This window comes from Ylistrum balloti, unplaced genomic scaffold (assembly GCF_031769215.1).
Source record: "Ylistrum balloti isolate Yb309-2 unplaced genomic scaffold, AGI_CSIRO_Ybal_v1 Utg370482, whole genome shotgun sequence".
NCBI classification, from domain to species: domain Eukaryota; kingdom Metazoa; phylum Mollusca; class Bivalvia; order Pectinida; family Pectinidae; genus Ylistrum; species Ylistrum balloti.
This window is the reverse complement of record NW_026782315.1, coordinates 1-139,978: the sequence shown is the minus strand read 5'-3', so window position 1 is coordinate 139,978 and position 139,978 is coordinate 1. Positions and strand designations below refer to the sequence as shown.

Genomic DNA, 139,978 nt, shown 5'->3' with positions numbered 1-139,978 from the left:
AGGTTATTTCTTTTGCACATGAGACGGCGAGGAACACCCTGAAGACAACGTAGCGGCGCATGAAACGAGACTAAGTCTTGCGTGTAAAAAAGTCTCAGTTTAAGGAAGGTAATTTTGTGTTTATCCTTGACACGGACAGAGCAATCTTATAGTCGTGAACAATGATCAGATAAAATTATCCCGGGACAGGAATAATCCTAAATGAACTGTGGACTTTCGAGACAGTGTGAAATACGGCACAATATCTGAGGATGTGTATTGTATATGTAATGGACCAGACGATGGCAGTTTCATGATTGCCTGTGATTCATGCTTTAAATGGTTTCACTGGTCATGTGTGTCGGTCACACGGGAGGAAGACGACTTCCTAGAAGTATACTTCTGCCCCAGTTGTTCACTCTGACATAAAAGAAAGCGGGGAAGTGTGTGGTGTAAATAGTACGTGTATATATGTTTGGATGCAAGCGTCTGGGCGACGTTCCGAGGAGAGCCACATTCTGAGAATTGTTTTGAAGACTTGATTTGACAGAAGCAACATAACGGTCATTGGAGACTACAACCACATACCGACGCATGTACATAAGAATATCTATATACTGTATTACTGGTCTTTTTGAACACTGTCTCTGTCTTGATGGAATAGTCTATCTACTTGCTATGTACCATGTGTCATTTCCTATTCTTCATGCCTCATCCTGATTGAAAATGGGTAAAAAAACAGAATATCAATTCAGTATTGAGACACATTGGAAATCAGAAGCTAGTTCTAACCTCTCTCACTCATTCAACTTATATAATTTTACTATCTTGAAATATCATACAAGTTTTAAAATATATAGTTCTGTTTTATAATTCATATTTTATTGTTAACTTCAAATGACATTAAAGAGGGTCCTCTATGCAGTCTTGATATTGCTCACCTGAATGTCAGGTCTTTAAGAAATAAAGTTGACATTATAGAAGCTGAATTAAATAATAATGACATAGTATGTTTAACAGAAACTCATCTTCCTCCTGAAGTACCAGATTCGGATATTAACATTGACTCTTACCTACATGGCTGGACCGAAGATCGGGCCCTGGTGGTGGAGTTATTATTTATCATAGAAATACAGTTTTCATTAAAAGACGAACATATTTAAAACATGAAGATGTAGAATTAATCTGGGTTGAGGTATGTGGTGAGTCTCGTAATTTTTTACTCTGTTGTTTATAGACCAGACATGCCTGTCGGTTATTGGGAAACCCTTGATTTTGTGTTAGATGGAGCTATAAATACTAACCTTAATGTCGTAATAACAGGTGATATAAATGTAAACATGATTAACTTACAACCTCATAGTCATCTTGGTAGATTAATGACCAAATACGATCTTGTGAATTATGTAAATGAAACTACTCTTTTAACTCCAACATCTTCCACCTCATCAGACATTGTATTTTCTAACAGTTTGAACTTCATCAAAAATTATCTGTTTCCCCGCCTATTTGTAGTGATCATTCTCTTTTACAATTTTGTATTTCATTTGATGTTTTCAAACCAAAAACTTACAAGAAAAAAATGCTTCTCTCTCAGGAAGCTGATTATGTTAAAATGAACAGGACCTGAATATAATTAATTGGGTTTCACTCTCAGAATTGTAAGATAGTTGTGAATTTAATAATACTCTTTGTGATGCTATCAATCAACAGATATCTGAATGTATTCCTAGTAGAAATATTACAGTAAGACCTAGAGATAAAAAGTAGATGACACAAGAAATCAGAATTAAAATTAGACAAAGAAATATGGTAAATAGAAAAGCAAGGTCTAGTGACTTACCACGTCACTATAGAAATATCAGGAATATAGTCATAAGTAAAATTAGGGAGGTTAAGTATAATTATTTAGAAAATATGCATACATTGTTAGCTAATAGACATACCTCCTCATCTCGTTGGTGGAACATTGGTAATTTTCTTTTGTCAGTTGCGGCTGGCCTTGATATCAATAATTGATTTTGAGAAATTACAGAAATAAATTATGTTTTCGGTTTCCAGGAGTCTCCGTATAAATCTTTCTCTTGATCACACTTCGCCTCGGTTTCATCGCATTTGAATAAAGATACTGTTAACATATAAGTAATATGCATTGGTCAGGAATCTTATCACACTATTGATATTCTTACTAGCGTGAGTTACTTATAAATGATAAAGAAAACATTAAAGTCAATGAGTAAATAACATTAATATGTTTTCTCCGACGTCTTCTGTTAGGGGATATCGAAGAGCGCTTGAAAGCTGATGTATTTTTCTACATGACCGTAGGAGCCAACTTAAAGTGCACACCCCTCCCCTTGCAGAATCATTGGTTTTCTTCCCCATCTTCTAACAAGAGGTCATGAATGACACTGGCTGTTGCGAGGACGTTAAACCACGTCGGTGTAACACTAAAAGTAAGAAAAACAAGAAATCAAAACTGATATTCGATAAAACCAATCGCTTTCAAACAGATCACAGATTTATATGTCCATATTATCATTGTTTGTATTGTTCGAAACGTGATTATATGGCTCCGTTGGCATTGATAAGAGGGATGTTATCAAAAAGAAGTTTGCCTGACCAACAAGGTATTATATAGCATATCCAGGTTATTAAAATGTTTAATATGTAATTTGATTTAAATTGTAAACGAAATTCCGAATAAACGCGGATTGATCTCCAATGGCAAAGGAAGTGTATTTATTTCAATGTGTTCTGTTTGTTTTCATATCATGTACATTGCAAATATAAACATATTCGAACAGGGGAAAGTACTCTTAACAATACTATCAACAATATTTATGCTGAAACACAAAACATTATGAACACTATAATATGTTTTGCCATGGTAGGAGTCTTCCTACTGTTAGAAGTTTGTTAATGCATGTAAACGGAAACATGTGTGGATGTTTTAAAAAATTAAACAAAATCTTTAACATCTGGTATATTAAGGATATCCGTGTGTGTGTGTGGAGGGGGGGTTCTAACTAGAGTGTAATGCTACTATTTGTTAATATTATATAGAAGGATTTACTTTACAAAATTTGAGTTGTGGTGAAATCGTCAAAACAAATTCTACAATGGGATTTATCTGCATTTAAGATAAAAACTTTGCAAATATTTATGTTACGAGCCATAACATCTCATTTGTCGTTTTTGAAAAGAAAACATGATTTTCGTTTTATTTAATGATCGTGTCTGCTCATTCACTGGTACACTGTTTCGTGAATAGTTTCTTGGTGTGTTGTGTTTTTTTCCTCTCTTAAAATCTCTCCCCCCCCCCCCCCCCCCCCCCCCCCGACCCCCACTCACCACCCGACTACAATTGAATTACTATACAGAAACCTTGTTAAGAAGTATTTGTTGTATTTTATTCCTTTTCTAAGACAAGTTTGAATTTTATAACAAATTTTGAAAACTCGCCATCACCTTTATCTATTCCATATCTGCTCGTGTATGACGTCGGCAGAGGAGATATCAAATCAAATTTCTATATACAATGGGACAATGAACCTAGAGTGAACTCCAACAGAATCGTAACAATGCTGAGATAATGTTGATTTGGAGCAAGAAAATCATGCCAACTTTCCATGGTGTAGGATCTAGCGGAGTAAAAATTACTTCGACGTAGCGTTTTCTAGTAAAGAAACAATATGTAAAATATTGGTGTGCGCTGTATTGTATGTACTCCATATCCGTATTTAATATCCTATAGGCCACATGTGAAGAGAATCTCAATTTAATATCTGCATTCTAACATTTATTTTTATCAATTCTCACTTTACTTACTTGTTTTTACTAGGTTTCATATCAAGTCCTAAGCATCACTGACGAGCTTCAGTTCAATCTCATTATTTAGCCATACTATATCTCTTAATTTGTACTGAAAAGAAAAAGTATCTGGTGAACATGACAAAGTCTTCCGTAAATGTAACCTTTATCACTGCATGCAATAGTATTACAAATACAATCGCGAAGTACCGTTTGCCTGTATCACTAATATGTGAATTGTCGTTGCTGATCAAAATTCATCGTGTCAGCCAATCAAAACTTGGCAGGTATCGTCGATGAAGCAGAAGACGCTGAATATTCCGGAACACATGGTCTTATTCCTCTGGTACATTTTCAGGAGTCTCCGTGTAAATCTTTTTTGTTCATACTTTGCCCTAGTATTATGGAGTTTGAGTTTGAATTATGATTATATTGCCATGTTGACACCTTTTAATGTTTTTCGATCAACGTGTGAATTTTTTGTTTTCATGATGGCATGATAGTTAAATAACACTCACTATTTTGACCGAAATCTCACTATGTCACAGCTGGCCAGGGGCATATTTTAATTCGAACAGTGGAGTGAAATCCTGCTGTACCACAAAAATCAAGGGATTTCCTTCCTTAGAAAAGGAAAGTAAATTCCGTTCATATACAACTAGACTAGGACGAATATATATCTCTGATTGTGATGCATTAAAACACTTGTTCATACTGTTCTCAAATTTTCATAATTCCATTTTAAGTTAATATGTGTTTCAATCATTTTTAAAACTTCCGAACAATTAACCAATAAATCAATCTCAAACAATAGATTTTTCAATATTACAATGAAACTAAGGAAAAGCCGACGTTGATTTGTTTGATGCTCCACACTTTGTATATAGGTTATCTGGAAATTTAGTATACCTGGTTACCGACCTGTTGACACCGTGATAAATATAGATTGTCATTATACATTACGAGTCAGCATATCAATATTTTAATCCGACTGACCTAGTTATCGTGCTATTTTCATATTATTCCTACCACGTGTGTCGAAAGATTGTATCATATAAAGATATATGAATTGTGTATTATCTCACACTAAGTTAAAGTTGATATCTCGTGATGTTCATGGCCACAACTAACCAACGATGAAACCACTTGTACAAACGGACAGCTTACTACTTGTACGGGATGTCAAGTAATGCATTTGATTCTACTTAACATTACATCAAACTTTCAGTGGACTTAAACAAGCGCAAAATGCAAGTCAAACACAACAAACCCTTGTCAGATGTCGTTGAAACCAGTGGTGTCTCCAACTATGAAGAAAAAAGTCCTCTGTTATCTAATACATCGAAGCCAACTAAATGGTCAGGACTGCTTTTGAGGAATGTTTTGATTATACTTTTTGCTATATCTTTTAGTACGTATCAACTGTGTAAAACACAGTTTTTATATAAACGAATCAGTGAAAGTAGGTCAACTATAAACAAATCGAAAATAACCTGTGGCGAGATCAATGGATCAGTTGCTGAAGACGAAAGCCAGACTGAAACAACAAACCTTAACTGGCATTTTGGTATCGTACAGTTGTCTATTTGTATACCTATGATAGTGCTAATTGGTATCTATTCGGACGTTATTGGACGTAAATACTCTCTTCTCATATCGTTTGTGGCTAATGCCATACTCTATGGATGGATGGCTTTGGTAGCGGCGTTTGATTTACCTCTCAATTACCTGTATATAGGATATGCTATTTCAGGTCTCGGTGGCGCCCAGTTCAACATCTTTGCCACTTTAGCAGCGTCCGTCGCGGATTTAACCGGAGCCAGTAAATCACGATCATTTTCATTCGCCATTCTCTATTTCTCCGCTGGTGTAGGCTTGTCTTCATCTGAATTCGTCGAGGGATATATCATGAAGAGCTATGGTTTTGTGTGGCTTCTTGCCTTCTCATCCTTGTCTTTATTGTTTGCTGTGGCATTAATTATTTTCTTTTTTGAAGATGCAATTCCAACCAAGAATTCAGGGTTAAGAGAAGTTTTCTCAAATTTAAAAACATATTTCGGAGACAAGAAAAATATTCATCGTTTTCCTAAGTGGGTATATATTGTATCTTTGATGGGTCTGTTATTGTTCTACGCACCTAATGATAATCGAGAAGATTTGGAGGTATTTCTCGAATTAAGGTCACCCTTTTGCTGGGATTCCCAGTATGTCGGGTGGTTTCAATCGGCTGAATCAGCTGTACACATGCTTGCTGGCCCATTGCTTATGATGGTATTACAGAAATACTTCAGCGACGAAACCATTGCTGTTATGGGTTTGCTGTCGGGAATGGCCTTTTTCCTGCTATTTGCATTCGCAGTTACTAATTGGATATTATATGCAGGTAAAATATGTTCTATGAAAATATCCTTTAGCAACACATTTCTACCGTTTCGTTAATACCTTAGTATGATATTCCTTAGGTTTTGCTCACTGTATATTCCTTAAGATTATACGTTAACATTCTCATTTGAGGGACAGTCGGAACGAATTTGGCAAACAGCAAATCTTGATGGTTCTTATATTGATGATACATATGTTAATGAAGAGTAAACTTGTTTTATGCTATGCTGGAAATTAGATCACGAATGCTGGTTTGTCAAGAGTAAAAACAGTCTTTGAAATGCTTCGAATTATACGGGATCTTCGAGTTAGACGAGTTTCCGATAACGAGGTTCAACTATAGATGAAATTGATTATTATTATCTTTTCTGTCATCTTAATTCGTGTCTTTAAAAAGATTTTAGTGAGTGTTTTTATATAACAAGTCATTCTGCAGATCATTTATATCATTAATTATTAATTATCTAATCTCCATCCTAAAAACAATGGTTATGTATTTTTTATTTGAGGATTTTCATGGTCTTCCTCTCGTATTAAAACAAAATACGTGATCTCATGTTCAGTATATACATTAAACAAGCACATATCCCCCTGATTCGCCTAAATAACGGTAACGTTACACCTTTTAACTGGATAATTTTCATGTCTAATCTCCGATATACTCATGACAATCATTCTGATGTTAGCGCAAATATGGCGACCATCTTTTACCTGTTCAGGCAGACGATCGACCTCGATATTGTAGAATTGTATGAAAACAACATGTTCAAATATGTCAGCTAAATTTGAGGTGGGAAGAACGATGAAGTTAATCTTAACATATTCTGATTTATTTTTCTCCGCTTTCAAGAGAGTTTATCGGTAATGTCAAGATATTAAGAAAGTACGACGATAGTAAGGAATACAGTAGATCATATTCTAAATTCAGTGATACAATTAATTTGTAATATCACAACCAAAATACATATCACAAGGTATTGTCTCCTACGTTACTGTATAATTCTACACGGAACGATACATAAATCCTAATTTCCGTTTGAAAGAAATGTTCTGCCAACTTCGGAGGACATTCCTGTCACTTGGGGAAGCCTTTCCACGATAATGACCGTTGTTAAAATTGATTTTCTTTTGTGAAAAAATATCTTCGCTATGTATACACAGACATGACGAATCTCGTGTATGTACACTAGGAATCAATGTAAACTACAATGTTGACTGACAATTTCCGTTTAAATACTCGACGTCGTCTCGTGTCAAAACCAAAATCAATTATCCAAATCCCAGTGTCTGCATGTCAACAAGAATGCTATTCTCTTTCCTAAATTTATTTGAGTTGTAAAGTAAAATAAATCTAGAAAAGAGAGAGAGAGAGAGAGAGAGAGAGAGAGAGAGAGAGAGAGAGAGAGAGAGAGAGAGAGAGAGAGAGAGAGAGAGAGAGAGAGAGAGAGAGAGAGAGAGAGAGAGAGAGAGAGAGAGGGGGGGGAGGGAGAGAGAGAGAGAGAGAGAGAGAGAGAGAGAGAGAGAGAGAGAGAGAGGGAGAGAGAGAGAGAGAGAGATAAAGGGTGAGAGAGAGAGAGAGAGAGAGAGAGAGAGAGAGAGAGAGAGAGAGAGAGAGAGAGAGAGAGAGAGAGAGAGAGAGAGAGAGAGAGAGAGAGAGAGAGAGAGAGAGAGAGAGAGAGAGAGAGAGAGAGAGAGAGAGAGAGAGAGAGAGAGAGAGAGAGAGAGAGAGAGAGAGAGAGAGAGAGAGAGAGAGAGAGAGAGAGAGAGAGAGAGAGAGAGAGAGAGAGAGAGAGAGAGAGAGAGAGAGAGAGAGAGAGAGAGAGAGAGAGAGAGAGAGAGAGTTGGAGATTACAATAGATGTGAAAATCGTTGAAGTTGGTTGCATGTTTATTTCAAAGGATTTTTTTTTATCGTTTTAAAAGAATCTTCCGGTAAATGTAAGAGACATCTTTTGTAATAATTATTGTTGATCTTGTGGATTGATAATTTCACTTAAACCCTTTCATCACGAAATGATTTCTTTGGCATTCTTACATTACCGACACATGCTTAGCCTAGATGAAAGGGGAGATAAATGAATCGGATTTAGTCTTTAACATCGTCATGATCGTTTTCTTCGCTGGGAAATTCGGTGTCAGGTCATGTCATGTTAGTTTTCATAAATTTCTCCAATGTCAACGTCGACCATATTCCTGAACATAACAAATGGCCGCCATGTTTTGGCTAGTGTCAGAATGATTGCGATGGCAACATATTGGCGGTTCATTTATATACCAGGGATTAGATCATGAAAATTGTCCACTCAATAATTACGTTATATCGCCACCATTATAAAATTGTAAATATACTTCATTCGAAAATCATATTTATGTAGTGTTCCCAGTCTCTTGTATACCTGTATCAGAATTGCAACAAAAATAAGACAGACTGTAAACAAAACCGTCAGTATTTTCGTCAATTTCACATTCCGAGGGTTATGCATCGTAAATTTGATGATCTTCTTCGTGTTAGTAATTAACTTTATGAACAGTCAAATGTGTGTTTCCACTTATAGGTGTGGCGGCTGGGATCCTGCTAATGGCGGTACCGCCATGTTTAAAAGCGTCCCTTTCAAAGATGATTCCTCCCGATTTTCAAGGTAAGGTTTTCTTAGAAAATACGTGTAATGCAGAATTGTTTGTCAAATACCTGAAATTCGATTGTACAGCATAGCATTGTCATCGTTTCAAACAGCTGATTTTATGGATACTTTCAATAGTCGTCGATCACATCAGGTTTCCTAATCTTATAAAAGTCACATTCAAAAGGTTGATGATGGCAAGAGCGAAAAATCAACGCATTTACCTGTCCTTAAACTTCATTATTTATCGCAATGTATATCTAGACCTACTGGAAACTCACACAGTAACAAGTTTTCATCACGTAGATAAACTGCAGGCGTCGTCCCACTCTGAATGTACATTTTTACATTTTGTACAACAAATCAATTTTCGCTGCCATTGTAGGGATATCCCAAAGACCTTTCAAATGTTTTGATTGAATACTTATTTTTTTTCTTGTTGACACAATCATTTTTTTTCAGAAAATCATTATCATTTTTTGTTTCCGGTAACATAAAACGTTATTTTTTCTGCATGAGTGACTTTTGATATTGTGGATCAGGATCAAAATACGGAAAATAAATATTCCGATTTCTCTTTTGTGACCACAATGCCTTTAAGATGTATCTTTTTTTTTCTTTCAAAAGGTTCTCTGTTTGCTGTCATTTACTTGTTGAGTGTGATATCAACTATGGCAGGATCTACTATTTTTAACAACATATACGCCCACACTCAGACCACTATGCACGGGTTGACTTTCGTGGTGATGGCTTTCTTTAACCTCATGGCTCTCTTGTGTGTTATGTAAGTGTTAGGTACTATTGTTAGAACATAAAAGGCGACATGAGAGGGTAATTCTTCAATGACCTTAATAAACAAAAACAAAACTTTGAGTGGTTGTCTCATTTGGCCTGGTACTTTGTTTGAGACCGTATAAAATATGGAAGCTTTTCCATTTGTCTGAATCTACAATATTTTTTTTACCAGATATGTTGAGTGAAAATCAAATCAACAGTGGGATTAATGTTTTCTTGATAAAGATACCATATTGATTATACTGAAAAATTATACATATTGATCTAACGAGAACAAAAATCTACTTATTGCTTAAACAAATTGAATCTGTCATTCTATTGAAATCAATCAGTACTTTGAAAAAAATAAAACATCGCTAAAATGATATTTCGGAGATAACTTGTACAGCAATCAGTGTTTAGGTCGATTACAAAAGAAAAGTTGTTTGATGCCAACTTACCGATCATTTGTGTGTCGATATCTTGACGATGAAGGATAATGATGATGTCCCTGAATACCATTCTATAGTGCTATATCATTTATTCTCAGTGTCTGAAGATAGATTATCTGCCTTTTTCAGGTCTGTGATAGCCTTTAAGAAGAGCGACAGAGGCTTGTCCATAACGGCAGCCATCATGAATATCAACGATTCTGAGAAAAATTATTATGCTTAAACTTTGTCTCTCGTACCCAAGACTACCGCGATATATATCTTGTGGAAGAAAAAGCAATGTTTGGTACGGTTTTTTTTTCATTTGACACCGAAAATTATTTGTGAATATTTTCTCCCATCTCTCGGATAAGTGAATTTAAAACTGGTTTGAATATCATCCAACGTCATCTGCTTTACCATGAGAATTTTCCAGGAATAACGCCAGGTAGTTGCATTTAAAGATGGATAACTCTGACAATAACAAATACTTGTAATATTGATTATCATCAATCAAAACATATTACCTTATAATTAGTTAAAACTGTAATTTGTTTAAACATATATCATTCTGAAGCTGATCGCTGTGGTCACAGTGATTTTTATACTTGTACATTATTGTTCACATCGCAGAAAAATCTGATAATTAATACAAACACATAAACCTCACAGAAGGCCTTTTTATCTTGTATACTTGTATGGTATAATATTATAATACGGACAACACCGAAAACTCTACTTTCTATAGAGAAGAATGAGGAAAAAAATTAGATGGGGCACAATAAAGTCGAATATATTCATACTTTAAGAAGAAATGACGATAGATATGAGGTGTCGTATAAGATATTATCCTGCAACTGGCACCGCCGTTGTCGGATTACACCTGCCGCATACATTTTTGCTGTGTTCGACAGTGATAGAAAACAACTGTATTTTTGCACGTACGGTAACTCGACAGAATTACTTTCTGAATTCACTTGAATATATAATTTTAATACTTATTGAAATAAGCGATGTTATATGTTGTAATGCTACAAGTCGATTTCGTCGTTATATCCGATGAAGTTTGGAACTATGTTTCCGCGCGGAGCAATTATTTTGGCGACGTCATCAGGCAAAATTCAGCGTAACGTCAGTGTCTGCATGGTAAACACAAATTAAACACCACATATGTTTGCTTCAGTAGTCTGACTTTCAATCATTGTTGCAGGATAAATAGAATACATGGTCAATATTTTAAGCTGCATTTTGGCTCGGGACAGAAATACATGGATCCAATACAAAACAATAATTCAGTTCATTAAAATGTAAGATCACTCATAAACTAGAAGCAGAGTAAGAGAATAATGACATAGTCTGTATAACTGAATCTCAATTAATACTCCTAATATTTAACTGACTGTGATATTCATATGCGCTCCTTTCATCCCGACCCATTTAGGAAAGATAGAACTGCCGGTCCTGGGGCGTTCATAAGAATACTGTTATTTTGAATAGACGAATTAATTTGGAGATGAATGACATTGAATTAATATGGTCAGATGGTCAGAAGTACAAATTTACAATCACAGATTTCTTCTCGGATATTTATACAAACCAGAAATTAATGTTGGTAACTGGAATGAATTAGATGAAACATTGACCAGAGCTGCTGATACATCACTGGATGTGGTACCGACAAGTGATATCGATATTAATATGTTAAATATACCATTATATCACCATTTATCACAACGTCTTATTAAGCATAACTGAGTGATCCTTATTAATGAACAACAAGAATAACACTTGAGAGTGCCTCATCCATTGATGAATCAACAATATTTTTTTAAATGTTGTATTTGAATTAATGTATGTAACGTATGTATAGTGTGTATGATGTGTAAGAGTTATCTCCCTTTATTTTCTATATTATTATTTCTGTATTAATTCTTTTGTGTTACTTTCATTTCAATCTTGTAAAACTACTGTGTAAATTAATTGATTTATTCTACTCTGGCCACTATGTGGAGAACAGCTATATGTTGTTATTTAATCCACATTCCCATTAACATGTTTTGTCATTAAAATTACTTTTGTCTTTCTTCACACTCGCTAGTATAGCTATGTTTTATATACTGACCATGTATTCTCTATATCTATAATTCAAAGTGGTATAGTGAGTTACCGCCTATTACAACGTGAATTCGGGGTCACCGTGTCTAAAGATATGTTTCTGTATGGCTATACAGTGGTTAGAGCTGGGAAACGCAAATGAAAAGTATGTGATTTTTTATAACAAAGACATTGAGCACTAAGATGGAATTTCACAGTCCCTCTTGCTACTCTCATGCAACCCATGACTGCATTCATTATAACCTGGTTGGATTTTATAATAATGATGTCAGTAGCTGTGCGACACTTCACGCACAATCACACTAATAGTCTTAACATCTTATACTCTACACACAACCACACTAATAGTCTTAACATCTTACACTCCACACACAACCAAACAAATAGTTTTAACATCTTACACTCCACACACAACCACACTAACAGTTTAAACATCTTATACTCCACACACAACCACACTAACAGTTTAAACATCTTATACTCCACACACAACCACACTAAGTCTTCACATTTTATATTACACGCACAACCACACTAACATTTTTAACATCTCACAGTCTGTGCTGCACACGCCGATATATAAACAATCGACAATTTCAATGGTTCAATTTGAGTTTTCGTTGGAGATTATTTCTGCAAGCGGTTTGATGAATATGTATATGTTCCTATGACCAAAAACCGGAATGTTGAATATTTTTTTAAATAGTTTAAATCTAATTTCCCAAAGGTCCTCTGAAACTAAAAAGCCTTGTTGGAAACAGAAGAAATCATTCTTTGACAAATATACCAGAGAAAAATTCTCCCACAACTTCCAATACGTACGTAATGATTAGTCAGACATGATAAAATATTTTAACAATTATATACAACCAGGAAAAGGTATTCTATTTATGGAATGTGTGTTCCGAGGGATGGTAAAGCGGCGTGAATTGTATTATCAATATACATTTAACGCCAGAGATACTGAAGTTAGGTATACTTAGAATATTATGAGATGATGTGAATATTCGTGAATATTACAACGACAGTCTGTAAAAAAGTCTATACCCATCCTTCTAATCTAAACTGATAAGATATCTATAGACACAATATTGGTCGGGATTTAGAGCAGACTTTCACGAAGGCTTTTTTTCCAGCATAACATTCACATTATTAACTTACTTTAAATGCTCTTTGCAATAGCATCTGTAACCGTCTTCTTTTTCTCTGTTGTCAGATCAATAAACTTTGACAACATACAACGTAGATGCAAGTATAAGGTGTGAGGTTGGTTCCCCTGCATTTGTGTTTTGTGTTTGTGTTGATATAATCCACTAACAATTTTTACCTCAATGGGTCTGTATAATGCGCGGGGATGGGGTGGACAGTGGCTATTTCCAAGTAAAAACTCCTAATTTGTTCCGCAGATGTAACGTTATCATTCTCAAGCGTAACCAATACACAACAGCGAACCAATTTAGTGTTTTATGTTATCGATTCTTAAATATCAATAACTGTTGATGGATCGCTGCGGACTAGCGCTCATATATTAGTTCAGTACAATGTTTATTGCCAATATAGCCTGCTGTCTACCTGCTCTCTCTCATGATCGCCTGAACACACTTTGTGTTATCAAAGAACACCAACAGGGGGAACGTCTGATTTATTTTCATTAATTTCTTAAACAAATGGTTATCGGAAAATTGTTGATAACATTTTTGCGTCGTTCTGCAGTTAACCAGGGCGGTTATACTTAAATGGATAGTGTCTAAGTGATCTAAGCAAACAATGGAAGATTTAACCTCTAAGATAATATCAGTGATTGTTTTTATGTGGCTTGTAAGTATAGTAAAAGGCAACTGTAGACAGAAACCACAACTACAAGCTGCCAATACATTGGATCCTGTATCTAAATCCCCTTGCGGATTACAGCAATGTGAACGGGATTGTTTCTCTAACGCAAACTGTGTGATAATGGTTTTCCACATAAAGAGTTTAGAGTGTTATACGGAGCTGACCATCGATTCCGTTGAAGCTACGGGAAGTTTGGATTTTGTTGTAAAACTCCGCCACCAAATCGCATCGGAACTGGATGCGTCCTATTTGTGCAATAATCACCAATGTGAGAGCGGACACACTTGTATTGGTCTATCGAGTGGTGTTCATGTCTGTATGGCAATGCCTTGTGGGCAACCGTTGTCTATTGCTAACGCAGATGTCAATGTCATTAGTTATTCAATTTCCTCAACAGCATCATATTATTGTCATATCGGATACAACGCAGTCGGAACAATGGAAGTCACGTGCCAGCCCTCTCTCAAGTGGACAGACACCAGTTTCATTTGTATCAAAAATGGATTTTCTTATGATCAAGGAACACAAATGATTTATCAAATCTTTACTTCGGAAAAAACATACTCAGATGCGAAAAGTCATTGCGCTAATCTAGGGTCGGAACTTGTGAAGATTAATACTACGGAAAGAGTTAACGTGTTATCGTCTTACCTTAACCTTGGACAGTTCTACACTGATGCGTCGGATCTAGTTCAGGAAGGGACTTGGATTTTCTCCGACGGAAGTAATGTTGATATGACATTGTTTAGCCCAGCTGAGCCTGACGGTGGAACGAATGAAAATTGTGCAATCTTCGGATATACTGCTAAATTACACGATGTAATTTGTTCCACTACAAGACTTTTCATTTGTGAAATAAGATGAACGATCTGGCATAGATTTCACACATACGTTTGACCTATCGACAGTTTTCTACAATGATATGCCGGAAGTTATTATAAACATATATCTTTATGCATTTAAAGTATTTTTTGTGGACACTCTTGTTGACGCTGTGATGCACGTTTTCTTTTGGACAATGACAATACATTTTTTACATTCTTCTAAAATGTTTAACGTTGGGTATTGTTTGATTTGTGTGTGTGATTGTGGGCATGTGCGTGTGTGTTTTTATTTTAATGTCTGTTCGAGGAATGAATTACAAAACTAACATATCTTTAATTTACAGTATATATATATATGACTAGCAATTTTATTAATCGTTCTTTTTTTTAATTTGCATTTAGCAAACTGTAATTAGAGGAAAACTAATATTGCTAACATATTTCTTAGGATTCAATTTGACTTTATTAAAATCTTGAATGGCAATTATATGATTTGTTCTTTTTCCAATTTGCATTTGTCGATCTGTAAAAAGAGAAATGTTTATACTGCTACCATATTTGTTTAATTTACTGATAAATTGATCCGTTTAGCTTCGTATACACGACATCAATATGAAAAAAAACTATTATCGAGATGACCTTTTACTCGGAAATCGGAAAACACCTCAAAAGTATTACATTTTTACTATCAATCAGACAACAAAAGATCGATAACCACAAATTCGTAAAAAAAATAGCAATTATTATCATAGATTAAGCAGGTAGCCAATAGAACAGTAACTATGTATATCATAAAGTTGTCAGAACAATGACCAATTATATAGTTACCATGAAACCAGTTTTCTTTTCCATATATTATGTTATGATATGGCGTTTTCTGAAACAAATGTAATATACAGATTTTCTCAGAAAGGCCGCTGATTAACAATAGAAAGTGTTGCCAGCAGTTTACATTGAAGAAATTTCGCTTATCAATATTTTCGGATAAGAATATGAAACAAGGCAGTAATTTAATCATGAGATCAGTTAAGAATCACCATAATTGTATAAAGAAAACACAAGAAAACGACACTCGTCTATTCAAATTGTGTTAAAATTGATTGATAGGGAGGTAGCTAGGCAAATAACTAGATAAATTTGATATTTTCATAATTTTGAAAGAACATTAAATATAGGTGTATAAATTCAAACGTGGCAGGCAAGTTACTTGTACCTTGGGGACTAAAAATTCACCAGCAGTGTCTAAGGTCGAAGGTTGTACAGAAAACAAATTAATTAACACGACCTTTTAACTTAGATTTAACTAAAATTAGAAAAAAAGTACCACTGTTTCGTCCTTCTAGAACTCATTAGTGATGCTCAGGGCTCGGGAAAATAAAAAATCGATTGACGAAAATACCATGAATTAGATGTGAAGATGCACGTTCATGCGTTAATTATGCACGTCACTCGTGACTAGAGTTGTTAAATATAAACAAATACTGTAACCGAGTTTTCCCTCGAAATTTCCAAACTTCGGGCATGATACAACGTATATACCCAATCCTTCAAATTAAATTAAATGTGAATTGGTGTCACTCCAGAAAAAAAATTAGTATGCACTTGTTTTAGTACGTGTGTTTCGCGTTTTATATAAGTAAATGTATAGATAAAGTATTCGAGGTTCTATATCCGGGGAATATACAGGGAAGAAAATATTGAAATATATCAGAAAGGTATACATATAATGCCTGTTGGTCGTTTATGGTTGAATAGAGTGAAATAAGCTGTTTTCTTGTAAAAAATCCATAACACTAAAAATTCATGAGTTTTCAGTATCTAGTGACTGTCCCAGAGGTGGAGGGTGATGATAAAAGACAGTCAGACGCCTTAAGCATCCGGCCGCCGCGACCCTCATGAACATATTACAGTAATATGACAATTATTTACATAGCTCATACATATTCTGATTACTTAGTATGTACTGATGCATTGTTTAGATAATAAATAGCATACTGGATAATACCTGAATCTCTATTTCAGATAAATTTAATCAAATTAAATCGAATTCTGGACATCAAATTTAAGATTTCTTTATATTATATGTTTTTATATAGAGTGTCAATCTATCATGTCTCTAACTGAACAACTGTCTTCATGTTCCTGAAATGCTCGCGTGGAAGAGAAGAACGAGCGATATTTTTTTTACAGTAATGACATCATGGCGTTTGCTTTAACTGAAATACCGAAGAATGTTTATAAAGAAAAAAAAAATATCTTTATTCAACATAATACAACTAAAATACATGTATCAACATATAATGTACATGTAACTATATTTTTTTCAAAGTTAATTATGAAACCACATAACACTGACTCATTAGAGGTTTTTTTTTACCAAATTCTGACACCATACCCTGAATTCAATGGGAAAAAATAGAAAATATGAACCTTGGTTACTGTATTGATTTATTACTGTTAGACTTTGCATTAGTGATTTACAACCAATAATATGCACATATACAGATCGACCTGAGTTTCTGGAACAGTATACACGACAAGATATTTCAAACAGTTGTGCTCATTGTTAATTTCCTTTTAATTTTGCGACGTAGGGCCTAAAAATTGTATGTAAATAACAAGCTTGATTAATTTCTAAATTTTAAATATACAACTCTAATGTCTAACAGCTGTTCCGTTCCATATCAAAGACGAGTTGGTGGAAGTGATATTTCCACAAAGACATATCCGATATTTCTATATTGTATTAACATTCATTAATGTTCCTACAAGCCTAATGAAACTATCACATGCTAATCAGACGATAATTATGTATTTCGGTCCTAAATAGAAAAAAACTTTGCACTTCAGATATGTAAGCTTAACTAAAGTAGGATTTACGTTTTGGGTTGTTCTATTTAAAGTTATATTCAAAGTAATGGAAAACTACGAATAATCAACTCACCAATTGACCTTTCGGTCAAATACTTAAGGTACATATTTTTAAGGCACTGCGTGCAAGAGGAAACAACCAACTATTAAGCCTGGTAGTATCAGCTTTCATCTTTATACAAAAACTGCCAAGAGCAAGTGCATATTTGCATGACGTGATATGATTGGTGCCTAGCTGATCATACAGCAGATCTGATTGGTTGTTTGGAGTATGACGAATGGTGTTTAAAAATTCCAGTTGCTGAAGGGCTCAGTGGTTTTCTGTGAATTATATCAATTGATGTATAAATAAACGTGCTCGCTTGAGATACTATCTTGTCCTTAGGGTGATGGTTCCAGTAAAACGTGACAATGCCTAACCCTACGGTATTAAAATACACTAGACATACCTCGTACGGTGCGCTAGTAAAAAGGACTGCATAAATGTATTTCCTTGTGATCATGGAAACAGAACAATGAGACTGATAAATAAGTCAAAATGACCCTAGATGGTGGTCCATTATGTTGCTGTAACTACTAATTACCCAATTTTCTCAAAATACCTTTCAATAAATAAATAATAATAATCACCTGTCAATAAGGTCCATTAAACAAAAAATCATGTTTTTACGAAAATATACTATCTCAACATTAATATTAAATAGAAATAATATCTGTGTTCATCATGTATAGCGACAAATACTCTATAAATATTGTGCGTTCAACGACAAACTTCTGTAACTTTTACACGTATTAAACGACAAACTTCTGTAAATATTACACGTATTTAACGACAAACTTCTGTAAATATTATATGTATTTAACGGCAAACTTCTGTAACTTTTACACGTATTTAACGACAAACTTCTGTAACTTTTACACGTATTTAACGACAAACTTCTGTAAATATTACACGTATTCAACGACAAACTTCTGTAAATATTACACGTATTTAACGACAAACTTCTGTAAATATTATATGTATTTAACGACAAACTTCTGTAACTTTTACACGTATTTAACGACAAACTTCTGTAACTTTTACACGTATTTAACGACAAACTTCTGTAAATATTATATGTATTTAACGACAAACTTCTGTAACTTTTACACGTATTTAACGACAAACTTCTGTAAATATTATATGTATTTAACGACAAACTTCTGTAACTTTTACACGTATTTAACGACAAACTTCTGTAACTTTTACACGTATTTAACGACAAACTTCTGTAACTTTTACACGTATTTAACGACAAACTTCTGTAAATATTACACGTATTTAACGACAAACTTCTGTAACTTTTACACGTATTTAACGACAAACTTCTGTAACTTTTACACGTATTTAACGACAAACTTCTGTAAATATTACATGTATTTAACGACAAACTTCTGTAAATATTACACGTATTTAACGACAAACTTCTGTAACTTTTACACGTATTTAACGACAAACTTCTGTAACTTTTACACGTATTTAACGACAAACTTCTGTAAATATTACATGTATTTAACGAGAAACTCCTGTAACTTTTACACGTATCTAACGGCAAACTTCTGTAAATATTATTTGTATTTAACGACAAACTTCTGTAAATATTACACGTATTTAATGACCTACTTTTGGTCGCCTGTGTTTTGACGACATACTTTGGAAACTTTCACATGTGTTTAGCGACCTACTTCTGTAACTATCACATATATTGCCCCTGACGACACATTTCTATCTCTATCATTAGTGTTTTGATGAATTACATTATACCTACGAATCATCTGTATAACACGACATACTATATGGAATATGAATTTCAAGATACTTATCGATTACGTTGAAAACTATGCTAAAAATTAATAAAAAGAGAACGGGCTGCGTTGGATTTACTTTCTGAGTGGGTTAAATCCATTCGGCTTATGGGTATGTTATTGTGCCAGCATATGAGGCGTCTAATAACTTGATCCTTGTCTGCAAACATTTTCTGTCTACAAATATATCTAGACTTCTTGATATCGAAGGAATCCCATCTAAACATTATGACATCTTTCCATTCATTAAGATCTTAACCATAAATAGCGGATTCCTTAACGACACATATAAACAACGTTCTATTGCTGACTCGTCTACGTTTTCGGTCAAACATTTGTTCAAACTTCTTTCTGTGATGTATAGTAAATAGTATGTTGATCATGTGATACTGTTTACTCAAAATGTGGAGTTGATAGTATGTTGATCATGTGATACTGTTTACTCAAAATATGGAGTTAATAGTATGTGGATCCTGTGATACTGTTTACTCAAAATGTGGAGTTAATAGTATGTGGATCCTGTGATACTGTTTACTCAAAATATAGGGTTAATAGTATGTGGATCCCGCGATACTGTTTACTCAAAATGTGGAGTTAATAGTATGTTGATCATGTGATAATATTTACTCAAAATGTGGAGTTAATATTATGTTGATCCTGTGATAATATTTACTCAAAATGTGGAGTTAATAGTATGTTGATCCTGTGATAATATTTACTCAAAATGTGGAGTTAATAGTATGTTGATACTGTGATAATATTTACTCAAAATGTGGAGTTAATAGTATGTGGATTTCAAAGAACCGTACAGAGCTTTTGACCAATCTTGAACACCGTCATTTTTTTAAAATTCATTCCATCAATAAGAATATTTGATGGTTCAACTGTGTACAGTACTGTATCCGATTCTAAACTGAAAGAACGCCTAAGTTCATTTAGTTTGGGAGTTTCCTTTCCCAAGAAAGGTGATTGGCAGACAAATATATGGTTGTGAACTAGGTGATGGGCAGAAAAAAAATATGGTTGTGAACTAGGTGATCGGCAGACGAACATATGATTGTGAACTAGGTGATTGGCAGACAAATATATGGTTGTGAACTAGATGATTGGCAGACAAACATACGGTTGTGAACTAGGTGATGTGATGACAAATATATGGTTGTGAACTAGGTGATCAGCAGACAAACATATGGTTGTGAACTAGGTGATCGGCAGACAAATATATGGTTGTGAACTAGGTGATCGGCAGACAAACATACGGTTGTGAACTAGGTGATTGGCAGACAAATATATGGTTGTGAACTAGGTGATCGGCGGACAAACATATGGTTGTGAACTAGGTGATTGGCAGACAAATATATGGTTGTGAACTAGGTGATCGGCAGACAAACATATGGTTGTGAACTAGGTGATCGGCAGACAAACATATGGTTGTGAACTAGGTAATCGGCAGACAAATATACAGTTGGGAACTAGGTGATTAGCAGACAAATATACGGTTGTGAACAAGGTAATCGGCAGACAAATATATGGTTGTGAACTAGGTGATTAGCAGACAAATATACTGTTGTGAACAAGGTGATCGGCAGACAAATATATGGTTGTGAACTAGGTGATCGGCAGACAAATATATGGTTGTGAACTAGGTGATCGGCAGACAAATATATGGTTGTGAACTAGGTGATCAACAGACAAATATATTGTTGTGAACTAGGTGATCAACAGACAAATATATTGTTGTGAACTAGGTGATCGACAGACAAACATATGGTTTTGAACTAGGTGATCGACAGACAAATATATGGTTGTGAACTAGGTGATCAACAGACAAATATATTGTTGTGAACTAGGTGATCGACAGACAAACATATGGTTTTGAACTAGGTGATCGACAGACAAATATATGGTTGTGAACTAGGTGATCGGCAGACAAACATACGGTTGTGAACTAGGTGATGTGATGACAAATATATGGTTGTGAACTAGGTGATCAGCAGACAAACATATGGTTGTGAACTAGGTGATCGGCAGACAAATATATGGTTGTGAACTAGGTGATCGGCAGACAAACATACGGTTGTGAACTAGGTGATTGGCAGACAAATATATGGTTGTGAACTAGGTGATCGGCGGACAAACATATGGTTGTGAACTAGGTGATTGGCAGACAAATATATGGTTGTGAACTAGGTGATCGGCAGACAAACATATGGTTGTGAACTAGGTGATCGGCAGACAAACATATGGTTGTGAACTAGGTAATCGGCAGACAAATATACAGTTGGGAACTAGGTGATTAGCAGACAAATATACGGTTGTGAACAAGGTAATCGGCAGACAAATATATGGTTGTGAACTAGGTGATTAGCAGACAAATATACTGTTGTGAACAAGGTGATCGGCAGACAAATATATGGTTGTGAACTAGGTGATCAACAGACAAATATATTGTTGTGAACTAGGTGATCGACAGACAAACATATGGTTTTGAACTAGGTGATCGACAGACAAATATATGGTTGTGAACTAGGTGATCAACAGACAAATATATTGTTGTGAACTAGGTGATCGACAGACAAACATATGGTTGTGAACTAGGTGATCGACAGACAAATATATGGTTGTGAACTAGGTGATCGGCAGACAAACATATGGTTGTGAACTAGGTGATTGGCAGACAAACATATGGTTGTGAACTAGGTGATCGGCAGACAAACATATGGTTGTGAACTAGGTGATTGGCAGACAAACATATGGTTGTGAACTAGGTGATTGGCAGACAAACATATGGTTGTGAACTAGGTGATCGGCGGACAAACATATGGTTGTGAACTAGGAGATTAGCAGACAAACATATGGTTGTGAACTAGGTGATCGGCAGACAAATATATGGTTGTGAACTAAGTGATCGGCAGACAAACATACGGTTGTGAACTAGGTGATTGGCAGACAAATATATGGTTGTGAACTAGGTGATCGGCGGACAAACATATGGTTGTGAACTAGGTGATTAGCAGACAAATATACGGTTGTAAACAAGGTAATCGGCGGATAAATATATTGTTGTGAACAAGGTGATCGGCAGACAAATATATGGTTGTGAACTAGGTGATCGGCAGACAAATATATGGTTGTGAACTAGGTGATCGGCGTACAAAAGTACGGTTGTGAACTAGGTGATCGGCAGACAAATATATGGTTGTGAACTAGGTGATGGGCGGACAAATTTATGTTATGAACTAGGTGATCGGCAGACAAATATATGGTTGTGAACTAGGTGATCGGCAGACAAATATATGGTTGTGAACTAGGTGATCAACAGACAAATATATTGTTGTGAACTAGGTGATCGACAGACAAACATATGGTTTTGAACTAGGTGATCGACAGACAAATATATGGTTGTGAACTAGGTGATCAGCAGACAAATATATGGTTGTGAACTACGTGATCAGCAGAAAAACATATGGTTGTGAACTAGGTGATCAACAGACAAATATATTGTTGTGAACTAGGTGATCGACAGACAAACATATGGTTTTGAACTAGGTGATCGACAGACAAATATATGGTTGTGAACTAGGTGATCAGCAGACAAATATATGGTTGTGAACTAGGTGATTGGCAGACAAACATGTCGTTGTGAACTAGTTGATCGGCGGACAAATATAAGGTTGTGAACTAGGTGATCGGCAGGCAAATATATGGTTGTGAACTAGGTGATGGGCGGACAAATTTATGTTTATGAACTAGGTGATCGGCAGACAAATATATGGTTGTGAACTAGGTGATCGGCAGACAAATATATGGTTGTGAACTAGGTGATCGGTAAACCAAAATACGGTTGTGAACTAGGTGATCGACAGACAAACATATGGTTTTGAACTAGGTGATCGACAGACAAATATATGGTTGTGAACTAGGTGATCAGCAGACAAATATATGGTTGTGAACTAGGTGATCAGCAGAAAAACATATGGTTGTGAATTAGGTGATCGACAGACAAATATACGGTAGTGAACTAGGTGATCAGCAGACAAATATATGGTTGTGAACTAGGTGATTGGCAGACAAACATGTCGTTGTGAACTAGTTGATCGGCGGACAAATATAAGGTTGTGAACTAGGTGATGGGCGGACAAATATATGGTTGTGAACTAGGTGATCGACAGACAAATTTATGTTTGTGAAGTAGGTGATGGGCAGACAAATATATATGGTTGTATATGGTTATGATCACCACCTTTAACTAATACTTGTTTATAACGGCTGTATTGATAGAACGCCTACGAATGTATAACCCCAAATCAATCAACTATCACTTACATATAACATACTTTTTATTGCAGAGAAAACTTTCTTTTTCACTGTTTGCTCTGAACTGAAGATTTCATCTAGAAAACAAATATGCAAAGACGGCACATTATAGACAACATAAATGTCATACGGTCATGCCTAAAGAACTTTCCATTATCATAACTCAATATCTCCTGATTTGCTTAAGGCTGTATGTGTGTACGTAATTCTGTAGCGAAACTCTTCAACGATCACGACGACACAACAGTGTACAGATACATATGTATTACACATACATATCATATGCGTTTATGAGGACTTAAAACAAAAGTTAACACCTTACCAATATTAACTTATGGAATTTTAAAATATGTTTACCAACAGTAAAGAAAATGCGTATTGTCATATTTTATTTTTCATTATTTATTATCAATCTTAATCTTTCCTAATACTTTTATTTACAGCCTTATGTTACAAACGTCCATTGAATAAATGTACATTTAGTTCATACAAACGATAATGAAACAATGGTCTCTTGATAAGGAAAGCATACGAGAATTAAGTTACAAATACATATGACTTCTAAAATGATATTTATCATTATAGAAAAAGAATCTAATGAAACAAGAGACGAAAAAAACCTGTTCTTATTTTTGAGACAATTTCTGTAATTTTCGCACGGTATTTGTCAAAATTTTCTTAACTTTTGGATATGGAGTCCAGACATGTCATGGTTGAATGAATATTCGAACATCACGAAACATAATCAAGGTACAGTTATCATCTGGATCAGAATTGCCATCTAGAGTCACTGACCCGTAAGAACGACCCAACTGTTAGATTTTAGATAACATTTCGTTCACATTAGATCACAACACATATTGAGGATATAGTTTTAACACGTATGACTTTATATCACACTATCAGCTGTGATTTCATTTCCTTTTTTCAGGATGTGAAGTCATGACATTTAGAAAGTGCAGATATCAGGGACGTACTGGGAGATTTTTGAGGATTACTGTAGTGTTGTAATGACTCTATTCTGGACTTTCATTCTAAGTCTTTGTCTATATACAGGATATATATGTACAGAAGAAGACACAAATGATGATGTTGCAAACATTCACAGGTATGTGTACATCTTTAATCAAACATTCCAGTCTCCGAACAATCTAGTTTCTCTTTTCCTTTCTCATTTGGCTTATATCATTATTATATCATTATTTCATGTCATTCTTAGCATTTTCATTTACTTAATAAACATTCTTTTCCCTATTCCAAAACCCACAAAAGACCACACTATTTTATTACAACAAGTTTATTTCAGAAATTTTATGTACCTGGAGCGTTTGTAGCCATCTTTTTTCTTCTCTGTTGCGACCATGTATCAAACTTCTCCCTGATAGAGACTGGAAGTTTAGTTTAAATTTTAAAAAGAAACAAGTGTTATTTCGTGCAGGTTTGTTATCTAAACTTAAGCTGCCATTTACATGGATATTCATGGTATTTAAAAACTAATGTTTTTGCAACAGCAAGATTAAACATTTGGAAAAAATAGAAATGTGCTCTTAAATAGGCATATAAAAGACCAAGTCCATATGATATTCAACAAGATTTGAATTTGGTAGAATTCATGTATATGTGATAGAGTTGAATTTTATTTCATGCTGGATGCTGATACCGAAATGTCTGGTAGTTCTGGTGTTGTTTACCTTATTCTCATTCGGGAACATGACATTACTTATTTCGACTGACCAAAATAAACAAGGAGCGTATCATTGATAAAGCAAAAGACGCTTACCATTCTGGAACACATAATCTTATCATTCTAGTACATTTATAGAAGTTTTTTTTCTGTAAATCTTTTATGTGATATTTCTATATTATCTTAGCTCTGTTTTGGACCAATAACTCCGAAAACCTGTTATATTTACACACATTGGTATAACCATACACAGCAGTAAGTGCAATGTTGCATTTTTCAAATTCAAATTCAAATGATTTCAAAATGGTATATCATTAATATAAAAAAATTGTATTGAAATATTTTTTCGATTCTGGCAATTCGGCTAAGATTCGAAAAGTAGGGTCTGGGATATTGAACAAGATGTGTCTAAGGATGAAACCCTATACTCGGTGCTGTTCTCAGCTATTCTCGGTATTGGTTCACTGTAATCCCAGGATTGAAAAAGTGCCTCTTGCTGAATTATGTTAATTACTGATGTAGGTTCTAGATGGACTGAGTAGGACGGTCGAAGATTTGGATGATTCCTAATGCTAGATATAAATGGCCCAAGCAGTGTTTCATCATAATTTGTTGCCCGGCTTCATTATGATCTGCCGTCATATGTTCATTAAACTGAAGTCAAGATAACATTTTGCGGTCACCGGGTCAAATAGAGCTCTCCAGAGGAGGTTACAAATCTCGACTTACATCCTGTTCAAAATATACATTACTATCAATACACGCCATAAAGAACTGTTGTTAATAGATTAATTTCCCTCTTTTATCATTTATAAAAATACGTTCTTTTTTAAATATAAGCATTGAGTTCATTTCTTCATAATGAATGACATAATACGCTGAAAGTGGAAACATTCTCGAAACAAGAAATGTGATGGATTTTCCTAGAAGATAAAGATATATTAACCTTATATATAGTAAGAGTACACAAAATAAGTGGATCCTGCAATGTCAGATATTTAATTTGTACGTTATGTTGCAGCTCTTGTATTTTACATTACTGATAAATGAGGGCAGTTTTCAAACAGATATATTTATAGCTATGGGAACACTTTAGGGAATTTTTGTTGTCATGTCTCTCGTCAGTTATAGCTCATTAATTCCAGTGAGAACTCAAAAACAAGCAATTACACAACTTATGTAAATGAGCATTGATAATATGTTCAGGAAAGATTGGATTTATTCTGCAACCTTGTATAATAACGGGTGAATGTCCTCGTATCTAATCAATGATTTACAGCATCAGTGTAGGCTCAACTGGATATGAACGCAAATACCTCCTATTGGCGAAAAAAATATTATTAACAACTTATTCAACTAATCAAGATTGCAAACTACATTTCCCATGATACACGTTCGTACAAGATCATAAATATGCATCTTAATCATGTTATAATTAGTGTTCCTATCAACTGCCTAATCAGTGAAATCGATTTCGCATTATCATCTCCATACACTAACATGTCTGCCGTCTTTCAATATATATGTCATTAAATTCATAATATCGTGCTATAGATACATGTATAATGGTTCATCTTTTTTACAAACTTCTGGTTTTTAACGACAATGTATATCTTAATAACCTGTTACCTTGTTTGTCTTTATTTTCATTGGAAGTCAATGCCGAATGGCTTTGATGATGTATCATCAAACCAAATTTTTATCAGCACAAGGCTGAAAGCAATATTTCTACAACCAATAGGCAGTAATTATTCAACTCCCTTGGCATCAATTAAGCGTCAGAACTTTCGTTTACACTTGATAAATAAATCACCAGCATCGTAATTGGTTGAAATGTTGAACTTTTACCTGAAAAGAGGCTTCATGCTCTCATGGAAATTAAGACCCTGCAAAATGAAGGTCGTGTTTTTTTTTTCTTTTTGTTTTTTTATGACATTTTTTTAAAATAATTCCAATGTTATATGAAATCCTATTAATTTCTGTCTTTGAAGACAACAAACCTATTGGTTACATGTTATGATTGACAATAAATTATGATATTTACACCTGTTTCTGAAATTGTCAATTCATTTCACTACAAGTCATGCCAACGTAACACACGTGGGTACAGAATATGGCATTTCATAGTCGAAATAAGTCTTTGATTGCGATAGAAACATGTTTAACACATATAATAGTATATGGTACATCTTTCATCCGCGAAAACACTCACTTAACCTCGGCTTTTTGTAACTTTTTGAAAACTAACTAACTCGAGCGAAGGAAATATCATATGCAACAAACACTTGCGTGTAACTTCTATTACAACAAACAAACAAAAACACTGGCGTGTAACTTCTATTACAACAAACAAACAAAAACACTGGCGTGTAACTTCTATTACAACAAACAAAAACACTGTAACTTCTATTACAACAAACAAAAACACTGGCGTGTAACTTCTATTACAACAAACAAACAAAAACACTGGCATGTAACTTCTATTACAACAAACAAACAAAAACACTGGCATGTAACTTCTATTACAACAAACAAACAAAAACACTGGCGTGTAACTTCTATTACAACAAACAAACAAAAACACTGGCATGTAACTTCTATTACAACAAATTAACAACACAAAGTTTACAGACATGTACAGACATTTTTTTTACTAATTGATAAATAGATGTTAATTGCTTGCATTTTTTTATCATACCTTCACTTGTCCAAAATTTTTATCCTATACTTGTTTTAAAAAAATCTTTCATCAATTTGAGTTAATTACAAAAAAATCATTAAACAATGTTCAATAAACAAACGTAACATAACGTTTTTTTGCTTTTAGTTCACCAGAATGTCAGTGTTCTGAATGGGAAGCGTGGTCTGACTTCAGCGTATGTTCAAAGCACTGTGGCCGTGGGAAGCAAGGGCGAAGCCGAACTCGTCATTGTAATCAAACCGTTGTGCTGACACCAGAAGGAGAAGTGTCCTGTACTCGGAACATGACTCAATATCGATTCTGTAACACTCAGGATTGTGGTACGTAATATTAATCAGAAACAGTCCGATGATAGAACCCTAACTAAATTTGTACTGTATATAATTTCTTTGACGGCACACGTACAAATTAAAGACCAAATAATTTATTAAGAAATAATTCTGATAATAATTACAAATTTAGCGACCACATGAATTAAGCGACTTCCTGTCGTATGTGAGAGTAATTTCCCCGTTAAAAATCCGTAGTCAGTGAAGACTTATCTTTTTCTGTCCCTTCTGATATTGTTTGGGCCTGATAGTGAGTCTTACTCATAAAATCGGCACTGAAATATTTGGTGTAGGTGACTAGACCTAGGGTAGACTGGCTTCCGTCCGAGCCCCTTTGGCGATAATTAGGGGGATTATTCATATCATAAGGAACAGGTTATAATTAACGAAATAAATTCAAGGCAGAAAAATATCATAATAAGATATATTAGTGTTAGACTATATTATAATTTGTCAGCCATAATACATGAATTCAATTTGCATGTTTTTCTCTGAACCTGTATTAAGAGACTAGCTGTCATATGTGACTTTATTTATTGCGTCCCTTTAAAGGTCACATAAAACAGGTATGGCTGTACAGTGCGCTTTCTTTTACCACTATCTCGTGTTGTAGCCTGATTTGTAAATGATGGACAAATTATAGAAAGCTGTCCCCATATCATATATTGTCTTGTATTTCATGTTAGCGTCGTGTCCATGTCATGGCTATCTACCATGCATCTTTCCTTTGTTGATATTGTGTTAGCAGGCCTACATACCTATACACAATATAGGATAAGGCTTTACTTTACAACGGCGATGTAAAAAAAAATTGTTCACTCTAATAAATCTCCTGCTCATTTTCATGAAAATCTTTTTCAATAGAACATATTTACCGGCTTTTAACATGTGAAAATACTTTAAATATATACTGCTTAACTACATGCATGTTTTCCTATCTATTATTATTCCAATAGGATTTTTCCTTTTATCCATATTAGTCAGGGTTGTTATTTTTTCCAACAGGATGTGACATAGTGTGTAGTCCGTGGAGTGAATGGACTAATGGGACATGTTCTGTGTTTTGTGGGGGAGGATCTTTCCCGCGGATAAGAGACCGGAGGTGTCAGGGTAATCAGGGATGTCTTGAACAAGACCACCAACTAACGCCTTGTAATTCACAGCCATGTTCACGTAAGCACGATGTAAATTGTGGAATGTACTCTTATTATTTTTGTTTTATTCAATATTCCAAAGTTATTTGCAATGCTTTTGTAGGTATTTAAGTCCAAACGGTGTTGGTATCGAAGCTAACTTTAAATTTGATGGTTTTTAATCTCTATTCGGAGTAATCTGTACTAAGGTATAGCCGGTCATTTTAGAATGACAAAATGTAAAACTACCTGATCAAATCAGATGTTCTGTCAGGTGTTTATTTGATGGTATGTAGATAAAAGTAAGTACTAAAAAGAGTGATTCGATATTTACACACATTAACAGTTTATTCCTGCAGGAAGTCTTAACACTAAACACATGTCTATTTAAAATGGATTGTATGAGAATAACATCTATTAATTGTTGTGTTTTTATCACTATTTGCTGATTTAACATCTTGTATTTACATGTTAAGTGTCAATGATAAAACACAGTTAACATAGTTTCAGAAAGAACGTAGATCTCAAAGCTAGTTTGTAATCCCGACATGTAATTCATGGTATATTTTTCCAGAATGTTCCTGCGATCAGTGGTCCTCCTGGTCAGGCTATGGTCTTTGCTCCGTCACATGCGGGCAAGGTGTTCAAATCAGAAACCGAAAACGAACCTGTAGGTCTCTTGCTATTGGCCAAAACTGCACGTCTGCAACTATCGAAACAGATACGTCGCCCTGCAACTACGGGATCTGTAAGTGTTCCGATCTGGTTTATTTCGGTTGTTCCTTATAATATATTGGATATAGACCTTAAACAGCGACAATTGAATTTTGTTGTCTTTATATAGGTATACAGGGTAAAGTGCAAACTATTATAACTTTCAATTTATCCGTGGAGGGGAAAGGAACTGTCTTTATGTGGCCTGTTCTTCTTTTCCTTTATCAGTAATTGAGTTTTTCTTGTGTGGATTGTTCTGACCTCACATTCACAAACGTCCTCAGAATATTGTATTTGATAAAAAGAAAGACCTCTTTATGACAAAGGTCGATTCTAGATAACAGGATATCTTACACACATCTATAATCTAAAGAAATTTCATAAAAATATTCTTCGTGTAAAGTTCATTTGGGATTCTACGTTTTATTTTTTTCAGAAATGAACGTTATTAAAGCGATCACTGAGTTTTTAGGTAATCGACAATGTATAATGCTACATTCTTAACTAATACCGCTAAAGCAACAAAGAGCATACCGACATGTCAACAAAATTGTCATCATCCTATTTCAGCACATGAGTATCGTGCCAGTAAGAAAATAGATATAAAGAAAATAGAAATACCATTTTGGAATAGATGATATTTGTTCTATAAAATTCATTCCAGGCTGTGATGAAATATGCTTGCAATGGTCAGTTTGGCGAAACAATTCTTGTTCTGTGACATGTGGCGATGGTACTCTAACTAGATCAAGAACCAGAATATGCCCGTTGCAGTCTTGCGCTGATCACGCAACGGAAGTGGAAAGTTGTAATAGAGGGACCTGTCTTTGTGAGTATATAACACAGTTAACTTTGTTTTTGTCTTGAAATTAAAATTATTTCACTTATACAATTATCAACCTTTTTCAAATTTGTTTAAATAGACAAATTGTATTTCTATAATCAAATGAAAATTAAAACCGAAAAAAGTAATGAAATTTCAAATAAAAAAATTTCTGATGTCTATAATTGAATCATTCCTAATTGAAAATTCTTTGATGATTCGTTGCCAATATATATTTTTTATTATTGCTTGCAATAAATACATATTAAATTGAAAAACGAAATTAGCATATTATGTAAGCTGACCACGGACCATCGATTCCAAACAAGATAAATTGACAGGTATATTCCTAAGACCAGGTTGAAAATTCTTGTCAAAGTAATTCCTAATTTGATTTCATTGACGGCTGGTTATGTACAGAATTCTACGTGGCTTACACTCATGAATATTTTAACAACCAAGGGTTTATTATCGAACCTGTCAGGTTTTCTTTGATCAGTTATCCATATATATAGTTTCTCCTCCATGTTACTTTGTGTAGAACTTAATTTTTTATTTTTGAACAACATCAAACAAAACAATAGGATTGATATAGTGGGTAAAGGTACAAGATAAAGGTAAGGATTGATTTCACATTTCAGGTGACAGTATAGATAAAAATTCCTCTTGTCATATGAAACGCAATATCACCCCTCGCTAATAAATTGTTCCGCTTCGCATAGTATTACTCAGAAACTCAGACTGTGTTTTAAGCTTCTTAAATAAACATCTTATCACAAACGGCTGAAAAGTATTTTTTAAAATTGTCTTAAAACAAAATGAGACTACTGACTGACATTGCCATTAAAATGACTGTCTTACTTCGAGACAAATTCATTTCCACACCAATTTAAGTATATGATGACTTCAACAACGAGAATTTGCACCAAACTTTTGTCTAATAATCAATGTTCATGAATGCAAAGAAATGTATTTATTATAAAGAACATTTATAAACTAGAATTATAGACTGATGACGTCAATGTTTTCAGTCACACGCATCATTAAAAAGAAATAAAGATAAGAAATATATATTAAGATTTCATTGGAGAGCTAACAAGTTCCTGTTCTCTGTTTACTCTGTACCCTACTCAGGCGATAATTAGAATGTTATATCAGCATTCTGTCGTTGATATCAATATTTCGTCCAATTAAGAAATATTTTATGTAGGAATGTTATAATTAGTTTTATTGACTTCAGCATAGGTGTGCCATTTCATTTTGATACTCATATCCTGACAATACTAGTGTATTGATTTTGTGTGGAGGAAATGTTGATTTACGGAATCATCACTGATATCTAGCAACATCCTTTATATTGGTATTACGGATTCCAATATTGTTCGGATATCAAATTATAAACCTCTATTTACATTTTATAATAGTTCCTGATTAACCTGTTGAAACGGCGGAGTGAGGTCGGAATAAACCCACAGACAGATAAAATTGAAATGCAAAAAAAAAAATCCCTGCTTTATCTAAATGACTGATGTAATGGTTTTACTTCTCTTACTTTGTAAATATACGAGCAAAGACAGCTTGGTTTCGTTGATTATATTGTTTTCAATATATAAAAAAAGTAAGTAACGATTTTGTTCAATATTTCACTGACTTCAGCCACTTGTGAAGCGACTTGTAGCCCCTGGGGAAACGTCACAGCCTCGCCTTGTTCGGTAACGTGTGGAGGAGGTTCACGTGTCTACACAAGCATACGTAACTGCACATATCCCGACTGCGTGAGTGAAAACGTTATGGAAGAGAGCTGTAATGTCCATCCATGTCCTAGTAAGTATGTAATCCATTCACTGTCAAATTAGTGATGCTATTTGCTGTTTGAAACCATTTCTCTGGAATTTGTCAATTTTCGAAAGCCAAGAATTTCGGATACGAACGACATTCATTGACAGTTGTCCAAAGTTTTAACTTAAAATTTAATTAGTCATTCTTTATGAAATCAATTACAAGAATGTAGAAATAGTTTAAAGATCTACAAGAATTTTTAAAATGCGAAATAAATGTCGTTGAGTCAGTCTTTCATCTTTGACCCTTTACTGACCATTCACGATTTAAAATTAACACTTGTATGAGGTCCTGGATACGTTTTTGATAGAATAAAATCTTTTTATTCCATTGCCCGTTTTCGTCTTTTTCTTTTTCTTCTTTTTTGAAAGGAAAATGTAGCATCTTCTGCCTACGGTGATTGCCATACCTGTATTGGGTATGGTGTCATCGATCTTACTTACAAAGAATAATGATTTATCAATACAGATGAACATCAGACGTTTTAACAAAATCCCTTTATACTAACTCTATACAAATCAAAGTTTATATTTACCTCTATGTATAGACTACGTTTTATTTTTTTTGATACAGTTGCTTGTAATAAGTCATGCAGTGGCTGGAGTAAATGGCAAGATGGCGGATGTTCTGCTTCCTGTGATGACGGGGTGATGATCCGGATGCGCACGAGGGAGTGCGACATTGCTGGTTATAACACAACAGACAAAAGATCTGTTCCGTGTAGGAACAAAACATGTACAGGTATTTCTTAACTGAACGTGCAGGGATTTTCCATCTTTTCGGCTAATTTCTTTAATAATAAATTAGGTCTTGTAACGATTATGGAGAGTGTCAATTCAGAGCCATTCAGCGATAAGCCTAATATTTATCTGGAGATACTTTGTAGGTACTGCTTGATATGAAAATACAAATCATCAGCTTGCTTATTGATTTGATTTGGTTTGGACGTTTGCTTTACATATCCGCTGTCCTATACTTGTATATGTATATACCAAACAGCCTTGGTATCATAATACACGGTTATTGATTAGACACCGCCTGACGAAGTACTAATATAAGATTAAACCCATCACGTGATACAGATACGTTAGGCTCTTTGACAATGCATTTCAATTGCTTATTAAGCATGCTGCCTGCAGATTAAAGATAGATATTTCTATCAATTATTTCATATTTTCTACCATCGTATTCCAATATCAGCTGCCCGTTTGGATCTATTGACACAATGCTGAAAATAAATGGTCGTTTACGTTGATTTAATTCGAATGTACCTGGTTGGTTTGTTATGGTAAATTGCGTGCTAGAAACTGTATCGATATTTTGTGGCTGCTTTTAAAATCAGAACTAATATCTAATGTAAGACATATTGTCAAGTTTTATCCGTGTAGTTGATTACATGTAATACACGTGCCAGGCCAAAACTAGTCTATCGTTCGTGCGATTTGAAGATATCAATTACTTGAATTATGCTATTTCTAACCAATATGCTTACACACTGTGACATGTTCTGGTGATTTTAGAGGCATAAACATAGTTCTGTTCGTTGATCATGCACAGCTTTTCATTCTTCGTGAATCCTTTAAAGTTTGCAAATTAATCATAATTATTTTTTTGTCAATTTTGTTACACGGATATATCAATGTGGAACACGAATATGTTTTCAATTAGAATATATTCCTGGAAGTAGATAAACTTTTCGCCTTTTTTCTTTCCTTTAGGTACTTGTGATTTGCAATGTAGCTCTTGGTCGGAATGGCAGGAAGGAAACTGTTCCACGAGTTGTAATGAAGGAGTAGTTGTCCGGGCTAGATACCGAGCATGTCCGGAAAATGCTGCAGACTGCCGTCAAAAACATGAAGTTGAATCACCATGTTACCTTAAAACGTGTCCTGGTGAGAATTGTTCTGTTGATATTGTCCTATAGGTCTGGAATTAAAACTACTGTCTTCTAATGCAGGTGCCCAAAACCGGCTGTTTTTCTTCTGTGCCTTTAGTTAGTTAGTTTCACACGTGCACGTCGTTTTTTTTCCCGAATTTCCCACCAGTGTATTAATTGACAATAAGCTAACAGTGTAATTTGACAGTTAAATTCACAACAAAGTAAGAAAACAAATGTCGATCTTTGTTAAAGGCTTTTCAATGAAATCCATGCCATAGTTTTTTTCTGTGGAAAACAATATAAAGATTCTAATATGTCTATATTTTCGCTTTTATTCACCGGGTCATTCTATATAGTTTACTATTTTCACCCCTGTATGCTCTCCTCATTAGCATAAAGACAATATTTTCGCAATCTACCGCATTGTAACTACTCTAATTTCTTTTTCAGTTTTACCTTTATTTACCTTTGACATCAGTTAAATGTAGCAATGCCGTCGTCTCTATAACACTAACAACAGTTTTCACTTTTCATCTTTGGTTAATTTAAATTTGGATGACGACTCATGTTAAAACTTTTCTTAATTGTCTGTTATATAGACACTTGTAACGTCAACTGCAGTCAATGGGGTGACTGGAAGTCAAGCCACTGTTCTACAAGCTGTGATACCGGAAATCTTATTAAAAAGCGTTTCCGGAAATGTCCGCTGAAAATCATGGATTGTGTCCATTCAGAAGAAGAGCCGTCCTCCTGTCATTTACGAACATGTCCAGGTAGGAAACATGATTATTTCTAAATAGAGATATAGACTTATAAAAGTACAGAGTTCATCGAGTTTAGTGTTTATTAACAACAAATAAAAAATCAAAGACAGGAAAATCTAAAATATGCGTGTTATGATCGATAAATAATCTCCACTAGACGATCTTCTGGTGCATAACATCTCGGCCATGAAATTGAAGAACCACAAAATCATACTCCTTTCGCAAATTTACAGACACCAGCTACAAGCATCTAATAATATAACTCCGCCGTATGCTACCACCGTGGACTTGTAAGATAAATGGAGTGTGTGCGTAATAAAAACATCAAGAAAATACCAACATGGCAACATTATCATGATTCAAACTCAAATTCCATAAAACTAGGGCAAAATATGAACAAAAGGAAGATTTACACGGAGATTCCTGAAAAGGTAAAAGGAGAATAAGACCAGGTCTTCCGGAAGATTAAGCGTCTATTACTTCATCGACGACATCCGCCTTGTAAACATTGGTCGTTCTCAGGGAAAAAATTCTTTAATTGAAAATAAAAAAAAAAAAAAAAAAAAGAAAATTCATAAAGTGTTATTTAGCTGAAAGAGACAGGTGTCCTCATTATTACGGTAATATTGTTATAATGTAATCAACAAGTTCAAATTTACTCGCTGTCCATTCTGTATTATAAACGTATATCAATAATATATCAAAATATAAATGCACTCTCTTCACACGTAATGTTTAATATATACACCGTCTAAGCCTTGGGTTATGATGCAGAAATCATGGCGTTAACCTCAATAGTAACTTGTAATTAAAGCAGCACATCGTTTTCGTAATTACTAAGTAATGTGCTATAAAGTGATCGCTTTATCTTACGTAAATTAGTTTTGATGTTCATATATGGGATTTTCAGTAACCATAGTTGTCTGGTTACGTATAGTTTCTTTATCAGAGAAATTATACCAATATCTATATATATTTCTCAAACAAATCAACATTACTGTAGAGTGATTTTCGATATAACTATTTGCTCCTTTATAGTGACTTGTGATCGCTTATGTAGCCCATGGGGGCAGTGGATGGGCGTGGTCTGCTCGACCACGTGTGACGATGGCGTTATCACGCGCACCAGAGTTCGAACGTGTCGGTTCCAGAACAAAGACTGCGGAATGTATGAGAACTTGACCGCGCCTTGTAACATGGGCACGTGTCCAGGTATGTGCAATATCGTCATGTCTGACATAACTTAACAAATTGAACTCTAAATTCATCTTTCTTCCTGTTAGCATCAGTTTTCTTACAACAACCATTATTACCTGTTCATATAATCAAATAGATGTCATTATCAGCGATATTTAACGTTAATTCACGAAATATGACTGTACGATAAATGCACCTCCCCATAAAATTGTGATTCTGATTTCTGTTGATTTTTGGCACAAGCGCATTTCGTTAATGTTATTTGTCGCTACCTTAAAAAATGCTATATTACTTTCACAACAGTGAGCCTTGGAAGTGACCTTGATAATTGTTACTTTCATTCGCAAAAACGTCAGGCGTAAATTACTATAGTCACTTTCACCTATCAGAATACTTTTTTCTCATAACTACTTTTATTTGGTAAAATGTACAAAATCAACAGACAGCCTGTTATATCGATCGTATCAATTGTTTTCTGCTTTTATGATTACCCACAAACTGAAAGCCGATAATTTCATTGTTTTCGCTTTTCTCGCTACGCTCGTCCATTGACCTAAAATAATATATTTTTTTAATTTTCTGGTTCGTCGCAACCTAAAAAATGAAAATAAAAAAATATATATGTCAATAAGGAAGTAAAAATAATTCCAATCTGTTAGTAGATATATAAAATTTATTCAGAGGAGAGACGAAGTTTGCGATCTTATCATAGTTATAGACCAGACTGCTATGAGCTCTTGCCAATAATTTTGATGGAGATATGGTTATCCTTTCCCATTGGTTCCTGGACCGGATCTGGAGACGGTGTATATGGTTTCTCCCTTGTCGGTTATATATGAAAAAGTTTTGATGGTAGCATTGAGTCATTCATCCTTAAAAGAAATGTTTGTGCATTGGTTAATGCTTAGACTCTTTTTCTATTTTGGTATTCTTCTTAAAAATGTCTTACTATAGGAACTGCTATGTTTGTTAAAGCACCTACACGAATAATATTGTTTGTTCTTTGAAAATTAAGCATTTGGGTGATATAAAATATTTTATTCTCCATTTAATTCAATGAACCAAAATCACACCCACAAGAAAAGGAGGTTATTCACCTGTCTGTATTTTGTACCATTCCTTAAAGTCATACGTTATAAATTTTCACCCTCAATATCGTTAATTTTAGACACTTGTGATAGCAACTGTACAGCATGGAGCCCGTGGATGAAGGTGGGGGCGTGTTCGCGATCTTGTGGGTCCGGGCTCCAAACTCTCCAAAGAGTGCGGTCATGTGGAAAGTCGGACTGTTCAGCACTCGAGTCGACCCAACAGCATTGTATGGAGGGAATATGTATAGGTAAGTGTGTAAGTGCATGTTTCAGAAACAAACATATGTCAGTATACTAAATGCTGAAAGTGGATATTTAAAAAGGGCTCAAGAGAGAGAGAAACAGAGAGAGAGAGAGAGAGAGAGAGAGAGAGAGAGAGAGAGAGAGAGAGAGAGAGAGAGAGAGAGAGAGAGAGAGAGAGAGAGAGAGAGAGAGAGAGAGAGAGAGAGAGAGAGAGAGAGAGAGAGAGAGAGAGAGAGAGAGAGAGAGAGAGAGAGAGAGAGAGAGAGAGAGAGAGAGAGAGAGAGAGAGAGAGAGAGAGAGAGAGAGAGAGAGAGAGAGAGAGAGAGAGAGAGAGAGAGAGAGAGAGAGAGAGAGAGAGAGAGAGAGAGAGAGAGAGAGAGAGAGAGAGAGAGAGAGAGAGAGAGAGAGAGAGAGAGAGAGAGAGAGAGAGAGAGAGAGAGAGAGAGAGAGAGAGAGAGAGAGAGAGAGAGAGAGAGAGAGAGAGAGAGAGAGAGAGAGAGAGAGAGAGAGAGAGAGAGAGAGAGAGAGAGAGAGAGAGAGAGAGAGAGAGAGAGAGAGAGAGAGAGAGAGAGAGAGAGAGAGAGAGAGAGAGAGAGAGAGAGAGAGAGAGAGAGAGAGAGAGAGAGAGAGAGAGAGAGAGAGAGAGAGAGAGAGAAGAGAGTTTTCAGAGAGAGAGAGATTCCGTCATGTCATTAAGAATTGTTGTATACAGGATTAAAGGTATTGTCATTGCACAAGTAAATTTATGGACATTATACACTTGTCATGTAACTGTGACAGTATATGGAGGGATTATATAGAGGCAAGGATGTATGGTTACTGTATTATACGTCCCTGATAAAGATAATTGTAGTACTATACATACTGATTATCTAAGACTCATTATAACATTACATATCGATGGCATAACGCCCAGTGACAGTTTCTAGGGGATTTTATAATGTAATTATAACAGTATATATAAAAGGTGATATAGATATTATTGTGACAATATGAAAAAGGGTTATCTACAGGTCATTATGGCAGTATAAAGAGGCATTATCTACAGGTCATTATGGCAGTATAAAGATGCATTATCTACAGGTCATTGTGGCAGTATAAAGAGGCATTATCTACAGGTCATTATGGCAGTATAAAGAGGCATTATCTACAGGTCATTGTGGCAGTATAAAGAGGCATTATCTACAGGTCATTATGGCAGTATAAAGAGGCATTATCTACAGGTCATTATGGCAGTATAAAGATGCATTATCTACAGGTCATTGTGGCAGTATAAAAAGGCATTATCTACAGGTCATTGTGGCAGTATAAAGAGGCATTATCTACAGGTCATTGTGGCAGTATAAAGAGGCATTATCTACAGGTCTTTGTGGCAGTATAAAGAGGCATTATCTACAGGTCATTGTGGCAGTATAAAGAGGCATTATCTACAGGTCATTGTGGCAGTATAAAGAGGCATTATCTACAGGTCTTTGTGGCAGTATAAAAATGGATTATACATACGCCGTTGTGTATATTATGATTGACTGCTACAGGAAGTATGATAATATATATGTTTAAATTAACATTCCATAGATCGTTATAACGTTAATGAGCTTGTTGCGAATCGATTCGAGGATAAATAATTTCCTATATGACGAAAATGACTGCATGACTTAGCAAATTAATTGATATGTTTTATTAACACGTTTTAATATTTTCTGGATATTTTATTATTTCAAAGTCATGTCATTGCTTTCGGACGTATTCATATATTTTTTTTAACTTTGTAAGGCATTACATGTGCTTTATATTAGAGATACAAATAAATTTATAATTAAATGCTGTAATATATTCATATCTCAGATAAAATAAAGGACATCCGCCCTGTTTGTGAGTCTTCCGGAATGTTCTACCCCCATCCGACCGACTGTAGCAAGTTTTTCCATTGTATATGGACAATACCAGTGGAGCTGCAGTGTCCGTATGGTACAGGCTGGGTCCAGGAGAGGGGAGTATGTGATTATAAATGGAGGATACCGAAATGTCTATGACATTATCCGGAGATGCAATAATTAGTTCTCTCGATTAGGTCCAGAATAGAAACCAAATTCTCAGAAATCGTGTGAAGAATCAAAACCATTATCAGCTGAAAAATACCCAACTGATGCTGATTTTCAGGAAAACAGGAGTTATACCTCTTGGCTGGGTCCAAGAGAGAAACCAGATTGTCCATGGATACGATAGTTAACGCTCTCTTGCTTTGGTCCAAGAAACGATAGTTTGTAATTGTAGATGTACAGTATTCAATAACAAATTGTTACATATTATCCTGAAACACAACAGTTATTCCCCTTGGATTGATCCAGCAGAGTTGTGAGTCCGATTTTATCTTTCTTGTTATTTCTCATTTTTTATTCACGAAAATCAAAATGAATTGAGATGGATCCCGTATACAGATCGTTGTGTCCCACCATCGTTTTCGTAGTGAATGGATAATTACTTACCTTTCCCTTTTAACCAATCCATTCGTTCTTTTATAGACATCCATACAGACATCGCGAACATATTCACATGTCCGATATAAACACATCCTTTTGTCCTTTATCACACTTCTATGTGTTTCTAAGTAACATTCACACATTAGCATTGTTTATATACGGAACTCAAATACGTTTAATTCTTCCTAAACATGACCATATAGATAAATATAGACAACGTACCTCTCGTGAGCACGTCCGTACACTCCTTGTCAAAACTTCTTGTAATTACATAATTGTCTATACTCCAGGGGTTACGATCACTTTTACTCTCTGCACCATAGATGCGACACCTTGTGGATCATTTGATTTACAACAAATGAAATTCGGGGTCGCATAACTTTATGTTGCACTGGCGTTCGATTTTGGTGTAGTTTGTGATTGGTCGGTTTTTCTCCTTGTACCCGCTCTAGACCAATCAAATTACGTCGCTTTTGCCTTCAAATACGCCATGAAATGTTCCAAGGGTGCAGAGAGCGATAGTGAACGTAACCCCTGTAGTATCGAAAATGTAATTACATAGACTCTAACAATTGACGTCTGTATACCCCGTGGGAACACGTCAACATACCCTGCATAAACACGTTGTTATACTCCGTGTGAACACGTCCGTGCACCCCTTATGGACATGTCCATGCATTCCTTGTGAACACATATCGTAAACCTCTCGAAAACATGTCCTTTCGCCCCTTTTGAACAATTCCATATACCCCTTGTGAACGCACTTATATTGTATATTGTATTTATTTCTGTACGAAAATCCTGAACATTTTATGTTTAACATGTTGTTACAATACTTAGCCATGATCCATACCATTGAAGGGGAAGCAACTCTATGTTTGTCTGGTGAAGAATTATGCAACAGTGTCTTTGAGCATGCGTAAATTATGTATGAATTGCTTTCACTTTAAGTTTTAAATATACATATTAATTTTTGATACATAATTTTATGTGAATGGAAATCCTATTTCGTACTTTTTACTTGTAATTTTTGAATGTATGAATCATTATGAATATATCAGTGATGTACTGTCGCTATTTCTTAACCAGACATCAGAATTACCTTTCCCAGCATTTGATAAATAATATCTACATTGTTGTATATATCATTGATGTCGTATTTTGTGACTGTGGTTTGATGCTTCGGTAAATATTTCTGTTGCATCTGAATGGAACAAAAGAGAAAATACTGCTTCGATTTTCATAGATAAGTTAAACAAAACGTCCACATTCAATTTTTTTTTCTCCATGTTTTTTGTTTACATTAAGTGCTACGTGCTCGCACAAACATGTATTCTCGAGCAGTCCAATCAATCAATAAACAGTTGTAAAATACTTTATAATTTGGAAAATGAAATCGTGAAAAGTTAAAGGATAGTTAGGGTCTGCGGCTTAATGTATTGCATTTGTTTATCAATGTAGTATTTTAAAAAGTTTTTTTTTTTCAAGATTAAAAAATCTAATCTCGAAAATAATTACTCATTATTCTTTGAACTTGATTGATGGAGCGGCGACCTTCTGTGACAATATGGTACAAATAGTACACTACTCAGTAAACCCAGCGAAATATTTATTACATGTAGAAAAATGTATCTATAGCTCGTTTATCAATATGTGTACATAATTCTGTATAAATATTGTATATGAAGTTACATGTTCACGGCTGAGAAATCCACAAATGACTCATTTTAATGAGAAATGTAAATATCAACAAATATTTTAACTTAATATAATTATTCCCTGTATTATATTTGTATATCACATCCGTGTCTAACTATCTAGGTTTATAAAAATAACAGACCATTTTTATTGGGTTTTTTTTTAAATGACACATATTTGCTTTATCTAATAAAAATTCAAAAGTCATCCAAGAATTTGAATTATCTTTCACTGGTACTATGAAACAACTACAAAATAAGTTAACAAAACCCCTTTACCAGCAACAAATAACGGATACCATTTCATATTAATTCATGATACAAAAATTAATATCTGATTAGAATGTTAGACATAAACAGAGCCTTACCCCATGTTTGACAATAAAATCCAATAGATGACAGAACATATCACAGTGTTTGTGAAACTATTAGACGACGTATTAACATAATATCATCTAAAGCCTTTATACATTCTTCCATTTACATCCATGTCAAATTACGAAGATTTTACCAAGAAGAGTTCAGCTATTTAAATTTGGAAACTTATGGCAATATTGAAGAGAAATACGCCAGTAGATGACAAACCTATTGATGGTCACGATACCAGATGGCTACCTTACTACAATAACGATTATCGTTCATGTTTTGAAAGAACTGCGACAGATGACCAATACACCTTAACCAGATATATCCTCCCCAAAAGTATTTCTCCAATAATAATCTAGTTAAGTATCATCCTTCCAACATCAGTCTCTCATTACTTAAGAATCGAAATAATCTTTATCACATACAACCTAGAACGAAGAGTATCAACTCTGGGAATCATCTTCTGTTCTCTGAGATATGGCACACTATGAAAAGATAGTAGGAGGAATCCTCATTCTTTTAAGAACACGGATGATTTCTTTTTCGTCTCTCATTATCCTTTCTAAGGCATTTTTCATTATTGAAAATTGTTGAGGGGAAATATGTCCCCAGAGATTGAACTCATTCTCAAAAAAGTGAGGCAGGTTTTTACTTCTAATAAAACTTAGGAGCCTGAGCAGGATGTTCCGCACGCACTCGTCGATAGAAAAGCGTTGCCAGCGTGGTGTATTATCCACTTGGAAGTCTATGTCGTGAAGCAGCACAGTTTTGATATGGTAAGGAGTGATGGAGCGGAGTTTCCACTCCTTCTGACACATGTTGGAGACGAGTTTCGCTGCCATTAACCGTTGGTTTTTGTCACCCGAAGTAATAGCTTTTAGAATCACTTCTTCATTTGGTGCAAAACTGATTCTCCATCGAATGTCTGAACTGCCATTTTCGTCATTCTCGTGCGGTTTTGCCACGAAAAACGGACCCCCTCCGTTTGAGGCAGTAATGGTGGGTATGAGTTCTATTTCGTTTCCGTTTTTAAGAGTCATAAGCAAGAATCGATTGTCTTCTTCCTCAATTAAACTGATATCCGGAACTTCTATTATCTCCACTGGCTTTGGCTGCCTCTTCGGTTTGTCTATTGGTGGCTTGGCAGCTGGTTCAGGCTTTTTCTCTTCTGTAGGTTGTGGTACCAGTATAACTGTTACCTCCGACGGGGGTCGGCGGAGCTCTGATGTCGAAGTTCGTCGACTTGAACGTGATTCTAAGGAGAAGGGCACTTGCAACAAAGTCAAGTCGGACATTGGACGGCTTTTGTCCGATATGAAACTAGCATCAGATCGTTTTCTTGTACGCATTGCTTCAGCTCTATGAATGCTTTCGCTTGTTAACTGGGGGAGGATCCCTTGAGATGGACCGTGTGTAGCGCCATTAACGGCGCCGTTCGGAGGTTCAATGGTAGTTGTTGTGGCAGTTTGATTGGTCAAGGTGCTCGTCCGACTCGCCGACCTTTCTGACTTTTGACGGCTGATGTTTGTGCGAATGCTAGTTCTACTCGGAATTTCCTTCCTTTGATTGTCAGGATCATCATCTGATGATTTATACGCCGCACTTGCGTCGGACTTTTTACGACTGCGCTTCGATTCAGTCCGCCGACTTGGACTTGCGTCTGTTCTAACAGTAGCATCTGATCGTCGACTAAGTCGGCTTCTCGCTTTCTCCTTTTCAACAATTGTTCGCAATTTATCCAATCCAGTTTCTAACACTTGGAATAAGGCAAGGTACATTTTCTTTGGACACAAATGCTGCTTGTCCTCTGACCGAACGTCCAGGTTATATACTTTTATACTTTTTGGCGTTACTTTTGGCATAGGAAATACAACATAGCCTGGTTCCAGCTCTTTCCCCGTGATTTTACCGACCTTCATTGTCAAAAGATAGCAAGGACATTCAGGCTTGTAAGGTTTCCACGCCGAAATATCCCCAGCGTATATTGGCATATCCTTTAGTTCTAGGCCAAACTGATTGTTCTTAATGTGAGGAATGATGTGTTTAAAACATGCTGAGAAGGCTTCTTTGGTTGAGGCAGCTGGTGCTTTATATTCTTCCTGTACTTTATGCATCGTTGTGTCAATCTCATCCCTGAGTTTAGAGCTAGGAAGTTGTTGTGTAGCTTGTCGGTACAGCGAAGGGAGGTAGCCATGTTTGCTCTGAAACGGATCCTCCATGGTTGTGGTGTCCCTTGTGCAAAAGTGTCCTAGGAATAGGAGGACTATAGTCCCTTGTTTCTTGTGAAATTTACATCTCCGTGTTCGTCTGTTCGATCTGCAATAAAAGGAAGTAAAAAATGATTAAATGTTTATTGCTACAGCACCATAGATTATGGAAATAAACTTATGAACATTGGATATTTTTGGTTCCTTTGCATAATTTGGAAGCACAAAGTTTACCAAGAGCCAACTTAATCTATGAATCAGAAATTAACTATTGGGGGCCTAAATGTTCATTTCATTATTTTGTAATATATTTCAAGAGACCTCCACCATTTCCCTGATATTTCTTCAGGTAATTAGCTCATAATGATAAGAGTTGAGTTGAATATTAACACTTTCGTCACCGTTTGTTTCATTAGATAGGACATCAAGCGCGAATCCACATCCTCAATTTCAAACAAAATAACATAGTTATGTTGTTCACGTTTTTTAAATGTATCCAAAGGTGAAATGTCCTACCTATAAAGTTATTCGAGATTGTAAATAAATAGCGTGTGCCACACTCTCAGTGGACATGTTAGTGTAAGAATGTTCCGTTGTCAGGACTGACATGCCGACAGAATCTAACACGATAAAGAAATTGATTATCAAGGATTTACTTTCAATAAAATAACTTGTCACTCAGTAGGTAGGACTGTATTGGTGTTTTCATTACACGCATGGTTCGGCATTGTCCATGGATGTTACTGCTTACAAGATTTATGAATAGTGTAACGCCCCTCTCACTACTGAAAGTCGATAAGTAGAAGGACGTAATCCTCCCTTGTACGACTCAGACTGGCCCTTATCTAGAGTAACATAAACATGTATGGTGATGGTTAACTTCTATGCCATGGCCTATTTACATCATTCCTTTCATCAATTTATAGATACTGAAAATGAAATGATAGAGAGTTTCATATTAATATGAAGTGATAAGGTTCATGATATTTATGATATTAATCACACTCACAAGTGTTCGCAGACTGGTTTATAAGTTACTTTAGTCATTAACGATATAATAACAATAAAATCTACAATATCTTAACATTTAGTAGCTTAAACTGATCATAAAGTTTATGGAATACGCGATTAGCAATAAACATCGACACTGGTATGATCATAGATACACAAATAAACAATAATTACTCATCTCATTTGACGACATTTACAAAGACACTGGTATGATGGTAGTCATACCAATATACAATGATTACTCATCTCTGATTTGACGACATTTGCATGAAGAACATTACGCACATTCACCTTCTAAAACTTTAACTTTCTCTTAACAGCGAGTAGTTATATGTTCCTAAATGTAAAAGAAGGGGATTTTTAATACATTTAACATATGTTACCGTTTTATACAAACGTGACATTACGAAGACAGTCGTTCAAGTCTAAATATCCAATGTTTGCTGTAAATAATTCATAATACATTAAACCGAATTTCACCTAATTTGATGACAGAATATAACTATGCTATAATTATCGTTAAATGATAGCGACACCCACTCGAGCAATATGACATAAAAATATGTATTTCAAGCTCTTTTAGACAACGGAGAACTTGTTTATATTAAAATTGATAAATACTTCACATGATAAAATAAGGACCGAATCACATAGCCACAATTCTCAAGCACTTCATATTTCTATGGTAAATATCTTAAACCTGTACACAAACAATGGCTGGCCATTGTCATAAGGCAGTGGGCTTGTAAGTTCATGTGTGTTTGATTAAGACAAAGGAGCTATTACCCAGATGATATCAATGTCTGACGCCGTGAGGGTCTTTACGGGTGTACCAAATGTGGATGAAACTTGAACTGGAACACCGGTAGTTTTCACGATATCTTAATTTGTAATTTAGTAATTTCTCTGCCATAAAACAACTGTATCAACAACATACGAAATGTAAGCTTATTAGTGTTACTATAACTATTATATCTAATGATAGCTGACATGACAATTGAAATGAATAACATACACTCAGGGATAAATCTTTTTTAATATTCCGAATGTAGCATGCACGTGTTTTTATCGACTGAAATTATTCGACAAATAGGAGTATTTATTGAATAAATCACATTTATTGAATATGTTTAACTTTGACAAGTTTTATAATAACAATGATAGTCGGTAAAGACCGGAGGTGAAATAGAGAACATTACAAAAATCAAACATACCGTAAATAAGAACTGTACAGTATAAGTTACTGAAAGGCACAGGGCTAGCAGAATATTTCTTGTCTTTTTCTAAATTATTATGATATACTTGATAACTTTAAACACTTTATCATAACTGTTTAACGGGATACAATAACCGAATCATAAATTCAAGAGAATCTCATAATAATAACCCCAATGTAAAAAAAGATCTTCATTTCCTTCAGATACATTCTAACTATCAGGACCCCCGAAATGGCAAAACTCTGTAACACATTATATGGTGTTACACACCAGATACAAGGACACAGCTACCATTTGACAGCCTCGATCGTACTGGACGGTCGTGATAAGAAGGCGAGATATACAAATATATAAGTCCGCACTTCCTTTGTTGGAGCCCGACAATCACCAGCTTGTGATATCGGACAGATTTCTGCTTGGGTACCCCTATTCTTATGAATCTTAACCTTAGGCTTTGTGTTATGATCACATGTGGGGTGAATTCGTATCTAAGGCTCCGGTCACTTCTGTATGTTGTTAAGGGGCACGTGCTTCATTCTCAACACCTTCTCTTTGGAACTAGCCCCCCGTGTTCAAGTGATTGTTTCAGCAGAACAATTAGTGTATTATTTAGAATCCACGTCTTTGTGTAGCGTTTAAAGCAAAGTTTTATATGTTGTATTTGTCCAGTGCCAAATTTCTGTCAGCACATCAGAAGATATCAGTACCTAGAATTCTTTATTAGTTAAATATATATAATTAAACAGAATAGTATACATTCATTAGAGGACGTAAACTCATATGTTATATGCTATCAAGGAATTCTGTTGAAATGTATCAACTTACCTCGGTATATCTGAGATGTTGGTTAAAATGTTCAAAACAATCATAATAATACGTGCATATTTCTTATCTTAAATAAAAAGATATCCGGATTATATACGAATAACCGATATTCTTATTATGTGTCGAACATTTGGTGCTGCTTATAACCGGACAATTTGAGGAGATATGCTTTTGAGTAATATTGAGCAAAACAACTGATACAAAATGATATGAACGTTATATTTTTTTCAAAACATTTTACATAGCATATCTGTGGTTTAAACCATTTATTTCATATATGGACACCAGCAGGTGTATGGAACACTTTATAATTATTTCTATCATTAACATATCGTAATTGTATTATTAATATACCGGTTAATAAAGATATAGTTGTAATGTTTGATTGATATTAAGATGATTTATATATCTATATTACTAAACTGATGTAACTCCGTATTCAGAATGATCGTGTTGTAATTCATCTCACCACTACTATCTAGTTGGACACGTAAGAAATGGAATATACGTACTATCAAATGTAAGTTAACAAGATCTTTTCATGAAGTGTAAAAATACAGTGATTTTTACGTGATTTTCAAGACACGTCTGATTCCACGGACGACTTTTCCAGAAAGTCGGTTTAACAAAAACTTTATACGGTTTACTCATTTTTGGGGTGAATGAAAACCATTAAATGAACTAGTAGCTTTAAACTTATTGATAAAAACCTTAGAGTCCAAGAGGGACGAAACCGCTGTTTTATGCACTATCTAGCTTTACTCTGTCTAATTATTTATAAATATTGAATATTACGCAGTCATTCACTTTTGTACAAGGATTATCCTTGCCTGGATTTACCAAGATTTAGTTGGTGGTTGTGGCCGATGAAGCAGAAGACGCGTATCCTTCTGTAATACATATTTTTATTCTCTCCTTTTTCAACGTTCTGTGTACAAATATTCCTTTTGGTTACACACATTAAGCACTCAGCGATTCTAATTTAAATTGAGATTGGAAAATTGGTATTTTCATTTTTTATTTTAATCTACAGATTAATACTAACATTATGTAAAATGCTACCCTGAAGAACTCATCAATCTTTCATTGTATTTTCTCCATTAACATTCACAGTTTATTTAAAGTGTTATGGATACATCACCTATCACGAGCTCTGTTGTTTTCATGAAGTTCTGTAAATTTGATTTTAGACCTTCATGAAATAATCTCTTATTTGATTATAATGACGTTCTGTAAAAAATTGTTATATTTTCAATTAAAGGTTAATTTAGATATTCATCTGACATGTTATACACGAACTTTGTGAAAAGAACTGACATTTCAATTTGCCATAAATTAAATTGCTGGTATTTAAATTTATTTATTTTAATACGAAATGAGGCGTGACATGTGACGATCGATAAGCTTGATTAATAAGACACTGTTACCTTTTATTTTGGTGTCGTGAGGTACACCTATTGTGGTTGGCGTAAACAATATGTTTACATTAGAAAGGGCGTGATATTCATATACCTCATAATGAACTTTTGTTTACTGTATGGAGTTAACACGGCAGGTAAAAATGTTTAAATCCCAAATTAAGTTAACTATCACGGCGTGTTTGTTTAATAAAATGTCATCTAGGTAATATCTCATGTAGAGTAAATTTATAGTGGAGACAATGGATGGATACTGTTGATAGAAAGCATTTAGATTAGCTTCATCGTTTTACCAACATTGAATATGAGATTTTATTTATTTCATTTTTCTTTTCAATTTTTATTTCAAATTTGATTTAAGTTTGTAATAGACGTCTGATACCGATCAGTAACAGTTGATTGTAAAAGAACGATGAGACAGGTAAAAAGGCATCGTGAGACAACCAATAATATGTGCATCATTTTGTATGCTGTGTTGTTTACACTGAAAATAACTATATTGATTTCATTCGTGTTTCGTATTTAATTTTTCAGCAATTAGATATCGTAAAATTACGGTTTGACCTTGAAAATAAATTTTCTTTGTTACACTTCAACATATGTCGCATCACTGTTACATTAAATGTTTCCTGTTACCGATGTTAACATTTTACTCAGAGAATCGAATTTTAACAATTTGATAAAGCTTCCGAAGCTTTTATTGACGCTGAGATCCATTGACTCTAATGAGATGTCATGGCCTTATGACCCCACGTGGGATTCTAATATTGCGAGAAAATCAGTTTATATACATTGGCATTTCGCTTGGCCGTAAATTAAGTTAATATCTCAATCTGCTTACCATTAATCTATATGTCAAATGAGTCATGACATGTGACGACAACTCAAGTTGTCTAATGAGTTGATGTTATTTTTTTTTTAATTTCGTGAAATGACCTTATTTACGGTACCCATGATAGCTCCGTTTGTAGATGTCGGAAACCTGAAGTGTGCGAATGGATCCATATTCGGGATATAGAACCGTTCTATTGTGTTGCAGTTCTGATCTTGGGCAGGTCATTTAACTCCTTTCGCTTTACATTACATGCGACGTGCATCCCGCATGTTGTTCAGTGAGGTAACAACCTGCCACTTAAATGAGACCCCGTCATAGATAATTCTGGTTGAGTTTATTACTGTTTTAGAAATCATCCTGACATCATGTTGTACTTAACTTAATAGAACTTCGTAAGACTCCTACCATATGAAATGGAAACTGATTTGAGATCGTCTCCTGTTCTTTCTGAACGAAAATCCATGCAATTCGTGAGATAGTATGTTATTCATAATAAAGAAAAGTTTTTTTTTTCAGTTATGTACTTCTGCACACATGGATAACAAGTTCTGACATGTATGGCAAACCATTTGTTAAATATTTCCAAATTTATTATTTATGAAAATGACAATTTTTTACATGACTGTTTGTATATATAAACTATATCATTATCAAGCCTCCAAAAATGATAAGCCCCACGCGTTGATAGAGTGGATGTGCTACAATGTACAGTATTTACAAAACAAACAATAAAGAAATATTTCTTGGCAAAATTTACGAAAATGTTTGTTTTACGAAGTTAAATTGTCAATAATTTTGGCAACGCCATATCTTTAAGTGCCACACGCGTTGTAATAGTCATTATTCCATCTTCTTAGTGTACCTTTGTAAACTACAAGTTCTCAAAAACTCCGAGGAAGTAATTGTGAAGAACAGGAAACCCACTGAACTTAAGTCTATATACTCAGTGTAGATAGGCACCAGACAATGATCTGTCCTGTCGATATATTGTTTATTTTTCTAATCACGAGTTCTTGGTTGTACAATAGGAACATTTAAGCGTTGAACATTTAATTGTAAGATGGCTATTTCATCAATATCTTTAAGACCGCCCTGTTTATACCAGTGTATTATCTACAGAATACACCCTGAAGACTAGTTAAATCTTAGACAAGGATCAGGAATGCGACTATAGACCTAATGAGCATTGTTCCGCGTTCGGGATCAACTCGTGTCAAAAAGCCACCATTTTTGCTTAGGGTATCAGGTATATACAATGTTTTGTATTGAGGCGTTTTAAAACAAAAGAGTTTATCAATATATGTCTTCAGATGTCTCCATATGAACACAATTATTAGGATAGCATAACTAGCTAATGGTCTATTTTGTAAAAGATAATTTTAAAATGTCTGATATCCTTATACATTAAGCTTGCTTTGGTAATATTATTTATTAATTTAATGGTAACCTTATTATTTATCTTACGGTATGAGAAAACAAACTCGAAGCAAAAGTTACCTACAGACTCAAATAAAAAAAAACAAGGAAAATAGAAGGTATCCGGAATAAACACAGGTTTAGTTTCCCGTCTGTCTTTCTGTAATCAAACTATAATGCAGAACAACCGTGTTTTAAATCCGTGTGTGACTCTTGATATTCTTGGTCTTGATTCAACAACGTATTTATCACAAGGGATAGCCAGATCAGTGATTATACAAAAGAAACACAAGTGAATGGCACAAAGTATAACCGCAAATTAAGAGATAGATACAGCAGAGCTTTATAATTAATTATAGTGCATCATACAGCTGTTTCACCCTTCTTGGACTTGTCAGTGATGCAAATTGCCTAAAGTTTGAAATCTAAGAGGCAACTGAGGCAAATACGGAGTGATCGCAAGAGAAATGAAAATCTAGACGGGGACTTTCATGAGCCTCATAATTCATTCAATCTTAATTTTCTTTATTTTCATGTATTCATTAATTTTGGAACAACGTCAAGTAAATGCGTAGATACTACTTGTCCTGGTCCGCAGGAGAAATTTGAACATCCAAAATATCAAACATCACATTTTTTTCTGAGAAGATCATGAAACACGTCACATCAGTTTTTTTTATTCCGATTATAGAAATCAACTGCAACATTAGGACTCTCCTTGACCAGTTTCACTCTCCACACCACGATTTACGGTTTATTTTGTAGTATAAGAAACAAACCCAAAAGGCATTCTATTGCAAGATACACGGAAAAGTGTTTTTTATTTTAACTTTTCTGATAGTAAAAACCAAACAACTCTGACGTACCAATTCCTAGTAAAATATAGCACTTTTTAAACCTTTCCGAAAAATACACAATTTTCTCCAGTTGTCAAAAGTAGTTTCTCTATGAACACAGAAATATAACATATAGTGTTATAAAACATACACTAGTTATGCTATCGTAAACCAGGAGATAGTTTTTTAATATCTAAATGTGTTTTAAAATTCAAATGCTTTGTTGTCAGTCGGGCAATTGAATTTGAGAATTTATAAATGGACCTTTTTCTCAAATCACTGAAACAACGTTCGACAAAATAAAATTAACAAGATGATACAATCTACCCCATGGAATAATTATAATGTACCAGTTGTGTGGTAGAACATAATGTGTCACCTAATTATCCAACAGGTAGTACCAACGTCAGATATGCCAACTTCTGTTTTAATAAGATGCTGTTTACTTTATTTACATTTTACAGAAATATATGTATATGACATTTTTAATTATATAGGATTGGGACCTGGAATCTGATGCATGATAAACACTATCCCCCCAGGTTGTTGTATCATACCAGAGAACAGGTCAGTGGAAGACAGGATTGGTTGAAATATCGAGAAACTGTTCCGCATTTAAAGCTTCACAGCCTGTTGATTATTAAATATGTCCTGTACCCTGCTTGCCAAGATTTTGGAACTGTCATATTGATTGAATTTGAATTTACTACAAAGATAAACCGAAGTATGCAGATGTATAAGATTTTCAGCTCTAGGGAACAACACTATTGCTGTATTTGTAGGTAATTATTGAGCAACAGCTTGTTAATTATATGACTTCAATTCCTATGGGACATGCGTCATGGCGTGCTTCTTCGTTCAGATATTGTTGGTTTAAATACTTTATATCAACGTGACAAGACTTTGAAATTTTATTTTTTGGTGTTAATTTATATCCTGAAAATATGTAAAATGTATCCTTGTCCCATTATGTAAATCCATTTATTCATCATTGCATTCATTTCTCTTAAAAAAAGAAATTTCCTGTACATCAAATATTGCCAAAAACCAATCTAAAATGTCAATATTGTGGATATCTAAATATAAGTTTGATAAATATGGCCTATTTATAGCTAACCTAACCGATTCAGCAGAGTGTCGATGTGAGCATCCTTGTGAGATTCTTAGCATTTTATAATCATTTGTTCCCTGTAACAGAACTTTCGTAGAATATAATTTACAGAAATAATATGGTACGATGGTGTTATTGATAGATATATAATGTAATGGTGACGCTAGTATTTCTTTAGATGATAATCTAAAACTAGTCAAAGCGGTACAAAATTTCTAGGTAGGTCTTGAGGAACCCCCCCCCCCCTCCCCAAACCCTTGGTTCCAATATGATGTGTAACAAGTTATTGTTAGTTAATGTAATATATCTTTCTTGCCATCACGTGATCACAATTGTACATATATTATGCATGATATTTGGAAAAGGTATTTATAAGTTTATAAAATATACTGAGTAATCCCATTGTCATATTTTGTCAATAAAATATATGTTTAAACTAAACCTGGTTTGATAAATGGTGACAGGTACGCAGCAATGTTCTAATTACCAAATTGACCATCTAGGTAACATTACAAGTAACTACATACAAAAAACAAACTGTTATTGCCTATAATTGAGTTCAGATTGGTGTACCTTTTCAATGGCATTGTCTTTTGAATAGAATACTAGATATTTAAATGATCCATTAGACATAGTCCAATCTATAACGACATGATCGGGACATTATTTAATGTTAGATAGTGCTCCACTTAAATCTCTAGCACTGATCGTGAGAACTTGTTAGTGTATTTACAAATCAATCAGATTATACATTCTATCAATCGACTATAGATCTGTTTTATAAGGTTTAAACGATTGTAAATGTCTAGTTAGGCTTTGATAGTAAAGAGTTTAACTTTGTGTGCAGTATATATGAAATCTAGTGTAACAATATCAGAAGTAACCATGGTCAACTTAACACACGATATTCATAAAAAGAACACAATCTGCCTGTTATCCAGGGAATTCGCCTATGTTATGTTTGCAAATGTCACAAGTGTTATATACTCTATAGTGTTTTTCATTGGCTGCACCTGTCAACATTCGATCATGGTGTCGTAACATGAACAATGATGTTACGTCATTTTCGACAATGGTGCAATAAAATTGTTCCCTCCGTTTGATCTTGTCATCCACGGTTTTACTTTAAACAGTCACAATGTTATTTCCTGAGTTTAAGATAGAGAAATATCTTGAGTTTGATTCCTTTCCCTATAAAAACTTTATGGAACTCGTCTAGATGTTTTAATGTTTGCCCATCTTGAAAATAGATAATTAAGAACTAAGCTAAATGTTATTAAAAAGTCATTTACCAAACACAAAACTCAAGTTCTCAGGGAATCAGCGATGGGTCGGAAACAATAATGAAGTCAAATTCCTGTACCAGAAAAAAATGGATATTTGAAATAAATCATTTATTTTCATGAATAAAAACCTTTAAGGATTTTATAGAAAAAAAACTAATAAACCTATTAGTTATTGCAGTTTGCAAGATCTAAGCATTTGTCAAAACATCGTGACATTGATGATGTTTTAAGTGTCTTTTAAGTTAAATAACTTTGAGTTAGGTAACAATATATCTACATATGCCTTCTAAAGTCTACATTGGTACTTAGACATCATCTGACCTTCGAGTTAATACAAAAAGGAAAAGCTCGCTATTTATCTCTCCAACCAACTCCATTCGCTTATTTGATAGAAACTTCATGTTTTATTCAGTGACCCTCCGATAGGTATTGTAGAACTGTCCGCCTCATTTATCACTGTTATCAACCTGTGCGGAAGGTACGTTTTGTAGAATTATTGGTTGTTGGCGTTCAATGTGGGAGAGGATATGTTCAAGCAAGTGTAAGTAAGGCCATGGATTATTCACAAAGATATTACTTCAGTTAAAAGGATTATGTAAAATTATTTCTTATTACATTAGAGGAGATCTCTTCACACACAATTCTGGTGAATACGTCTTTTATTACACATAACATTGATATATAATAAACATGTTTGTTATGATACAAATAGGTTTGATTTATATCACTGTTAACAGATTTTTAAGCTCCTAACATTTTTTACCTACAGAATCCATATTTAATATTCTGTTAGGAACAAGACGTTTGTACATTAACAGTCTTGATGAGGCGGCAATGTCGTGCATTTTAACGCTAAGCTTTTCCTTTAGATTCGGCCCATTTACATTGGACATGCATACATTTAGTTTGGGTTAAGCTACTGTACTTTGTGGTTCCTTTTCGAATCGTTAACGATAAAAAAACACGCGAAAAGTTTAAATTCCATGCATTTTTTATTCTAGCATTAAAATACAGTGTTCAATTCCTCATAGTATTAATATGCAAGAATGTTTGATATCAGACACGTTGTTTTGTCTAAATATTTCATCCTTTGTGATACTGTTCAAGTTAAAATCTTCACGGTGTGGAAATGTTCGCGATTTTTGCGTAGTATAAATCTAAGCAACGTCATCCACACACAAATATTTTATGTCTGTAAAGTGTATTAGTTCTATTTTTATATCAGATGGTTGACACCAATAAAATGAATTGTGACAACGCGGAACTTTCACTAATGTTATAAAGTATGTCCGCAGGCCAATATTTCATTTTCAACAGTAAAAGTACAGAAAAACAGGGTTAAGATTTTGTTTAATATGTACGTAGCTATGATGGATTGATTCCCGACAAAGTTTACAAAGTCGTGCCACTCACAATAAGAACAGTATGTAAATATGTACAGCTTTCACCTGCTCTTTAGTTTGGGACGAAGCTACCTAAAAGTTTTAACGCACCATAAAATTCAAATACATTTCGATCTGCAATATGCTTTACAATGTTCCCGATATTTACATTGAGTGGTAGGTTTGTATTATCAAATGTTGTTGACACCAAACTGTTAAAAGTCACAATGGAGTACAGGTATAGAGTTTCGAAATTTTCACATTGTGAACGATGTGTTTCCCAAATCATTTCCTTTTTCAACCGGCACAGTAATTCACACAACTTTTGAAGTTGCCACTGAGAAAAACACTTTAAATCGCAGAGTTGCAGCTCAGTTGGATTTCTGCATCAAATAAAGATTGCATGCATGACACTTATACCAGTTAATTTGGTGTTATTTATTTATTTAGATAGTTAGCGAGTTTTTCGTCCATTATTAAGTCCGTTCGGCCTTTCAGCCTGTCATCGGACGAGGATTATTTGACACTGTGTATAAATGACCATATGAAAAGTTTGAAATAAGATAAGACAGGTCATGGTTCCCCCTTTCAAACCCTCCCATTACATAATATGGCTCGTTCTGAGAGTAGTATGTTGATATGTTCTACACAGATATCACACTATTTAAACACAACACAATACAGGAAACTGCTTCGTCTTTATGATCGACGTAACCAGTTGAATGACAGGTGACAGTAGAAGGCCTATGAAAAAAATATATATTCCTCCTACAACGTCAAACTTTTTTCAATCATTTTAAATGAATAATCAATTAAGGGTTCTTCTTCAGTATTGATTTTGATATTAAAGGAGCACAAACGATGACGTCACAAGTATCAAACCGCAAACGACATTAAATTATAATATCGATTTTATCGATCAAGTATATATTATCAACAATTGGAGACAATGCGAACATGTGAAAAACAATGAAGTTTGGATTTGATTGCGACAGATGTTTTTGTCAGTTGGTCGCAAAGACCGCCGAGCTGTGTACGTGTAGTCCGAAAATCGCCCAAAAACATTGGATTGGAAGCTCTCGAAGAGAACCCGTAAACTGCTTCAAATTATCCTCCCCAAAGGCTACAAACTATCCTCCCTAAAGGCAACAAAATATCCTCCCTAATGATTACAAATCATCCTCCCTAAAGGCAACAAACTATTCTCCCTTATGATTACAAATTATCCTCCCTAAGGGCTACAAATCATCCCCCTAAAGGCTACAAATCATCCTCCCTAAGGGCTACAAATCATCCCCCTAAAGGCTACAAACTATTCTCCCTTATGATTACAAATCATCCTCCCTAAGGGCTACAAATCATCCTCCCTAAAGGCTACAAACTATTCTCCCTTATGATTACAAATTATCCTCCCTAAGGGCTACAAATCATCCCCCTAAAGGCTACAAACTATCCTCCCTAAAGGCTACAAACTATCCTCCCTAAAGGCTACAAACTATTCTCCCTTATGATTACAAACTATCCTCCCTAAAGGCTACAAACTTTCCTCCCAAAAAGCTACAAATCATCCTCCCTAAAGGCTACAAATCATCCTCCGTAAAGGCTACAAACTATCCTCCGTAAAGGCTACAAACTTTCCTCCCAAAAAGCTACAAATCATCCTCCCTAAAGGCTACAAACTATCCTCCCTAAAGGCTACAAATCATCCTCCCTAAAGGCTACAAATCATCCTCCCTAAAGGCTACCTAAAGGCTACAAATCATCCTCCCTAAAGGCTACAAACTATCCTCCCTAAAGGCTACAAACTATCCTCCCTAAAGGCAACAAACTATCCTTCCTTATGATTACAAATTATCCTCCCAAAGGGCTACAAATCATCCTCCCTAAAGGCTACAAACTATTCTTCCTTATGATTACAAACTATCCTCCGTAAATGCTACAAACTATCCTCCCTAAAGGCTACAAATCATCCTCCGTAAAGGCTACAAATCATCCTCCCTAAAGGCTACAAACTATCCTCCCTAAAGGCTACAAATCATCCTCCGTAAAGGCTACAAAATATCCTCCGTAAAGGCTACAAACTATCCTCCCTAAAAGCTACAAATCATCCTCCCTAAAGGCTACAAACTATCCTCCCTAAAGGCTACAAATCATCCTCCGTAAAGGCTACAAATCATCCTCCCTAAAGGCTACAAATCATCCTCCCTAAAGGCTACAAAATATCCTCCCTAAAGGCTACAAAATATCCCCTTAAAGCTACAAACTATCCTCCCTAAAGGCTACAAAATATCCTCCCTAAAGGCTACAAAATGTCCCACTAAAGGCTACAAAATATCCTCCTTAAAGGCTTCAAACTACCCTAATGATTACAAATCATCCTCCCTGAATGCTTCAGACTACCCTCCATTATGGCTACTAACTATCCCCCTAAAAGCAACAAATCGTCCTCCATAAAGGCTACAAAGTATCGTCCGTAATGGCTAAAAATCATCCTCCTTGAAGGCTACAAAATATCCTGATGGATTCCTTATAATATATAAGGATAGCATGTCCATTCGTAACCCAATTTATTATATATTTTTTTTTATCCTTGGGTTTTAAAACAGAGATATGTGTTGACATGGGAAGACGAATTTGTTTACGAAAACAGATAAGTTATGATATATCAAAAGAAATCCAAGCATTTCTTGTTTCGTCTTCAGCGATGTTACATGTATTAATATAGGATCAGCATTTAACTGAGCACCACAAAATATAATGGGGAACTATTGAAAATGAAGGATTCCATCGGTATGTACACTGTACGGATATCAAAAGACAAACGTGACAAATCCAAGGACGGACGAATGGACTGAATCAGATAGACCTAAACTCACATCTAAATGAACCCAGTGCAAACGACAGTTGTGCAATATACGTCCCAGGAAGATTAACCAGTCAGAAAGATAAAAAAAGTTTTATGTAATAGCTGTCATGAATTGCATTGAAGATATTCGCTTCGTGTAAACAAAGTTATGTATTGGTGAAACCACTATTGTCATATCCCAGCAAGGGTATATACTACGGTAGTTACGAATGGATCATTCCTAGATTCAAATGGAATTCAGTAAGTGTCTGAAAATGCATTCCTTCCTGTTCACACACCAAACCATCAAAATCGACTTTAAACATTCTTCGATTTAAATACAGGAAATGATTAATTGTTTTTGTTTCAACTAAGTGTACATTTTCATAACCATTCTAACAACAACAACCTCTGTGTAGGTCAAATTTCATAAACTGTTTTGATATAGCAGACACAACAATGTAACTAACGATCTTACGCTATCTGTAAACAGCTACTGGGTCGTACAGAATCTTTATCATACGAGCTTAATATCAGTGTAGGAAAATGCACGAGAGGATCAAACTTTCGGCAGTTTTCCTAATTTAATTGGAGAAATAAGGTTTCAAAACAAGAAATAGTAGTTTTTACCAAAAGAAATCCCATTGAAACTGATTTTTTCAACCCCCTCTAAAAATATGCATATACATATGGACAACGTACATAGTATGTGTCTGATAACTAAAGTTGAAAATAATGTCATATTCCTGTTTATTTGTTTCATTCCAACTTCAACGTAAAATCGAGCCACAGATAACTAAATTCTATGTACATATTTGGTACAGTATACAACAGTAGTTTGTAATTAGATAATGTTTACAAACAACTCTATAAACAGTCAACATTTAAAATTTAAATTTTAAACATTACTCACAAAAAACACTTACCTTCCTGTCTACATCTTTAGGGTGAATTATTTTGTCCTGTTCGTTTATATAATGTTCAGGACGCTCAGCTGCACACCACTGTGTCCCTAAGTATCACTATACCATCTTTTTGATGACATACCCGAGGATACACCGGTGTGTATACAGGTAACAACAGGTTTACCTTAGACACACAGGTAACCTGTGTAAAGGTATGTGGTAAACCTGCCTGTCTGTACACCTATGGGAGTTTGTATATCAAAGTACATGCATTTATGTACATCGTTAATACGTTGGCACTGCTAAGTGTGAAATAATGAAGTTCGGTATGTGTATTGAATACCATTGGTTGGAGGGACACGGCTCACGTGCTATCTACTGGCGTGAGATGACCTCCAACCCCGGAGACACTTGAATAGAAGCGTGTATTTCTGATTGTCAGCGATAAGTATGTTGAATTTTGAGAATTTTTGTCATCAAAGAAGTCATTACTTGCCAGTTTTGACATTAATTTTCCCTCAATAAATATGTTAGGTCAATATATAATCGATCGGATGCGTTCGTTCCCTATTCGTCAACCACAAAAAGTTGTGTGAGCATTTAGACAGAAAAGAATGATGATTAGCGTAAAGTTCTCATAAACTCATCTATCCTACCCCGACCCACCCGGTTTAACACTTTAGGCCTTATGTTCTTAGTAAAACTTACTTTTTTAAAGATTGGTATAGTTTAAGGTTAATCATGAAGCCTATCACGGTTACCTCCCCTGCTGATGTTAAGTAAGTGAAAGAGCGAGACACTCTACATTACTCTGTTTTAGTACATTAACTCGTAAACAAAGCGGAAGTTATTTAACTGTCTATTAGGATGTTATGATATTGTCAAGTGTTTATTTTCACAGAATTTAAACAAACCATTGATAAATCTACGGATCATTGTCCATCACAAAGGTGTTACACAGATTTATAACAGAATCGAAGTAAAATTGCGATAACTTTCATTTCGTTTCGTCATTAGAAGATTCATGGTACATATATTATTTAGTTTTATACAGAAAATAAGAGGGTGCTTATTTTGTAACATAGAGTTTGTTAAGTTCGAATCCATTAAAGATAAATACTTCAAAGTTTGAATGCCAAAATACAAATGCAATTGAATTGATACTGTTATAAGTTAAAGTTTAGCATTACGCTATATGAAGAGATGTACATAGGTGTTATAAATGTCTCTGGTTGTAGCTGGGCCCAGAATTTCATATTTCACGGTAGAACTGCATGACAAGAATGAAGCACAAACTTCCGGTTCTAGGACTTCGAATGAATAAACAAGGAAGACCTGCGTAACTTAATATATCAAACTTCCTGTTCTGGAAGAGCATTGATCCGGAAATGAAGAGTATATGCCAAGTCCGTAGAAATAAAAAACCTAGAGTTATTCCTCGTGACTGCCTGTGTACTTAGCAGGCTCACTATCGATGAGGAAAGGGAATGTATCGATAGACTATAAATATTGATGGACACATTTTCTTTCTTTGACAAAAATAAACAGCCTTATCATAACTTGAGTGTTTCAACAAGTTATTTCTCAAAATACAAACTTTTCCTGTACAGAAAATGCAAAGTCACAATAATACAGAGAATACTTGATGTAAAGTACGGTACAGAATTCTCTGTAGTGTGTTCTGTGCAGTGTATATAACAAATGATTTTATAACAGGTGCATATCAGTCGACTCAATATTGTTAAGTATTGGAATTAAGAGGTCCGTTCTTTAACAGAACTGAAAGATGTGGACACCAGGTATGACATTGTAACAACATTCTAGCTTGTCCGACTTAAATCTGACCCCTGCTATTATCCTACCATATAAGTATGTAATTTGCTGATATGAAAACAAATTAGACTCATCGCTACAACATACGATAGTTTACATCGGTCTCAAGATAAGATTGGAGTTTTGGTCAACAGTATTCAAAAGATAAGAAGCGCGTGCCAGCTGTATATAGGGCGCAACACTCTATCTGATCAATCATAACTTTATAAACAATATCGGAGATGTTACGTTTATTCATTGCCATCGTTTGTGTGGCCCTAGCTTTGGGAGCGCCAAACAGGTAATGTATAATTGTCTTAAAACAACGCCTTCAGTATATTTAATCAAAATTCCATATCTGAAATATGTCGAGAACGAATATTTTATAATTATTAAAATAATGTTAATGATTTAGAGTTTTTTTCACATTTAAATCAAAAGAGCGATTCGAAGCATGACTTCTTTTTATAGCAAATATCATTTTCGTATTTCGTGTTTTAAATTGAAAGATAAATCAAACAAAATCATAGATGTATATGAACACATATGCAGGTCAGTAATCACTCTGTCACAATTCTAAATTGGAATGAATGCATTCATATCATAGAAAACGAATATTTTAATGCAAGTAATTATTTATCAATATCATACATATATACACTTGTTTTGTGTAAGCAAATAATTACGTGTGCTAACTTGTGCGACAAGTCCACTGTACTCTCTCCACGGTAGGCACTGCCAGGACGTTCTTGCTAAAGCCGGCCTCACCACAAAATACAACGAGACCATCGCCCATGCCGTCCATTCTATGACTGTGGACGCGCTGAAACTCTTCAATCCTCGGGCTACAGCTAACAACAAAGTCCCCACCGTGAACCAGGATCTTAACCAGAGCCAGAAGGTTCTACCATACGCCCCGGAAACCCAGACCGGAAGTGGCTTCTCCACCATGACTATGAACATAATTGATGGAATTCTGTCGAATATCGGTCACTCAAATGACGGACTGGGTCCGAACTGGTCACCCATTGAACGTGTCGCACACGTGTTCCACATGTGGGATTTGTGGCACAAGGTATGTGCGAACCACACAATGTCAAATAGCAGAGTTTCTGTAAATAAATCTAGCTCGCTATAAGCACTTTGTGACGACAAGAGAAGTAGCTCTATGTTTATAATTTCCTCTTTCCTTTCCTTTTGAAGATTCTCTGATTGCTGATAAATATTTTTATTTATTTATGTTTTCTAATTGTATGTTTGTATATTTATTTGTTGATTCATCTCATTTTGTCTTCTACCTTATGTTACATTATTTTATTTATCTTTGATAACTTCAGAGGAAACAACTATAAGATATGCACGTTACTTTTTATCACATGCCTCAAAATCTCGAAATAATATATATATATAACTGAACTGTACACATACCGTGCTTCTCTCTCCACTTCCTAGATATACACGACAGCCTGGCAAGACATTCAGACTGACGTACCTTCCCAGGCCACTTGCGACTGCGTCCTGGACGTAGACAATAACGGAGTCAAGGCCGCTGTCCAGTGGGTGGCTGACCATTACGTGAGTGGAACACCCATCACCCTACTGAATCGTCCTATTCCCAAACTAACCGATGCCCAGTCATGGGGCGTTTGGAAGGATCGCCTGTTACATTACTATACTCCCGCCGCTCTGAAGGACGCTGCTATCTACATCTACTGTGAAACCCAGCACATGTAATGCTCGTGACGTGTTGGACTATTCACGTTTTATTGATATTACAAAGTGTATTGAAAGTTTAGGACGAGTTCGTGTCCTGCACATTAAACATGAATTATATGAAATAAAATTACTAAAAAGAATCAAATTTGTTTTGTTATTGAATTTTGTGAAAAGTCTAAAATCCTTGGATGAGGTTTCTTACTTGACGATAAATTAGATCATTATACGTGTGAGGCTTTGTGTTTCTGACGATTAATAGAGTAAGATCACTCTTCAACATGTAATTGATCAATAAATGAAAAACGTTGGCGTTCCATGGTTCAGGGGAGACAACCCCAAAATGAGTCATCTAATTTCTTTCTGCTTTTCAATTTAGGGCCGACACAAGCTTTATCATTTTCTAAATCCTTACCTTCTTTGTTAGATAAATATTCAGCTTTCACATACATTTTCATATACATGTTTCGTATGACATATTTTAGAGAAATTTTGGTTCAAATCGACTGATTCATGTTTAACATACATGACAATACTAAATTAAATATGTAAGACTGGGAAATGTTGCCCCGGTGATACATGTTATACATAAATATCGTTTGATCCATGTTTTAGGCCTATTTTATAAGCTATGTATGTGAAATATGTAAATATTATCAGATTTGATAAAAGACCTTAGAAATGAACAGAAGGACAACAAAACCACGTGCTGTTACAGACAAGTGCTGGCCATCACAAATCACATATATTTAGAATTGAATTGGGAATCTCTTTCTAATAGCCTCAAAAACATAAAGTATTATTAATGTTTATGTTACATCGAGGCTTGGCTCCTCAATATTTTAACGACATCATGCGACCTTTTATATATACTAATGAAAATGAAATATATCTATTACGGAAGACCAGGTGCTTTGATACTCCAATATGTAGAACAGCTAGCTATTATAGAAGTTTTTTCCAAGTACATTTAGAGAGATATCATTTAGTAACTCGTTATCACAATTTAAATATATACTCTTCAAAAATGACGAAGCTGTGTCTGCTACAACAAAAAACGTATACAAATAATGGTAGCCGTCGAATAAATATAAATATGTGTCAACTTAGAAAAAAAAATCCATTAATTTGACCTCTGAACTCTTTCTTGATCGTTTAAGAGATTCTCTATTATGTACTTGTAATTTAGGCGAAGAATCTGCAGAACATTACTTCTTGGGCTGTCCACTCTACAACCATTCAAGATTAATTCTTCGAATTCAGTTGATAAATCAAAATATTACCATGACCATTTTAATATTGATATATTAATTCATGAGTGCCATGAATGTTATGAAGAAATAAATGCATTCTTATTACAATGTATCTCAGAATATATAATTGACACTAAAAGATTTGACTAAAAGTAATTGTACGTATTCCAGTGGAGAAATGGAGACACTATGGTATACCTATCTGTTATGTATTGTCTGTACGTGTTTAAATAATTCAGTTACTTGTGTTGCCATCCAGAAGTTGCTGGGAGAAGGCTTAAATAGGCAATGCCTGATGCCCTATTAACTTTCCCTTTTTGAGCAATAATATTTGTTGAAATTGAACTCACATGTGCTGTTACAGGAAAGTGTTGGCGATGTGCACGAGATGTACAACAAACTACATTGAATTGGTCTACTTTTGTAGGTCAACAAGACATATACAGAAGAACAAGTTATAAGTCTCTTTGTATAGAATTTTAATGTAATATACCAGTAACAAAGGGAAGTCAAACCTCGATAAATTGTAGTATACTGACACCGGTCGGTGCAAAATTTGTTGAAATTGAACTCACATGTGCTGTTACAGGAGAGTGTTGGCGATGTGCAAGAGATGTACAACAAACTACATTGAATTGATCTACTTTTGAAAGTCAACAAGACATATACAGAAGAACAAGTTATAAGTCTCTTTGTATAGAATTTTAATGTAATATACCAGTAACAAAGGGAATTCAAACCTCGATAAATTGTAGTATACTGACACCGGTCGGTGCAAAGCAGGGCTTGTAGTGCGCACACTGAACACGTGGCCGACCTAAAAAGCACAACATTTCCTTGTCACAACAGTACAGGAGGGTCCGCCACCTCAGCTTCCTGAGAGACACAAGCCAGAACTGGAATCTTACCTGACACTGCCTAAGTAATACCGATGATCTACCAGCAGAGCTGTTGAATCCCAGTTTCTCTAAAGAGTTTTGGGTTTGGTTTCTTTTAACGTCCTTTACACAGCTATAGTCATCTAAGGACGGCTTTCCTATGAATGCGACGTGTGTAGGAACCTGCAATATTTTCCTGTAAGCCTCCTTGTGATAGTGCGAAACTGAGACCGACTTTATAGTGCTGTCACAACGAAGTACACTGCCGAAGTCAAACAGCCGTTTCTTAGCTTTAATCAGGGACTAGGAACTACAGTTTCTATTTTGTGTCTCGACCATGGAACAATTACCAAAGCCTTCCTAACAGGCACGAAAGCTCAACTAAAGGATAATTAGAAAATTTTTGATTCAGTCGCCTCTTATGATCATTCAGTGGAAACAGCAGGTACAGTTCTTACGTCCCATCTTGTCCTCGGTATACTTAATCATACTCCTTTCTTCGACTAGCAGATTAACTATTATGTACATGAACATTAACAGAACATATCACAAAATTTGATCTCCTAAATATTTAAAAAAAAAAAAATAATAATAATAATAATGAAAATAATGTAGAAACCATTGGAATCCCATTTGTCAACGTGGACTGGGTGTTGCAATATATCACTTCTGTAATACTTGTTAATGATAAATTGAAAATCAATTTGTAGACCCAGTCGTGGTCTATACTGCATGTACACACACAGTACACCCCGTATTTGTAATATCCTTCGTTATCTTTACTGAAATAAATCTTTCCTAGTCTTTGAATTACTTTAGCCGGTGACACCCATGTTTGTATCCCTGTAAATTACAGTGCCACTAAATCCTTAGTTGACATTCCTTTAACAGCCTGCAATCCATACAGTGTGTCACTTTATATATATATCTGTACATGTACAGTTCAACGAGTTAAAAGAAACGGGTCGTATTTGTAGTTATTTGTGATATTCCAGAAATTACCTTGAACTGGTAACTTTCAGGTACGTTTTTATATATCACTGTGACGGAACCAAGAGAGCTGTACGGAAACACACTCTTTCATACGGTTTTTTCTAAACGGATATTGGATGTTATGTATTACCTTCTCTAAGTTGACAGCCTCACGATTTTGTACTGCCTGGATTATATACAAATCTATACATAGTTGAAATAGTATCTGATTTCATTCACTGACGTCATATTGGATTTACTGAAAATCTTTTACACAAATCACCCATTTTGTGTTCATTGTGGAAAGAACAACAACGAATTATTGTAAGGTAAGGAAATATGTATGTAGAACAATAGAAATGATTTTGACTCACAATTGTATAATGCAATTCATATAAATACTACTAAAAAGAAAATGAAGTACATGACAATGTAACATCGCATGTACTTCATTTTCATTCAAGTTATACATCTATATTTTTATTATATACTTGTAGCATATGCCCTAATCAACAATAGAAAATATTAAAATTATTTTCCAAACCCTGATTTCATTCGAAATCAATGGTAAGAATAGCGAAAACAATACTATATTTATGATTGATATTAAAATTTTATCATCCGGAAACCATTCGGGAATATCGTCATTCTAAAGTAGGAGATCCATTGACGACATCCGGGATTGGGGGACATGGGTGCTACAAAGTTTAACACGTTATTTTCAATTTGGTCTACAAATTATTGAAACATTCGACTAAATGTAAACAATTACATCTCTGTACAGATGTCGAGAACATACTATGCCAAAAAGAAGACTGTTGCTGAAGGTCTGATGGATGTTGGCTTGATGATAGCCAATACCAGCCAATTAAAGTCTGTGATTGAGGCTGGCTCCGCCCACAAGTACTTCTTGCTTCTCATAATACTGATCAGCATTACGCTCGTCCTACAAATATGCGTGGGCATCCTCATCCTGTTTCTGGGACTAACGGAGGAAGAGGAGAAGGAGGAGGGCACGAGGGCCAGTAAGATCAACAACAGCGTTGTCGGTCTGATATTTCTTATCACGGTACTAAATGTCTTTATCGGAGGATTCGGAATATCAGAATCACCTTAGTATGGCGCCATCGGATCAACACAACAGTCGGCAGAATGCAAGGTTTCCAAAGTATGGATCGCATCATTTCGGTTGATGGAAATTACGTATATCTAAGGATAAACTTGTGGGCAGTTAATAGAGAAAAACACTGGCGTGTATTGTGAATAATTTGTGTATGAAAATAATATACTTTTGGGGTAATGACTTCCTAGCATTAAAAAATAAAGTCACTTGCTGCCCGTGCAAACGTATCCTTAAAATTTTAATTAAACATTTAATTGATACATTCAATAAGGACTAAATTATTAGTCATTTATAACAGAGATGACGACCATTGAATACACGTATGAGTTTTCAGAGTATCATTACATCACACATACATATCATTTTAGAAAGATTGGTAATAAGGTGATGAGCGGAATGGTGATATCAACGCATGTTTGCGTAGGTATGCAATCGAAGAAACAAATATTGATTAAACAGAAATATTTATCTCAAATACGTTGACTTTTATGTGGAATATACGTATTGAGTGATTTCATTTGTTTTTCATTTGTCATTACTACGTGTTTTTAAATCTTCATGTATTAGCACGTCTCTATATCTACTATTTCATATAAATATTAAAGAGAGATGGCTTCCTATCAGTTCGAAAGCTTGTTCTTCTTGATCACAACAAAACAGGTTTCGACAAAACTTTACTACTGAATGCCATAATTATTCTTCACTCGCCTGTTACAATATACCAGTGTGGTCATCGGAGGTCAAAATGAAGGTCATCGCGGTCTCTCAGGCTAACACCACTATGCAGGATACTATTTTTGGCATATTCTTATTACAACTTTAAGTGAAACTACTAAAAAAATTAGAATTAATACTTATTTCGTCAGCTGTTCTGTATCAGTTATTACTTTCTATTACTAAGACAATAGAAAATGTATTAATTGTACAATGTATAACTATTTTATCATTATATAAAGAGCAAATAAGAGATTGGTAAAAAGAATGAAAAAAACAACAACAACAAAAAACAAAACAAAAAACGAGGAGGTACACAGGTACTAAGGTAAAAACAAAGGGTAGAGCAACATTCACATGTAGGGGAAATTCTGGACTCACCTGTTCAGGGCCTAGTGCACTTCTAGTTTACCTGTAGTCTATTTTTAGTGCACGTCTTGTCTTAACCGTGTGCACTATAAGAGAACTTAGTGTAAAGATTAGACTACACTTAACTGTACTTATATTGTTTATCTGTTCGTCATCTTTATGTTTAAGAAGAAAGTAAAGATAAATATCTAACTACGTACGTACTATTACCTTAATACGTCAGAGACGTCTACCATACACACATGTATACCGGGTTAGATAGAAAGGTTGATTATAAACGTTGCTAAATACATGTCCCAAGAACTGTGACGTAACAAAATTTACCTGGATAATTCGGCAAGCTGTCATTTGATACAGATATTGACTACCAACGTTGTCAAATGCAATATAAACCTTAATAACCGTTTTAAAATAAAATCACGAAAAGACTCTCAATTTGAAATCCTCGTGGTCACAATCCGTTAACAAGAGGGACATATCTTTACACAAGTATACTATTCAAGGCAGTTCTCTTCCGAGTATAAAGTGCTGTACACTCCGGAAATGTATTCTGACTTTTTAAGTTGGGAGTCAAATGCTATACAATTAACTTCGCGTATCATAATTGCAATCTTTTCTATTGTATTTCGAGTAAATCAATAAAATACATAACTGTACAAATATTTACTATTTGTCGACCGCCTTCCGGTCATCGGGCTGCATTTGACCAGGAACTTTCGGTTCAACTTAAGGTCGATGTCTTTGTCAAAATGATGTTCCAACTAAGACGTTATCGATTTGACAAAATCATTATTTGTGTGTATAGAAATGAGATAAGAGACTTGTATGAATATACATGTAAATATGTGTCCATTTTGTTGGTAATTAAGCGGTAATTATCTCTGGAATGTTGTTTTGTACGTGATTTTATGAAGAACGTCAATAAACTTCAGCGATACACATCAAGTAAGGCTAAGTTTTCGGTAGACGTTAAAGACAGTGAACCGTACCGATAATCCTCACAAAAATAATAGCCTCGTTCCCAATATATACAGAAAGTTTCGTTCCTACTATGTACGGAGTTATGGTCCTTTGTTCAGTATTTTGTTAGTACAATACAATTATATATTGTAACGTCTTAATTATTTCACCGACATATTTAGAAACCATATTGGAAATCCGTCCGGTGTATCTCTATATTTTGAAAATCGATCTATTTTAAAATGGAGGTGATCCTTATACACGAACGTTTCTAAAATTACATTACGAGCAGAGTACAATATTACTTGGGTTATATAAAGAGCAGTTTTCTTAATTAAACATAGTACAGAACTCTCTTTTGTCCAGGACTTCTGTAAAAGTACAAATATTTGATTTCTCCATTTTCCCTCCACTCTTACATAGCTTGTAGTTTCATTCACTTTTTTACAAGAACTCTTCAACAGAGACGTTTCATAAAATCAATTACAACCAGAAATTCTGAACGGTAAGTGGTCGATATTGGCTAGTCCGTGGTGTTACTCTTATTTGTAAATCTGTTAATTATTGTTATATTGTGTATATATGAAATAAAAGGGAAAGGATTAAAATATTTTCATCAAAATTACCGAAAATGTTTGCGAATATCTTGTTTACCGCGCTCTCGTTTGGCGACGTGACATTACTTACTTGGATTGACAAAGATTGTCATGGCGTATATCGTCGATGAAGCAGAAGACGTTTACTCTTCCGCAACACCTTGTCTTATTCTTATTACTTTTTCAGTTTGAATCTCTTTTTTGCTCATATTTTGCCTAGTTTTATTGTACTTGTTTGTAATAGCCATGTTTATTACATGTTGAATAATAATAATGTTACATGTACAAAAGCAGCATCTTATCAACATACTCATACTAGTACTTCACATAGTGTCTCGTATCAGAACTGTCCATCTGGTGGGCTCCCCCAAGGCTGTCACTGACCGTGCAGTTGGGTGTCCAAACCCCTTCTCTCCTATCCCCAGAATCTAGCTTCTATTTATCTCATCTTGACCGATTCTGTCCCGCTATCCCCTTATATGGCCTTCACTTGTTACTAGATGATACGATTGTTGAAGTATAGCCACCTGTACTCGAGGTGTAAGGTTGAGATTCCTCCTGCTAATTTGTTACTTGAAATGGACCCTAATAATTACTCCACCACTAGGTGGCCACTGTCCGCACGGTAAATTACATAAGTTTAATTATCAAGGAAGTGGGGATAATCTCTAATTAATTTACTGGCCAAGGCTGTACACCCACTGATAAGATTCTCGGGGCCCAGACTACACCAACCTAAGTGTATATATGCAAGTAATTATCCACACCCCTATGTGTTTTATTGATATACTATTGAAAATTAAACGAACTATTGTTTAAGCTAACTTATTTCAACCAATCCCATATGAAAATCCAGATGTGTTATGCTAAACCTTATTTTGTTACAACATCCACATAACTACTGACAAGAAGTAACATATACCAACATTAACTTTATAGTTTAACGACATGAACCATGCCTTTGTGACATTATCAGAAGCTAACGAGAATGTGGTATCATCATTTGCTGGGTTGAACGCCCCGTGAATAGACGAGGTCATTTTGAAGCGAGATTTCCTTGTAGTAGCTACCTCACTGAACAACATGTGGGAGGTCCGTAGCATGCCAACCAGAGCAAGTGGTTGATGCGTGGCGTCTTGCCCAAAGGCACAATCACGTCAGCCAGCAAAGACCGCTCCGTGTCTCATCTTTGCTCTGACATGTCATAATAATGCAAGATCGCCATTAAGAATATCTACTGATGCTTGAACTCTTCTTAAATTAAGAGTATTCCAAAAATTAAAGAAATATGTCTAATAATGGGCATGCAATCAAACAAGAACTTCACAGATCCAGTAAAATACATTTATTCACAAAGCAACGGTATCTAACTGTACAGTCGTGTTGGTCAAGGTCAAGTCACTAAAAAGAGGTTTCCAATTAGTATTGTCATAAATGACCTTGAACCATTCCGTGACTTTATCTTGAAGGTCAGCAATAACAAATTTAGGGACTGAGAAAGAGTATAAACAATGTTCACTTCCGGTATCAGTAATATTACCTATAACCCGAAAGTTCTCGAGCGGTTCCGTGTCCAAACAGGTCGCCATCAATCCGTCCTGGTTTTCAAACCAATACACGATAGGGTAACCTAGCAACACGCCAAAAACGGTGGTTAAGTTGGCATTTTTACAGTCCACAGTGAATTGTCTGATTCTTTGAAAATCTGGAGGCATATCGTTAAATATCACTTTCAATTTGTCAAACACGTGAACACTTTCAGACATAACTTGTGGTGAATTGAGCGTTTTGCTTACATCGACGATTGTACATTTAGACTCTAATGCAGCGGTTGAATTCTGCATCATTTTAATTACGAGTTGGTTTATTATAATGATATCTATACCAAGTTGTAAAACAGTTAATATATTTGTAATATATGTCATATTCTTCATCTCAATTAACAAGGACACGAGCTTCGCTGTGTCCCCCACGCCATAGTCCAAGAGATACGACGGCTTCACATCCAAATCCACAAGTCTAATATTCGTAAATAATTCAAAGGCGTATTTAAATTTTTTGCCCATGTGTCTTCTAACAAAGAGTCTTATATCCATAGGTGTGTCATTTCCTTGTTTGGTGGCCGAAGCCATATGGAGGCTGGGAATGTAGTCGTGTGTCTGAAATAAAAAGGTATAGGGAAAATGAACGTGTCATAAATTATGTATTCAACATCTAAAATTACCAAACACACAAAGATCATTTTATTTTCAAACCCTTAACCTCTGTAAGGTCGAGGATTTATACTTGCGAAAAAATATTAAACCAAACATTTTATTTAAGCAGTAAAAACTGCAGCCTCTATTTCATAATAGTAGAAAAGAATTGATATTCCTTTCGTTCTTTTTTTTTTTCTCTTTTTCTTTCCTTTTTTCTCTCTTGCCAACAAAAAGTATCAGATCAACAATGTTATAATTATCTAGTGAATTTCTAACTTCGTGATCGTGACAGGTGAGATAAAAAATGTAATTACTATAGATTTTACACTTTGATATGATAATTGACTCTAAATATTGATAATTCCAAAACAGTGTTAAACGAATTTTTATTTTGTAAAAAAGCCAGAAATCTACAGAAAATACATTTTTGAAATTTTGAAAATATCGATTTTAGCATATGTGCAACACAAAAACCACCTTTTCAAATATCAAATTTGAAGGAATATTGATACAAGTTACATGTAACACACTTGCAAAGCTCATTAATGCTGCACATAACTTGATATTGGTATATTAAACTATCCCAGCTGTTCAATAGTCCTTCACTGCTGTATTCAACAGTGAAATTGTCTAGTGATCTCGACTCGATTTGACAATGGGATATGTCAAGGTGAACTTTGACATTAAAATGACGAACAGTTATCAAATATAGTAAATATTGTTCAGGTACAAAACGTCTGATTTTGTCTGGATACTCGAGTCAATTGCATGCGAAGAAAATCCATTATCACAGACACCAGGGACGTATATAACTGTTATCTACGTCCCTGTAGACACTTATTGGATGTATATTCCAATACATTGTATGTCCCTGTTGTTATATTTAATTAGTGCCATGTTAAAATAATTATGATAAAAAATATGAATATATTGAAAAGATGTAAAACAAATCCATAAACAGTCAAAATTAATAACACATTACATTAGAATCAAGATCAATTTGAAAGATGTGTACTGTAGACCGGTGTGTGTATAATTACCCCTTGTCGAGCCCCTTACTTCGTCGCCTTACTAAAATTAGACCATCTGCCGTTGTAGTATTTATGTGGCACTATCATATGAAGAATAACTATTCCAAACATAACTTAAGTTTGTGATTGTATCCGTGGGTGTTATACGGCACCACAAGGCACTGGTCTACATACGTACCACGGATGTTGTTGATCTTCAACACCAGTTCCTCGTGTGACGCATGGGAGACAACTCTAATCAAAACCGGATATCACTGTAAGGTATCACACAGCAGTTTTCAGATACACTTGGTGATACTTGCCAAATTATACTTCAACGTCTATTTTTCTAATGACAATCTTGCATAATTCTATTTGAATATGATATCACAAGTAAATTAAACTTTAATTGTGACACCTATAGGTTACCTGATTCATTGTAAGGGTATTATGTTAAGTCAAGCAGACTCAAGCCTAACACATGTGTACCTGTATAAAGTTTCTACTTATACTAAATCTCTGAAAAACAAATGTGTATTATTTGACCCCGGTCCAGAAGTGTTTACATGAATGTGAAGACATCGAGTGAAACGGAAGAGAAAAACAAAGATTAGTACATGAAGATAGTAAAGTCACCGGCCCGTCTTACACTAAACAGGATTGCCGCCCTTCGGCTGTTTTGATTAAGAAGATAATTTGGCCCGATCGATAATTGACGTTTAAAGTAATAATTTCGCTTTGACGATTGTTTTTACTAGCTTTCGAGGATGTTTTCTTCTGACAAGTAAAATAAAAACCCAGAATTAAACTATTTTTCTGTGATGTTCTTTTGAAAGAGTTGATTTTAGAAAGTAGTTTAAAATCCAAAAATCAATATGTTTTTCCGGTACAGGTGTCAGAAAATGTGCATTAGGAAATTTTTTCTCAAATTATTCTCTTTTATTTTCACGGCAACCATTTTTAAATGGTATGATACTTGAATATTAAGAAAAATAATAATGTGAAGATGATGGATTTTCATTTAACAATATTAAAAATAACGAAAAAGTTCCAAAAAAATCTGAATTCCTATAGTTGACTATATACTGTGTTTAAACTTTTAAAAAAGATTTTATATTTGGTTAGAGAAATTTTCGAAGATATTTTTCATTATTAAAACAGAGGGTGTCTCCGTGCTTTATTCTTAGCAAATGTCAATCAAAATGGCCAGTTTTTCGAAGATAAAGACACAAGCTGAAATACACTAGCGGAAAAAGAAACACAAGTTTATTTTCAATAGTTATTAATTTACATGATTTATTGATAATGAGTTCATTGTTTGGGTTTCTCTGTTATTTCATCATTACTGGATACATTTTGATGTTATTTGTTGGCCTATCACAGACGGGGTTTGCGTGAATAGCTTTAAAGCAAGGGTACCTTACGCCGTTTTCTTATCAAAATCAGTATAGTGTGTGCCAACCCCTGGCTTCAGTCGCTGCTCTTACTCTCCTTAACATTTTCCACATTAAGGTGTTTATGGTCCTTTGAGGGATATCATTCCACTCCTGAATGAGGGCCTACAAAATTGAACGACGTTATATGGAACATTGACGCGCTTTCTAAAGTTCCTGTCCAGCTCGTTCCCCGGATGTTCGACAAATCTGGACTGTATGGTGACCAATCAGAACTAGGACGTTGTTTTGAGCCAGCAGTCACGACAAACCATAGCAACATGGGGCCTCACGTTGTAACGCAAGATTACATTTATGGATAAGAGGAAGGATGAGTGGTCTCAAGACCTAATCCCGATATGTTATTGGTGTAAGATTGCCAAGGATAACCACAAGATGTGTTTTAACGCCTGAAGATATCCCTGTCCATACCATAACATAGCCTCCACCGAATCTGTCGCTTTCCGTTGAAATCTACCCAAGGGTTTACACAGTTATACTCAAGAGAGGAATTCTAGCATCCAGAAAACGTTGAAATTGTTAACGCTATTCACCGAATCACGCAGTCAACTACGCCGAAAAAAAGGTAGTCCACAATCGAAATTTCTTCAAAACGTCATAAAACCATCGTTTTTGAGTTTATAAGTATAACTATAGATAACAAAGTGTATATGAATACATACGTCCAAGACATTATATTGGAATTCATTTTCTGAATAATGTCTTACTTCCGATAAATCGTGAAAATAACGCATCCTTAATTCTGAAAATATGGTGTATTACTACACGAAGAATGTTAACATATATTTCCATGATAATGATTTCGATCAGAATATTTTTATTAGGATATATGACGGAAAACCAGTCATCTTTGCAATCGTTGCTTACAACAAATTAAATACTACTAAATTATTTTATTTGTGCAAACCTTCATTAGCTTTTTCACAACTCACTTAAAATACGCACTTGAATAAATAAATATACATGTATGTACAACGTACGATCAATTAATCATTGTTGTGACGAGCTTCTTTCACCAAATATTCAAAGCGAAGATTCCATTTTATTGTGACAGTAGCCGTTTAGAAAAAAAATTGGGTTTGCCCATCAGAAACTAAAGTGATCCTAAGAGAAATTGTACTCGGTGTGCCCACCTATATGCTACAAAAATACTTCCTAAGAAATCCTATTTGTTTCCTCACTGATTGGGACTATGCATTCTTGAGCGATGTTTTTTCTATGTGTAATTGACTGGGTTAATGCCGTATACATTTGTTAATAACAAAACAAAACAACCATTTCTAAAAACCGTGTGATTTCACTAAGAAAGAGAATAGATTTGTCATCATATGTTTTTTTGCAAACAAAGTGGTTTCTGTGGGAACGATTTGCGCCATTAGAGGGATATATTTGGACGTATAATGATATTTTTTTAGGATCAAATTGATATGGACAAAACATGATGATATGTCATTAGCTTGTCCGTTCTCAGGGTCTGTAAAATCATGAGATGACACTCCGACAGTAATAACCCCAAATGACCATTGTTAGAGATACAGCACGGAGTGATTCCTGGATTCATGAGTTTACCAAGTCAGATATGAACACAGTGAATTTGAACTTGTGATTTTCTTGGCCTGTATACATGAAATGTTATTATCAAGTGTTGTTACACTTCGGAATAGAACTCGGAACGTTTTTGTATAATACGTTATGTCATCTGTTAGACAGTACTCTGGATGTTAAATAGAACCAATTTTCTTTTGGTATTATATTGTAAAATCAACTGGACTCTGATATCGTATTTCAGTTGATAAATTGATCAATCGATCCTAATCTTGGCTCTTCAAGGAACTAACCTCTGTCCACGATCGCCAGGCGTTGAAGTCCTCCTCCGTATATAATTATGGTGGGCATATTTATAATTTGATGGATGTACTGGTGGTGTTTATGAGCGTTACAAGAACTCCTACATAGAAAATGCATACACACAAATTACATAAGGGTAATAAAGTTGTAACTACAAATTAATGTCGAACAAATTCCCTGTGTGTCATATCCAAACAATCCACGTTGATGAACATCGATTTCTGTGAACGTTCAAACCAACAGCGTCCCCTGAGGTCGTGCACTGAATTTTGTGTTAATGACAACAGCTAATGGCATAAATTATGACGTCATACACATCAATAATGCTTCGTCATCTTCTTTATTAAGTAATCTCGTTCCACCAGCATCTCAACATAAGGATAGAAGATCAAGTAATGAGACTTAAACTCGCGACAAATCTTTATTCATTACACCGGGCATATATCCAATTCTTTTATGTTTAAAAAAACTCTATAAACAGAGCCAAGGTTTAGAATAAATCTAGCGTTAAAAAGACACTGAAAAATAGTTTTGTTAGCGTTCGAAAATTGTTGTAAACAAAACTCTTCGTAAATAATTGAATGATGAACCACATATTGATTGAGTGACAGAATGAATGAGTTAATTACAAATTGAATGAAGGAATAACAGAATGAAGAATTAATTACTAAATGAATGGATTACAGAATGAACGAATGAATTATAGAATGAATGAACTACAGAACAAATGAATGAATGACCTACAGCATGAATGAATAACAGAAGGAATGAATGAAAAAAGAAAGACATTTGATGTTTGTTCCAACCATTTACGTTGTATAAAACAACTACTGAGATGAAATTTTGAGACACAATCACTATAGAACCTAGATAAACAGGACATTGTTTTATATTTCATCTTGCAAATACTGGTATATGTTGTTGATTGTGTGATCTTGGATTGTGGCAGTGCTAAAACCATTAAAATACCCCAACAATGAGCGGGAAAAAAAGCTTTCGAAAATGTCTGTTTCTTTTATCAAGGAGAGAACAAGTCCTGAAAAAAAGTTCACTACTCAACAGATGGACGTTTTAATCCCAATAACACTTACACAGCATGCAGTCTGAGAGACCGTTGATGTTTCACCTATTCTGCACCTTAATATAACTTGTTAAAATGAGGTCATAAAGATGACTCAGTCGATGCATCCCTTGGTCTCCGTTCTTCAACTCACCTTCCTCACTTAACATACGTGTTCTTTGATTTAATCCAGCTTCCAGTGATCCTCTGTCTGAAGTACCTCGAGTTGTTCCAGTCTATGACATTGTTATAAATATTGACATGACCTGTGATGGCTGACTTATTGTTTTTGTTATCTTCCAGCTGATTCTTGTGTATACTTTCCATTGTAACTACGTCTGATGATCTTTGGGACGTGCCCCGCCCATTCACTATGAACAGTTGGTCATTTCCTCTCTTTGATTTGATTAAGGAAACAGACGTTTTCTAAAGCTCTTCAGTTGCTGTTTGTGTGGAAGATAAACATCTAAAATATATCCTTACTACACGGGTGAATCCCATTTATCTACATAAAACCACACTAAAGCTAATTCATTGAAGATTGTATTAAAATTAAGTCTTACAAGCATTCTCAAGACTAATGTACGGTAATTAGAGATTTAGGAAATATGTCTTACATTATTTATTGTTCTTTTGATTGTTTTATATATCTAGAATGTATATAAATGTAATAGAATCATTTGCTATCTTGATAATTGAAAGGATTTTGCAATGTTACCAACGTATTTGAATTTAGAAGTATGCGGTAAACTTTACGCAACCTGCAAACATACCCGTAATTATAAGTTCATGTGCACTTTGGATGTCAAAGTTGACCCGCATACCATTCAATAGTTGACAGTTCATTGCTAAACATAGAAAAATACTAATTTCACGTTAATAAGACAATCTACTGGTGCCTAACAAAAATGCTAATATACCAATGATATGTGTTTCCATACGCAATACAGAGTAACACATTCTATTTATTTTTCAGCGTTTTACAAACAATCGATTAAAGGGTTAATGCTCATCCCTGAGACAGAAATACATGATCTTTAGCTAATACATTATGTGATTTCAAAACTAAAAATATTAATTTTCTAAGAACGATGTTTTCTACATAAAAGGGCCTTTGAAGCGGCCCGGAATTCTGCACTGCTAAAGTTATAGAGAAACGGGTTTATCGTGGAGTTCATGTACGACAACCAAAACATTATATTATAAACAAGTGGCGGGACTGCTTCCGGTAAAGCAGACCTGACGTCAAATACCACGTGGAACGGAAGCCAACAAATCACATAGCCAACTAAAATATAGGTAAGGGTCTTGAAAACTTTCCTTTCGTTTCGTTCATATTTTCTGTCCTCTTTTTGTTTCCTTTTCTTGGAATGACCTCTGTCCTTTGTATATTGCTTTTCATTATCATTTTTTGAAGGGATGTCACTTGTGTGGCTGTCTAGATCTGTATCAAGTGCTCCCGATGCTGCTGTTGTTATGGTAACGTTAGAAACATACACCTTCTTGTCGTTCTTTTCCAGTAATGTTTTACACGACTCTGGTTTGAGATATGGGTCACTTCTCCAAGGAATTTTTGGATTACTCGTCACTTCCGGTCCTAGTTTACTTTCACCAACTTTTTCCGCCGATAATGATTTCGCAGCCTTTTCGGATGACTGATCAGACAGATTTATTTCAGTATCTGATTTAGCGTAAATTTTCACCAAATTTGTTGTTTTCTTCACTATATCCGGACTTGGATGTTGATATGTGGCACCAACCTTCTTCCGGTTTAAAACAACAATGAAGACTCGCATGTAACACAGCAACATAACGACGAATGATCCATGATGGCCGATGGTTGCTATGACAATCACAAACTCCTTGTTTTTGGAGGGTTCCCAAACACACTGGTAAGGCACGGAATTGTTAATCCTATCCAGGATACACGGAGGAAGCCACAACAGTACGGTAACAACCCTGGAATCAACAAATATAAAACACATTCAATCAACTTCAACATTTTTTAACGAGTTTATTTCCGTATTATTTCGAGATTAAACAGCATTTCTAAATACTCTTATAAATTAAATAAAATCATCGAGAAAAACTTAAGAAATCTATTTAAATCATGTTTATATAAACGGCCTGATACATGTATCTCTCACAGAGAGAGAGTTGGTTTCACTTCCTGAAATTATAACTGGTGTATTTTCTTGTGATTTCTTAAATAGAGAAAATAAGATATTTCCAAAATGAGAATACGACACAGACTGCAAGCATCAGGTAAACGAAACCTTAACTCATAAAGGATAAATGAGGGAGACATGAGTCGAGCGATCCTTGAAAGCACAAGCATAGTAAGCTAGAAAGTGTTTAGTGGATAAACGCGGTGATGGCGGAGATATAAACGTTATGAAAGGATTGATATGTTTGATTGAAGTAAGTTATTATTGCCCCTAGAATCAATATGTCGTCAGGAAAAGTGTGGCAACATCGTACAACTGTCCCAAGAGGAAACGTGACAAAATGATAGTAAAACTAGAGTAATCTTCATCATTGTGGTGATACAGACAAGGAGTTTAATTTTGTTTCGTGTATAATCATGTGTTTGATGTCCCTTTGAAATATTCAAACACGAGCCATTGTATCTGAAATGAAATCGCGTTAGCCCTGCTCACCTAGGTAATTATTGTAATGAATTCTAGTTCGTGCTGGAGGGAACATAAGAGTTATCATCCACGGCGTTCAGTCCTGATGCATAATGATTGTGCAATTGTCGTTTAGGTCCTTAAACGTAACAGTAATTGATGTTTTCACTTGTCTTTCAAACATCTTGGCATGTTTCCATTTGTTTCTTCATCAGTTTAGTGTAGTTCTGTAAAGTATATGATTACTTTTTATCTAGTTTTTTATTTTGTTAGAATTTCGTCAATATTGTTTTTTGTGTCAAAATCATCGCGGGTTTTCTATTTATTTTAATTAAAGCCAAACCATACGCCACGTAGTCTGAAGTATTTACGGTCAGCTTCAAACACCATAAAACACTCGGCACTTCAAAGCGATTTCACATCGCTTACTTGACCACTATACCACAGCTGTGGCCTATTGCTGCGTTTATGTTTTGTTATTTACTAACAAGTTCTCAGAGATCATTTGGACGGGCGGTTTCACAAAGTCACGGATTCCGATGTTCGTTCTTATTTATGTATTTACGATAACGATGTTTTGATGTTTGAGAGCATTGTGAGTCATGGTTTGGCCAGTCGAGTGGTCAGAAACATATGGCGTTTATAAACACTCACCACTGGTCAATCCATTTCAATACAGCAATCCATCAAAAAAGCTACTTTATTGTTCCGGTCATCATCGTTTGGGCTTTTTATATCAAACATTGAAGCTCCGAGACAATGGCAGATGGTCAAAAGAATTGTTTTTTCATCTTTAATTGACGTTCATTTGAGATACATCATGTGTGTTATATACGTATCTGACCATATGTCTGAACGTGTTAATGTGCGTCTTCACGTTTTTTGACAACCATTTATTCCATAGCAAATAATCACTTTGAAACAGGATCTTCTTGAAAATTTCGTCGAAAGAACCAAACCGACCGGTGATTTGATTTTTCCAATGTTTATTTGATTCTCCAAAAGATATATCCTCGAACTATATTGTGATTGTAGTTAATTATAACCTGAAAAATGGTGCCATGTACCGAAAGGACGTAATCTGGGAACCCTCTCATGAAAATGATCTTAAGCTGAATGAGTTGAAGGTTACCGACCTGCATTTACAGCCTCTCTTTGAACTTTTGCCCCAAAAGGGTGTTAAGTACATGTATATGGTATATTATTGCACATCCGCTTCTAAAGAACGAGAAAACAACATTACAATGTTACACGAAAGAAAGTTGAACTTACCCATGTCTTTTTAGTAAACATACATTTTAGACCTTACTCGAAATCTCGTAGGCGGGATTTTAAACGTGTTTTCGAGCTAAAGTTAAAAATACTAAGATTTTAAAATTAACACCATATCGCACGGCAAACTTAATACAAATACTCTGCACGCAATTTCATGCTCAGTTCTCACAAAAATCTGGATATCATATTTATGCAAAGCTTTGGATAATTATCAAAGTAGTGTACTGTTAAGTTGTTCACAAATGTAGTTGTTGAGTACATGGTGAAACGAAGGTGTTAACGTGACGGCTGCTCTGGAGAGTCGGCCCACCGGTATAGTTGAGACAGCTGTGCGCCACCAACCGTCTTCTTGGTCACACCTGGCCAGACGTAGGTATATGTCATATCAAGGTAATTAGCCAGTGGTGGGAAGTCGGAATCAATCACACACGTTATTGCTCTTTAATACCATTCACCGACACGTAGTAAAATGGTCGGTATAAGCTATTGATTTGTGTTGTCCTAACCATCAGTTTATGTATAGTGTTACTGATTACACCAAACAGGTGTAACTTAACATACACACACTTAAGGTATACGTACCTAGCTATGTATATCTTATCAGAGAACATCCTGGTTTAATGTTAATTCTATCTGAGGATTGTTCAATTTTTGATCCCTTCTCTGCTTTTTTTATGTGTTATGTAATAATATAATAAAAGATAAAAAGACAACATATTTATACATATACTGAGTTCGGATCATACGGAGACGGATTTTGTTATACAAATTTTATATCTAATGAATTAGGATGATACGGAGACGGACATTCTAACACAATGTAACTCATAGTGAGTTAGTATTATATGGAGACGGACCATGTAATACAATGTAATACCTAATGAGTTAGGATCATACGAGACAGATATTGTAATACAATTAAACACCTAGTGTGTTAGGGTCATATGGAGACGGATTTTGTTATATAAATATAATACATAATGAGTTATGATCACAAGGAGACGGACATTGTAATACATTGTAACACTAAATGAGTCAGTTAAACTGGAAAAGAGGAGTTTAAAAATACTGCAATACCTGATGTGTTAGGATCAAACGGAGACGGACCATGTAATACAATGTAATACATAATGAGTTAGGATTATACGAAGAATGACAATGTAATACAATGTAATACCTAAAGAGTCAGGATCACACGAAGACGGACATTGTTATACATTGTTAAACCTAATGTGTCAGGATAATACTGGAGACGGGGTGTGCTACAATGTAACAACAAATGAGTTAGGACATTACGGCGAGGGACACTGTGAGATCAACGTTACAAAATGAACGGAATGAGTCAGGATCATACAAAGAAAGCATTGTAATACAAATGTAATACAGAGTGTGTTCGTATCATACGGAAACGGACATTGTAATACAAGTATAATACCTAGTGTGTTCGTATCATACAGAGATGGACATTGTAATACAAATGTAATACAGAGTGTGTTCGTATCATACGAAGACGGACATTGTAATACAAATGTAATACAGAGTGTGTTCGTATCACACAGAGACGGACATTGTAATACAAATGTAATACCTAGTGTGTTCGTATCATACGGAGACAGACATTGTAATACAAATGTAATACAGAGTGTGTTCGTTTCATACGGAGAGGGACATTGTAATACAAATGTAATACAGAGTGTGTTCGTATCACACAGAGACGGACATTGTAATACAAATGTAATACAGGGTGTGTTCGTATCATACGGAGACAGACAATGTAATACAAATGCCATACAATGTACATAATGAGTTAGGATCTTACGGAGAAAGCCCATGTAATACAATGTAACACCTGATGAGTTATGATCATATAGAGACGGGGATTGTACTAAAATGTAATACCTGATGAGTGAGGATCGTACGGCGACAGACACTGTAACACATTGTAAAACATAATAAGTGAGGTATAATACTTGAGACGAGAAGTTTAAAACAACTGCAATACCTGATGCGTTAGGATAATACGGAGACAGACATTGTAATACAAATGCCATACAATACACGAAATGAGTAAGAATCTTACGAGACGGACAATGTAATACAGATGTTATACAATGTACGTATGAGTTAGCCATATTCGAGACGGACAATGCAATACAAATGTTATACAATGTACGTAATGAGTTAGCATTATTTGAGACGGACAATGTAATACAAATGTTATACAATGTACGTAATGAATTAGCCATATTCGAGACGGACAATGTAATACAGATGTTATACAATGTGCGTAATGAGTTAGCGAGTTAGCATTCATTAGACGAGACGGACAATGTAATACAGATGTTATACAATGTGCGTAATGAGTTAGCATTCATTATACGAGACGGACAATGTAATACAAATGTTATACAATGTACGTAATGAATTAGCCATATTCGAGACGGACAATGTAATACAGATGTTATACAATGTACGTAATGCATTAGCCATATTCGAGACGGACAATGTAATACAGATGTTATACAATGTACGTAATGAGTTAGCATTATACGAGACTGACAATGTAATACAGATGTTATACAATGTGCGTAATGAGTTAGCATTCAATATACGAGACGGACAATGTAATAAAAAATGTTATACAATGTACGTAATGAATTAGCCATATTCGAGACAGACAATGTAATACAAATGTTATACAATGTACGTAATGAATTAGCCATATTCGAGACGGACAATGTAATACAGATGTTATACAATGTACGTCATGAGTTAGCATTATACGACACGGACAATGTAATACAAATGTTATACAATGTACGTAATGAGTTAGCATTATACGACACGGACAATGTAATACAAATGAGCTAGGCTCTTCTGTTTAGGTTTTAGCTTTCTGTTGAAGGCAAAAATATTTGATAATTTAATGGTTTCTCCTCTCGCCTTTCATGCCCGTCATAATCTGTGAAGAAGTTTAACGCATATCAGATTCATCATAATAATAATCGCCAACTAATGTGACTGGTCGGTAAAGTTACTTACCAGACAGCCATGATGAGACGAACGCATTTCCTGGTGTTATGATGCACTCTGTAGTGGACAGTCCAGGTTACGGACCAGAACCTGTCTATAGAGATGACAAGTAGAGTGAAAACGGACGCGAATGTCATTCCATAATCAAAAAATATCCATACACCACACCAAAACTCTCCGAATGGCCAATATCCCAAAACAATTTCTGTTGTGTAAGATATCATAGCCGTCACTGCGACCAATGTGTCTGTCACAGCCAAATTTATCACGTAAAAATTGAAGACTGTCTGTAGATTTTTGTTTTTAGCCACAGCTGTAAGTACCAGCAAATTTCCAAAGATTGTAACAAGAATAACAGCATACATAAATATTCCGATGACAATTCTTTCCCATGGTATCACAGTGTCTTCCGTGGCCCATGTAGTATTGGTGGCCGAAACGTTATAGGTGGCCGGAGAGGTTGCCATGTGTTGCTCGTGTTGATACATTGACCACTGAAATGACCAGTCTGGTAGGTAACCATAAACTATAAAGTACGATAGTAGCAGATTGTATACATACATAGTGTGCGTCGGATGTTGATTAAATACGTAAATTGCTCTCGCAGTGCTTGATGCTTGTAGTTCCCGGGGGTGTTTCGCATTACTGGCGTGGAGCTGATCAGTACAAGAGATTTTCTGACGAACCAAATCAACAAAAGTTTTAAGTTACATGCAAGTTGAAATGGATGTTTCTATTTCTAGAAATGGACATGTGTATCACTTCAATGCAAAAATAAGGAACAATAACACTTACAATTAATTCGCGATGGTTATTTTCGTTTAGATATTATGATTAAACCATACCGTCATGAAGAGCGAAACAGCAGAAATAGTATGATTGTATTACTTATCATATGCAATTCAAATTATCAGGGCTCAACCATTTACGATTTGGCGCGATATCAACTGAGGTAATCGACCATGCTGACAGATTTGTGAAAGGTTTATCAATACAGAAAGATATGATACAGCAAGGCCGATTTACCAAAGTTGTAGTCCTATTTCTTATCAAATCTGTAATGATAAAACCAAGTTTCATCTTAAATTGTTCTCCGGTAAGTCGAGATTGAACACAGATCAAGTTCATAGGTGAAACGTACTTTTCGAGTTTGTCTGATAATATTCGAAGTTATGTCACAACACGCGGAGATGGCGAAACAAACACACCCGAGTAAAGTAGTTCTAACCTCTTTGATGCGAGCCTCACGGCGATACCTACTTTCTATCGACAGAAGATCAACTACACATGTATATATATCCCTCCTTGTTGTTTGTTTTTGTTAGTGATGGGTCAGTGTGTAGTCCAATGTTCTCAAATACAGTCACTGAAATAGACTTACGATCTGAATGGTTGGAAAGATGTTCTACTGCGCATAAACACTACTCCATTTAAAGATGGCTGACACGTCGATAAACTGACTTTATTGTACGAATAAATGTTATATTTATCAAACCATTAACAAGACCTGTTGATGACATAACAATATTCTTGATTGAAAATAATTTTCAACATTCATATAACATTACTTAGTTGATTTCATTATCTGTGAAAATCGCGTGTTCGCTTACAATATATCGCTTACATTACAATTAAAGAGTAATCGAACAAAACGTAAATTCACCATCACATGACTGTGAACGTTTGTATCACAGTATGAAACGTGATGCAGCATAAACTACTTATGTTACCTGGAGATTCCGTGATAGGTGAGTCTATTGATTAAATGTTTTACCGAGGGCGATAATGATTTTTATCCAATACACTAATGTAAGATATCAATGGAGAGTCCTCTTTTTTTTCATTCTCATCTATCTTCTCATTCCTTCGGGGTTTTCCTGGGTTTTTTCCCCGGATACTCGTCATCATATGGCCCAGACCCACTATACAAAACATCGGTCCTCCTCAGGTTCTCTATATCATCATGAGGCCTATATTTCCCTATAATACATGCTTATCCATCCCGTCTTTCCCTGTTGAGGACAGTTAATCCCTAATTCCTCTAAAACCTCACTACAACTCACAGTAAACAATAATTTTCTCAAACTCCTTCATCATTATTTCATTTTCCTACAGTTAAAAAAATATTCTTTGGAATTCCCGAACGCTTGTACTTATCAATTCATTATTGCTGTGTTACAGACGATGTCCTGTTTGTGATATATCTTATTATTTGTGTCTATTACTGTCCATCATTATATCCTCGTTTGTACCTAAAGCTGGTGATTATCCTTATGTCTCTCACAGACTTTTCTCTCCAGTCTTTTTTCTTTATATGCTTATTTTGTTAAGAAGTGTTAATTACTGAAATCCAAAATATCGTCAAAATGTCAGGCTGGAACACGTTTAGTATACATATTACCTGAAGGAAATAAATGAAGAAAAATCTGAGTTAGATATGTAAACATATAATTCAGTATTAGCGAGAAGGAATATGACATCTTTTAGCAACTTGAAATCTGAAATAGTAAAACATAACACAGGTCTGAGTTCCTGGATCCTGATATTAAATCCACACTTTAAGATTTACAAGGAAGGAACGGTATTGTACCTGCAGATAAGGTGTCCAATAGCTTGATCTGTACCTACAGACATGATTAATATCATATATACAAAAAAACTAGGCTTGCTTGATAACAAGGAAAACCCCTCTATACATTATGTAATGTGTCCAATAAGTAAGGCAAGGTAAAACTCATGGTCATGTCTTTATCAGATTTTATGTTTGTGATAACGGACAGTCTCTAACATTATGTTTACGTGTTTTAAATTATTTTTTAGGTAAGCGACGCACATAAAGTGTTGGTTTTTTCCTCTAACGCTTGACGCTGAACTTAAGTGCAGAAATTAATAAGAGATGAACACTATATAAAAGTGAGCTCCATGTGATCATTACTTTGAGATTCGAATTTAGTTAGATCATTGAGTCATAGAAAAAAATTACTTGATAATTTTTGTATTTTTTTTTTCAAATTAGAAACATCTGTCGAAATTTAGGTCAATATTTGTCATATTGACGACGCAATGAATGCAAGATATACCTGGGTCTTCTTACACGGGATGGACATGATAGTTCTGTGTGTGAACCAGTTTATCTACTGGTTCCGTATTTTGCTATGTTTTGTTCAATATTTATATCGCTCCGCGTTTTAGTATGTCCCGAGCTTTTTACCGGAAATTATATAAACGGGAACACAAATATGCTTCAACGCTAATTGGCTGAATTCGTCTTCCTGGAACAAACTTAAGGCATTTTGGGTTTTAAGTGATTAAATGATTGGAACTTGTCAATATGGTTTTATTTCCACATTAATGTTTGGGGACATTCTGCAAGAAAGGATACTGCTAACCAATTGGTGGTTCGGATATTCAAAATATGTTCGGTCGGAAGTTCCGGTTAACCAGCCATCACATAGGCAGTGTGTTGGTTTATGTTAGGTTCTTTTCTAAATTGATTGAATTTCCACATTAATAATAACATTAAGCACTTGTTGCACTCTCTATTATGTGTGCACTTGATGTACAGTAACTAGTAGCTTTATGAACGAGATCGCCTATATTGTACCTATTCCTGGGTATCCAAGTTATCACTTAAAACCAGCTGTATTTATTCAGTAGCTTTACATATTCAGAGTAAATTAGAAACAGTTGTACTTTTATCAATCAAGGTATCTCTCTCTTGAATACAAGTGTTTGAGATGTATTGCATCGTGTAACGCTTGCAAATTGTTCTAAATGAATAACTACCATTTTGTCATCTCTCGTTTACGTTATATCTGATGTGCATTCATTGACAGATAAACTATAAATTTATATTGACAGAAATATATGTTACAGAAAATGTCATGATTTATTATCAGGAGTTACGAGACTAAAGGGTCTAAATTGTTCTGTCGAATAAAATGTCGAAAATCAGAAAGGGAGGAACTCTTACTCCAGAATTAATAAATTTCGTCTTTTTTTCATATTCATATACTTATTCAATAAGTTATAACATATCATGCATATTACGGCTAGCCACGACGTCCATGAGCAGCGTCTACCACCTGTAATCTCAAAGATTGTACAAAAGATTCACAAGTGAAAGTACCATTGCTGTGTACCAGCTGCAGTAGAAATATTATGTTTCCTTACTTATTAAGAAAGGAGGGTTTCTTTAACTTCCCCTGATTCTTTGATAGAATAAGTGGAAAATCCTAGGATTTAGGACAAGAATAAGACTTTCTTTTATACGAATGGTATTGAATCACCAGAGTTAGCATGACAAAGAATAGTTTTATTATTCTCTATACCCTCAGGGCTTCTTTTAGAAGACTTGATACACATGGATGGGAACAACACAGATATTACATATTTTGATACAGAAAATAACTTGTATGAACAATGGACAGAATATATTCTAACAATTTCCAGTACGAAACAATGTTCTAGTTGAGTATCCTATGGTGGTGGCGGCGGTCCTCGCCTTCGTCATGTGGAAGCTTGTCGGATTCTCGTCACATGGAAGCTTGTCAGATTCTCGTCACATGGAAGGTTGTCGGATTCTCGTCGCATGGAAGCATGTCGGATTCTCGTCACATGGAAGCTTGTCGGATTCTCGTCACATGGAAGCTTGTCGGATTCTCGTCACATGGAAGCTTGTCAAACTCTTTGTACGGTACCAACAGTTATGTGTGGTATCTAACACGAGACGTCCATCGGTCCAGCGTAACATATATCAAGTAAGTTCATAGTAAGCTAGTAATGAACCTATTAGTTTGTCTACATAAATTCATGGCAATGTAAGTATACATTTAACAGTGGAACAGTGACCCTTATCAAAATCATTGTACATTTTTTTTGTGACACGTGCTACCCCTGCACTTTACTACATGTAACTTGTATGCTAAACCAACGAAGTACATATCATCATGTCTTATTCCATTCTCCAATTCTTTGAAATTAGGGCAAATTATTCACAAACAAAATACGATCACGAATTCCGGAAGGGTAAGTGTCTTCTTCATTGCTGAAAACCGCCTTGTAAACCTTGGTCAATTCAAGTAAGTAACGTGAAATTCCAAATGAGATTCAGTAAACAACAATATAACGAACAGACAAACCAACGAGCATCAAACACGTCTATCTTTATTTCTCACTAAGAAATAGAACATTTACCAATGTTATATTTGTGACAACCATAAACTTTCTCGAAACCATGTGTTGTTAGTCCATATGTCAGCTGTCAACATCTTACAAGAAAAACGTGATATTAGTACACAATAAACCTTAGAATATGGAATCAAATGCTTCATGTGAAAAACAGGTTTGGAAAGAAGGAGTGTTGCTCTCTAGAAATTGAAAATTGACAATAGGAGAATCGAAAACATTGCGCTATTTATATAGCTTAGTGCAACGTTGTCCCTCTTGGTTTCGTTTTTGGGAAAGATCAACTGAGATGAGCAGCTGATGTACAAGAGTCTGTCACATCCTTGGATTCCAGCCCTGGTAAAGATGTGTTATTTAAAAACAAATGAATAAGAAAAAGCCAAGTCTGTTATTTTTTTTTATCCAAATGGCTTAATAAATAAGCAACCATTATAAACATGTAACTAGCGATCTAAATTGTCTGTCATTCAAGTTCCTTTCACCTACCATAGCAACACATGTTATAGGGGCTGCTTGATGTTTCAAATGTGGCACTGCTATTTTATCTAAACAAGCCTTTTTATTTCAGTTTTCAAATAATTTAATAAGTTCTGGATAAGTTAAGACCACGTATGGTGGTCTTTTGGCTACTTTTCATAGGTCCTGGTTTCTTGTGTGTACATCCGGATGCAACTAGAGTTATCATGAAATCATCGGAACCCAAACCGCGAGACAAGGAATATATGTACCAACAGCTGATACCTTGGATAGGTGAGGATGTTCATACACTGTAACCCTTGTCCATTTCCTTGGCTAGCACAGAAAAACAAGAAACTAAAAATAACGCTAAAGTTTGGCTGCTCGTTATATCAATTGGAGAAATTACATATTGGGCGTGAGTTTTACTTTTTTTCTCCTGCTGACGTAATATCACTGAAATAATTATTGATATAAGGAATAGTTGATAAAACTACAAGGAAGATGTGATACCATTGCTGAATATGTGATCTCGCTACAGGGGATCAATAATATCATAATGAAAAGATGATACCACTACAGGGAACAGGTGATATCACAAAAAGGATTAAGTGTTTCACTACAGGGAATATGTGATACCCTAAAAACTCGAATATACGTCGCGGCTGATTTTCTTTAATATTGACTAAATGCAGGTTTATTTATATAGGAAACTACAGACTTATTTTCAGGTTTATCTTGGTTTTGAATTCAGCTTGTATTCAAAATTTTAAAGGAATCGCTATAAGAAATATTTATCATCACGAGGAATAGATGACATAGGTGAAATAGTTACTGTCTAGTGGTTTAGTTTTTATACACTCTATCTTCAGAATAGGGACTCCTAATAAGTAACGGTGAGAGGTGGGATAACAACAGGCGACTCCTTACTCCCTTTTCACTTTATGGTGCTGTTAAGATACATGACGATTTATTGGCAAGTATCTGAATTACTACGTGATGTTATTATCAATATTATCAGTATTTATTTTTTTCGAGAGAAATGGAACTTTCCGTATACTTGCTCTATACACTCGCTGTGAAATGCTTTTACGAGAGATAATTATGTACTTGAAATTACTGAAAAGTACAGATATGAATAATAAGACAGAAGGTTTAAAATTTCAGGAAAATTTGGCCAAATACTTCCCAGGAGGCAAGAGTGTGAAAATAGATGATACACACCTGATATCATGTGCTTTTCATACGACGGGAACATCCAGAAACAGGGGTTAGTAGTCAAAGATCCCTCGTTCATGAATTCATGGGAAACCCAAAAATGTTGAACTCAAAACTAAGTAAATGTTCTTGTCATGATTTGAAACAGAAAATCATATTATTTTTTTCCTCTTGTGAATTTTCCATTTCTGGATAGTAAATTTTCCTGCATCCCCAACCTATGGTATTTACATGTCACAATTGATTCGATACTCAAGAGCTTATTCACGATTTTCACGATTTAAAGATTTCAGCAACTGAGAGACGAAGTCATAACATGGATTTTGTAATTGATATAAAATAGTATTGGTTGTTTTACATGTATTTTAAACAACATGCCACCTTTGTGTAAAAGAAAACCGTAATATTTTCTATGTTCATCCATAACTCTAGAAAGGTGTAATAGGTATACAAAAATTTTAATACTATGCCAAGTTTCCTGGAAGGAAGTCGTCGGCATAGGTGTTGAGGAAGAGGAACACAGAATAATGTTTTGGTTGTGTACAGACAGAAAAGAAATGGAAGGTTCAGCACGTACATGAATACAACAGCGAGTACTTTATATGATAAAGAAGATAATCACATAGAGAGACATGGGTTTGATTTAATAATTTTCAAATCAAAACAATATTAATATAATCACAAAGATAATGCGGCATGATATGTTCAATTTGATTTTGCCATTGTCGCATTCTTATTTCATTTTAAAGCTGACTGAAATCCAGACATTTAAACATTGAACTGCTTTCAACTGGACAAAGGCAAATTTAAAGAAGCACGCTAGCGCTTTATGTTAACTTTGCCTTTGTCCAGTTGGCATTCGTCAGCCCATGAATGCCATTTGAAAGCAGTTCAATGCTTATATTTATCATCTGTGATTTTAATTCCATATTCACTATTTGTTTAAATTCAAAATTTCCCGCCTTTATCGTATACGAGATCTATGAACAGACTTATCCTATACTTCCGCATAAAAGAAATAGTGCGTTGAATAATAGTCTACACAACGAAAACAATATGTGCAATAAAACATTTTAATTAACATCAACAAAGCTATAATGCATAATACAATGTTTAAGTTAATGTTTGTGGTAGTTATATATATTATATTTTGATATCTTTTTGATATAATGTTAGTTTGTGAAGTTGTTACAAGCTTTAATATGAATATAAGCATGGTAGTTTAATCTAACGAGGAATGACATATATTATAAAACCGCTGTGAATGGTGTCCAATTAATGCCTTCAAGTCGAAGCAGAGTAACAGAAACTGTAGACCATGAACAATATTTCTAATTTTCCATACATATACTTAAATGGACTTGATTTCTTGGCTCGCTTTAGTCTAGTTCGTATATGCGTAGTACGATCGCGTGTACTACTTTTTATGCATGCCTAGTAATGTAAATATTTAGGCACACACTTCAAAACGCATGCGATATAAATTCAATATCCATTTTTATAATGTAAATCAGTTTCTATCCTTTTTAGGCCTCGATACCACATCATGAGGTCTGATTGGCCCGCTACCAAGACTACCAACAAATTGTTTTCGAAGAAGTAAACGTGGTCATGGGCGATAGGGAGGAAGTGGAGTGGTAACAGAGAGGAATTAGCATAGCACTTCATAAGTAAATATATTTTAAGAAAAAGGAGGGCAGGGCACAGGAATCATAACTCTTTGTTTGGTCTTTGTTATTTTTCACACTTAAATTTTGTCTCATTTGGGAAGCATAACCCGTCTCTGACGGCCCTTATTTATCTTTATATTGTATGCATTAAAAACTCAATATCATTTGTATTTGAAAGATATATATCTAGATGTTAACCCTGACGTGTTTAGAAATTAGCGACGGTGTATCGTGATTATACGATCGCAAATCTATGTTTGCTGATAATAACTTAAGTAAAATCACTACATATCGACACAAATTTAAACAGTTAATGCTGTTATCCCCATTCAAATTTATACAAATGTAAACAATGTTTTACCTCTGTATTTCCCATTCTGTACATTTTTAGCTCAAAGAAACCTGTTTTTAATTAATATCTTAACATACTTAAATTTCCAAGATCAAATCGGTATGTGTATTTTTTAGGTTGATATTAAATTGGAAAGAATATGCTATTGAATCATGGGCTAGTTTTTGGGCCGATTTGTCTCCCTTCATGTTGCATACAGAATTAGATTGCCAGATTATACCGAGTTGTCTCCCTTTGTGTTACATTGTTGTGTTGACTGGCATTTTGGCGTGTCAGATACTGGTAGGTTTGTTTATACAAAGCATTATATGATTGTTTATTAATGTATTAGATGTTTTATATCATAGCAAGTTTCTGCTTTTTTTGTTGTGTCACGTCAGACTTTACATATCTACATGTTATCTAATTCGAAGTAAAGTATTTTTGTCTGCATTACTTTGTTCTATACTTCTCGTTTTATCGTTGTAGATTCAAGGTAGTTGTTGACCCAACCCAACCCGTTCGTAAGACTTATTCTAAGGGCAGAACATGGAATCCATACTTTCGTTGAAATGTCAGACTTAAACGGATCTTTGAGTATGCATATTATCTGATGAACTAAATAGATAAAAATTCAAGGTAGAAATGTCAGTATATTAAGTTCATGGTCACAACGTTATCATATTTATAACAGGGACAAAAACAGTTAATATATATATATATACCCGCACTTAAAGTTATTAGCAACTCCACACTTTAAGGTAAGTGTTTTCATGACCATATATCAATTTACTTACATATAATGAAAATACTTACGATGGACGTATGTGCGTCTAACGATATGAGACCGAGAGAGCGCAATGTGTCACCGATGTTTACGTCAATATTTGTTAATTTGACTACTTGTGGATTGAATTGCAGTATACATTTAGTGATTTTAATGTTCTGTAGACGATTGTTCTATTTGTGAACAAGTTCACCCGTTTGTTTTGTTTTTGATCTATTTTCTTGTTTCATGTTTTAGTGTGTCCCGATCATCAAACCGAAAATTAGATAAACAGGAAAGCAAATAAATGAGATCGACAGGAAACCAAATACGCTTTGATCCTGAATGGATGAATTTGTCTTTCTCAAATCAGTTGTTGGTATTTTTGTTTTCAAATATATAAATTGTTGAAACTTGTTTTAATTTTCACAGGAATGCTGGAGACCAGGATACTTTTTTTAACCAGTCGATAGGTCTGACAAGGCTGACCACATAAGCAGTTTGTTGGTTGGTAGGCTCCACTCCCTCTGTATTGAATTTCCACACACAAAAAAGTATGTATCCTACCTATATTCGGGTTTCCATGTTATAACTCAAGACCAAATGTATTTATCTTTAAAACTTTAAACATCTGGAGCAAAGTATCAGTTATACATGTAATATCTCGTTTATATGACAGACAGTCGTGTAAAACTGCTATCACGAATCAAATATTTACTTAGCGATGAACTGCTGGCCTACATTGACAAAAATATGACACTTTTCTCATATCAGATTGGACGAGAAGGTCACAACAATTTCAATGTCACTCTGTATGATCCGGTAATTTGTAGTCTTTCTTTATCTTGATCTTATTTTTATTCATTGTGCCCTACTTTCGTACTTTTTAATGTTATTATTATCACTTCAAATGACACCATTTTCACTTCCCGAACCACCAATTGATTTACATAAACTTAAAATCAAAACCTGTATATTTCTACCTTTTATGCTTCCTTGGTATTGTCAGAGGGATGGGTCAAGTCATAGATTGGTTTTATTTGAAGAAACACCAACGCTGTCATTCAGCTACTGATTTTGTATTCAGAGGCTGGCTTAGGGCCGAACGCTAAAGATCCTTTTGCAATTACTGTATAATTGCAGTTTGCGCAGGGTCCAGAGTGTAACTCTTCTCAGTAGTCTTAAATACAGGACATTCTCAGCCAAAGAAACATAATTGTTTTCTAATACGTTTGGCTTTAGAGTGCTCAATAGACAAAATATTTTCAACAATGAAAAGTAGAAGGATAATAAAGTCTAATAAAACACCTAATCTTGGTTAATCTTAATCAATAAAATCAATAACTCCAATCAAGTGACCAACCATATGGATGCATCCAAAGACACCTGATCTTACCTATACAGGTAAAATACACTTATCCAACACATACGCGTATAAAGAAATTCAAAATTGTCAAACAAATGCCAAAAACAGGGAGATAAACCTTCCCCAGGATTTATAATGTTTACATACATACACACGTACATGCCTATAGTCTGAACGGTGTCACTATTCCAACGCATTAGAAAATGGCATGCAGATTATGGCAAACCTCCAAGTCCAATACTTTCATAACCTTTTAATAACCTCACGATAGATTTGTAAATCATGTCTGAAGGTGATGGGTTATATGGAATGTTCCAAAAACTTCACCACGACTTCACATACATGAATGAGAATTACAACATTACGTATTTGTTACAGAAATAGTTTAAATGAACAATGGATATAATATGTAATATCCAGTGATAAACAAAATGAATCCGAGTGTCAAATTTCTCCAGGTTTCTCAACACATCGGTCCACCATGAGTTCAGCTCTTCAGGTGTTGGTGGCTGTGATTTTCGTCTTCCTAGTATGGAGGTTTGTCAGATTCCTTGTTTGGTACAAGCATATATGTGCCGTATCTAAACACGTGACACCTATCGGTCCAATTCACTGGTTCTGGGGTAATCTCCATCAAGTAAGTATCATAAGAGGAAGTGTAATAACTGCTTTTCTAGTCCGTACCCAATATAACAATTCGACTACTGAGTGACTATTTTCGTCCCTGATGTAACGTTTACGCTCAAAGAACAAAGAGAATACTAACCCCTCTTAATTCATACTCAAATTTGATAAAGTTGAGGCAAATTAGGACCAAAAGAAAGTTTTACGAGCATCAAACACTTTCATCTTAACATCACACTAAGAAATAGAATATTGACCATCGATCTCTCTATTTTGTGAATTAAACTATGAGCTGTCGACATCTTGCATGCAAATACTGATATTCGTAACAATCCTTTGAATATCGGATGTCGGCTGTTGCTGTCTAGCAATTAAAAGTTGAAAATAGAGGATAGGGGATGGAAATTAATGTGCTTATCACATGTTTTTTTAAGTTGTGTTATACAAAATATTGCTCATTACAAAAAGAACCATGATATAACTAACCATCTAATGTGTCTCATTTTCAAGTCCGTTCATCTCCTATGGCAGTTTATTGAATTTTGTATGCGGGTTTGCTATTTTGTCTCATAAAAAACACTTTTTTGTCTTTAGTTTAAAAATTTTAAAGAATTTAACCAGCAATTGTTCGGGGTTGTGGAAAAGTCCAGACCACGTATGGTGGTCTTTTGGCGACTTTTCATAAGTCCTGGTTTCTTGTGTGTACATCCGGATGCAACAAGAGTTATCATGAAATCATCGGAACCCAAACCGCGAGACAACGAATCTATATACCAACAGCTGATACCTTGGATAGGTGAGGATGTTCATATCTCTTGTCCATATCCTATGCTACCAAGGAGCAAAAGGAAACTAATAAAGTTGCCGAAATTTTCCTGTTCATTTCTATAATGATCATCACATATCAGGCGGCAGTTTTATTCTATTAGAATGATATCGCCTCATCATTATCATTTACTATCTTATTTCTCATCTTGTCAAATTAGTATCTACTTCATATCTTACAGTGGCACATGGTTGTTATAGGCCTTTTTACAGTGCATAACGCAGTTATCGTTCCTTCCGATGGGTCTCGCGAGCTAAAAATGGAGCAACATAAACACCGCCAAGATATTATTACCGCACAACCTGCTTCTAATTTGACTTGATTTATTATTTTTCAAAAAAATGCGAAGCCGTATGTGGGAGCAGATATAACTCACATTCTTATCATGATAAGATAAGATTCCAGCTGGGGCACATTTTTCACGGAATAAACACAATAACCCTGGAATTTTAAAACTGCTTCCGCACGTGACTTCATTCTTTTTAATTCAGATCAATTTAAATGTCAAGTTTAGCGATATATGCTCGGGAAAAGTTTATGTCGGCATAATTAAGTATCGATGCATCTCCCAAATGTTCGAACCTTTCAATGTTAATAATATATTCATACCAACAGTAACTCATAAAAACATCGTAAAATTGAGCATCGTTGCTATTTATATTTCGACATTATAGAAATAGGACTGGTTTTCTTATTTATACAATGTTATTCAAATTGCTTCATACATCACCAGGAATATAGCATACTACTTGTAAGATATATCCTCTACAGTCGATGTTGTTTGAGATGTTGCCCCACCACAAACAGTTTGTCGTGTATTCCATTGTTCGTGCTTAAATTGCACTTATGTTTGGCATTAATACATAGTTAGACGCACAAAAACAATTACAGTGGATTACTTATATATTCTATACGCTCTTCCATCAGGCGAGGGACTCCTGATAAGTAACGGTAAGAAGTGGGATAGGAACAGGCGACTCCTTACTCCGGCTTTTCACTTCGACGTGCTACGCCCCTACATTAAGATATATAATAAAGTTGCCGACGATTTATTGGTAAATAATTCAAGCACAATGCGATGTTATTTTCTTTTCGAAAAATGGAAGCTTGCCATAAATTACAGTAATTTCTCTATGTATTCGATGAAAAGAGCTTTAGTGAGATGTAATTATGTATTTGAAATGGAAATTTCAGAAAATTACTAATCTGATGGTAAAGAAACCTAGTATTAAGCAAATTGCATGATTTACGGACAGTTTAAAATTTCAGGAAAATCTGGAAAAAGACTCTAAAGGAGGCAGAAGTGTGGAAATATACGATGCAGTGGGTCTTGCCACACTTGATACTATGCTACAATGTGCTTTTTCCTACGATGGGAACGTCCAGAAACAGGGGTAAGTCAATATCAGGCGTTCATAGAATAAAGAGAAGCATGAAAATAGTGAACCGTCACAGAACAAAATATATGTTCTAGTCGAGTATTTAGAAATGAGGATCAGTGCTATATTGTATATCTAAAACAGACTTGGTTGCTGACATTTTCATCCTATCTGCTTACCATAGAGAAGCGTTCCACAATGCAATTAGATTCTTGAATAGAGGATGTGTAACTCTTTTTCCTACGATTGCCCATGAAAGACGATTATTCATGAGATCTAACTCTTCTTTCCTCTGAGAAAAGACAGCTACCACACGATAAGGTCGTGTTATCATTTCATGCGGCACAACCATGTCACATTCGGGCGATGTCATCATTTTTATGCATAATTAATCGCGGGTCATTTCTCTGGCGTAATGTATGCATACATACCACGACCTCCAATAACAGTGCAAAGTTTGAACAAAAGATAATCCATCACCTTCACGTGATAAGCGCAAAGTTATCTCAAGCCGACAGCAGTATTGTTTAGTTTATACGAGACCTTGCATATGTGGGAACACTAACAGCTGTAAAAGTGTATCAATGCGTGCAAGTTCTCAACAGATGTGTCGTGCGGGAGAAAAAAATGAAAAAATCCTTAACCCTTTTGAAAGAGTGTTGTGATGCAGCACTCCTCAAGCCTCGGTCTGATTTTCCTTCATGGATGATTCTATTCAATGATATTATGGAGAATATCAGCTTCTTTTTTATAATTTCCATGAAAATAGTATTTGTCGTTTAATATGTATACATATTGAAATTAACATTATACCATTATATAGAAGACAGATATGATAACATTTTTAAGTTCATCTTGAATCCTAGAAAGATGTTTTACGTAAGCTGAATGTTAGTTAACACTATGCCAGGAACGAAACCACCAGGGCTAGGAATGGAATCTTAACACGTACAGGAACAGACCAGCTTATTCTGCAATTGAATCTTTATTATTCATATGTGTATATAAAACAGTATGAAACCTTGGTTGGTGTTTATTCATATTCGTTTTATGAATTTTATTAGGGTAATGACATTACAGTATTCGATGCGGGTTTGCCGCTTTCATATTTTACCAGCTATTTCACATTCATTACCTTAGATTTACTCCAAGCTCAAATACAGACATTAGCTCAAGGCCTTATCAGAGAAAGCCTTGATCAATATGCTTTTGACAGCGTGGCGTCACATCGATAATTTTCATGATTTCAAGGCATTTTTGAACGTCTTCAGCAAAGACACAAAGACATGGTGAATTGGTGACAACATATGTCTTAGATGCTGAAAAAACATATAAATTGAAGGATCAATGAATAAATTATAGCTGTATACACTTTGATATAACGCGCCTTGATAAAAAAATCGTTCTCTTTTTCGCAGTGACAGTCATCCGTATGTCTTGGCAGTTCAAAAGTTGTCAGAGATTGCATCGAACCGGGTTTTGTAAGTAAATGTAGTAATGAAAGTTTAAATGTTCTAAGTAAATACAATAACACTTCTTTATTCATATTTTTAATATTTTTTAGTTGTTTATTCTTTCTTTGAAACGGTATTTATGGCACATAAATCATGATCTAAGTTCGTTATGTTATGATAAATAGTAGATTCAGTTTGTTTCTGAAATAGATTCAATATCAGTTTGTTAGGAACTCTTTATGAACATTAAAACGAAAATCTACACCCAACATTATTTCGTTTTTCGCGAGACCATCGTTAGGCGCGTAACAAATAAGACGACAAACTACAACTGATAGTCCTTTTCATGGAAAAAGGCAGTACTGATCACTATGAAACACTTATAATATTTATCAGGACTGCACTGTTTGTGCTTTACATTTTCAGGAAACCTTGGTTGCAATGGTACTGGGTTTTCAGGTTAACATCGGAGGGAAGGAAATTCGCTCGTCTTGTAAATTACGTTCACGAATTCGCAGAAAGTCTCATCTCTCGAAGAAGAAAGGAATTGGTGATTGATCTTCTCATTGCTGCTTGTTTATGTATTTTTAATCTGTCTCATTTATGCTTGTTTATGCATTTTTATCTGTCTCATTGCTGCTAATTGATGTATTTATCTGTCTGGTTGATGCATTTTATGGATTATTATCTGTCTAATTGATACTTGTTTGCGTATTTTGATCCGTCTCATCGCTGCTTGCTTGTTTATGTTTTTCTTTATCTGTTTCAATGATGGTTTTTTCCCTTTATACTTTCAAGTGTTTCTAATTCAATTTCTATAAACACTAAACAGTGATCAAAATCACTTCGAATGATGACAAAAATTAATAATTAAGTGTTCAGGCCTGATGAAACATTTGTAAAACGAAATCCATAAATGAGAGAGCTAAAACCAAATTAAAAATTAAAAAAACTGATATCTGATAGAAGTATTATATAAATATATATATATATATATGCCTGTTATAACGTAGCTCTTATTTGATTTGTTCAGGAAAATGACCCTACCCTTTTAGAGAAGAGGAATTTAGACTTCCTAGACATTCTCTTGGCAGCTAAAGATGAACATGGAGTGGGGTTACTGGACCTGGAGATCCGTCATGAGTGTGATACTTTCTTGTTTGAAGGTCAGAGTAAAGTATATGAGGATTTTTTACATTATGCCTGTGAAAAAAAGAAAATAACACTTTTAAAAAGTTTTCTCTAAATGAAATATGACGACAGAACTTTTCCTATGATAATGACTTTAAGTATTGAACACTTAAAATGATGCTTTCTATTCTACACATTGGATTTTTTCCGTTTAGTTGCAAATGAAGCAAATGTTTAAAAAAAAGTCTACTTTTCACTAAACGTTACTTTGTTTCTCTTTATTTCTTTTTATTGAGATCGTGGCACACTATGGCAGCGGTTGTTATAATAGAAGGGAATTAAACAGTAACCTGATACTGTTTTTGTGGAAATTTGAAATTGTGTTACAGAATGTCTTTTTTGTATTTAATTTTTGATTTAGGAACCATTTTATCTGATGTTTTCCAGATATATTTTTGCTAAATATTTGTCTCCAAATAGCACACATTACTGATTTTGGTTCTTGTAGGTCTGTATCAACCATATCCACAGTCTCGATTCCTCAGTATTGAAACCATTTATTATTTGTTGTGCAAATATCAATCGTTGACCATTTAGAAATTAGTGCGAAAGGATAGAAATTCGGACATTTCATTTTATGATTTTAGGGTTTTGTTGAAATGGAATCCTCTGGAGTTAATGTTACTTGTGAAGTTGAGACGGGGTAGGGCGGCTTAAGTTGTAGACCAAGAACCATACTTCGAATTATTCCTATTTTGTTACTCTTGTTTCTTAACAAGCTCCGTTTTATTCGATCATGTTTAGCTGCGACAACAATATCAAATAGATTGATTTGTTGGCAGTATAAGTTAAGTGTTAAACATTCTATATTTCCTTCAGGCCACGATACGACGTCATCAGGTCTAAGCTGGGCCATTTTCTGCTTGGCCCGCTACCCAGACTACCAACAAATGGTTTTCGAGGAAGTAAATGAGGTCATGGGGGATAGAGCTGAAGTGGAGTGGTAATTAGTATGGTTCATTTCAACATCAATGTTTGTAACTGTTTGAATCGAAAAAGAATCTTAAGTGTGGGCCAGTATAACTGTGCACACTGCGTTGATCTTTTTTGGTAACATATTGCCAATCTGCGGAAATTTAAATTGATGTTTATGTCGGGAAAGTATGTGAAAGTAAAGTATTATAAACTTTGAGGATATTTTTAATCTTATTTAATATGTTACTATGTACTCTTCAGGGGTGACCTCCCAAAAACACCAAAGCTAACCATGTTCCTTAAGGAAGTTCTGAGAATGTATTCGCCAGTTACAGGGGTTTCCCGCGGACTCACTAAACCTGTGGAAATAGACGGAGTTGTATATCCAGCTGACACACAGATTAGCGTCAGTATAGGAGGCATGCACTGCCATCCTGAGGTCTGGACAGATCACAAAGTATGTATATCGCAATTCAGAGATGAAGATATGGACTGACACCTTCTATTCGAAGATAACGCAGAAGTGTAGTCATAGGTACATAACAATAAATAACCAAACGATTTTGTGTTTCTGTGTCCAAATATCGACTAATAAAGTTTGATCCAAGGGGTTAATACGTAAATGACCTGATGTATTGTTGTCAATATATTTATATAGATAATCGAGAAAAACATTTCACTCCGATCGAACTTTCAACCTACATGATTAATCTGATCGTTCTCCACGAACATAGTACTGGTAAAGGATTATGTGACGTAAAATATATATTTTTGTAATTTGTAATTTTCGTTGTTTCCAAAAAAGGGGTGGGGGTTGGGAATGGAAAAGATATAAAACATGGGGAGGGGATACTTCTTTGTGTATTCTGCGGACATCTGATGAATAGAAATAGTTTGATAATTCTACTGCTACTAATCTAAGCAGGTCATAGGTTTACTTTCAAAATCAAAGAAAATAAATTTACAAGGAATATTAATAATTTTGCAGTAAATGTAGGAATAAGCATTCTCCTTCCTCTGCAATCTTCGAATTTTCTGCTATTAACCTATATCATATTAGATAGAATATCGAAAGTTTTCGTTTACTTTTAGACATTTAAGCCAGAGAGGTTCCTAGAGGAAAATTCTCACGAAAGAGATCCGTTCAGCTTTGTTCCATTTGCAGCTGGACCGAGGTGAGTTGTTTCGCTTATGCAACAATACCTTAGCTTCACATACGACCCAAGCAGCTATTTCTTAGGTACTGTATTAAACATTGAGTAACAGGTATTATATAAACCATTGGGTAAGAGATATGATATTACACATTAGGTAAGAGGTATGATATTAAACATTGGGTAAGGGATATGATATTAAACGTTAGGTAAGAGATATGATATTAAACATTGGGTAAGAGGTATGATATTAAACATTGGGTTAGAGGTATGATATTAAACATTGGGTTAGAGGTATGATATTAAACATTGGGTTAGAGGTATGATATTAAACATTGGGTGAGAAGTATGCTATTAAACATTGGGTTAGAGGTATGATATTAAAATTGGGTAAGAGGTATGATATTAAACATTGGGTTAGAGGTATGATATTAAACATTGGGTAAGAGGTATGATATTAAACATTGGGTAAGAGGTATGATATTAAACATTGGGTTAGAGGTATGATATTAAAATTGGGTAAGAGGTATGATATTAAAATTGGGTAAGAGGTATGATATTAAACATTGGGTTAGAGGTATGATATTAAACATTGGGTTAGAGGTATGATATTAAACATTGGGTTAGAGGTATGATATTAAACATTGGGTTAGAGGTATGATATTAAAATTGGGTTAGAGGTATGGTATTAAACATTGGGTTAGAGGTATGATATCAAACATTGGGTTAGAGGTATGATATTAAAATTGTGTAAGAGGCATGATATTAAACATTGGGTTAGAGGTATGGTATTAAACATTGGGTTAGAGGTATGATATCGGAAAATGACGATAGCTTTATTTTGATATTCATGATCACTTTAAAAAAACTTACATTTCCTTTCATTCCAGAAATTGCATTGGCCAGAACTTTGCAATGAATGAAATGAAGGTGATCATTTCAAGGGTCGTACGAAGGTACGTTTATCAAATTATACCGATTTGTCTCCCTTCGTATCGCATACAAGATTAGATTGTCAGATTATACCGAGTTGTCTCCCTTCGTGTTGGATTGTTTTTACCAAACATTACATAATTGTTTATGTATGTTTGGGAAATGGGATGTTTTCCTACTATTTGGTTTTGTCACGTCAGACTCTTACATATTTACATGTTATATAAGATGTCTATCCTAATATTGAAATAAAAAAAATTGTCGCCATTGTTTTATTCTATTCTCCTCGTTTTATCGTTGTAGATTCAAGGTTGTGTTTGACCCAACCCATGAAGCAATCCCGTTCGTAAAACTGATTCTAAAGGCGGAACATGGAATAAAAGTTTATCTGGAGGACCGATGATATATAATACGGTGTCCGAACAAAATCAGCGTTAACTCTCTCAGTGTTTCATTGATAAAACTGTGTTTTAGAGGATAAAATGTGTTCTCATCTGTAAAGATGATCATCAAAACAAGGACACAAAAATAATGAACGATTTAATTTATGTTTGATGATATATCATGATACGGTGACTATAAATATAATGTTGTAAAATGTGACTGTTTCAAACTTGAAAATGGCAATATAAATAAATGGTTTTGAATAATTTCAACAAGCGCAAATTTTGCTTTGAAATTTCATAAACAACAGTAAAACATGTAACAACATGCATTATTTTTCTAATGATAATTAAGTACGATTATATAGTTTACATCTCTCTGAGAGTAAAACATACAAGGTAAATGATACGTAATCCAGTTGTGGGATTTTACAACTCACCAAAAAAATCCTCCATACATTGTCTGCACATCGCACGATACGGTATCTAGCGCACATTCTCTGCGTTTCGAAAAAAATAGTAAATAAATATTACGGATTAAACAGAAAACGGAAATAGCGATCGTAGGCCAATTAGTGTTGATAAGTGATTGATATAAAATCGATATACATTTTTTTATGATGAATGTCTGTACGCTAAGACTGGTCACTGTTCAATTTTTAAAACAAAACTCTCTTACGAGTGAATATGACTATCTAATCTATATCTGATAGACCTATATGCGTTTGACCTAAAAATACATGGCTTAATTAGGAAATGTAGTGAACTGTACTAAAATCACTCAAGAAAATAAATGAGACACATAACACACTCATTCATAAATTATTTCTAAATTCATATTAACCACGAAGGAATCGCACATCGTACGCTGTGCTACCCAACAACTGTAGTTAGATAATATATATCGGACAATTAGAAATCAATACATCAATAATCATGTAATGAAAATATTATTACTTACAAATTCACATTATTAATCCCCGTGACAATTAGATAAATTCAATGTACATTTATTTGTAGATGAATATATCAGTGATAAAGCAGTCATTTTATAAAGTATATATATCTAATTATTTCACAAAGGAAACGGACAAAAACAATAGTTATCAAATGAAAGTTTTTTTCTACAAACTGTCACAATCATTATCTTACAGCATCAAAGAAAGATATATGCTTGATTTTCAAACTATAAAAGTTCTATTTTGGGTGCATATCACAAATAACCACAGAATTAGCAAACTGCCTAAAACCTGTGTATATATAACTGACTAACTGTAGTCTTTTTCACTGTAAACGCAATTGCGGTGAATGCTTTATAAGCTTATGAATCAGCAATGAACCAATTAAATTGGACTTTAAAACTACACACAACACATATATGTAAGCGGACTTAATCCTTCCGTTACCATATATCTCAAGTATAGTAAAGTACAAGTAAAGTATAAAGGACATCAGCTAACATCTAATAGCTGTATGTAAATATATGCAATTACGGCTGGTTATTTATCAGAGTTTAAAGAGTAAACAGATTGAACATTTTAAAACACGACAAAGCGGCATTACGCTATTAGAAAAATACAATTACATTCTTGCATATGATATTGCAAAATGTTTTGACCTGTAAAAAGCAGAGAAATGATACTTAAATTATTATTAATTATCTTTAGACTATCAAAACAATTCTATATCAATCTGAACGTGATAGCATTGACTTTCGAATAGATAAATATCTTTACCTTATATTTCTGATAGGACATTTTACTTATAAATCAAGTCCTAAGCAAATGCGATGATTCTGCTCCTCTTCTATTGATCCACTTTTATCGCGTACAAATTATTCATTACGAATTTCCCGATCAACATCAGTTTGCTGTGGAAATTAAGACAGGACTATATATAGTAAATGGGTTTTAGTGTAGTTTGTCTTGCGGTAGTTCATCGCTATTAGGGATGGTGATTGATTCTAATTGAAGAGTATAAAATTATTCATGTACATATACGAAGAAGTGAAGCGTCTGTTACAACAAATGTCATATTCCGTCTGACATTCTGTAAAATCTTGTTCTCTATTTCGTTTCCAACGAAAGTTTGCTACAGAATATGATAGTCATAGAATGGAATAAATCTATGTCTTGCTTTTTCAGGACTGTTCTTTTGTCTTGACCGAGGGATCCAAAAGTAATCATATTTACATGATGCTACATATGACATATATCGACGTCATTTAAGAATGCCTCTTTAGGAATATTCTCACCTACATGTTGAAAATTAAATACAAAACTTTACTTTTAAAAATTGTGTTTCAAATTATTCAAAATTTATGACAATAGGAAAGATACTGTAGACAGTAGACAGATGAGATATAGGAAATGACACGTGTTGTGAAGTTGACACGAGCCATTTGAATTGTCATTATCTTCATCATTGTTTGTATCGTCCGATAACTGGTCAGCTTTCATTACTTCCGCTTCCGGTGTAGGTATAGGCGCAGGGCATTCTGAAATCAGAAACCACATTCGGGTATGTACATATCATTCCCATAAATAAAAGTACATGATTAATCAAAATTGCATCATTTATTGCCATTTTTTAAATAAGCAATGAAAAACTCAAACAAAAAGGAATCTTGAAATATATATCATATAAATGACTAAATAGTTATATGGTTATTTGTATTAATTTGAATGATATTATTTTCGGAATTCATGAGACAAGCATTTCTAACTCATACACCCCTGATCAAGATCACGATAAAACCAATCGATTTTATGAAATGTTGGATTTTTGCCTATTATTGTGAGGGTAACTTTCAAAGTTCATTGAGAGATCTATGTATGTTTATGTAATATAGATTATCTCAGGCATTATAGAAGCTGATATCAAAAGTACACAAAACGTTGTTTATCAATAAAGTTTAATACACTGTTGTCAAAAAGTTCAATTGACATTTCTGCTTTCATTTAAACTCTGACAAATTAAAAAAAAATAAATAAATTATCTTTTTTTTTTCCAAGTCCAGAAGATGATTTGACTTCACACTGCAGACCTACCTTTGTGTGACTGAACGAATACAGACATGGCGTAAAATGACTCATCAGTGTGCGAGAAAGTGACAGTGCATTGGTCTGTATCTTTGTGTTCACAAACACTGTTGCCTGGTGTGTCTGAAATGCACAAAACATACCTTTGTACTTGTGAAATGTCATTCCTATCCGAGGTAACATTATAGACTGATATGATATTGGATTAGTGTACTGTCTTTATTTATTTTACCGTACTTGATAGATTTGGAGTTATTATTAGCAAAAATTATCTTATATATTACCTCTCCTACCCTGGAGCTATTGTAGCACACAAATGCCTAATTTAGGTCAATTCTGTTCATCAATAAACTCGGATTTTAGGAGTTTTTAGATATCACGATATCCGTAAAAAACTTAGATTTTGGGCTAAGCTCTTTTAAACTTTTACTCAACCATTACAAAATCACAAGAGCATCTTCAAAGTAGCGAACATTATTGGTAAAATGTTTGTGGTAATTTATCTTTTTTCATCTATTTTATTTTTTAAAACCTCTTTAAATCTTTTGGCTTTTTAAGCGAGACTAGCCCAATTGTCTACGGAACAAATCGTCAAACTGAGTTGTCTTTCTTTAGATAACATGATGGCGTATTAGTCAATGTTAAAGATAACTCTCACTGATGCATTTAGTCGAGTAATTGTGCAGCCTGAATGTTTACCAAGGAAAAATCTTTAACCTGTTGTTATCTAAGTCTGATTGAGCAGAATACGCAGTATAGATCTGCTTTATCATTTACCTGGTAATGTCTCTACCACTTCTATTCTATTTATGCTGCAATCTTCTTCACATTCCTCAGCATCTTTATCGCCAGTATTGAAACCCACACAAAGAACACATGGAATCCATAGATTACACATATCTGTAGAATCCTGAAACAGCAACAAAAACCTTGGAAACGTTATAAAATCAAGCAGTATATAGATATGATTCATTCCTTATCTATCTTAAAATAGAAAACCTGTACTGTTTACATAGGTTTTTTTTAAATTGGATTTGTATTGAATACCTGTACAAAATATTTATGTTGTCAATGTCTCTATATAGATATTTGCCTTTTTTCTTTCCTACAGTATGACATTATGGTATATATAGTAAACCTTACCGACATGAAGGACTTGGATGGAGTTTGTTTCCGTTCCACCTCTTTCATATCACTACATGTCTGTCCGCCGTAGCCATTTATACACACACATTCATTACAGCGACAGTTGCCGTTTCCACTACAAATAGACTGCAAAAAAAATCATAGTTACATTTAGCGCTCTTATTTATAATCTACATTACACGCGAAAGATAGCGTAAACACAAGACATCTCCGAAATCGTTATGGTGAAAAACATATGTGAATAAAAAAGGTAACAGTGACGTTTATTGTTCATTCTATAACTTTACTGTGAATGGACAGGATTACAATTAATTACATTTAGCGTTCATTCTACAACTTTACTTTACATAGACAGGGTTACAGTGACATTTAGCGTTAATCCTACAACTGTATTGTAAACAGACAGGGTTACTGTGACAATAAGCGTTCATCCTACAACTGTACTGTAAATAGACAGGGTTACGGTGATATTTAGCGTTCATCCTAAAATGTACTGTAAATAGACAGGGTTACAGTGACATTTAGCGTTCATCCCACAAATGTATTGTAAACAGACAGGGTTACAGTGACAATAAGCGTTCATCCTACAACTGTACTGTAAACAGACAGGGTTACGGTGATATTTAGCGTTCATCCTAAAAATGTACTGTAAATAGACAGGGTAACAGTGACACTTAGCGTTCATACTACAAATGTATTCTAAACAGGCAGGGTTACAGTGACAATAAGCGTTCATCCTACAACTGTACTGTAAACAGACAGAGTTACAGTGATATTTAGCGTTCATCCTAAAAATGTAGTGTAAATAGACAGGGTAACAGTGACATTTATCGTTCATCCTACAACTGTACTGTAATCAGACAGGGTTACAGTGACAATAAGCGTTCATCCTACAACTGTACTGTAAACAGACAGGGTTACGGTGACATTTAGCGTTCATCCTACAAATGTACTGTAAGCAGACAGGGTTACAGTGACATTTAGCGTTCATCTTACAAATGTACTGTAAACAGACAGGGCTACAGTGACACTTAGCGTTCATCCTACAACTGTACTGTAAACAGACAGGGTGACAGTGACACTTGGCGTTCATCCTACAACTGTACTGTAAACAGACAGGGCTACAGTGACACTTAGCGTTCATCATACAACTGTACTGTAAACCGACAGGGTTACAGTGACACTTGGCGTTCATCCTACAACTGTACTGTAAACAGACAGGGTGACAGTGACACTTGGCGTTCATCCTACAACTGTACTGTAAACAGACCGGGTTACAAAGACATTAAGCGTTCATCCTACTAATGTACTGTAAATAGACAGGGTGACAGTGACACTTATCGTTCATCCTTCTAATGTACTGTAAATAGACAGGTTAACAGTGACATTTAGTTCGTTCACCCTACAACATAACTTGAAGCAGCCAACGTTACAAAGACATTTAGCGTTCATTCTACAAATTTTATGTGTGCATACATTACATATCGGGTTACAAAGACATTAAGCGTTCATCCTATAACTTTAATGTGAACGTACAAACATAAATTTAATGTTACTATATATTACATTCAAGGTTACATTTTTATTAAGCGTTCATCCTACAAATTTAATGTTAATATATATCACATACAAGGTAACAATGAAAATAAGCGTTTATCCTTCAAATCTGGGTCACAGTGAACGTTCATACAAAGAAAATATCCCGTAACTAGAAAGTGTTCGAGTGACAGCGTTTATACTAAAAAGTGCACACTCGGAGTTACTGAGCATGTGTTTAGGTTGACTTTAATTGAAAGCAAGTGGTTAACGTACATGTGTATCGACGTCAATACTTAAACATCCACAAGTATGAAATTTATGATTATATTTCACTACCGATATTGCATATCAAGTGTTTTTCATCCAGTGATTAGAGCGCTTCTGTCTATCGGCAATCTGAATTCATGTGAAGACGCTGTTGTCTTTGGCACTTGTCATAAAGATATCGAATCGCTGATTTTATCACAAAAATATTAAAATGTTTTATACAGGAAAGGAGAGTATCCAGCTGGTGTACCAGAAAACACCCTAATATTATTCCGTCGTTAATTTGTTAACAGATTTTAAACAAGATTTTCTAATCTTTGCCTTTATTATCGTTCAGTGGTCGCTGGCAGTATTCCGACACTTGTGTGTTCCCAGGAGTACCGTTTGTCGGCGATTATAATTCCCACCAGTCGGTACTGCTTGGTTGTAGCGTTTCTGTTATCATTAGATTTCAACATCCCCGTTATTGTCGTCTGATGGCAGATCCTTTCACTCACGGCAATATTTGAACCTCACCTTTCTGTAATCTCTCATTTGCTTGAGAAAACCAATCAAGAAGTTTGTGTGTTTGTCCATCTATTTTGATCAGTAGCTTTTAATCTGACCTCTATCAAGTTGCTATCTTACACTTAAAATGTCAATTTAACTCCAACGTTAGATTTAACTCAGAGTTACAATTGAACCTCTGTGTATGATTGGGCCCCTAAGTTACGACAGGGTCACTAGAGTATGATTAGACCCATAAGGTGCCATTGCATTCCTAAAGTATGATTGATCCCTGAAGTGTCATTGCATTCCTAAAGTATGATTGACCCCTGAAGTGTCATTGGATCCCTATCGTGTGCTTGGACCACTAAGATATCATTGGACCCATATCGTGTGCTTGGACCACTAAGGTATGATTGGACCTCTATCGTGTGATTGGACCACTAAGGAATGATTGGACCTCTATCGTGTTCTTCGACCATTAAGATATCATTGGACCCATATCGTGTGCTTTGACCACTAAGGTATGATTGGACCTCTATCGTGTGCTTGGACCACTAAGGAATGATTGGACCCCTATCGTGTGTTTGGACCACTAAGATATCATTGGACCCATATCGTGTGCTTGGCCCACTAAGGTATGATTGGACCTCTATCGTGTGCTTGGACCACTAAGGTATCATTGGACCCCTATTGTGTTGTTGGAACACAAAAGTATGATTGCACCCCTATCGTGTGCTTGGACCACTAAGGTATAATTGGACCCTAAGTGTGCTTGATCTTGGACCTCTATCGTGTGCTTGGCCCACTAAGGTATGATTGGACCTCTATCGTGTGCTTGGACCACTAAGGTATGATTGGACCCCTATTTTGTGCTTGAACTTGACCCCTATCGTGTGCTTGGACCACTAAGGTATGATTGGACCCCTATCGTGTGCTTGGAACACAAAAGTATGATTGGACCCCTATTTTGTGCTTGAACTTGACCTCTATCGTGTGCTTGGACCACTAAGGTATCATTGGACCCATATCGTGTGCTTGGACCACTAAGGTATGATTGGACCTCTATCGTGTGCTTGGACCATTAAGGTATCATTGGACCCATATCGTGTGCTTGGAACACAAAAGTATGATTGGACCGCAATAGTGTGCTTGGACCACTAAGATATCATTGGACCCATATCGTGTGCTTGGACCACTAAGATATCATTGGACCCCTATCGTGTGCTTGGACCACTAAGGTATGATTGGACCCCTATCGTGTGCTTGGACCACTAAGGTATGATTGGACCCCCATCGTGTGCTTGGAACACAAAGGTATGATTGGACCCCTATCGTGTGCTTGGACCACTAAGGAATGATTGGACCCATATCGTGTGCTTGGACCACTAAGATATCATTGGACCCTTATCGTGTGCTTGGACTACTAAGGTATGATTGGACCCTTATCGTGTGATTGGAACACAAAAGTATTATTGGACCCCTATCATGTGATTGGACCAATAAGGTATAATTGGACCCCTATCGTGTGATTGGACCACTAAGGTATGATTGGACCCCTATCGTGTGCTTGGACCACTAAGGTATGATTGGACCCCTATCGTGTGCTTGGACCACTAAGGTATGATTGGACTCCTATCGTGTGCTTGGACCACTAAGGTATGATTGGACCTCTATCGTGTGCTTGGACCACTAAGGAATGATTGGACCCCTATCGTGTGTTTGGACCACTAAGATATCATTGGACCCATATCGTGTGCTTGGCCCACTAAGGTATGATTGGACCTCTATCGTGTGCTTGGACCACTAAGGTATCATTGGACCCCTATCGTGTTCTTGGAACACAAAAGTATTATTGGACCCCTATCGTGTGCTTGAACTTGACCCCTATCGTGTGCTTGGACCACTAAGGTATGATTGGTCCCCTATCGTGTGCTTGAACCACTAAGGAATGATTGGACCCATATCGTGTGCTTGGACCACTAATATATCATTGGACCTCTATTGTGTGCTTGGACTACTAAGGTATGATTGGACCCATATCGTGTGCTTGAACTTGACCCCTATCGTGTGCTTGGATTACTAAGGAATGATTGGACCTCTATCGTGTGCTTGGACCACTAAGGAATGATTGGAACCCTATCGTGTGCTTGAACCACTAAGGAATGATTGGACCCATATCGTGTGCTTGGACCACTAAGATATCATTGGACCCTTATCGTGTGCTTGGACTACTAAGGTATGATGGGACCCCTATCGTGTGATTGGAACACAAAAGTATGATTGGACCCCTATCATGTGATTGGACCAATAAGGTATAATTGGACCCCTATCGTGTGATTGGACCACTAAGGTATGATTGGACCCCTATCGTGTGCTTGGACCACTAAGGTATGATTGGACCCCTATCGTGTGCTTGGACCACTAAGGTATGATTGGACCCCTATCGTGTGCTTGGACCACTAAGGTATGATTGGACCCCTATCGTGTGCTTGGAACACAAAAGTATGATTGGACCCCTATTTTGTGCTTGAACTTGACCCCTATCGTGTGCTTGGACCACTAAGGTATGATATGACCGTTATGGTATGCTTGGACCACTAAGGTATCATTGGACCCCTATCGTGTGCTTGGACTGGACCTCTATCGCTTGCTTGGATCACTTAGGTATCATTGGACCCTACCGTGTGCTAGGAACACAAAAGTATGATTGGACCCCTATCGTGTGCTTGGACTGGACCCCTATCGTGTGCTTGGACTATTAAAGTATGATTGGGCCCCTATCGTGTGCTTGGACTGGACCCCTATCGTGTGCTTGGACCATTAATGTATGATTGGATCCCTATCGTGTGTTTGGACTATTAAAGTATGATTGAACCCCTATCGTGTGCTTGGACTATTAAAGTATGATTGGACCCCTATCGTGTGCTTGGACTATTAACGTATGTTTGGACTTCATCGTGTGCTTGGACTATTAAAGTATGATTGAACCCCTATCGTGTGCTTGGACTGGACCCCTATCGTGTGCTTGGACCATTAATGTATGATTGGATCCCTATCGTGTGTTTGGACTATTAAAGTATGATTGAACCCCTATCGTGTGTTTGGACTGAACCCCTATCGTGTGCTTGGACCATTAATGTATGATTGGACTTCATCGTGTGCTTGGACTATTAAAGTATGATTGGACCCCTTTCGTCTGCTTGGACCATTAATGTATGATTGGACCCCTATCGTGTACTTGGACTGGACCCCTATCGTGTGCTTGGACTATTAAAGTATGATTGAACCCCTATCGTGTGCTTGGACTGGACCCCTATAGTGTGCTTGGACCATTAATGTATGATTGGACTTCATCGTGTGCTTGGACTATTAAAGTATGATTGGACCCCTATCGTATGCTTGGACTACTAAGGTATAATAGGACCGTTTGAGTTGAGTCGCTAAAGTATAAATGACCCCTGAGGTACATTGCTTCCCAGACTTTGATTGACATACCCCGTCGTCAGCCATACATCTGTCTGTGGCGGTAGTGCAGGAGCAGTCATCGCCCGTGAATCCATTATTACATCGACATGTTCCACACTCACACCAGCCCCTGTCGTCTCCTGCAGAAGATAAGGGACATAACCGTCATAAAAGTAACAATCTCTAAATCCTCCGATGACAGGGTGTTTACACTTTTAACCTTATTTTTAAATTATCATTGGTAAGATCCATCTATACAAGTGGTTGTTTAATATGGTATTTCTATTACTCGGGTTAATTATAAATATTTGTTTTTATAACAGCTGTAATGATTGATTTAATCTTTTGAAATGACTAACACCAGCCTCATGTAGTACAACTATAACTCTAGAATTAATTCGTGAATCTCTTTTCAGAAAAAACATTAATATTTACTTTATTACTTCATTTCATATGAAAAAAATAATGCTGTTCTGTCAAAATACAACATCTAGAAGAATTTCATTTCTTACGTTTCGAAATAATTACATATAAAAGAAAATTCTGTTGAAAACAATAATTGATTTCCAGTTCGTTGGATGGTTATGCCGTACACTCAAGTCTCAATGCGTTGTTTTTCGGCTCATAAAGTCAATCAATTAAGTTCAACTTCTACGCATAATTAATAACATAAAATCAAATATTTCCGAGAGACAGAAATTTAATGTGTTTAGAAATATATGTATTTTCGTTTGCAAATAAATTCTTTATTAAATTTTACCTGAAAAATCTTGTAGTCTCAACATTCATGTCATTTTATGTTTTTCGTATAAATTATGATACAATAATTCTGCCTCCGTATCCTTAAATTTTGATAAACATAATGATAACAATATCACAAGAGAAAGATAAATGTGACTTTTTTCATGGAAACTGTTCGTATTTCAGTTTATATGTAATCATATGCCTTAAAAAGACAAAATTCTAGAGTGAGGAGATTACTTGCCTAACAACTAATGTGGTTCTTATCAAACGATTTCTTTTCGGTCTGCAAAGTATTGTTTCGTAATTAAACTAAAACAATGAAAACGTTCTACGTACCAAGAAACAAAATGAATCATCAAACCAAACATGGCCCGTTTTGTTAGACTTAAGATACAACAGAATAGACGTACAGTCTGATAACGTTATTGAATCCAGTTGTTTACAATCATTCTTCACGGTGCGTCCTAAAAATCGGCCTGTATTTTTTTCATGGATGTGTGAATTTATTTACATTTCAATCAATGATAATATCCTTACCCCCGCAAACTTCATCGTCAAAGTATGGACAGCTGTGGTCATCACATTCACAGTACGTACCCGAAAATCTATGTAAATCCTGGAAATAAAACAGAATTCTGTTACAAATACCTTTGTTTCTTGACTGAAACTTAGCACCACATCAACATGATACAGTAATCATCGTGACGTCTAGGTACTAAATGTCATAGATATTCCCTTCGTCTCGAAATGTCAAAGTGATAATTTCAAATCATATCATATACTTATTAGTTCTCGCTAGGTAGTTCGTTATGGATAGCTATTCCAGGGATAACGCCATTAAAGCGACCAACTCTGGAGCGGACTTACAACCGAAATGTCAGGCAAGTAATCCCGCATTGTCAAGGAAGATATGTATTAAGATAATTATGCTCATGCGAGTACTTCATGAGCAAGCAATATCACACTTGGGATTGTAGCTCGATGTTGGAAATGAAATTACGAAAGCGAGCCTCAATGCGAAGTTAAGAGAGCTATTCATTGAAGCACTACACTGTAACATCAGTATGTGAGGGAAGCCAAAGATATGTCTAACACTTAAACCCGAAAGGGAGACTTTATTATTACATCATGTGAATTGTCAAGTGTATAACATCTAATTTATACCTGCGGGTTAAGATCATAGGATAACCCAGAATATTGATCACTTCAGTATTTCCTACTAATATTTTTAAAAACCTTTTTGACCTTCCTAATGCAAATTTGATAACTGTTTATTATTTTCACAATAAAACGTGAATGTTTGTCATTTAAAACATGTTTGAACAATTGTGATTTGTATATAAAAACCAATTAATGCATTCAGCATTGTTCCCTGTTTCCAATTTCCGTTAAAGATGTCGGAAGTGGACAGATACAAGTACAACACATGCGTTTGTGAGATGTAGATTGCTGAAAAATGTATAGAAGCTTCGGTGTTGACGTCATAATCTCATTTGAAAGAGCATATTTTTGTGCTGCATCTTCAAAAATTAACTTAGTTAGAAAGCCTTTGAATTTCCGTGGTAAAAACATGGCTCTCATTGAGAGCTGGTGTTGAATTTATCTTGATTATCATATATATTGGCAGTCATCGATAACTTCGAAGACGCTTTATATTCCCTAACACCTGTTTTGTTTCATATTTGGCCTTTCGTCATCTTTCAAGTAAAACTGAAGGTAACATGTCTCGATTGTTAAATGATTGACAATATATTGTCGCTGTCATTACTCTCGAATTTGAAAAAACTAAATAAATCAATAAAAAAGCAAGAAGAATATATTACAACACCCCTCAAAAAAGTCCAAACAAACAAAATAGTTACGCACTCCTCACCCCTCCGAAAGAAAAACAATAAACATATGTTAATTCTGTATCGATACTAATTATATCAATCAGGTGTGTCTCGGTGAAGATTGTTTTTGTGAACCTTTTGAACGCGTTGTGTTCCATTATGTAATATACTGATACCGTAAGGAAAACTATGTCCGACTTAAGATATGTTTTTTGTAAGAAATTATCTGTTAGCCTGCAGGACACAACAATCGGCGTAACGTTCGTTCCGTCGACGCCACACACGCAGTCGGCCATAAGCGTGGGCAAGATGGAATCGAGACTTGTTTGATAAGAGAACTCCTCGCAAGTCAACTAGACGCCATTGTTGATGAAGCATTGTAAATTTAAGACGTTGCTTTCGATGGCGCTGAGTGAATAGGCCCTACGTAATGACATCCGCAATTAATGCCATTTTCATGGAAGAGACGCCAGACGGTCTCGGCAGACACTGGGCGTCTTCTAACTCAGATGGCAGCTGTCTGAGTTGTCACCCTTGGTTCCCCGTCCGGGGATGACCAGAAACAGAACACGTATGTTGGAAGCGTCCAGCAAGCCTGGTGACAGTGCTAACATGACATCTCAAACGCCTGGCTACAATAGTGGTGGAGGTACACGCCTGTAAACTTCCAAGAACCCTTCTCTCTGCAATTGTGTTAATCGTGACATCGAGTTTCATGAACATTATTCGCTCTACCTTCACTGAATAAATGCTTTTGGGACGGACCACTTTATAAAGGACACGTCTCGGTGAAAACTCACCTGTATTGGCAACACCCGTGCACGTGCAGAATTCAGATGTGTCGATGTGGATAATGTCGGCAGTGAACAAAAAGCACCCAATTTCATTATTTGCACTCACAACTTTATATTATCAATAATAATAATAGTGTACAAAAGGTCACAGCAAAAACGTTTCACGTAAAAGTGTACTTTGGTTGGGTTCAATATACGTAGATAAAGAGTGTTCACATTGGGGTTTTACCACTGTTACCTTAAATCGTCTCGAAAAATTTAATTTAAAAGGTAATGTTTCATCGGAGAATAATAGTTTTCAAGCCATTCTACCAATTTGGTGCTCTTAGTGAAAATAACGGTTGGAATGACAAAGGAAAAGTCCAAAAAGAAGGTTTCTTAAAACTTCTTAAAGCGTACAACACTCGCAGTAAAATGCAATTTCTAAACTAGCACTAGTTATATTTTCTTAGCATCGATGAATTTATCCAAGCCTTTAGGTTATAAATAAACAGCATTAGGGACAAATAAACTACCACAGACAACACCGTTTATGGTGTAAGAAATAGATATAGTTTTTGTTTTTCTAAAATGGTCGCTCATAATATCTTGAAATAACTTTTGACATATGAGATTCCTAATGTAATTATGGTACGCCAAGGTACAATTTATTTCTACAATATTCACTATGCTAGTTTCAATTCGTCTGCTTGGAGGGTCATTAAATGCTTATTTAAGTGCGTTCTTTAAGATTCGACCTTTGTCAAGATGTCGGGTAAGATTGGTTCCTGTACAGTGACAAAGGTTGCCGATATCCACTCTAGAAGAACATCAACATATACTAGGATTTCACAAAATCCGATTTATTCCTGGATATTAGTTTATAAGACTGGAACAACATTTAAGAGCTATAGAAAGAATGAACACATGTATGATGATGTTTATTCATTATCCAACAAATATTGTATCAATCAATAAAAATTACATTTAAAGATGTTTGCAAGTCTTTCATACAATTCATTAATATCGGTCACAGTTTACAAAACATTGGTTAAGTAACAATGATTTCATTGTGTGTGTGTGTGTTTTTTTTTTTTTTTTTTTTTGCGATCCATGCGGCAATACAAAAAAAATCTTTAGATTACATTAAATATGTATTCCAGTCGCCTTCTAGGTTTCAACTTTTAAGCACTTAGCTTTGCTGATATGTCCTAGAAGGACGAAACAGCTGTGGGATGTGATTTAGTTCAATATTTAAGTCAATAGAATCACTGACGAGTCCTTAATGGACTAAACAGCTGTATGGTGCGATTTAGTTTATCATTTAGGCCAACAGAATCATTGACGAGTCCTATAAGGACGAAACAGCTGTGTGATGTAACATCATTGACGAGTCCTATAAGGACGAAACAGCTGTATGATATAACATCATTGACGAGTCCTATAAGGACGAAACAGCTGTGTGATATAACATCATTGACGAGTCCTATAAGGACGAAACAGCTGTGTGATATAACATCATTGACGAGTCCTATAAGGACGAAACAGCTGTGTGATATAACATCATTGACGAGTCCTATAAGGACGAAACAGCTGTGTGATATAACATCATTGACGAGTCCTATAAGGACGAAACAGCTGTGTGATATAACATCATTGACGAGTCCTATAAGGACGAAACAGCTGTGTGATGTAACATCATTGACGAGTCCTATAAGGACGAAACAGCTGTGTGATGTAACATCATTGACGAGTCCTATAAGGACGAAACAGCTGTATGATGTAACATCATTGACGAGTGTTATAAGGACGAAACAGCTGTGTGATGTGGTTTAGTTAATGAACATAAAACTTTATTCAATAAGGCAACTAAGTAAACATATTTTGCATTTAGGGATAGTGAAACAAGCTTCGAATGTATCATTTTCTTCACAAGGTACATACAGCAGCAAATGGAACTTCAGGTCTTGGAACACCTTGCGTACATCATAACATGAAGAACAATTAGATTTAACAATCAAACGTTGACTGTTGCAGTATTGTATTTTGTCTGATTGAGGTATGATTACAACATGATGTTAAGAAATGGAAACTACTTTCCACGAAACCACAACTACATATAGTGGAGTTTCCTCTAGATTTCTAATACAAATATTTTGTTTTAAATCACTACATTTAAGTCGCAATCGCGGATGTAATATCTGAAGGGATTTACTGACAGACGAATTTTCACAACTGTGATTATCGGATATCTGGGACTAGATTAGACAAGTATGATGGTGTTTTCTTGTAAAACATTTTATATCACTGTAAGATTTCAGGATTTTCACGTTGTTTAGATATGGTTTCCCGGTCCACATAGAGTAAACTTATGTTTGACAATTTCGTCACACCCGTAACAATACCCGCAATCTGTTTGTTTTCTAAATTTTAACATAAGTAGTTTGGTAAATTATCCAAAACAATATCATAATATTCTAGTATAGGCCTAATTAATGAAAAAATATATTGTTTGAAGAGAATTTCTATTTAATGGATTTTTCAGACTTCTTAATACAGCTAGTCTTTGTGATACTTTTTCAATATATAGGCAATATGGATATTCCATGTAGAATCAGTTGATAAACATACTCCTAAATGTTTATGGGAACTAATATTGGGTGCAATGATATTGAGCATTGTGATAGGATTTTAATTAATAATAATTTACAGCGATTGTTGGGTTTTCGGCTTTTATATACAAGGCAGTGTCCTCAGTAAATAGTTTTATTTTACAATCAATATCGTTTACTATTTCATTAATATATATTAAGAAAAAAATAGGGCCAAACTTCGAACCTTGAGGTACGCCTGCTGTGCTTTCCTTAGATTTGAAAGTTGGATTTAAATGCATTACGAACAACATCTAAAAATGTGTAAATAGGACAGTGCTGTTTTGTATCTGCTGGTAGAAAGGATTCCCACCTAATAATATTTGCATTATTTGTCAGCAATAAAGAGAAAAGAGAAGACGAGTGTTATGTTAAATGAGTAGGCTCCTCAACAAACTGATTGAAGTTGTATCTATAATATATATACTCTATAATCAATAATACGACCAGGATTTTAAACTTATTGATTTCCACTAAAATCACCTGTAATTAAAACACAATCATATTAATAACTAGCAACCATATCAATGGAATGGCCAATAGGATTCTAAATTTCATTCCAAGAAGTTGGCGGTCTATAAAACGCTCTCGACATGATAGTTTTATTGTAAAGTTGCAGTTCTAATCCAAATGCATTCATGATTATTGATTTCAAATCCCGGACGTCAAATCGCAGTATTTTTGATGAGGTGCATCCACTTATCCTATCTGGCCGCTATTTTACATTTAGATCATGGAAGTTTGAATTTAAAAAGTTCATAAGAAGTTTCTGTGCAAGGGGATAACCAAGTCTCAGTGAATGATGAAATATCATAATAATGTTATTCACTTTTAATTCAGTCAACTTTGAGTTACAAACTTTGGACTTTGTAGTATACATATGACAAATAATCTTGGTTGAATATTGTTAACTTAGAACCTGAGAAAGAATCTAATTACTTTCAATATTTCCACAGTGTAGATGTAGTTTCATAAGGCACATCTGTAACAAAATAATCATTACAGATGGTTTTTGTAAACGATAGTATAAAATATAAATTTTCATAATACACACGAAATTGACATTTTCTTGTATAAAACATGCAATCTCCAATAATCAAATCAACAAATTAGTAGAATTTTAGGTTAGATTAACAGACAGGAACATGAAAAATTATATCATGTAGGTGTATGTACGTGTATAAAATGGCATTTTCTTGTTTAAAAAGTACAAGATCTCTTCACTCAAGTATGACACGTACAACGTATGTAAGTTAGAGAAACTCATTATAGACAAAATGGGTGAAAAGTCATCCCTTGATACGGTGTGTTACATTTCCCTGTGTGCATAGGGTTTACCTTTAAATCACTGTATGAAAAATACATTATCATTTAAATCAAATCAACGTGCGATCCCATGTTTGTTTCACGTACAGCGTATATAGGTTAGAAAAAATCATTATACGAAATATTGCCACTGTAAATTCGTTATACTTGTACACGACATTTTAACATATGTAATAATGATTGACTTTATAAACCGTAAACCTTTCCAAGTACATACTAACCCATATGAATATGCAACAATACACCAATATACAGACACGTTCAAGTGTGTGCGCAGAATGTAGTTAATGTTCACGCGCATTTTCATATTTACAAAATTATCAAATGTGCGCGGAATAAAGACGGAGACAAATGTTATCTTCTTGTGTGAAAAATCAGCAAAATCGATAATATACTGATTACACATCACTAGATGTACACTTGTAAGTAGTCACAAATATAAGAAATATGGTATGTACGCCGTATATAATTTCTAGAAATTGTAGTCACAATGAAAGAGTGGAAAACATTTTGATACTGTGTGGTACAATTGCCTTTGCAAATAGCTACATGTATACAGTTGCCATTTTCTGGTATGAAAATAACACGATCTTATATCCATAATTGTGGAAAGGTTGACATTTTCTTGCATGAAAAATATATAATTTCATAATCAAATCAACGAATGATTCGATATCAGTAAATACGTCACATTCTGCGTATACCGGTGAGAGAAACTCATTATAGGAAAAGATACATGTTTCAATAAGGGTTTAGTCAGCTGAAACTTGTTATAATTAGTTTCAAAAACATTTACACAAATAGCTTATTCGTGAGATAATAGAAGGTTTCTTGGTGATGTTGCGTCACTGCGGGGAATTTCCCCGATGCTGATGGGTGACCGTACCTATTCAGTGAAGATCTGGTGGTTGCGATCTCATTTATCTTTTATCGTGACCTTACTGTCCCAGGTTCAGGTCTGTATCACCGTACTGGCACATTTTTCACTCACCGTTGGTAGTGAAATGCGAGTTTAATTCATTGTTTGACTGTATTGTAATTTAATTTGTTAAACAGTTATTCACATGTGTGTCCTTTGTACTAAAATTTCCATGGCAACATAAATTGATTTGTGTTTTACCTACCGTTCGTCATTATACTGTATAGCACACGTGCAACTTACAAGTAAAATGGACAGAGATTGTACACCACAAGTTACATCCGAACGGACGTCGTAATTCCAAAGTGAAATGATATTTCCGAATGATATTTCAGTCCTTAAATGACCTATTTCCCACCAGTATCATAAACAGTTGAGACTTTTCACTGTATTTGTCATTTGGTTCATAATTTCTTATATGTACTTTTTCACATCTCTAATCATCATTCAATATATAAATACCGTTTTATTTTCGCATAGACAAGATTCAAAAGGTTTTTTCTCTTTTCTTCAAACGTTTTGGATTTGCCATAAGAGATATGCTTATATATACATATATTGTAGAGCTTAGTTTATTTCAACTTATACGATGTTTTTCCAAAATCCATCACAATTAAACAACTCATAATAATTTTTTTCTCTTTAACGTATATTTTAGATTTCCTTGATCATGTATTATCCTTCCCATTTGGTATTACATGTGTACATCAGCCTTAAGACCATGCATAATATATACACAATAGTTAAAGGCACGACTCTTCTCACAAAAACTATAGCAGGAAATAAGTATATGTGGGCACTTAATATCTCTGTCGAAATTTGTTGTAACTAAGTCTATATACATACATTGTATATATTTCTAATATGCCTAATTGTAATTAAAAAAATCCAAGGCTATCAAAAGAATCTTAAGAAAATAAGAGAAACACCGATTTACTCGAATAATGTGTTAAATCATCTTCATATATTGAACAATCTAGATAAAAAATGAAATATCCTTGTTATAAAGCAGAGGTAGAAAAGGTGTACAGAACGTTGGTAAAATACTCTCATATTATAGCTTAATATGAAATCAGTAAAAACCATCTTGTTAGAACCAAATACAAATACTGTCAAGGATAAATATGTTTGTAAAATATCAAGAAAGTCTAAACGTTTTCATGATATTGTTTCAGAAATGCGAACTGAACATGGTCATGGTAAGTTTTTTCCCGTAAATGCAAACAAGGGTATCAAAGAGCTCTAAGAATGAGAAATACGGCCAGGACAGAACTCTATAATTTTGTAAATTAAAACAAGGTCTGATAGTAAATATTTCAGAATTTAGACAGGGTCATGCTAAAGAAAATTAGAAACAATGCCGTGCTAAAGCTTTTGAAATGAAAAAAAAAATGATATACCTTGTATGAGAAGAAGTTTTATGAATGCAAACATTGTCGCGGTAACTATTAATAACTGAAAGCAAGGCCGAGTTATGTCTTTGTAACAATGCTATGGTGTTGTAATTGATAGCTTTGAGAATTGATAACGCTGTTGTATTGAAACAACAAAACAACACTTTTCCAAGACATTTTTTTTTCAACAATTTTTTAACTACTGCGTCAAAGATATCAGAAAGACGACCCGTGTATTTCTCTAGTTAATGCTCTACAGGGACCTTTCTTCGGTGATAATCAATAACGACTGTAAATCAATCAGCTTACCCTCGCTTCAAGTCTGATGGCTAATGCAGGCACTAAAAAGACCCTCAATACACGACGTGTTACAATCACAGCAATAACTCAAACATATATATGATATGCAGCTTTGACGATAAAGGATAGAGTGGGAAGTTGTGGTAAGTTTAAAAATGTCAAACGTCATAATGAAATCTTTTTATTTCATAACTACCATGTGAAGTAAAAACAAACACTACATGAATTGTAATAAGACCAAAGATGTAATAAGACCGATCGGCCGAAGTTATCCATTGTTTCAAACGTTACGTCGTGGCAACAAATTAACACAAGGACTATTACAATCCATACCACACAAGTAATTTCGAGATCAATTAAATGACATATACGAGTATTTCTAATATCTATTTAAACAACATTTTACAATGGGCTTAAGAAAAAAAACACACGTGAGATGTTGTTATTATGTAATTAAGTAAATGTCATGTTGTTTATGAAAAATGTTCTTTTTTACATCTAAAAGTACATTATTGTATTCTGAACAACTTGCAGACCGAGTCTACATTAAACCTTTGGGGTTACAGCTGCTTACCATTTAGCCGTCTCAAAGCCTAAGGATTTCCCTTACTCTTCTAACAAGATATACGATCTGATATATATCCTTTCAACATTGTATCAGTTTTGTATTACCACAGACATCTATGGAATACATAGAGAGATAAATCTTTCATGTTTGATAAATTTCCGACACTGTTGTATTACGTATTGTCATAAAATTTTCACAGTAAAAAACTTAATGCGCTTCATGAAATATGTACTGAAAGGACAACTCTCTTTCTCGGACAGCGTTATAGATATACTGTCATACCAATTTATCGGAACAAAATAAGACGAACGACACATTATCGCACGCTTTGGAACATTCGATGGCCGCCAGTGTACTTCGTTAAACGCTCTTTCGATTTTCACTCCTGAAAGAATCATTGAACAAAAATCATAGAAGTGAGCCTAACATATCAGAGCACTGAAAAGATACCAAACCTGTCTGTCTAAATCATAACATTTGAGGGATGTCATGCTCGATTCGCGTTGTCTGAAACAAAATCAATATTGTATCACAGGACTTATCTCTGTTAGGTTCGATTCAACAAACATATCGCCTGTTATTATGTGTCTTACTATTGGTTTACTATTTAGGCTGCTACTCTCGTTAACATCTTGTCCGTATTTATAATGGATCATATTGTTTCCTTGATCCTAGTTCTCATAATTTCATAATTATGGAAAACAATTTCTATTTTACTACCTATTTGATAAACTGTAAACGATATCTTTACATTCCAACAGTATTTTCCTTTTTAGTACAATACAATTGGTTTCATGTTTAGAAGAAACGCTTCATAAAACTTAGATAGGCATTATTTTTTTTCATAAAGCTGTTGTTCTGCCATCTTTGATTGATGCAGAGTTAGGGAAAGTCAGTTTAATAAATACAGATGACCAGACCACCATTTTCAATGTATTCGGTTAATATCAAGCAAATGGAAAGTCTTTTCAAAGTCAATGTATCTATTTAACAAAGACCAGACTTAACGACAACCATGGGAAGACTATTACTGTTTTTTTCTTTATAAGAACTTTTATTCTAATGCTGGGTTACGATGCTCCGGCAAGCGAGCGAAAATTTAATGGTATATGCTGTTGTGTATAATTGTGTAGTATGTGTTGTTGGATAGAATTTCTACTTATCGGCAAAATGAAATGTTTTAAGGAGTCATACTGATGACGACATAATTTAATAAGTCTTTCATAAATCGTGATCGTATATCTACAGGTGAAATTTATGCTACCACTGTTTTTGATTATTATCAGAATTTTCAACAAAACATTGCTTCAGAATAGTCCAGTCCAATTTGCTTTCATTACATTATTTTTTAAAATTCATTGTTTTTCATCAATCATTAAAGAGAACTACACAGTATTCCAATTATCTGGTAAAATGCCTTCATGCCTTCATCCATGACAAAAGAACATAGTCATGCCAATTAGAATTCCATATTTCGCGCATTCCAGGGATGGGTGTGTGGTTAGTACCAAATAAAGTTCCATATTGTTTGACCTTGTCTGGTATTTCTCACAAGGGATATAACACCGCTTTAAGAATTCGTAAGTCCCAACAAACAATACATGCTCATGTGGTTTGAGACTAAAATCAAACCAGTTTTATCAAATCAGCGCCGTGTGTGTTTATAACATGATTAGATTACGTTGCTCTCAAAAGAAGAAGAAAAGTCTTGAAAGTGTGTATTTTATAGTCATAGTTTTATTTAAAACTTAATTGCAATTCATCAGCAGTTTATTGATCAGTTTACCATCGGACTCCGTACAATCCGACAGTGTAGCTGGTAGTTTCTCCTGTAATAGTGACTTTATGTTCCTACCACCCACCTATAATGAACATCTATGGGGAGCTTCATGTTCGAAACTCTTCACACTCATGTCGTAATATTTATTTGAAATTTCTCGAGAAAAGCTGTGTGTTCCCAAAGTAGTTTCGTTTTAAGAGCACTTCGTTGGCCAGTAACTTAATATTTGGGAATGTCTCAAATGTTTGCTGGTAGTGATACTTTTACCTTTTGATAAAATGGTTTTGTACGAAAATGTGTCTTAAAATTTTTGTTTCAATAAGACTTATCCTTTTTAAATTTTAATGCCCAATTCATCAACACTTATCACATATTTTACTTTTTATTGATGTATTATATCGATTCCTTCGACAACAAGCTTTTTGGTACGTAACACATATCCTTGTATACAGGAAGAATGTCTCTTATATCCGTCACAAAACTTTTTTTGATTTAGAGCCTCGTGGTCTTGAATAATGTCCCGGTCCTTTATTCGCTATTTCATGATAATAAAGCAAACCTATTTACTCAGAAAATAACATCATTCTGTCCGTTATGTTTCAGAAAAGCATGTTTTAGATATTAGATCAGCGGGAAAACGTTTTGTCAGGATGAAGAATCGTAGATATTTCATATATCAAGAAAGCGTCTTACTGGTGTAAAGAACATGCTGTTACGGAATGCATAACACATTTGCTAGAAACCAGGATCACTTCCGGTGTTTATCAAAAGCATGTCTTACAGACATCAGGGACAAATTTTACAGATATCAGAAGCAAGTTTTCATATATAAGGAACAAATCTTAGATATCAGGAGAGAGCCTGCAGATATCAGACAAATCTTACAAATATCAGGAACACGTCTTCATATATAAGGAACATGTCTTAGACATATCAGGGAAAAGATTGCAGATATCAGGAACGAATCTTACAGATTTCAGGAGTACGTCCGGAGGTATCAATTCAAACACATTTTAGGAACACGCCATACAAATATCAGAAAAACGTCTACAAATATCAGAACATGTCCTACATATATTAGGAACGGGCCTTAAATATATTAGAAACAAATCTGACAAATATCTGAAACATATCTTACATGTATTAGTAACACGTCTTACGGATACAAGGAACACATATTATAGATATCAAGATAAATTATTCACGATTATCAGCATAAGACTTTTAGTATAACAAGTTTAAACCTTAAAGTATCGACATAAGTCCAAAACTCAATAAGATATCATATCACTCCATATTTAAAATCATTTTTAACTGATGATTAAAGATTTTCTTTATCATCACCCCTTTGATATATCTGTTAAAGTTTTTTTTTATTAAATTGATGTATTGTCAGATTTATCTGGCAAAATATAATAAATAGTACTGTCACCAGGCAGATGTATCACCGTCTTATAGGCATCTGAACGACACCCAGCAGATATCACTGAAACGCGTTTTCAGGAATATTAAAAAGATGATGATAAGTTGCCATGAACAGTTGGAATACTTATGTAAGTATAAAGTCGATAAATTGCTTGAAACTAACGTAGAAATCACCGCGCGACAACGCATTTTCCACCGATGGGTTTACAGTATTTTGCCATCAATGTGTCTCAAAATGACTAACATTAAACATTACCTGGGATGTAAGCTTAACAGCCATAATCGATATTTTACGTATTAATAAAATCAGCTCACCCGTAATTGTTTATATTTAGTTACATGATATCTTGCCCTGATAACTATATATAGATGTTTTCACGCACTGGGGGAAATATCAGGTAATATTGATGAAGCCAGCTCTGTATCTCCATGAACGAGGTATGCCCTGTTTTTCTTGTGATAATGTCTCTTTGTTGACAGATTTTGATGATTCGTTACGTATTTTTGTATATTTTATATTCTGGTACGATCGTATTATGATGAAGACCAATTCACACATCTTTATTTTCCGTTATATGTTTATGTAGTCACACATTGTGATCTTAATAGCAAAATGTACGTAGCAGTGACTGCTAATGTATTGTCTTCTATAACGTATGCAGTATATCCATTGACTCATCTGTAACAGTTCTGATGTAACCATGCAGTATGTAATGAATTCCTAAGACACAATACAGAACTTGTTGTTTCTACGAATTCAATGACATTCCGGTCACCAATCCTCATGGGCTTGCTTCTCGACATCAATGACCACAGGAGTTCGCCACTATGAATAACTCTGTGGTGATAAATATTATTTTCTTTACTTTTATCCTTAAATCTTAAATAAAAAAAATTGGGTCATGACATGATTTGATAATTTCAGTCACAATCTGTCGCCTGAAAATTTCCGACAAACGAGTCAATTTACTAAACCTTTCAATTTCTGCTGTTTCCTGTTGCAAAATCTCCGATTAACTAAATACAAGAATCTCTTATCTTTTGTCTACTTAAACCCACTGTTTTGCAAAGGAATATCAACTGGTGTTTCAAAACATAATTCATGTCATCATCTGTTCCTCGAAGAAGTAAGGATGTAAGATTTTTATCATATCGACGACAGAAACAGAGAAATAGTGGTGACAAATCGTCAACTCTGGAATTAATTAAACTTTGACATTTGTTTTTATGCCTAGTTTATGGCCAGTGATTGTATCATAAAACCGAGAACAACAAAATACGTGGTTCAATCGACGACGAAACTTTGACAAAAAACAAACCAATGCATTTTTCTGAAAGGCAATTTTCTTGAATCGTGCAACTCTTAAAAAGAATATCTCCAACTTAATGAAAAAAACTATTCTATAATATATTTTTTTTAAGAATGCACATTGAAATACAATAATTTCCCAAGCTGTATTTTAAGTATTTGGGCTTGGATTAAATAATACAATTGCCACCTGACATGTCGCGCTACATGTGCAATTTAGACTGACAGTTGTCGATTTGAGTATAGGTAAAAAGCTATTCAGTCTATATTTGGTGGACGTTACATGTAAACTCCACTCTAGGGTATCATAAGTTTTAGTAATAAACAAATCAAACAAGATGCCGGTACCAGAGTCTATAAACATTCGTTTATCACATTATCTAATTAATCTTCGCTAATCTTTATCGTTTTTTATAAAAAAAATCGTTATCAGATTGAAATAAACTATTTGAGATATAGTCATAAAACCTCGTGATTTTCATCAAAACATTATCAAACCCTGTGTACAAATTGCTGAGTTCAGTCACTTAGAGAGAGAAATGCATTAATTGAAAGGTCAACTCACATCACCTCTGGACTGACAAAGGCATATTCCATCTATACAATCCCCGTGTCCTGAACAGACGGAATTATCTCCCCTGTCAAAAGATGGTAAAATATGAAATTATGAAATATTACTTGTTACGAGCATACTGAATTTTTTACATAATAATATAATTCCAATCTTTAAGACAGAAAGTAATACATTTCATTTCATAATCAGGAATGAAATTGCTTGTTCAACACCGCTCTGGCATGTTCTGAGCAGCACCGAAAAACGAAATATTTGAAAACCAGTAGATGAAAGAGGGAAATCCCATAACATCAAATAAATATTCAACCATACGATAATACTTATAAGTTATACGGGTTATATGTTCAGGTACAGTTTCGACCTGCACATATATTTGTCTCCATAGGATGAAGTAATAGATTTACTTGTGGTAAATTTAAAAACCATACTGACAAATATGTCAAGAAAAATCTTAATATTGCAGCTGTAGCCGTCTATAAAGCGAGTTGTTGCGCACCCATTCTCAGGAAAATGCATCACACCCATATGCACCACCACAAATAAGTGTTAACAAATGCATAGATAATCGTTTTAACTGAAATGGTACAATGATAGAAGAGAGAGAACATAAACTAATTAAAATGGTAAGTACCGATTCCATGGGATGACGTAATAGAACTTTTTTATGGTTTAAATGAAAGCATGTTGCCTGTTTTGCTTCCTAAATTCACGAACCAATCAGAAACACTTACGGAGCTATGCATTGGTCTATCTCTCTTGAGGAGCAGTTAACACCAATATAACCTTCATCACAAACGCACATACCCATCTTAAGGGCACCGTGTCCGTGACAGGGAGGTGTCTGAAACAGAAACAGATGATTATCTATAGGAATCATGTTAAATTGTGACCATTGAAAAGCATATATGATAACTTTAGATATACCGATACAAGTTAGAATTCAACATCCGGTTTTGAAACAGGAAATAAACACAATTATATTACAGATAATTTTTATACACCAAGATCATAAAAAAGATAACTATCAGGTAAATGAGCTGTTCATTGTCATACAATTATGACATTGTTCCTCCGAACTGGATATATTAGTTTAATTCTATTTATGATTCACAATATTTGCATGTCGGTAGTATGTAACCATTTCTAATCATATCTGATCAATACACGATAGCACGTCAAATAGTATGTATTCATTATCAATGGCATGCAATGTTCTCAAAAGGAAATAAAATGAAATATCTAAATGTTCGCAAGAACAAACGAGTTAGGAAAGGACCTATTAAAGGTTTGGTTGAGCAGAAAGGAAATGCATCAGATTTTCCATATTCGCAGCAACATACCGACACTTTGTATTCATTATTAATCAAATGTTAAGATATTTTGAAATCAATATCTAAAAATTTCAAAAACACATCAAGACACCAAACGAAGATGACATTAATACGAATGAAAATGAAGCTTTTGAGGAAACCTCTTTATATTCTTTGTGATATATACATTATATACGCTAATGTAGAATTTACCGATGGAGCAAATGGAAAAAAACAGGAAAAAAACAGCTAAAAAGAAAATGTAGCTTTACAACTTTTCAATAAAGGTAACAAATCAAGAAATGATAGCCGCGATACGTTTGAAACTGGAGCATTTTCTTTAATGTTACTTTGATAGAATCAGTAAAATTAAAGAACTTAAATAGAATATTCCTTGCAAATCTTAAGTACCGGATGCATATTACAGCTACAAACAGAAACTTAAGTGTTCCTCGTGTACCCTTACCTATTTTGTGACTGGTAATTGAATTATAGAACTGTCGTTTTCAGCCAATTAAGAGATTTAACAGCAGAATAAATCTATATAATAGCGTCATTTTACCGAAAAGAATGGGAAGAAAGTAATTCCTTACCTGAGTCAAGGCCAGATGACCTACAACTAATGTAAAGCAAAAATACATAAAGGCTCGTTGTGAGAACAGAAGTCAAACTAAAGTTTGACTTTTAAATGGTGAGAATAAAGACTAAATACAAATTCTACAACTTTCAAATATCGGTCTTTTACACTGGACGAAGTAGACAGTTTGCCTAGCAAAGACAAGGGGGAATAAATACGCTATTTTAACGAGTAGATCAACACAAACACCATACATACAACAGTGAATGTAAGATAAATTGGTGGGAAAATGATATGTTTGATTTTGTATCCAAAAAGCATAGTCAAAAGACATTAGTATTGCATGTTGATGATCAATAGTCATAGAAAAACGTTCTATCATCAGAAAATAGATTACAGGTATATTTATTCATTGTAGCCATCTAGTCAATTTCTTTTCCTAAAGTATATTTGAGAACATCACATCACAACTGACACCTTTGTAATCTTTGACTTGGCAAGTGTTCATTAGATGTTTCTCTAGCGTGAGTGTGATCTGCATATCTCTAATACATAAATAAACCTAATACATCTATAGTCTAACTACTACATCATTATGAGGAGTGAATCCCATTGATATTTCCATCGGTCATAAAAAGGGTATATGCCTTAGAAATGTATGATATATCGTTTTCTGGTACTTAAAGGGACTAAATGGTTAGATTGCTCTGTTAATTCTCATGCGTTGGATTTCCGGCAAGCATTGTAATACTTTAAATTAGATTCTTCACAAAATTATAACACTCGCCGAGAGAAATTGAAAAAGATTATCAGCTTCAAACCAACGCTATTCGACACTCACTTTTATGTCTACCACCCATCGCTGTTTTGATCGGAGATAGCCGAGTTCTTCACGTGACCTTTCGGAGCCTCGTTTTAACCCATCGTTTTGATGTGATATCTTACTATGTATAAATATGTGAAAATTAATTTGCCAGTCATGTTTCAATTCTTACTTAATCATGCTATACGCATGCGCAAAGATATTGTTTACACTCTCCGAACAATAATGATATGAAACAGTGTTGGGTCGCTCCTATTTTATTCAAGTTTTTGACGTTGTTAAGAAAATGGTTGTGCTAACAGAAAGTATACAATTTTAACAGATATTGATATGTTTTAATGCTTTTTATCAGTTATGAAACATTTAGTCCCTTTAAACGAAACCACAGCATTAAGAGAGAACATATGGAAATACATATGGCGACATCATGTCAAATTCCAATGCATAAAATCTCGTAATTTTCTTAATCTAGATTACTTCCTGATTGTTGATCACTAAATGTTAATCCAAAAGGTTTCCTAGTAATTAAGTTGTGTTAGGAAATTAAGGGATATGTTTTATTTATGTCTTGTAATATAGATATAGATTACATCACGAAAACGTTTAGAAATCACCAATTACTAAAAAAAAAATGTATTGATTTTATAAACTCAACAATTACCTCCAAACACAACAATTACTATCCAACATGTCATTCGGCACAAACCCATCACTTCCGGTTTCAGTTTATGGACGATTTTAGGGAAGAATGAAATTCGCTTCTCTTCGGTGGTGTTCAAGTTGTAGGCGGTGTAATTCTGTAGAAAGATACGTTACCAAAGAAATTAAAACAAATAGGATCAAGGTCACATATATAACTCATCATTTACATATTTTATATCTGTGATGTTAGTTAATGTAGAAGGAAAATATGTATTCTTTAAGCTATACTTTTACTTGATATGCTAAAGAGCACTGTATTTATGGCGAATTTTCACTAGTTTTACCTGATCTGGAATGTGTATCCTCGGTGTTGGCGCTGTATAGAATGTCAGATCTGTTTAAATTGGATTTTGGTGTACCCAAAACACGTAAAATGTTGTTTAAAGTCCATTAAGGCGGCGCACCTAGCCATTTCCCCAGACAATAGGTTAAATGTATCAACCTCGTACATGACATTTCGTACTTCCAAAACAGCATACAAACTCATACATTATTGCGTAAATATGAGAACGTAAATATGTGTATACAAGACTTAAGTTTTTTTCATGATCAGAATGCCGTAAAAAGAAAGTAATTTCCCTGGAAATCACGAAAAGGGCTATTGTATTCTGTACTTCTTTTATTTTATCATTTTGTATTCCGTTCTCGAAAGTAGCAAAAAATACAAGTCGTTAAAAATAGAAAACTTGAAAGTATCCTATCAAATATGTTTAACATCTGAGGACGACTGCTCAGAACCTCAACGTGATATTGGGAGAATGTCCTTGAAATAAGATCTAGATTAAATAAAGATGTTTTAATGACGTCTCTCCTACCACCATCTACTACTTCTTCAAGTGATTTATCTCAAAACTGCAGGTGAAATCTGTTTTATTATCGTCTTCTCCTTGGTGGGAACCATGTTAGACTTTTACAATGTTTAAGTTCGTTTTCCACTAGATCGTTGATCGTCATACGCTGTCTGAACGTTTGAATGTTATTTTTGATTATATTGTGTTGGTATATTATTACAATGTTTTGCAAAACAGTTATCGATGGATCGCGAATCCATCTAATAAAGGTATGTATATACCGGATGAGCAACCTAAATGTCAGAAAACCCCAAGCGGTGTCTTTAAGTTTCTCCATGGTATCATTTTGAAATCTTTACAAATTTAATTTTTATAATTTCCTACTAAGATGAAATGTATCAGATTGAAACAACATGAAAATCAATGCCACCGAATCTTTGAGAACCTAAACTGTCACTGGAATCTGCCACTAAAAAATAAATAATCTAATAACTATTTATAAATGGGCTTTTCCCAAACTCTAATTGTATTTTCTTCAACGACACGAACATCTATTTTCTGAAAAACCTTGCGTTATAGAGCTAGAATCTACATAAATCTAACCGACCAAAATTAAAGGTTTTCAATTCCTGTTTTATTCCAGAATCATGACTTTCAATGTCATTAAAATGCCTTGGCTTCGCGTTCCTCTCAAAAAAAACTATTCACCTAAGTCTAGTACTGCATATTAACCTTACCATGATTATTGTGAACCAATACACCCTTATGTAGAAACGAGTTAGCATATATCAACCTGTTTTTAACGGGTTTGATGAGTAATGTGATATATTGAGTACATTTACGTATCAGGAGTTAGCAGTGAAGTGTCTGTAAAATACTTAAAAGCATGTTTTAATTAAAATGTATTACTTTGACTTTCCTTCAGTTTACTGTCACCTGTCTAATTTCCTATGTTTTACTGTTGAAATGATACTAGCTGTAATATAAATCATTTCAGCTGTGCCTTGTTCCCAAAATAATGCACAGAATATTGACGACTATTACCTAACTAACCTTTATATTGTTATCTGTTATATAATTTCATAGAATATAACTAGATTATCGCTTATATGATTTCATAGAATATAACTAGATTATCGCTTATATGATTTCATAGAATATAACTAGATTATCGCTTATATCATTTCATAGAATATAACTAGATTATCGCTTATATCATTTTATATAAAGGAATGCGATTACCTGCTATAGTAATTTATAGAAAAAAGTGAGCTTATCTGCTACATCATTTTATATAAGGAAGTGAGATAATCCGTTGTTATGCTATCTTATAGAACGAAGTGAACTTATCTGCTACACAATTTCATAGAATGAAGTGAAATGACCTGTTTTTGTTATTTTATAGAAAAAAATCAGGTGAAGGTCTCGTGTCCATTGCTGAATGAACCGTGTGTTTTCTCACACTGACGAGAAAAGGTTAAATTGCTCTACATCGATTCTATGGCATATGTTCCTGACCAGTTACAATTTTACAGCGTATTGTTGCCGTTCCAAGAATGTCTTATATCACCATAATATTTTGAAAATAAGTAGAGAGAATAAAGTCTATGCATAAAAAGGAAACCCGGTGATTTTACGTCCACAAAGTGCTATCAGTTGTTCCGAATTGACAATTGATATTGAGTAGGAAAAGTCCTTATTGAACATCTGCCAAAGTGTCTGCATCAGATTCTGACAATTTTTGAAGGATGAGCTATTGTGATTATGCGGTTATTTGTGGAAAAGAGAGAAACATTTCCCGTGACCAAGGCCAGACTAATAACATTTTTCAAGCTCGTGCAATCAGCTGCTTATTGGCACTGTTATTATAGCAGACGTGAAATTATGTTTTCATCAAATGTTTCTGGTTTGATACAGTTGTACATTTGGTAAGTTGTATTTTATTTTTTAAAAACCAAGACGACAGTAATTATGTTACATCATGCCAAGTTAATTGAGCATATCTCGAAAACGTCTTGAACAAAACGGTGCTTACACATTTCCCGACATCACGAATGTGACGCCATAAAAACAAGCTACTTTTATATGTTTTATTTGGACCTATAGAAACATAAGAATTATTAAGTGTTGTTTTTACATAGATATACTATACGTTATATCCAATTATCATTGTTCGGCTTTATAAACTGAAATATTCAATCTTATCCGCAAACGCAAACTTCCGCATTATTTTCCAATCAGCGGTACATGTACTTACATTTTTCCCGGAATAACAGCAAAAATAGGAAACTCAATGTACGATGTATTTTTATGTTAATCCCGTATGTTATAAATAGTATTAACATATCTTCAAATTAAAAGAACAACATATATGGACTCTAGATACCAGGTGGGATGAAAGATAAACATTGATTGGATGGTCGACTGACGCCGTAGGCCAGGGTTTGATTCTCGGTCAACACTCGTCCATCTATATGAAAACCGAGTATGGTATGTGGTCACATGAGTTCCACTAATGTTATACCGGCGGGCTAAAACATCTAGATCTACCGTGTTTACGTTGCTTGGATAACCTCGGATTTCATTCCTGACGTGATCGCGCGTAAAAGTCGACAAATTAAAAAGAGCCTCGAATGTTCCCTCCAAAAGCGTTAACATTGTTATAATTGTACAAAAGACATTTAAGCAAACAACATCTTATAGCGAAATTCAAAATTAGATACAGTAGTACCAGATAAGGAAGAAAACCGCATCGTACAACTGTTTCATCCTTCTAGGACCGTTAGTGACAGTAAAGGGCCAACCTTTAAGTCTAGGAGGTGACTGAGAAAATCTAAAGTGATAGAAAAAATATCAAAATGTAAAAGGTGAGGTGCATTTGCCCCGTAATTCAATTAATTTTAAAAAATCGAATAATTCCATTACTGATAAATGAGCTCCATCCAATCGCGATGTTCGTTTAACTTAAATATTTTTCAACTGTGCACATAGATTGGGGCAGGGCACTATGTGCGCATTTTGGTAATAGGGAGACTTCATTTTAGTTATTTTTCGGTTACCAAGGAAACAAAAAGACTCGGTATTCATGTTTCCTGGATTTTACAATCCGAAAACCTTTGAACTTATCCCAACAGAATCGGACAAGTGCCCTAGTTGTGTTACTCGCTTTTGCATTTTTTGTAGCTATCTTTAGAAGGGCACGAGAGTGATTAACATTATGTTAGTTGAAGGAATATGAGTGTCGGTAGAATATTGCTATCTGTGCCGTCTGGGTGGGGGATACTAGCACAGTGAAAGTCTGCCGCCATTTATAAATATTTACTTTTTTTCTTCTTTTTATACGCCCGTCGTATAACGGCCGTATTATGGTATGGTGTTGTCTATTCGTCCGTCTGTCCGACCCACCATCCGTCCGTCGTAAACCTTGTTTTTCCGGGCTTTCCCATCTCGGTATTGTTTTGTTATTAGCTTGCCCTACTTTCTCGTCTTTTTTATTTAAATTATGAGCGCAAATCGTGCCAGTGATTTAATTTCAAGTATGAATTATAAGTGATTTATTGATACCCTGAAACATGTTAATGTATTTTTCTTGGATAATTTTCATAGTCTATATCAAGTATAATCATAGTCAACACACGTTTCAAACCGTGAACGGATTTCACTGTACCGCCTTCCTTTATGTTTATCTTGTTAAATTGTAACAATAACTGTATTTTTGTATTGCCAGTATTGTAATGTCATTAAATGATAAAACTATATATATTGGGAGAAGGCGTTGATAAGTTACAAGAACTCGTGCCAAATCCATTGCCTATCTTTTGGCAATATATATGTGTTAACTTAACGGCTACTTTTATAAAGCGTCAGTATTGTAGTGTCATGTATAATGTATATTGGGAGAAGGCGTTGATTAGTTGCAAGAACTCGTGCCTAATCCATTGTCTATCTTTGGCAAAAGATATGTTTTATTTTAACGACTACTTTTATAAGGCGTGTGGGGTAGTTAATTGGTAAAACACAGTTACATTTATCACTATAATGACAACGGACAAAAGCACATGTGTTTCCCGTAGTAGAATTTCTTCCCCAGTAATAGCGTGCTATAGATAATGTCACGCTCTTTTCTGTAACTTGTTAAAATTCCATAAAAAACCTAAACTGTTGTAGGGGTGTTTATTGAAACGTATTCCAAGACACGTATATAACTATATGAGATAATAATTGTGTGAAACTTTAAAAAACACCTTCCCGTTATATTACTTCGTCCATATAACATAGACTATAAACATTTCCAAACAGACACTGCGCATGCGCACAAAACAAGTTCATGATGCCTGGTTATTTGTCCACGTTTGTATTGAGTTATTTATAGACAACAATCTGGCAAATTCAGGAAGTGTCTGTTTCTGAGTCGGAGATAAATATAAAAGTGCCGTCATGTCTTTCTTGTCGACACTGCCACTGCAGGGATATCGCCTTAAGTTTCCCGACACATTAATCTTTCCGGTCTGTATGCCTAACTTTACCACAGAAATTGTTTCGTGTGAAGAAGAAAATGCATGAATCAATGCTAAGAGTACAGGTTGTAGACTATTGCCATAATTATGGTAATGATTCTATATTTTTTTTCTTAGTATCGTTGATTCTTTAACATTTTGAACCTTCTTGGTTGTTTGTAGAATTTAAAATGCTCACGATACCTTGGCGTCTGCTCGACATTATGACCCGTTGCTAAATGATTGATTTGTTGATAGTATATCTGAGCCTGCACAGCCTCACGTGTATATAATCTATTATAAGTATGAGGAAGAATGTGAGAGTGTGAGTTGTTGTGTATTCTCGATATACACCAAACATTGTTAATCCTTTGTCTTGTTTGGTAATTCTGAAAATGTTCATCATACGACATGTCTTTTCATTCACTATCATATTAGATAGACCACGAATCTTTCTAATAATATCAATTGTTTACATGTCAGAGAAACAAATGAAGATAGTTCCGCCAAGTAAGAATTAAAATCAAAATGACAAAGCATATATATATTATATAAAGGGTAAGGCTAGATATTTAGAAAGAGAACATTTTATTTTAACACACAGCCTTGTTTAGATAGGTCAAATACAGTACAAAACGAAAGTAAAAAGAGTCTAGGTCACGAAAGTTGTGTTATGGGAAACATACCCTATAGAATAGATTGAGTCATTCGCAGTACGTAAAATTACCATACATTGGAGCATCTACGTTGGTCTTGCACCTCTTTGTCTAAGAAAGGAATATTCACAAATAGGGCAATTGAAATCGTCACGTTTATCATACATCATGATAGAAAGTTGTCCATATTGGTTACATTAAACAGGGAATCTAGGTAAAAGGCAGATGTAGTTGACGTCGCGTCCTTGGTTTCAATTTACTATCGCTTTCTTTGAGAATTGAAGTACCTACA

The 139,978-nt window shown here is 34.8% G+C and overlaps 10 protein-coding genes across 10 annotated transcripts; 6 read left to right on the top strand and 4 right to left on the bottom strand.

Annotated features, from left to right (window-relative positions):
- Window positions 1–5,040: 5,040 nt before the first annotated feature.
- Window positions 5,041–10,243, top strand: LOC132555379 (proton-coupled folate transporter-like). The gene is made up of 4 exons (XM_060219727.1): window positions 5,041–6,175; window positions 8,729–8,812; window positions 9,422–9,578; window positions 10,150–10,243. Exons 1-4 carry the CDS (start codon window positions 5,041–5,043, stop codon window positions 10,241–10,243), a joined length of 1,470 nt encoding a protein of 489 aa, XP_060075710.1.
- Window positions 10,244–12,713: 2,470 nt separating this feature from the next.
- LOC132555378 (uncharacterized) lies at window positions 12,714–14,811 on the top strand. The gene is made up of 3 exons (XM_060219726.1): window positions 12,714–12,747; window positions 13,450–13,494; window positions 13,943–14,811. The coding sequence occupies exons 1-3, from the start codon at window positions 12,714–12,716 to the stop codon at window positions 14,809–14,811; spliced, it is 948 nt and encodes a 315-aa protein (XP_060075709.1).
- A 10,003-nt stretch (window positions 14,812–24,814) lies between these two features.
- On the top strand, window positions 24,815–40,234 carry LOC132555377 (A disintegrin and metalloproteinase with thrombospondin motifs adt-1-like). The gene is made up of 12 exons (XM_060219725.1): window positions 24,815–24,912; window positions 28,316–28,509; window positions 29,524–29,691; window positions 30,226–30,399; window positions 31,030–31,194; window positions 32,845–33,012; window positions 33,601–33,768; window positions 34,746–34,919; window positions 35,506–35,679; window positions 36,709–36,882; window positions 38,036–38,206; window positions 40,047–40,234. Exons 1-12 carry the CDS (start codon window positions 24,815–24,817, stop codon window positions 40,232–40,234), a joined length of 2,016 nt encoding a protein of 671 aa, XP_060075708.1.
- A 2,995-nt stretch (window positions 40,235–43,229) lies between these two features.
- Window positions 43,230–44,963, bottom strand: LOC132555374 (uncharacterized). Its single transcript, XM_060219721.1, has one exon. The coding sequence runs from the start codon at window positions 44,961–44,963 to the stop codon at window positions 43,230–43,232; it is 1,734 nt and encodes a 577-aa protein (XP_060075704.1).
- A 17,129-nt stretch (window positions 44,964–62,092) lies between these two features.
- On the top strand, window positions 62,093–63,584 carry LOC132555375 (uncharacterized). The gene is made up of 3 exons (XM_060219723.1): window positions 62,093–62,151; window positions 62,583–62,925; window positions 63,303–63,584. The coding sequence occupies exons 1-3, from the start codon at window positions 62,093–62,095 to the stop codon at window positions 63,582–63,584; spliced, it is 684 nt and encodes a 227-aa protein (XP_060075706.1).
- A 3,866-nt stretch (window positions 63,585–67,450) lies between these two features.
- LOC132555376 (ninjurin-1-like) lies at window positions 67,451–67,783 on the top strand. The gene has a single exon (XM_060219724.1). The coding sequence runs from the start codon at window positions 67,451–67,453 to the stop codon at window positions 67,781–67,783; it is 333 nt and encodes a 110-aa protein (XP_060075707.1).
- Window positions 67,784–71,777: 3,994 nt separating this feature from the next.
- LOC132555391 (UPF0739 protein C1orf74 homolog) lies at window positions 71,778–73,851 on the bottom strand. The gene is made up of 2 exons (XM_060219739.1): window positions 73,836–73,851; window positions 71,778–72,587 (listed from the first exon to the last, which is right to left on the bottom strand). The coding sequence occupies exon 2, from the start codon at window positions 72,558–72,560 to the stop codon at window positions 71,778–71,780; it is 783 nt and encodes a 260-aa protein (XP_060075722.1). The 5' UTR covers window positions 72,561–72,587; window positions 73,836–73,851.
- Window positions 73,852–79,080: 5,229 nt separating this feature from the next.
- Window positions 79,081–85,403, bottom strand: LOC132555395 (alpha-1B adrenergic receptor-like). The gene is made up of 2 exons (XM_060219742.1): window positions 84,946–85,403; window positions 79,081–79,957 (listed from the first exon to the last, which is right to left on the bottom strand). Exons 1-2 carry the CDS (start codon window positions 85,401–85,403, stop codon window positions 79,081–79,083), a joined length of 1,335 nt encoding a protein of 444 aa, XP_060075725.1.
- A 4,014-nt stretch (window positions 85,404–89,417) lies between these two features.
- Window positions 89,418–104,809, top strand: LOC132555390 (cytochrome P450 4B1-like). Its single transcript, XM_060219738.1, has 9 exons — window positions 89,418–89,696; window positions 98,650–98,774; window positions 100,640–100,763; window positions 101,247–101,379; window positions 102,224–102,347; window positions 102,581–102,776; window positions 103,412–103,494; window positions 104,364–104,429; window positions 104,710–104,809. Exons 1-9 carry the CDS (start codon window positions 89,418–89,420, stop codon window positions 104,807–104,809), a joined length of 1,230 nt encoding a protein of 409 aa, XP_060075721.1.
- Window positions 104,810–106,500: 1,691 nt separating this feature from the next.
- Window positions 106,501–133,796, bottom strand: LOC132555389 (integrin beta-3-like). Its single transcript, XM_060219737.1, has 10 exons — window positions 133,703–133,796; window positions 132,235–132,260; window positions 131,063–131,172; window positions 130,323–130,395; window positions 116,018–116,096; window positions 114,767–114,876; window positions 108,974–109,102; window positions 108,608–108,740; window positions 107,840–107,953; window positions 106,501–107,286 (listed from the first exon to the last, which is right to left on the bottom strand). The coding sequence occupies exons 1-10, from the start codon at window positions 133,749–133,751 to the stop codon at window positions 107,108–107,110; spliced, it is 1,002 nt and encodes a 333-aa protein (XP_060075720.1). The 5' UTR covers window positions 133,752–133,796; the 3' UTR covers window positions 106,501–107,107.
- Window positions 133,797–139,978: the final 6,182 nt, after the last annotated feature.

What these genes read in the sequence shown, in the direction of transcription:
- LOC132555379 (XM_060219727.1), top strand. Translation starts at nt 5,041, where the DNA reads ATGCAAGTCAAACACAACAAACCCTTGTCAGATGTCGTTGAAACCAGT. An exon ending in TAATTGGATATTATATGCAG is followed by an intron (nt 6,176 to 8,728) that starts GTAAAATATGTT and finishes TTCCACTTATAG; the next exon opens with GTGTGGCGGCTGGGATCCTG. An exon ending in GATTCCTCCCGATTTTCAAG is followed by an intron (nt 8,813 to 9,421) that starts GTAAGGTTTTCT and finishes TTCTTTCAAAAG; the next exon opens with GTTCTCTGTTTGCTGTCATT.
- LOC132555378 (XM_060219726.1), top strand. Translation starts at nt 12,714, where the DNA reads ATGGTTCAATTTGAGTTTTCGTTGGAGATTATTT. An exon ending in GTTTTCGTTGGAGATTATTT is followed by an intron (nt 12,748 to 13,449) that starts CTGCAAGCGGTT and finishes TTACCTCAATGG; the next exon opens with GTCTGTATAATGCGCGGGGA. An exon ending in TGGACAGTGGCTATTTCCAA is followed by an intron (nt 13,495 to 13,942) that starts GTAAAAACTCCT and finishes TTGTAAGTATAG; the next exon opens with TAAAAGGCAACTGTAGACAG.
- LOC132555377 (XM_060219725.1), top strand. Translation starts at nt 24,815, where the DNA reads ATGACTCTATTCTGGACTTTCATTCTAAGTCTTTGTCTATATACAGGA. An exon ending in TAATTCACAGCCATGTTCAC is followed by an intron (nt 29,692 to 30,225) that starts GTAAGCACGATG and finishes ATATTTTTCCAG; the next exon opens with AATGTTCCTGCGATCAGTGG. An exon ending in TAACATGGGCACGTGTCCAG is followed by an intron (nt 36,883 to 38,035) that starts GTATGTGCAATA and finishes CGTTAATTTTAG; the next exon opens with ACACTTGTGATAGCAACTGT.
- LOC132555374 (XM_060219721.1), bottom strand. Translation starts at nt 44,963, where the DNA reads ATGGAGGATCCGTTTCAGAGCAAACATGGCTACCTCCCTTCGCTGTAC.
- LOC132555375 (XM_060219723.1), top strand. Translation starts at nt 62,093, where the DNA reads ATGTTACGTTTATTCATTGCCATCGTTTGTGTGGCCCTAGCTTTGGGA. An exon ending in GCTTTGGGAGCGCCAAACAG is followed by an intron (nt 62,152 to 62,582) that starts GTAATGTATAAT and finishes TCTCCACGGTAG; the next exon opens with GCACTGCCAGGACGTTCTTG. An exon ending in TGTGGGATTTGTGGCACAAG is followed by an intron (nt 62,926 to 63,302) that starts GTATGTGCGAAC and finishes TCCACTTCCTAG; the next exon opens with ATATACACGACAGCCTGGCA.
- LOC132555376 (XM_060219724.1), top strand. Translation starts at nt 67,451, where the DNA reads ATGTCGAGAACATACTATGCCAAAAAGAAGACTGTTGCTGAAGGTCTG.
- LOC132555391 (XM_060219739.1), bottom strand. Translation starts at nt 72,560, where the DNA reads ATGGCTTCGGCCACCAAACAAGGAAATGACACACCTATGGATATAAGA.
- LOC132555395 (XM_060219742.1), bottom strand. Translation starts at nt 85,403, where the DNA reads ATGGCAACCTCTCCGGCCACCTATAACGTTTCGGCCACCAATACTACA. An exon ending in CGTCTCATCATGGCTGTCTG is followed by an intron (nt 79,958 to 84,945) that starts GTAAGTAACTTT and finishes TGTTGATTCCAG; the next exon opens with GGTTGTTACCGTACTGTTGT.
- LOC132555390 (XM_060219738.1), top strand. Translation starts at nt 89,418, where the DNA reads ATGGTGGTGGCGGCGGTCCTCGCCTTCGTCATGTGGAAGCTTGTCGGA. An exon ending in CTCGAAGAAGAAAGGAATTG is followed by an intron (nt 100,764 to 101,246) that starts GTGATTGATCTT and finishes TGATTTGTTCAG; the next exon opens with GAAAATGACCCTACCCTTTT. An exon ending in ATTTCAAGGGTCGTACGAAG is followed by an intron (nt 104,430 to 104,709) that starts GTACGTTTATCA and finishes TTATCGTTGTAG; the next exon opens with ATTCAAGGTTGTGTTTGACC.
- LOC132555389 (XM_060219737.1), bottom strand. Translation starts at nt 133,751, where the DNA reads ATGGGTTTGTGCCGAATGACATGTTGGATAGTAATTGTTGTGTTTGGA. An exon ending in AGTAATTGTTGTGTTTGGAG is followed by an intron (nt 132,261 to 133,702) that starts GTAATTGTTGAG and finishes GCTTTACATTAG; the next exon opens with TTGTAGGTCATCTGGCCTTG. An exon ending in CATCCAAGTCCTTCATGTCG is followed by an intron (nt 108,741 to 108,973) that starts GTAAGGTTTACT and finishes TTGCTGTTTCAG; the next exon opens with GATTCTACAGATATGTGTAA.